Source organism: Gorilla gorilla, chromosome 19 (genome assembly GCF_029281585.2).
Source record: "Gorilla gorilla gorilla isolate KB3781 chromosome 19, NHGRI_mGorGor1-v2.1_pri, whole genome shotgun sequence".
NCBI lineage: Eukaryota > Metazoa > Chordata > Mammalia > Primates > Hominidae > Gorilla > Gorilla gorilla.
This window is the reverse complement of record NC_073243.2, coordinates 57,116,938-57,238,833: the sequence shown is the minus strand read 5'-3', so window position 1 is coordinate 57,238,833 and position 121,896 is coordinate 57,116,938. Positions and strand designations below refer to the sequence as shown.

The following is a 121,896-nucleotide window of genomic DNA, read 5'->3' as shown; positions in this document are numbered from 1 at the left end:
TGGCGACAGGCTGCGGGGGCGGAGTGGTGCCAGGGCGGGCGCTCGCCCGTCGGATGTGCCCACCCGTCCCGTCCAGGGCAGGAAAGCCTGCCAGGGCGCCATCCCCATCCCCACCGCCTCCAGGCTGCCGGGGCTGGGCCGCTGTACGGGAGCCAAGGTGCGGTGCCCCGCGTGTGTACGAGCCGAGGTGCAGCCCTCGGGGCCGCAGGGCCGGGGTGGGGCGGGGCGCGGCCGGAGCAGATCCGGTGTTTGCGGAATCAGGAGGGGCGGGCCGGGGCGGGCCCTCGGCGCTGCAGGAGCTGCCCAGAAACTTTTCCCTGCTCTCACCGGGCGGGGGAGAGAAGCCCTCTGGACAGCTTCTAGAGTGTGCAGGTTCTCGTATCCCTCGGCCAAGGGTATCCTCTGCAAACCTCTGCAAACCCAGCGCAACTACGGTCCCCCGGTCAGTCCCAGGATGGGGCCAGAACGGACAGGGGCCGCGCCGCTGCCGCTGCTGCTGGTGTTAGCGCTCAGTCAAGGTAAGCGGGGATTTCGCTCTGCATCGGCTGCAGGAGGGACCCGCGCGGCTTCCTGGGGCTCGCTGGAGGGATTGGGCGGAACTAGGGAGCGAGCTCCGTGTGTTCCCTCGTATTCCACGTGGACTCGGGCTCCCAGCCACCAGGACCTGCTTGGAAAGAGATACTTCTTCGTCCCCTTCCTGCTATCCCAGGCCTTGCGTCCCCATTAGGCGCGTCTCGCCCTGTCTGTTAAGCACCCTCCAAAGTCATCTCAGTGAGTGCTTTGTTTTAGGTACACACACGCACACACACACACACACAGACACGCACGCATTCAGGCATGGACAGTGTGGGGATCCGCGGGTGTCCTGGAGACCGCGAGTCCTGCAGCCCAACTTCCCCTGGCTCAGACAGGTGCTGCGCCTGCCAGAGACCAGGGAAACCCGGAATCCAGTGCTGATGGCGGCCTGCAGCTCCCCAGCGCGGTGCTTGCTGGCTTTGCAGAAGCCTGCGAGCCCCAAAATGCTTATTTTTCAACCCAAGGATGTGAATAATGCCTCTATTTCTTACTTGAGGACGAAGCGCTGTGTTTCTTCCCGGGGGGACTTGGAATAAACCAAGCGCCACTTAAATACTTGGCAGAGGGGAATTTTTCCCTCCCTTCTGCCTTCCTCTTATTGTTGTAACATTGTCTATTCGACGAATGTAAACTTGGGCTAGGAAAAGTTCTTTTCACTTCTGGATCCTAGATGCCGCAATGAGAGAATAAGCCGGAGCAGCCGCTCTAACTGTAGTGCTGTGGCAGTGGGGCCCGCCCACCTCCTGAGTTCTTTTACACTAAGAGGAGGAAATAAGGCTGGGGTGGAGAGCTTTTGTGGGACCATCGCGTGAGTACTTTTCCCCTGACCATTAGGCAGAGCTAGAGTGTGGTCAAATTTAAGAATTTTAGTTTATTTGGAGGGAGAAGGAGACACGTTTGTATATTGTAGTTTGAACAGCGATCAAAACAAAACAAAAAAGTTGTCTCTGATTTTAAAGTGTGTGTGTGGTTTTTTTTTTTTTTTTTTTTTTTTTACAAAGAAGATAAATATTTCCTAAGCTGTCCTCCTTTGAGACTGACATTCAGCCACTTGCTATTCTTTATTGTGGAGGAATGAATCCTAGTCCACGTCAACCTGGTGGCATTTTCTCTAGGTCAGAGATAAGAGAGAAATAGCACCACTGTCCCCAGCCCCAGCAGAGAATGGGCATCTTAGGTTTTCTGTCTCACCTGTATTGGGTGCTTCAGATACTTTCTCCGGGAACCAGATGAGTTGTTTTGAGGGGCCACCAACCCTAATCTACGGATTTCAGGTAAAGTTGTATTTGACATTGAAAATGAGTCTCTGGAATACAACTAGAGCTAATAGAAGTATAAACCCAAGCTTTTCATCTCTCTGTAATTACCCAGTATTAAAATAAGCTGTGGAAACATAACATCATTTTCTTATCTTTGAAGTGTTGAGGCTTGTTATGTAAAGAGCAGTGAGAAATACTTTAATGGAATGTAGCGCTGCAAGGCGTGAAGTCGGGAACAAAGACTTAACCTGGAGTTAATAAGGACACCTCAGGGCAAGCAAGCAGAGATGATCGAAAATAATATCTGCAAAAGTTTTGTGCATTTATTCCCTCCTCCTACTCCAGCCATTTGTGTACTCAAGGAACAGGTTTTCTCTTAATTTAAGATCCTCATAAGAAAGCTCTCTCATTTGTGATATCACTTGAGGTTCCTGGAGAAGCAGCATCGTTTTTTGATACCATGAGTATCCCAGGTTAACATGAATAAGTGAAATCTCTAGCTCAGTAGTATCTAAAATTTTGTATGGCATTACCCTATCTGTATAAAATTTCTCATTCACTATCATTACACACACACACACACACACACACACATAACTATTATAAAATTATATGTATGTACAATTGCATCATATCACATACAAAAATTCAAATTTAAAAGCTATGTATGTGACAGAGCTTCATTATGATGATCTTAAATTAAGAGAAAACCTATTCCTTGAGTATACAATATGCTGTGTTATGTATATACAATTGTATATACATAATATACATACATATACCTGTTAATATGTATAAAACACATGTGTGTTTAGACATCTTGTATCATCTCTAGCATACATGCAAACCACTTTAAAAACATATCACCTTCAAATCTTATTTTAACACTTACATTCAAATTTGCTTTCCAGAAACCTTTTCACAGGTGCTTAAGAAGAAACTGTACTCATAGTTTAGTCCTATATTTATCACCTTTCATTGCTCATTTCTAAGTGCTTAATACCATGAAAATGGTAAACGGGCAGTCTGAGGATGAAAAAGAGAGAACATAAGAGGCCTAGATAATCTATAAACTAAATATAGGCCATTAGCAGAAGGCAAATGTAATTTTGAAATGAAGGCCATCACGTATTTTCTCCAGGATGTTCACAGGTCAAGGATAGTCCTTCCACCCAGGTTCTAGACCACATCTTTTCTTACTATCCCTGAAACCCTACCCCAGCACTCATCCCTCTTCAGTGCACGTCTTCAAATTCTCTCCCTAATGTAACTTCCCCTCAGTCTGTAAATATTCTAATTTTTTTTATTGTAAAAAAATATTTCTTTTGATATTTAATTTCCTCCTGAAACATCCTGTACTTCTGGCTTCTGTTCTCTTCCTGTTTTTCTCCTCCTTTCCTCGCTGCTCTCCCATCATCTCCTTCACAGGCTCTTTCCTTGTTGGTGTTTGCAGAGTTTCATCCTGAATCCTCCTCTTCATTCTGCAGATTGTTTCTGGGCCCATTCCCTGCACAAGTCACTATCTCCAGCCAGCCTCCCCTTCTGAGTTCCAGATCAGTATTTCCATCAGCCACCAAATTTCTCCAGCTAGACAGTCTGTAAGTAAGCCAGATTCAACATTTCCAAAACTGAATTTAATACGTGTCCTCCAGAATTTTCTCCTCTATTGGCTACCATTGTTTAATGGCAGTATTATTATCACACAAACATGAAAGCCAGTAATTTGTCCCCATGTTTTCAACCTCACAGCCACTCTCCAAATTCTCTTGGCTCTCCTCCCATCCGTGCAACTCCTGCCACCCAGTCAGTCCCTCATCTTATGTCTGTATGTAACTTTTAAACAGGATTTTCTTTTCTTATCTCTCCAACCCATTCTCTTCATTTTCACTAATGATATCTTTCTAAGACACTTATACATATCCAATTACTGCTTTGTTTCAAATGTTAGTGGCTCCCCATCTCAGGTAGGGTAAAGTGCCAATTTCTTGGCATGTCATAAAAAGGTACATTCCACCTATCCAATCTTTTCTTTACTGTACGCTTTCCTGAACACAAATACACATTCACACACACACACCACACACATGCCCACACATGTACACACTCTAAAGCCATCTATATATACCATTCTTTGTTATGATTACACCTGATCATACCATATTTAGTGTGAAAATATTTTCCAAATACTCCCTTTGCCTTCATTGCATTGTTGCTTTCACCCCTTTTCACTCATCTCTTTGCAACTGACCATTATCCAATGCTAGAAGGGTCAATCCCAAGCAAAATTATAAAGTAGAGAACTTTTACTTTTGCAACAAAAAGGAAAGCTTGAGGTAACCTACTTTGCTGGGTCCCACCCTAAACCACCTCTCTGGTCTCATCCTCAGCCCCTTAATGGACTTAGGCTGCCCTCTGATAAAGTAACTTTGCTCCCCTATGGCTTAGCAGTTATACCTGCCCAACCTCAGCTAAGCTTTGCTCTCTTAATACTAGGTCCTGAGCCACTGTTTGACTTAAATTTATGGACTGGGGTTTAGGATTCAGTATTTACAATGGCTTATATATTTCTGATGTATGGTCTGGTTTGGAAGTGATTGCTTAAATATCATCACTGCCTCCCCACTTTCCTAAGATTAAAATTCCAGTGTTACCTACCCCATACCACCTTGTGGGATGATCACCAAGACAGGTAGATTTCAACATCAAGAGTTAGCGGCTGTGAGCGGCTGTGTCAGTTAAATTCCTTCCAAAGTGGATGATGACTACTCTCTGTCTTCATGTGCTGACAGCCCTGGAGATATTAAAAGGTAGAAGCTTGTTAATGTAAAGAGATGAGCTTCTCATGATGTAATTTTAGACATTCAGCAAAATAAAGACACATGTTCAGTCAATGTGTATAAAGTCAAGAATTTCAGGAAGAATGGGGAAAATATTTGGGGCCAAAAGTGTCCAGACATCACATAAATTCTACCACTAAAGCCATAAGTCTTGACTACCAACACTGCTCAGCTTGGGATATTACTAAAAGATTTAGCACAGCATAAAACAAGAGAAACCATGAAAGATCACCGCTCAGATTGGCAAGTGAAAGAAATGGAAGGTGGGTGGAGTTCTTTTTTTCCAGTTGTTACAGTGACCGATCATTTACCAGCAGAACATACAGAAGAGTGGCTCCCTACAGGGGAGAATCCTAGCACTGCAAATCATGAGACAATAGACTCTGTGTATGACAGTGATTCCTGTGCCCCTTCAGGTGATCCATAGAGGCTTTATTGATCTGGCTACAGTGAATTTCATAAAACTAATACTTGATAATATTCTTATAAGGTATCTACTTTATGTAAGGCTGTGTGTTAGGCTCAAGGTGGAATCAGAGAAAACTTGAAACATGGCTGAGAGAGGTTGGAGTTTATTTGGAAAAAAATCCAAACATAGGGAAAGGAAATTGTCTCAGCCCTGAAGCATACTTAACCAATTTCAGCCCCTTGTCATCTTCCTTTCTAGCAGAAGTCCATTTATTGAGTTACCATCCTCTTCTGCATAGCTAAAAAATTGAGGTGATGCTGAAGGGTGATTAGGCTGGTCCCAGGCATCTGGGCTGTGTCTGATTTAGCCATGGGCATGTAATGCAAGGTTGGCCAATGAGATCTGCTGGGTGACTTATGGGAAAAGAATTTTCATTCCTAAGAGAGATATTTGTTAAAGAAAATATTGTCAAGTTTGTATGTGAAATTTGGAACAACTACAGCCATCTTTCAACTGTGATGTCAACTAGCTTAAGGATAAAGCCAGTATATTGGAGTTAGCCTTATGGAAAGAAATGGACTTTGATGTTGTCTTTGAACTTCTGAATTATTGGAATTTAAGATTATAGTATGTCTTGGTGTCTTTAAAATTTTCATATAATTTAAAACTTGGTTATATCGTTTTCTATAACTTAGAGAGCCGTAACATCAGTTTCCATAGCATAATAGATGTCATGTGTTCACAATTAATGAGTGGTACAGATAACATGTTGAATTCAGAGGATGGAGAGATATCATTGTGATACATTGAAGTGTCGAGCCTCCTGAGATGTCTTCATGGAAACAGGTAAGAATCATTACAATTTAGATCTGCCATGAAGAACCTCAGAGATCCTGGAGTACAGTTTCTACCTTTTAAAATGGATGTAAGTGATACTAGAAAAGCAAGCAACATAACTAGCAATAGGACTCATTTCCTAGTTCCTGGGGCAGATGTTTAGGTTCTTGAATAGAATACTGACGCAATGAAAACAGAAGGTCCTTATGCCCACAATGTGGTATTCAAGTTGTTCCCAGAGAGTGAAAGCTGAGTTGCAGCCACCAGACCTTGAAGGGCCTTGTAAATCATGATATAGAGCAGGGGTTTTATCCTGAGAACAGTAGAAAGGTCTTGAAGGGCCTTGAGCAGGGGAGTGACATGATCAGATGAGGAGAGTGGGTTGGATGGAGGCCAGGTGGAAAGCACCAAGATTATTTAGGGGGCTTTAGTTTTAGTTTAGGAGACCAGTTGTGAGATGATGGTGGTAAAAACTCAGATAGTGGCAGTAGGGAAAGAGACTGGAGAATTTATTGGAAAGGCATTAAAGAAGAAGAATGAACAGGATTTGATGATTGATTTACTATGGAGGTGGAGAGAGAGGGAGAAGATAAGGCTGATGCTTAGGTTTCTGATATGGACAAGTCAGTTGATTTTGTGCCATTCACTGAGATAAGCAGTGCTGAAGGAGAGCAAGTTGGAGGAAAAAGATGATCAGTTCAGGTCAACAGATTGAGTTTGAGACATCTGGATGTACACCTGGATGTATATGTCTAATTAGCAAATAGTTATATGTAGTGGCGTTAGGAACAGGCAAGAAAGTAAGATGGGGATAGAGATTTAGGAGTCACTGGCACCTAGAGAATAACTGAAGACAGGACATTAACAAGATGAGTCAGGCAAAGGGACTAGAAGAGGGCTTTGGCCATGGCTCAAGGAACTGCTTTAGAGGGTCAGGTGAGGAAGAGGAAATGTGAAGGGAGAGAGTAGGAACAGCTGGAGAAGTAGAAAGACAACTGCAAGAACTGGGGTAGCACAGAACTATTTGGAGAAGGAAGAGGTAGTGAATAGGGTCAACTTCTTCAAAGAAGTCAAGCAAGTTGATAGTCTTGAAGGGCAGTCTACATGGAGTGAAAAAAGAGAAATCAGAACAGAGCGGCCGGAGGAGTAATGGAAGATGAGGAAATGTAGAGAGTGTGAGAAAGTTTGGTATGATAGTAAAAGGGAGGAGAGAGTAGCAAGAGAGGTAAAATGGGAGCAGCTGCCTTTAAGCAAACATGGGAAAGGCTTGCATAAAAATTATTATAAGGAGATTTTTTATTTCTGTTACTTATGGTGCTGCATGGTACACTTGTAATGTTTTAAAATTGCATTGAGGTATATGTATGTGGCAGAGATTCATTGCACAAGAGAAACTGGGGGAAGGGGAGGAGCTTTGATGACTGTACAAAGGATATTATCAGAGAGAAAGGAGAGGAAGAGAGTTAGGTGTCCAGCACCAGTAACAGCTCTGGCAGAAAGGAGCCCCTGCTTAGAAGCTGCAGGTGATCATGGGAAGGTAGGCAAAGCAGACCCTGGGCTATGAAATAGAGAGGATATTAACTAATCAGGGAAAGGTGAAGTTGATCCAGGTATGCAAAGAGGGAAAGAAAGCAGAGGTATGGAAAAAGGTACCTCCCATCCTCCAGAGTGGCTGGTTAGATTGATGAGCCCATGTATACATTTTGGTTTCAAACATACTTTTCACACTAATGCAGTTATGATTAATAAGCTGTTTTTAGGGCATGTAATATATAACACTCCAATTCCAGTGGCAGAATTAATATCAGTGCGTTAGTCAGATTTCCTAAAAAACAAACAAGTTCTTTCAGAAATATAGATTTATGTTTCTCCAGTTCAGCCTTCAATTCCTTATTTCTATCTAGTTTAATAAAGATCCCCAAAATAATCTTGTTAGAAATAACAGTCTCATATATCACAGAGAAATGGTGTTGTCTCTGAAAGATTTTGCTAGTAAAATGTGAAAGCTTTTTGCCCTGTAACTTAATGTTGTTTTCAAAGCATTTCAAAACATTTTCATTGAATCATAAATTAGAAAAGAAGTTGATGTCTATTCTTAATTTTGTTAGTCATAATTAAAGTGCTTATATTCAAGTGTTTTATCCAGTCTATGCCTGCTAACTCTTGAACACGTAATTTACATTTTAGAACCAGTATAAACTTGAACTGCATATTTGGCTAATGTTTTCAGCTCCATAGACTGTTGGGACAGTTAATGGTTTTCAAATATATTTTACTTCCTTTGAGAGACTTGTCTGTTCTGTTGCCCAAATAGGTAACAGAAACTTTGCAATTCTGTCAGCAAAGATTCCTGCATTATTATCTTGTTCTGAAAAGGTGACTGAAATTCTTCCATTTATTAGTTTAAAGTGTCTAGAGACAGTTTTTGCTACAGAAGCCATATATAACTCCTGACCACTGAAAGGCTTTCTGTATAAAAATGAAGTTAATGTTTAAACAGAGCAATGGAAATAAAAGAGTGTTCAAAAAATGGAAATAAAACAGAGCAATGGAAATAAAAGAATCACTGTATTGTCAGTGCAAGAGATTACTTCATTGTGTTTTGAAAGGCATGAGCAAAGCTATTGCACCGATGGACGCCTTGAACATTGGCAGTTGTCATTCTCCCGGATTCATTTGAAGGTGGCCTTTGTTTGTCTTTGTGCAGGCCTGATCTCATTTCCATGGATACCATGTAGAAATGCAGACTGAACACAAGCTGGCTTCGGGTCAGTTCAGTCAGACAACTCTATTCCAAATTGTTTACCAGTTGCCTTCAAGTCCTTTAGCCAACAGCTTCTTAGATGCTTGTTAGAATAGAGACCCAAAACCATCCTGGATTTCATAACCTCTTCTAAACCATATTCTGAATGCTGGTGCATAAAAATAGATATTTCAAAATAATTGACTTAGTGTTCTATGGCGGAGGAGGGGAAGGAAAAACTTAGCCTTGGAAATTGGGGCACTTTTATGTAATCTTTATTATTTTTTCAGTATAAAAATTTAATAAATAGCCCTAATGAGAAAATCTAATGCCACATTGAAAAATGATTAAAAATTTATGGAAGTAGTCATGGTAATTAAGAAATGCCTTTATTATTACACAGTATTTAATTTTTGCCCCTCAAATAATCTGCCTTTAATATATTAGTGTCATTTTATTATTTTTTTGCTGTGGTTCAAGTGAGCCATCACCTTAACTCTTTTTAAAAGTGAAGTCCCAGACCGAGCGCAGTGGATCATGCCTGTAACCCCAGCACTTTGGGAGGCTGAGGTCAGGAGTTCAAGACCAGCTTGGCCAACATGGTGAAACCCTGTCTCTACTAAAAATACAAAAAAATTAGTCAGGTGTGGTGGCAGGTTCCTGTAATCCCAGCTACTCGAGAGGCTGAGGCAGGAGAATTGCTTGAACCTGGGAGGCGGAGGTTGCAGTGAGCCAAGATTGGTGCCACTGCACTTCAGCCTAGGTGACAGAGCCAGACGCTGTCTCAAAAAAGAAACCCAAAAAACAAACAAACAAAAAAGGCAAAGTCCCATGAGCTCCTGCCTTTTTTCATGTCCTCTCTCTCTTTCTGGAATACTCTTTAGCCCCAGCCTCCATTCTGTGCATCGTTTAAATCTTAATTTCACTGAGGTTCATGCACCCTAGGAACCCTGCCAATCTTCTAATTCAATTTAGGTATCACTCCTCACTTGGACCCTTCCATAGCAATGTTACATTCTATTTTAATAACCCTTTCAGAACTTGGCTATAGTTCTTACTGACTGCAAGCTGAGAAGACAGGCCCATATCATCTTCACTTGTATCAAGGGTTCTTGGCACCATTTTATTCAATGAGTGATGAATCTATGAGCCATGTATGACAGCTACTGTAACAGGATTAAAGACACACTTTCTGAATGAAGGCCAAGCTGAAAAATTTCTACTTCTTTCCAATTAGTATATGCAAAAATAATTCTATTTGTAAGTGTATCTGAATTTGCTAAAATATTCCTTTAGTTGATAAATTTGTTTTCACTTCTTTGACAGAGTTTGTTTGCTTTTAAAATGTTTCTCCTTTTTCATAACATGTCTAACTAGGATAGCTCTGTTGACAAGTAACAAGATTAATGAAAGTATTAGGACAGTACAGATATCATTTTTCCCCCAAACCCTTTTCTGTTCCCCTTTTCTGTTCTCATAAAGCAACACCATAATTTATCTTCAGCTTGATTCTCTCTCCCACTGAATACATTCTTTAAGATTACCTTCTGTCCTATTTATCATTGTATTTCAGGAGCCTGGCTCATAGTAAGCACTCAGAAAATGATGTATTAAAAAAGAAAAAAATCAAAATTCAAATACAGTAAATTTTAAAACCTTTATTTATTGTAAAATGTAACATACATGTAGACAAATGCATAAAAGGTAAATGTACAGCTTTTTAGGGCTTGGGTTTCATTTTACTCTACTTAGAATTAGTAATTTTGTTTGTTACTATTTCACGGATGCTGCCACAAGACATGAAACTTCTGGGTAAGAGACAAAGGTCTTTATTACTCATTGCACAGCAAGTAACTTGATCAGCGTATCTGTGTTGATACCCTTGGCCCACCAAGACACAGAGGGGCAACACAGAGGGCCCAGATAGATGCCTAAACATGCAGTAAGTTGCATTACAGAAAAGGAACACTGAGCATGGTGAATCTGCTGTTTTGTAGCAAGTCAGAAAGCCTGTTCTTTGTCGCACAGGGAGATGTTACCTCATTCTTCAAAGCTGCTCACTGCAAAGACATCCCTGAGAAATGCTATGGTAAACAGTCATCAGGGTCTTGCATCTCAGGCATACTCAGCAGATATGTAGGTGTGTTAGATCTCCATGGAAGCATGTCTCCCAACACAGCTTAACACATAATTTTTTAAAATGTTGTGCAAGCCCAACACAGATAAAAAAATAAAAATAAAAGATTTCCAGGATCCCAGAAGTCCCCTATATGTTCTTTTCCAATCACAAATCCATTTCTCTAGTCTTATTTTTTTGGCAATAATTTCCTTGCTTTCATTTATACTCCTACTAGTTAAATATACCATCTACACTCAAGGGTTTAATTTTGCTAGATTTTAAGTATACACACACACAATTATACAATACATATGATTTTGTTTTTGAATTTTTTAACATTGCATTTGTAAGATTAATCTATATGTTGCACATAGATATAGTTCTTTTGTTTTCACCACTGTACAGTAAATAGTATAGTATTTTTATCACACAGTTCTCCTTCATCACCAGATTGCTAAGAGATTTTTTAAAGTGACAATTGAGTATTAATTTTATAAATATTTTTCTGCATCTATTGGTGATTACATAAATTTTTCTTCTTTATTAATGTGGAAAATTACATTGATTGATATTAAAATATGATGAAAACCTGGTATTTGTGGTATAAACCCAAGTTGATCCACATGTTCTTTTTATAGGTTGCTGGATTTTGTTTAGAATTTTTGTATTCATGTTCATGAGTGTGATTATCCTATAATTCTTTATGTTTCTTACTCTCTCTACTGTATTGTCCCTCCATATGTCTGCCTACACTTCATTCTGGTTAGTTTCTTTTGTCCTATATTACTGTTTACTAATTTTTGTTTCAACAGTGTGTATTCTGGAGTTAAAACATTCATTGAGTTCTTAATGTTGGTTATTATATTTCTCAGTTTATGAGTTTCTATTTGGTTCTTTTCTAAATTTCTTTGCTAAGATGTTTAAGTTTAGCTTGTCCCCTTCACAACTTTTGTAAAGTTAGTGCTGGTTCTCATTTATGTTGCTTTCTTTCCCCTGGTGCCTGCTTATCTTAGCTAGACGTTATATTAGAAAAAATTATTTGACAAAATAGTTTGAGGCTTGGGTGATATTTTTCTACATAAAGCATTTTCTTTTTTTTCTTTTTCTTTTTCTTTTTTTTTTTTTTTTTCTTGATGAAGTCCAGCTCTGTTGTCCAGGCTGGAGTGCAGTGGTGCGATCTTGGCTCACTGCAACTTCCAACTCCCAGGTTCAAGCGATTCTCCTGCCTCAGATTCCCGAGTAGCTGGGAATACAGGTGTGTACCACCATGCTGGGCTAATTTTTGTAGTTTTAGTAGAGATGGGGCTTCACCATGTTGGCCAGGCTGGTCTCGAACTCCTGACCTCAAGTGGTCCACCCACCTCAGCCTCCCAAAGTGCTGGAATTACAGGTGTGAGCCACCACACCCAGCAATGAAGCATTTTCATTTGCTTCTATTGAGACAATACCCTAGAAGTTTTGCAGTGGCAGTGTGATGACCAATGAGGTTTATCTGAGGTGCGATTATTGCTAATTGAAGCAGTGCCCTGGAGGTACTAGAATTCCTTATCAGTTTCATACAATTTCAGGGCTTGATTTTTTATAGGTTGCCCAGACAATTCATTCAAGGGCTGCTTTACTTATGGTTCACATGTCATGTAAGGAGCAGTGGTTTTGAGCATAAACTCTATTCCTGGGATTTATCAGATACCCCACTTTTGACAGGTCTTGGATTTCACTTTTCAGATCCTTTTTAGGATTGGCAAATCGCTTTCCTCACTGTCCTCTAGCAAGACAAAAAGTGATTCAACTCCCCAGCACTTTGGAAAGCCAAGGCAGAAGGATTGTTTGAGGCCAGGAATTTGAACCTAGACTGGACAATATAGCGAGACTCTGTTTCTACAAAAGAAAAATTTAAAAAATTAGCCAGGAATCGTGGTGCATGCCTGTAGTCCCAGCTACGCCGGAGGCTGAGGCAAGAGGATCATTTGAGCCTGAGAGGTCAAGGCTGTAGCAAACCTGGATGACAGAACAAGGCCCTTTCTAAAAAAAAAAAAAAAAAAAGCGATCCAACTGTCTGCCTGAGTCATTTCTCTGAACTTCTTTCTTCACCCCATCTTCTTAGCAATTTGATGCTTTAGAAGACATCTTAAATATCTTGTTTTATATTTCTTGCAATTTTTCAGTGATCTTCAGTGGGAGAGTTGGTTAAAATAACAAAGTCTTTTATTGCCAAAGGAGAAAATCTGGAGTAGTGTTTTAGAGTCCCCTTTTAAAAAAATATTGATTTTTAATTTTCCAGATTCCCCTCATACTATTTATTGATGTGGCATTTTAACTGATAGAAAATTAGATTTTTTTCAAAATAGATTAAAACAATATTCAATATTGGTTAGTATTCTAAAATTTTAATTTTATAGTATAAAACATTTTTAACCAATAAATTCAACTCACTTTTTAATATATATCTGTATATTGCTTGTATTAATTACTCCCTTTTCTTTAACTGTGAAGTAAATGTGTCCATTGAAATACTAAACTTGATTAATAATTTTATTTTGTGGATTTTCTTTATAAAGTTGAATATTTAAATATCTTTAGAGAAAAATGACATACTAAAATAATTAACAGAAAAAATATTTATATTTCTTTTGATATTTACATGTGATTATATGAATATAATCTTTTCATAGATATACTCACTATATGCAAATGAATACTGCACTTTTATCACTTAATATATTTTGTATATACTTTTCCATGTGAGTTTTATATTTATAACTTTAATGCATCCTGCCATGCCATGGTTAACTATTGTCCCATTGTTAGATATTTAGGTTGTTTCCTGTGGGATATTTTGCCCCCCACTGTAAATAATGTGGCTATAAACATCATTGTACAAGAAGTTTTTTCTTTTCTTTTTACTTTTGGATCATTTCCAAAAGGGGCATTACTATGTCAAAGAGTGTGTGTGTTTTTTAGCTCTTGTTGCATATGGAACAGTGTAGCCATCTGTAATGTGGAATTTACCAATTTCATCAGCATTAGATTTTCATTTACTTCTTGAAGTTTGATGGATATAAAGTGGTGCTCCATATTTATTTCCATTCTTTTTATTCATGAGGGTGCATTTTTTCAAGTTATGATTTAAAAATACCTATTTTTTGAAAAAAATATTTTTAGATTAGGGTATTCTAGAAATTTGACCTAGAAGAAACCTCAAGATATCATCTAGTTCAGTGTCCTGCTTTATTCTTATGATAACCAGCCTTGAAGTAACTAAAGCCCATGACTCCAACCTGAACAGAACACTCCAGCCAGTATAGTGTCCATCATTTGAAGCTACCCATTGGGGCTCCCTCTCAAAATCTCTTTGACAAACTGCCCTTTGTCTTTTATTCCCCACAGGCTGATTACAATCCATTTTCACTTGAGGAATGACAATCTTCTAGTTAAAATTTCCACACTTCCATGGGTCAGAACCCTTTAAGGGAGAGGGAAGACATTCTGTTTGCCAGAGCACTTGACTGTGAGTAACTGAGTCTGTAGACTGTTCTGGTTATCCCTTGACATGTAACCAGTCACCCCAAAATTTAGTGATATGAAACCACAACCTCATTTATTATCTCTCATGGTGTCTTGGGTCAGGGCTTTGAGAATGGCTTGGCTGGGCAATCTCACTTGAAGTCTCTCACATACTGTTAGAGGGAGGCAGCTCTCCCTCTTCCTGTGGTATCCTCAAGCCTCTCCACATGGTGCCCTCTGAGTAAGTTGACTTCTTGCATGGTGAGTAGGGCACCAAAGGCAACCATCCCAAAAGAAACTGGCAGAATGGATGGGCTTTTATAACCTTGGCTCAGAAATCACATAACTGCATCTATTCATCAAAGCAATCACAAAGTCTCACCTAGATTCAGGGGGAGGAGACTTAGATTCCACCTATGGATGGGGAGTGTCAAAAGATTTCCAGACATATTTTTAAACAAAGTAGTAACTTAATAAAGTTAATGGTCCTCGACCATTCATTGGTTTATTTTTATTTTTATTTTTTAGAGACAGGGTCTCACGACGTTTGCCCAGGCTGGTCTTGAACTCCTCAGCTCAAGCGATCTGCCCTCCTCAGCCTCCCAAAGTGCTGGGATTACAAACTTTTGAGAGACCATGCGAGGCCCCATTTGTTGTTTAGACCAGTGTTTGGGCATGGATATTATTGACAATTGGGGCCAGATAATTTTTTTTTTGAAGTAGTAAGGTAGGGTGGGGGTGTCTGGTCTGTGCATTGTAGGATATTGATCATCAGCCCTGTCCTCCACCCACTAGACGTTAATAGCAATACACTACTCCAGCTGCCCCAGAGTAACAACCAAAAATATGCGCAGACATTACTAAATGTCCTCCGAGGGATAAAATTGCATCCAGTTGAGCACCACTGCACTAAATGAACATATAGTAAGCACATTTAATGTTCATGGCAACATAAAAGAGAACTCCAACTCTGGAGAGTAAGTTAAATCCCATCATTTTTTCTGGGTAACTTTAGATAAGCCATAGGCAAACAATTCCCTACCTTGTTGGGTCATTGGGAAGATCAAAGGGGATTATAAGTGAAAAAGTATTTTTCAGATTGTAAAAGCATATGGAACATTATTTTTTAAAAAATCAGTACACTTGGTATGCATCCATTTTTATCATCATTCATTTATTTAAGGGACCTTCTTAAGGGACTTTTATGGAGTGCCTATTGTATACCCACAGAGTGTCAGGCCTGGGGGACTGGAGGATTGAGGCAGCCAGCCCCCTTCCAGAAGCTCTTCTTTCCATTTCTAGCATCACCTGTACAGGAGAATAGTAGCACCTAGATCCTTAGTGAATGTAAAGTTTGACACTTAAAGCAAGGACTTTCTAAGAAAATTGCATCTTTCTTTTTTTAATAAAGGCAAGGGGAAATGTTATGCAACTGCATTCCAAAAGCAGTTGTAAGTGTCCTTTTGTGCTTTTGGTTTTTGCTCTAACATTTTGTTTAAGGACTAGAGCCATAAACCAAACATTGCAGAACTTAAATCTTTACACAGTGTGTGGTCATTTCCAAAAGGCCTACAACTTCTAAGTTTAGTTGCTTTGTTTTTTTTTTGTTTTTTCTTTTGGAGGGGGAGGAGAGGACTTTCTACTTGCATTACTGTCCTTTCAACATGAAGACAATGCTATTGGAAAATGAGATTTCCTGTGGTGATGTATGTGTTCAAAAGATCTAATGTGACCTATGATCATTTCCCGTTGCCATACATATTCTGAGTAATGATGAGATACGCTTTAGAGTTTGAAGTCTATTTGCTTAGGTTCAGAGTCAGGGTCTGAGTAACCCCACTTCCTGTTTGTGTGACTTCCTGGAGGGTCCATGGAAGGATAATATTTTCTTGGCTTTTGTGGTGTGCTTCTCGTGTGCGTCAGCAAAATGCAGCAACATGTCATCCTCCTACCCATTAGACAGCAATTTTCAGAAACTTGAATATAAATTTGCTCAGGATATACTTTTTATGTTAGAGATGACAGTGGGGGCCAGGTGGGCAGATCACTGGAGGTGAGGAGTTTGAGACCAGCCTGGCCAATGTGGTGAAACCCCGTCTGTACTAAAAATACGAAAATTAGCCAAGCAGTGTAGCAGGTGCCTGTAATCCCAGCTAACAGGAGGCTGAGGTAGGAGAATTGCTGGAACCTGGGAGGTGGAGGTTGCAATGAGCCAAGATTGCACCACTGCACTCCAGCCTGGGCAACAGAGCGAGACTCTGTGTCAAAAAAAAAAAAAAAAAAAAAAAAGATGAAAGTGGGATAATAAATTGATATGCCTTATTAAATTTCTCAAGAAGTGTGCCCCCCTCAGTAGTGCATAATGATACTAATCGTAAAAACAAAAACAATCTACTAAGTACTTACCATTTGTTAGACACTGGGTCGAGAGTTTTATATGCATTGTCTGACCACAATGAGGTAAACATATACATGATATCTATTTTACAGATGGGAAAGGAATGGCTTATACAAAACAAGGAACTTGCTCAAGGTCACAGTACTATTCAAACCTCAGAGGCCAAGCTCTTAGGCACTGCGATATAACGCTGGCTTTGCTCAGTAAATGGACCTTTCAGCTTAAAAAATGCTGTACATCACAAACTAACACAGAAACAGAAAACCAAACACAGCATGTTCTCACTCGTAAGTGGAAGCTGAACAATGACAAGACATGGACACCGGGAGAGGAACAACACACACTGGGGCCTGTTGGTGGGGGCGAGGGGAGAGAGAGCATCAGGATAAGTAGCTACTACATGCTGGGCTTAATACCTAGGTGATCGGTTGATAGGTGCAGCAAACCACCATGGCACACATTTACCTATGTAACAAACCTGCACATTCTTCACATGTATCCCAGAACTTAAAATAAAAAGTTACAGTTGTGAAATTTTTTAAAAATGGTGTACATCTCTTAATGGTATTAGCATACTTCTGCCATGCCATCACCCCGTAATATAGTCATTCTTCTTTTTAGGGTTCTCCTATAGCTAGATTCTTGAAAAAGTTAAATGTTCTGTCAAATTCTAAATAGAAAATACAATGTGTTTATTTGCATGAACATATGTGTATATAGGTATGTATATTTTAAATTAATGTGTCTTTTAATTCATTGATGTATATACCTGCACAGTAGCCTGCATTCAAGCATTTTCCTTTGAATCAGTCTAGAATTCTGAGGATTTATTAGTTAATTAAGCTGTTCTTTATTAATCTCCTATTATATCCATAACTTATTGTTTGGTGGAAAGGTGAAGCAATCAGTGTTTATTCAGTAATTATTATTGAACCACGACCATGTGCAAGGTATTACTCTAAGTACTGGGGAATATATCAGTGAACAAAATAGACACAGCCCCTCTCTGTTAGGGTCAAAGGCATATTTATCATAAAACAAGTGAAGCTGAAGTTTCAGGGGCCCTCCCTGTGCACTTCCCTTCCTCTGTTTTCACAGTGCCAGATATTTTCATTCAACATGCAAAAGGTTAAGGTCACCGTCTCTTTTCTATCCTAACACAACATATTTCAACAACAAGAACATCAAAAAAATTTCATTAATTAACTTCATCAATTCAGAGGTTCTGGATTAATCACTATAAAACAAAGCATGAGGTGCCTTGAAATGCTGTAGCTCCTATGCAGACTTAGAAAACAGTCCTAAACATGTGCATGGCATCACAAACAGGGAGGTGTGAAAGTGAAAGGAGCTTTTCCTAACTACAAATAATGATAATTTTAAAAATTCAATTTAGCATGCTAGAAGAAAAAATGAATTTTCTTGTTCTCTTTAGAGAATAGGACTTAATAAAATTGCTGTCATGTGAAGAGGTGATCTAGAGCAGAGCCCCAAACTAGGAAAAAACGAGTTGCATAAGTGTGTCAGGCAATCAGTTGGATTTCCAGGAAGTACACTACAGTAAGGGCTGCCAATAGTGAGCATCAAAGGAGTTGGAAGAAAGGTATGCACAGGCTAGGATGGTCAGAAAAGACCCTAACCAAAATTTGTAGAGAAGTGGCTTGTGAACAGGGTATAATAAAAGAAATACTAACTTCAGTTATGTCTGTTTTTTCCATATATTGCCTCAAGATATGTGAGACATATCCTGCTAATGAGCAAGTTAGGTGACAGGCACTGACTTGCTAAATACACACAAAATATGCTATTTTGAGAGAGAGAAACGGGGAGAGAGAGAGAGAAAAAAAAAGAGAAAGTTTATCCTTTCACATAGAAGCAATTTAGGAAGAAGTGGAGAAGTAGAAAGTGACTTCATGAGATGGTATTTCTAGTAACTCTTGGGCCAACACACTTTCTTCTGTATTTCACTGTCTTCCTCTCAGCCACTGAGAGACAGCAAGTCTACCAGATGGTGGCTTACCCTCCAGCAATCTTATGAAAAAGAGAGAATCTATTGAGTTGTTAAGAAGCACTAACTCATAATAAATGGACATTAGAGGCAATTGCAATGGGCTTTTGGAGATGTTCCTGGCCTGAAGATTGAATTTTTGAAATGTGAAAGGGCCTCCAAATGATCTAAACACATGCCACAGTACTCCAGGACTTGATGCAGTTACAAAACAAAATGAAAACAACTTTGGATTGTTTTCACACAAAATATAAACCTTCAATGATACAACTGGAATTATTGTATATCTGTCCTTATATTTATATCTGTGCATAAATGTATGGACAGAATTATCTTCAAAACCTAAAATAGCAAATTGGAATTTTCTGGTGTAATATACTTTCTCCTTGTATTAGTCAGCTTGGGTTATCATAACAAAATATCACAGACTAGGTGGCTTAAACAACAGAGACATATTTTCTAACAGTTCTGGAGGTTAAAAGTTCAAGATCAAGGCTCTCTCAGGTTGGTGTTGGTTTCTACTGAGGACTCTCATCCCGGCTTATAGATGGGCACTTTCTCACCATGTCCTTATATCACCTTTCCCTATGTGTGTACTGAGAGAGAAAGATCTCTGGTGTCTCTTCTTCTTGTAGGGACATCAGTCATACTAGATTAGGGCTTCACTCTTAGGACCTCATTTGACCTTAACCACTTCATTAAAGGCTCTGTCTCCAAATACAATCACATTGAGGGTTAGGGTTTGAATACAGGAATTTTGAGAGACACAATTCAGTTTGTAACACCCCCTTCGGCTTAATGGTTTAAGGGGTTTATTTCTGGTCATGGAAGTGACGCTCATGTATTTCTCTGATATGAACACAAAGTAAGTGTCAAACATATGATATATGGACACACTGTAAAAAACAAATAGCCGCAAATCATGAAGCAGGATATTATTGCCAGATGTCAGCTAGAGTCTGTCTCTCTGCCTCTTAAAATTAAGATAAGATTTATTCAAATCCCTGTTCCATTCTTATAAGAAAATGCAGTGCCCTCTCAAGATTTCCGTGAACTCCCAGGAGATGTGCATTTTCATTGATTTGGGCCCTCACTTCCTGACTGCAGAGTGTTTATTATCCACTCTGCCAGGTCTGGTATTTGATTTTGACCCTAGGTACAGTCAATACATTAGCCTGATACTGTCTCATGGATGCTGCAGGATGCCATGACATGCATGAGTCAGTGAAGGACTTTATTACTCACAGCACAGCAGGCAGCACGAGTATGAGCATGTGTCTATCAGTTGCCCTTTCCCCACTCTAGTCTCACAGTGTTACATGAAGGGGCCCAGACAGACACCTGCACACAGTGGGGTGCAAGACAGGAAAGAAACAATGAGCTTGGTGGACCTGCTGCTTTATAGCAAGCAGCCAGCAAGCCTTCTCTTTGACCTGGGGGAAGAGATTATCTCACCCCTCAATATTATTCATCATAAACACAATGCTAAGAAATGGCCCAGGTAAATGGTAGTCAGGGCCTTGCATTCTTGATATACCCATTGTATTAAGTTGAATGGTAGTCTCCCCCAAATATGTCTCTATTCTAATCCCCAACACCTGTGAGTATTACCTTATCTGGAAAGAGGGTTTCTGTAGATTGCCTTGAGGAGACTGATGGTAAAAACATGAAGGCTCAAGCTACTTCTGGTGAGGGCTCAGAAAGAAACCAGGAATATGCTGTTGGAAACTGCAGAAAATGTCCTCATTATACAGCGGCAGAATATTTGACCTAATTGAGTCTTATTGTTGTTCAGAAAGCATACAACTTTTAAGTGAGGAACTTGGATATTTAGCTGAGCAAATTTTCAAGCAAAATATTCAAGGTGTAGCCTGTTTTTACCTGCTAGATATAGTAAATTGTGAGAGGAAAGAGATAATTTGAAGGATCACCACTTGATGATCTGGCAAATTCTCAGCCTATCTAGATTGATTATATATTTTATATATATATATATATATATATGCTGAGTGTTATGGACTGAATGTTTGTGTCTCTCCAAAATGCATGTGTTGAAATACAATCCCCAGTGTGATGGCATTTGGAGATTGAGTCTTTGGAACATAATTAGGTCATGTGGATAGAGCTGTCTTCCTGCCTTGTGAGGATGCAACAAGAAGTCAGCAGCCTGAAACTTGGAAGAAGGCTCTCACCAGAACTTGACCATGCTGCACAATGATTTAGACTTCCATCTCCAGAACTGTTAAGAAATAAATTTCTGTTGTTTTTAAGCCACCCAGTCTATGGTACTTTGTTATAACAGGTGGAATGAAGACACTCATATTAGGGGTTTCACTGTTAGAAAAGCATCCTCTGAAAGCAAAGGGTGTGGCTAGACATGCTTTTGTGGAAAAGATTAGGCATGTGGTTGCCGGATCCTCTCAACCATCTCAGCAGCAATCAAAATAGTGATGAGGTTATCCAGGAAAGATTTCCTGTGGAGAGCTCTTTTGTTTAGTGGCATGAATCCTGCATTACCTACATAAGAAACCTGCAAATTTTTTAAAAAATGTTATCTCAGCAGAAACATTGCCATCTTTGACTGAAGGTGATAGAGAGGCAGAGGCCAGAGGAGCTGTTGAGAGCCCAGAGGCCTATGGTCGACAGCCCAGAGAACGGAGGCTCGAACAACAGAGGATTATTCTCAGGCCTTGAAATCTAATGGAAAATTTCCTGCTAGGTATTAAATTTGTTTAAGGTTGGTGACCCTTTTACTCCTTCCAATTGCTGCCTTTTGAAATGGGAGTGTCTATCAGATGCCTGCCCCACCATTATATTTTGGAAGCAAATAACCTATTTTCTAGGCTCACAGGCTTAGAGATGGAGAGGAATTTTGCCCCAGGACAGATCATGCCTGGCACCTCACTCACACCAAATTTAGATGATGAGATTTGGGACTTTTGAGCTGACAATATTTAGATGAGATTTCGAGCTCAGAGTTAATTCTGTAATGGGTTGAGCCGTTTGGAAATGTTGAGATACCTTAATGAATGTATTTTGCATGTGGCATGAATGTGAATTTTGGGGGGCCAGGTGACAGAGTATAGTGGCTCCCAAAAAGATATGTCCATGTCTTAATCACTGGAACCAGTAATTGGAAAAGGGGTCTTTACAGATGTGATGGTTAAGGATCTTGAGATGAAAACATCCCGGATTATCTGGGTGAGAGCTAAATCCAATGACACATGTTTTTGTAAGAGTGGGGCAGAGGGAGATTTGACACACGTAAAGGGGAGGAGGAGATGTGACCACAGACATAGAGATTGGAGTGATGCAGACACAAGTTAAGGAATGCTCACAGCCCCAAGAAGATAGAAGAAACAAGAAATGGATTCTTCTCTGGAGCCTGCAGAGGGAGCAGAGCCCTGCCAACACCTTGATTTTGGACTTCTGACCTTCAGAACTGTGAGAGAATAAACTTCTGCTGTTTTAAACCACAACGTTTATGGTAATTTGTTACAGCAGCCAGAGAAAACTAATGTATCCATTAAGACATATAGAGGGGCCAGAGACCCATAGAGGACTGTCTTTCCCAGCCGACTAATCCTGCAGTTGTTCCTTTATTTTGCCTAAAAGGTTGAATTTTCTTCCTTAACTTTCCCACAAAATCATTCATACAATACCTTTGTGTGTGTAATGAGCTTTCGCCAAGGTGTGGTGAGATCAGAGGCAAGCCAATTACAGCAATACAAACAGACTAAACTACTGTTAGGCATCCCTGTTGCTGCAGGTTTCCAACCCACCGCTATGTTGCCGGTCATCCTTTCTTTCCCTCTTGTCATTGTTCCTGCCTCCCTCAAAGTCCTATTCAGCTTCCTCCTTAGTGGCCCTGCGTCTTTATTACTGATGCCCTGAAAGTTTTATCTGCATCTCAGTTTATCAAGGATTTTTCTACACAAAGACAGTTTCTCTCTAAAATATAAGTATAAAATATTTTCCCCATTAAATAATAAATGATTGCATGAGAGTAATAGTGTTTAAAAAGAACTTTGAGAGATTCATTGTAGTGATGGTGAATATGTGAGTTGGGGGGAGTGAGGGGAGTGGTAATAAGGAAGGAAGGTAGGATGGGACCAAGAAAACCCGGACTCAGAAGGATGTTGGGATTAGAACCAGTCAGAGCTAGAGAAGCAAGGTCCTCAAGGCTGAGAATATGGTCTCATGCATCCAGACATCAAAGTTACAAAGTGGAAGAATTTGCCCACTTAAAATGTAAGTAATGAGTGTATTTGAAAACAAATTTGTCATCACTGATTTTAGCAAAATCTGTATAAATTAAGTACAAAGAAATTGTCATGGTTATAAAAAAAAATCCTTGGGAGCAGTAAAGGGTTATTTATATGTAAAATATCATTATAGTCTTAGGAAGCTGAGCACAGCCTGGCTTTCATTCTGCACCACACACTAGAGTGGAGATTCCCTCAGGATGAGGACTGTATTTTAAATTTCATTGATGATTAACACTTTCTACAGGGTGGGAAAATATTCTCCTACTGTACACTCTTGCTGAGAATTTGTAAGGTTTGTGGATGTATTTGGATTTATTTGGATAAAAAAGGATGAGTTTGTTCCTAATACACATGAGATAGATTTGGTTTTCTGTTCCTGGCACCAGATAGCAACATTATATCCAAATGCTGGCTTGGATTGACTGGAAAGTTTTAAATAACATTAAAAAAATTAATTTCTATTTTTATTTTTGGAGAAGGAGAAATGATTCTGTCTTAAGCATCAGCATTTATTGCTTTCTATTATTTTTATTTTTAAACAATACCATTGTTGGGCTACCTTTGGTGGGCATTTAGGTTGACTCCATGTCTTTGCTATTGTGAATAGCACTGCAGTGAACATAGGCATGCATGTGTCTTTATGGTAAAACAATTTATAGTCCTTTGGGTGTATACCTAATAATGGGATTGCTGGGTCAAATGATAATTCTGTTTTAAGTTCTTTGAGAAGTCACCAAACTGCTTTCCACAATGGCAGAACTAATTTACATTCCCACCAGCAGTTTATAAGTGATCCCTTTTCTCTACAACCTCACCAGCATGTTATTTTTTTACTTTTTATTAATAGCCTTGCTGACTGGTATGAGATGATATCTCACTGTGGCTTTGACTTGTATTTCTCTAAAGATCAATGGTGTGGAGCATTTTTTCATATACTTGTTGGCCACATGTATTTCTTTTTTTGAAAGCATTGGTTAATTTCCTTTGCCCACTTTTTAATGGGGTTGTTTGGTTTTTTGCTGGTAAATTTGCTTAAGTTCCATACCGATTCTGGACACTTAATCTTTTTCAGATGCATAGTTTTCGAATATTCTCTCCCACTCCATAGGCTGTCTGTTTACTCTGTTGATAGTTTATTTTGCTGTACAGAAGCTTTTTAGTTTAATTAGGTCTCACTTGTCAATTTTGTTTTGTTATAACTGCTTTTGGCATCTTTATCATGAAATCCTTGCCAGAGCCAATGTTCAGAATGGTATTTCCTGGATTATTTTCCAGGTTTCATAGTTTCAGGTTTTGCATTTAAGTCCTTAAATCTATCTTGAGTTGATTTTTGTGTATGGTGTAAGGAAGGGGTCCAGTATCAATCTTCTGCCTGTGACTAGCCAGTTATCCCAACACCATTTAGTAAATGGGCAGTCCTTTCCCTATTTCTTTCTTTTTTTTTTTTTTTTGTCAACTTTGTCGAAGATCAGATGGTTTTAAGTGTAAAACTGGGGCTCTCTATTCTGTGCCATTCATCTATGTGTCCATTTTTGTACCAGTACCATGTTGTTTTCATTACTGTAGCCTTGTAGTATAGTTTGAAGTTGGATAATATGATGCCTCTAACTTTGTTCTCTTTGCTTAGATTGTTTTTGCTATTTAGGCTCTTTTTGATTCCATATGAATTAGAATTAGTTTTTTCTAATTCTGTGAAGAATGTCATTAATAGTTTGATAGGAATAGCATTGAATCTATAAATTGGATTGAGAAGTATGGCCATTTTAACAATATTGATTCTTCCTAGCCACAAGCATGAAATGTTTTTCCATTTGTTTGTATCATCTAGGATTTATTTCAGAAGTGTTTTATCAGTCTCTGTAGAGATCTTTCACTTCCCTGGTTATCTGTACTCCTAGGTATTTTATTCTTTTTGTGGCTTTTGTGAATGGGATTATTTTCTTGTTTTGGCCCTCAGCTTGGACGTTATTGGTGTATAGGAATGCTACTGATTTTTGTATGTCAATCTTGTATCCTGAAACTTTGTTGAAGTTGCTTATCAAATCTAGGAGCTTTGAGCAGAGACTATGGCATTTTCTAGGTATAGAATCATATCATCTGCAAACAGTTTGACTTCCTCTTTTTCTATGTGGATGCCTTTATTTCTTTCTCTTGTTTGATTGCTTTGGCTGTGACTACCAGTAATACGATAAATAGGAGTGGTGAGAGTCAGCATCCTCGTCTTGTTCTGGTTCTCTAAGGGAATGCTTCCCACTTTTGCCCATTCAGTATGATGTTGGCTGTGGGTTTGTCATAGATGGTTCTTATTACTTTGAGGTATGTTTCTTCAGTGCCTAATTTGTTGAGGGTATTTAACTTGAAAGGATGTTGAATTTTATCGAAAGGTTTTTCTGCATCTATTCAGATGATCATGTGGTTTTTGTTTTTAGTTCTGTTTATGTGATGAATCACATTTATTGATTGGCATATGTTGCACCAACTTGCATCCGAGGGATAAAACCTACTTGATCATGGTGGGTTAGCTTTTTGATGTGCTGCTGGATTTGGCTTACTGGTACTTTATTGAGGAATTTTGCATCTATGTTCATCAGGGATGTTGGCCTGAAGTTTTCTTTTTTATCGTGTCTCTACCAGGATTTGGTATCAGAATAATACTGGCTTCATAGAATGAGTTAGGAAGGAGTCCCTCCTCCTCTATTTTTTGGAATAATTTTAGTAGGAATGGTACCAGCTCTTCTTTATACATCTGGTAAAATTCAGCTATGAATTTGTCTGGTCCTGGGCTTTTTCTGGTTGGTAAGCTTTTTATTACGCATTCAATTTCAAAACGCACTATTGGTTTGTCCAGTTTCAGTTTCTTTGTGGTTCAATATTAAGAGGTTGTATGTTTCCAGGAATTTATCTATTTCTTCTAGGTTTTCTAGTTTGTGTGCATAGAGGTGTTCATAATAGACTCTAAGGGTTTTTAGTATTTCTGTGAGGTTGCTGACAATATCCCCTTTGTCATTTCTGATTGTGTCTATTTTAATTGCCTCTCTTTTTCTTTATTAGTCTAGCTAGCAGTCTATCTATCTTATCTATTCTTCAAAAAAAAGAACTCCTGAATTTGTTGATTTTTTTTATGGGTTTTTGTACCTCAATTTCATTCAGTTCTTCTCTGATTTTGGTTATATGTTGCTTTCTGCTAGCTTTGGAGTTGGTTTGTTCTTGTTGTTCTAGCTCCCATAGGTGTGATATTAGGTTGTTAATTTGAGATCTTTCTAACTTTTTCATGTGTATGTTTAGCACTATCAACTTTCCTCTTAACATTGCTTTTGCTGTGTCCCAGAGATTCTCATGTTGTATGTTTGCTTTCATTAGTTTCAAAGAATTTCTTGACTTCTGCCTTAATTTCATTGTTTACCCAAAAGTCATTCAGCAGCAGGATGTTTACTTTAGATGCAATTATTTGGCTTTGAGCAATCTTCTCAGTATTGATTTCTATTTTTATTGTGCTGTGGTCCAAGAGTGTGGTTGGTATGATTTTTTTTTTTTATTTGCTGAGAATTGTTTTATGGCTGATTGTGTGGTCAGTGTTAGAGTATGTACCTTGTGCAGATGAGAAGAATGTGTATTCTATTGTTTTGGTGTATAAAGTTCTTAGATGTCTATTAGGTCCATTTGATCAAGTGTCAATCAGGTCCTAAATATCTTTGTTAGTTTTCTGCCTCAATGATCTGTCTAATACTGTCAGTGGGGTGTTGAAGTTGCCCATTATTATTGTGTGGTTATCTAAGTCTTTGTAGGTCTCTAAGGACTTGTTTTATGAATCTGGGTGCCCCTATTTTGGGTGCATACGTATTTAGGGTAGTTAGGTCTTCTGTTGAATTGAACTCTTTACATGATATAATGCCCTTCTTTGTCCTTTCTGATTGTTGTTGGTTTAAAGTCAATTTTGTCTGAAATTAGAATAGCAGCCTCTGCTTTTTTCACTTCTCTGTTTGCTTGATAGATTTTTCTCCAACTCTTTCCCTTTGAGCCTATGGGTGTCATCACATGTGAGAAGGTTCTCTTGAAGACAGCATATACTTGGGTCTTGCTTCTTTCTCCAACTTGCCACTCTGTGCCTTTTAATTAGGGCATTCAGCCCATTTATACTCAAGGTTAACATTGATTTGTGCGGATTTGATCCTATCATCAAGTTAGCTGATTGTCATACAGACTTGATTGTGTAGTTGCTTTATAGTGTCAATGGCCTATGTACTTAAGTGTGTTTTTGTGGTAGCTGCTAACAGTCTTTCCCTTCCATATCTAGCACCCCCTTAAGGACCCCCTGTAAGGGAGAGGTCTGGTGGTAACTAATTCCCTTAGCATTTGCTTATCTGAAAAGATCTTATTTCTCCTTCACTTATGAAGCTTAGTTTGGCTGGAAATGAAATTCTTGGTTGGAATTGCTTTTGTTTAAGAATGCTGAATATAGGCCACAAATCTCTTCTGGCTTGTAGTATTTCTGCTTATAAGGTTTGTTGTTAGCCTGATGGGGTTCCCTTTATAGGTGACCTAGCCCTTCTTTCTGGCTGCCTTTAACATTTGTTCTCTATTTTAGACTTTGGAGAATCCGATGACTGTGTGTTTTGGGGATGATCATCTTGTCTGGTATCCTGCAGGGGTTCTCTGCATTTCCTGAATTTAAATGTTGGTGTCTGCAATGAGGTTGGGGAAATTTTCATGGATGATATCCTCAAATATGTTTTCCAAGTTGCTTTCTTTCCCTTTCTTTCAGGGATACCAATGAATCATAAATTTGGTCTCTTTACATAATCCCATATTTCTTGGAGGTTTTGTTCATTCTTTTTTATTCTTTTTTCTTTATTTTTGACTGAGTTAATTTGGAGAACTGGTCTTTGAGCTCTGATATTTTTTCATCAGCTTGGTCTATTCTGCTGTTAATACTTGTGATTGTATTATGAAATTCTTGAAGTGAGTATTTCAGCTCTATCAGATGAATATTTCTTTCTTGAAATAGTCATTTTGTCTTTCAGCTCCTGTATTATTTTGTTGTATTCCTGAGATTCCTTGGATTGGGTTTTGACTTTTTCTCCTGAACCTTGATGATCTTCATTTCTATTCATATTGTGAATTCTAGTTCTGTCATTTCAGCCACTTCAGCCTGGGTAAGAACCATTGCTGGGGAACTAGTGCTGTTGTTTGGAAGTAAGGAGACATTCTGGCTTTATGAGTTGTCAGAGTTCATGGGCTGTTTCTTTGTCATCTGTGTGGGCTGATATTCCTTCAGTCTTTGAAATTGCTACTTTTTGGATGGGTTGTTTTTTGCTTTTATCTTCTTTGATGCGCTTGGAGGATGTGATTGTGGTGTTTAGTGAACCGGCATTGTCTCTGTAAGATTATAGGGAGCAAAGCCTCAGCCCTGCACTCCTAGGCTTCATACTCTAACTCTGAGGAACTGGCACCGGGCCCCCCCGCTTTGTTCTCTGGTCCTTCAAGGTTAGGCATCTGCTGCACTGGAGGGGCCAAAGTGTTCACGCTCTATATTGTCCACAACACTCCAATGGGGGAATGCCAGCCAAAGCTCTTTGTTGGGGTGGTGGCAGCAGGATCCATGCTCACTTTTATGTGACAGCAGCTGTGGCAGCATGGCCGCGTGCCCATGTGTCAGCTGGGGTGGGGCTCCAGAAGGAGCAGGGTGGCAGCAACCTGCTGGCGGTGCATGGTAGCAGCACAGCAGGGGCAGGGCACCAGTGGGGATGAGGTTGCCAGTATTCCTGTGTGCATTCATGCCAGCATAGCAGGCTGCCCACACATCAGCCGGGGGTATGGTAGGATGAGCATGCACTGGCAGGGGAGGAGAGACAAGGTCTTCTGGCATGTGTGGGCCAGCAAAGCAGTGTTGGGGGGATGCGGAGGGGTGTGAGGCGTGGGTAAGCGCATGCTGGCAAAATGTTGGGGAGAGGCTGCGGTTGGGGAGGCTGTGGCTGGGGGAGGCTGCAGGTAAACCATTATGCATCGGCAGGGGCTGTTCTGCTGGAGCCCTCTGATGGCCAGGCATGGTCTGTCAGTGCAGGAGCCCTGATGAGGTGCCCTAGGAAGCACTCTGGTTGGGCATCTGAAGCTGCTCTGCAAGAGGCCATGGTCAGGCTGGAGCTCCAGGAAAGGCCAGCAGACAGGTGATGCTCAGATAGGACTGGCCCCATCCCACGGGCAAGACTGCCCTGCTCTGTCCGGGTCCAACAGTCACCCTAAGGCTAAAGTCTCCTATAGGAGCACGGCAGGCCTTGAGGGATGGGCGTTCTTGGCCATATTCTGCTGTTGTTAAATCCTCTGGGCTCCCCACTGGCTGGAGTCTGCCTTTGCCACCTCTCTAAGCAGCTGTCTTTGTGTCAGCTCAGGTGTCCGTGGGGGTCGTGAGTTCCGTTGCTAGGATACTGGCGGTCCGTGGCAGGAGCAGGCCACTCCTCACCTGTTCAACTGACCCCAGAAGTTGCTGGGGACCAGGAAGGATTCCTGGTGCTGGGCAGCCCCGTGTAGGGCTCCTAGCTTTCTCTCCCTTCAGCCCAGCATCCGCGTCCTCCCTCATCCACTCTCAATGCCTTCCCTGCAAAGACCTGTTCAGAGTGTGTGCCAGCCTTCCCAATGTCCTGGTTTCTCCGTCGGAGAGGTTTCTCCCGGCTGCCTCTAGTCATCCATCTTGGCTCCCGTCTTGGTATAGTTTTTGAGTAACACAAAGAGGATTATAGAAAGCATATAAAATATTTGTAGAAATTACATTTATTCTTGAAGAGGTCATGTCTAAAATTAGTGAAATACTCTTTAAAACATTTTGGTTTTTAGGCTGGGCACGGTGGCTCACGCCTATAAATTCCAGCACTTTGGGAGGCCGAGGCACGTGGGTCTCCTGAGGTCAGGAATTCGAGACCAGCTTGACCAATATGATGAAACCCTGTCTCTACTAAAAATACAAAAATTAGCAGGGCGTGGTGGTACACGCCTGTAATCCCAGCTACTCAGGAGGCTGAGATATGAGAATTGCTTGAACCCGGGAGGCGGAGGTTGCAGTGAGCGGAGATCGTGCCATTTGCACTCCAGCCTGGGTAACAGAGCGAGACTCCAGTCTCAAAAGAAATAAATAAATAAATAAATAAACGTCAAATAAATAAATAAAACATTTTGTTTTTTAAATGAAAATAAAGGGTACTTTAAAAAATAATTTTAAAATAAGTTGAATCATTTAAAAATGATTCAATGATTTATTGAACCACAAAGGATAAAAGAAGTAATTCATATAAATAAGCAAACTCATTAATTTTTTATCTCGAGCAAAATATATAAATTAGTTACCCACGGTCACCTGTGACCTAAAAATATTAAATGGAAAATTTCAAAAGTAAATAAGTCATAAGTTTAAAATTGTGTATCGTTCTGAGTAGTGTGACAAAATCTCACTCCATCCTGCCCAGGATGTGAATCGTCCCTTTGTCCAGCATGCTGTCTGAGGCCCCTGCCCATTAGTCATGTAGGAGCCATCTTGGTTATCAGATCAACAGTCATGGTATTGCAGGGCTTGTGTCTGAGTCACCCTTATTTATTTATTTAGAGATGGAATCTTGCTCTGTGGTCCAGGCTGCAGTGCAGTGGCATGGTCTCGGCTAACTCCAACTTCCACCTCCTGGGTTCAAGCAATTCTCCTGCCTCACCCTGCCATGTAGCTGGGAGTACAGGCATGTGCCACCATGCCCAGCTATTTTTTGTATTTTTAGTAGAGATGTGGTTTCCCCATGTTGGCCAGGCTGGTCTTGAACTCCTTACCTCAGGTGATCTGTCCACCTTGGCCTCCCAAAGTACTAGGATTACAGGTGTGAGCCACCATGCCTGGCCAAGTCATCCTTATTTTACTTCATAATGGCCCCAAAGTGCAAGAGTAGTAATGCTGGCATATTATTATAATTGTTCTATTTTATTATTAGTTGTTGTTTTTAATCTCTTGTTGTGTCTAATTTTATAAGTTAGATGTTATTATAGGTATGTATATATAGAAAAAACAGTATATACCATATAGGGTTTGGTATTACCTATTGTTTTAGGCATCTACTGGAGGGATGGGAGGATCTTAGAACACATTCCCTGAGGATAAGAGAGGATTAATGTAATTCTCATTCCTGCACTAAGAACAATGTTTACCACACCATAAATACTCAATAAGTTTATTGAGTGAACAAAAAACAAATAGGAAAATAAAATCTGTTTATTAACTGTGTGTATAAATTCATTAGTTTTGTATTATGGACAGTTTTGAATAGAGAGAGAAAAACCATAGAATCATGGAGAAAATATCACAAGTTATCATATAGATATGAACAAGTTTATACAAGCCTTATTACAAACATAGAGTTCCATGGAATTGAAGTGTTATTATGTGACCATTTGAGTTACTGAGATGAAAGACATTTATAACCATTGCACTTTTAAGTCTATAGGCATAAATGTAGGGATCCCATTCTTAGGACATGCCTAGCAAATGAAAGTAAGAGTCAAATGCAACCCAATGGGCCAGAGTTTCCTTTATATATTATAAATTATATATTTGTGCATGTGACAATAAGATTACACACTGCAAATGATGTTGAAATAAAATAGCTCATGCTTATAGTCCTTCTAGTCCAGGGTAGGAGAAGCAATTTTCTTTCTTCATTATTTTATCCTGATTCTTATTTTTATTTTATTTTATTATTATTATTATTATTTTTTTGGTGAGGTGGAGTTTCACTCTGTCACCCAGGCTGGAGTGCAGTGGCTCGATCTTGGCTCACTGCAACCTCCGCCTTCCGGGCTCAAGTGATTAACCTGCCTCAGCCTCCCGAGTAGCTGGGACTACAGGTATGTGCCACCATGTCCGGCTAATTTTTTTTTTTTTTTTTTGTATTTTTAGTAGAGATGGGGTTTCACTATGTTGGCCAGGCTGGTCTCGAACTTCTGACCTCAGGTGATCCACCCACCTTGGCCTCCCAAAGTGGTGGGATTATAGGCATGAGCCACCGTGCTGGCCTTTTTATCTTGATTCTTATACACTAAAGGAAAATTTAAAAGCAGCTACATTACACTCACAATTGTACTGTTTGTTGTGTTACTATTCACATATATTTTACCTTTTTCTTCTATTCTGAATATTATTTTTGTATTTTATTTTCGTTAAGCACTTTCATCCTCTTCACAATTGCTGTTTTTTTAATGGCAGGATAAAACTCTGTCTAGTTTATATGCTACCATTTGCATATTCACGCCCCTAATCTTGGACATTCAGATAATTTTAATGGTGGTTATTAAGAACTAATTTTTTTAGATTGCTAAAAATTATTAAAGCTATTTAATATGTATAAAGTGTGTTTTCTTAGGCCATCTAAGACTGAGAGATGACATAAAATACAAAATTTTTATTAGCAAAATAGAACTTCTGTGGCCCAGCCACCTACTTACACACACGGAGAGCCTTAAGTGCCTAAACACTGTTTTCTCATTCTTCCGGAGTAGATAACATTCTCCCAGACTCTAGAGCATGGTTCTCCTGGAAACCTTTGCTGCCCCTAATTGTGTCCCCTGTGTCCTGATCACTATTGCACCACGGCCCCTGCCCTCGGCGTGCTCTAGTTGCTCACTATCCTCTGCCCTCTTCCCTGTCAATCCTTCTGCAGCTACTGAGGACCAGTCCCTCAGGCATGGGAGAAATGTGCTGCACCTTCTTAAAGTAATGACATTCTGTGCTCACAGTTAGAGATAGGCCTTACAGTTCTTATGTTTTTGTTCAATATTTAATGGAGACATTGTTCCCCCTAGAAGTGCAGTATGCATCTTCAGGAATGGGCCAAATTGCAATCTGAGAGGCTGTGTCAAAACCACACCTCTATTCCCAAGTCCACCTCTTGCTTTTGGCCTTTGCTCTCTTCTCTTAACCTGAATTTCTTCCTATGTATGTCCCTGGGCACGTTTTGCAAATGAGTCCCTTCTATGAAAAACCCATCCCTGCCCCTGGCCCTTCAGTATATATAGATATGCTCAAATTTGCATTGACCACAAAAGTTAGACCCTTTTTTTTGCCACCCTTTACTACAAAATGCATCCTTTAGTTCTGACACTGATATCATAGACATCAATAAACTTCCCTTGCCAAATTTTTGTGGTTGAATATAAAATGACATGTTTTGTTTTATACATTATTTACGCTCTTGTTGTTAAAAGACTTTTTCCTTTCTGAGTTTCACTGCATTTTTTTTTTTTTTTTTTTTTTTTTGGAGACAGGGTCTTACTTTGTTGCCCAGGCTGAAGTACGGTGGCACAATCACAGTTCACTGCAGCCTTGAACTCCTGGGCTCAAATGATCCTCCTGTCTTAGACGGCCATTGAGATTACACGTGTGAGCTGCCATGCTCAGGCTTTGCTACATTTTTAGAACAAAAGTAGGTTAACTATATCAAATCCCCAATCATATGTTTCTCTTTTGAATTATAACTTAAAATTATGCTCCAGAAGAAAGTAGGAGAATAAATTTCATATTTACTAAAATTAATTCTTAAATTATTGTTTCCAAAAAAATTATTTCAGAGATGGTCAGGAATCCTCAGGAAAGGAGATCCTGTAAATTTTTGTTTGTTTGATTTAGAGACAGAGTCTCTGTCACCCAGTCTGCAGTGCAGTAGTGCCATCACGGCTCACTGCAGCCTGGACCTCCTGAACTCAAGCAATACTCTCATCTCAGCCTCCCAAGTAGCTGGAACTACAGGCATGCACCACCATGCCCACCTAATTGTCTATTTTTTGTAGGGATGAGGTCTCATTGTGCTGCCAAGGACGGTCTTGCACTCCTGGATTCAAGCTATCCTCCTGCCTCAGACTCTAAGAAAAATAAGAAATCTACATGAGTTAACTTATGCTTGACTATCTGGTTTACTTATGGATATTAAAATGGCAACCAGCCTGTTATAATCTAGGATGAAACACTATCCCCTTTTTATTGTGAAAATAGAGGAAACTAGTTAGCCCTGCATGAGATAAAATATATTTGGTGTAAGCTTTCGTGAGATTTACTGGAATACTTTGGCCTGGTTACTGTCAACACATGTCTGACAAGGTCACCTTTGTTAAATATGTTGAGTTTGCGATGCTATTATTGCCTTTCCAGGCATTCACATGAGGACAAAGAAGGAAGATTTATATTCTGGGTGATAATAGGCTCCTGGCAAAGCCCAAGTCAGTTGAAGACTCACTGCATCTAATAGAGAACTGGAAATGTATAGATTAATGAAGCAACCTATGACTTTCTGTGCCAGACTTTTCGCCATTGCCGTACTCTTCTCTTTCACACCCTATGCCTACGTTTAACATGATGTTCCCGGTGCCTGGGATGAACTTTGCCTTCCTCTTTATGTAGTGAATTCCAACTTGTCCTCCAAGATCCAGATTAATTGTCATCTCCTCTGTGAAACCTTTGAACTTAGATTTACTCTCTTCTCAATACTGAGCTCAAGGTTCTTTTTACCACTCTTTATTTTAACACTTATACATTTTGATGCCATTTTTTTAGTAAAATTACCATAATGGAAACGCAAAGAGAACAGGGAGAGTTTAGTTTTATTTATTTGCAGTATCCTCAGGACCTTAAAAAACGCCTGGTACAAAGGAGCTGCATAAACATATGTTGAATGATCCATTTTTTAAGTATGTATAGACACATGGGCATGGTTTGGAGGAAGGAAACAAGATGAACCAAATATGGTTCTTATTATCCATATGATTCAGTTGAACTATGAGGACAGACATCAGAAGATACAGGCACTGGGATTGCCAAGAAGAAATAGATGTTGAATTAGACAGAATACTTCCATTAAATTTTTATGAGCTATTTAGATATCATATGCCAAGTGTGAAATGATGACAGAGATTTGAATTGTAAATACATATTAAGAGAAAAAGTATAGAGAATTGAGATTGTCCAGATTTATCAAAAGAGGCAGGATATAAAGGGAAAGATTTAAGTAGCTGAAAAGAGATTTAGTATCAATGGAATGAAGGGATGGTGATAAAGAAGGTCATGCTTTGTGAGGAAAAATGAGCAGATCATTTATGAACAGAAATTCTGGACAATAAAGTTGAGAGATGAGCCAAACCTAGACTCAGAGTGGGTGACATTGTGCAAGAAAGACATTTAGCCTTCATGAGTTTCAGTTTCCTTATTTGTAATTTGTTAATAATAGCTTGGTTTTGCTGTTTCACAGGATTGTTGTGGCACTCAAATGAGTCAGGATGATTCTGACATAGGCAGACATAAGCATTAAGAAACAGTAGGATGCGAGTTGGAATAAACATTATAATTTAAATAGAGGAAAAATACTGGAAGGAAATACATCTGAATTAACTGAACTTACAGTAGAATGAAAAGATTATGAATGATTTTTCCCTCGAGTTTTCTCTATATTCCAAATCATTATTGAAGAACATATAGTAATTAAAATGCATTTTATTAAAAAAAATCCTAGGTGCTGAGAAAGTAAGAGTGAATAAAAGAAACAAGGTTTGACTTCTCAAGGAGCTTACATTTTAGTAGGCACAGACAAAAGAATATGGCTATATAAGATAATTTTGGATAATTGCTCTAGTAGTGATACAGTGATGAAGAAGGGTGCTGCTGCTACACAGAGGGCCAAGAGAGAGCAGAGACCTATTTGAGCAAAGTCCTACATGCCGTATTAGGTGAGGATGCTATAGGCAGTGGAACAGGCAGCTGCAAAGCGCATAAGCAGAATGAGCTGCATGTGTTCAAAAAACAGAAGGAAAGTGAGTGTGGCTGGAACACAGGGAGGGAGGACGAGAGTGGTGGGAAGTGAAGTCAGAAAGATACACCAGGGCTCAATCATGAAGGACCTTTGGATCTACAGTGAGGAAATTGGATTTTATTCTCAGTTCAATGGCGAGACATAAGTTAATAATATACATCTATGCATATATAGTAACACATATATGCCTATATATGTGAATTGCTGTATAATTGAACTGCTAAATGATAAAATGAACTCCATCATAATTTCCTGCCATTAAATGATCTGCCCAGGTCTAATTAATGGGGGAAAATGAGGTCGTTTTATGTACAGTCACGTGTCCTTTCCAGAATTAGGTATTTTAAAGGTGAAAGCAGTTTGGCATCATCTCTCCACACTAATATGTTAGATGATTGATAACATATTCAAATAGCATTTATTGAGCTCCCCACAATGGGGTGAAGATAAATGTTGGTTGAAAACACCAGTATTTTGCATGCCAATCTGGTTCTCTGCTTAATTTGCTGTTATTTTCTTTTGCATTTTTTTATTATTCAAAAATAAAAAGGAGCAATGGAGCATATGAAAAATAGATGTTAAGGAGAAAATTTGCAGATGTTAAGCTTTGTAGATTTTGCTATAGAGTATTTCAGAATGAGTATTTGTATTTCTCTTCATGGCAGTACATTATTTGTAAGAAATAAAAAGCTGAATTCCTTGTGTGGACAAATCCCTGATAGAGTGATTTTGGCACTTACAGAGGGACGTTAACTACTTAAAGTCCCTGTTGCTTCATCATTGACTTCATTATCCTTTTGGAGCACTCTACAGAATCTGCTCCCAGAAATGCAGGGGCACAATGGAAGAGCAAGCCTTTTTCTTCCAGCCTTTCAGTGCCTAAAACAATAGACATATGAAATACCATGCACTTGCAATGCTGCCTAGAAAGTAGGACATTTCTTTGTGAAAGCACATGTTAATGGAACTTTGATGTCAATTTTAAAGAGTCCATTCTGTCTTCAGTGTCTGCGAAGGTAAATATTGATCTTAAGCAACATGAGGCATATTCCCATCTCCAGAGAGAGCATTAATATCCACACAACCTTCTTTCTGTACGATGAAGAACTGGCAGCATTAATGCTGTCAGTGTCAGACAGAGAAACATGATTTGCCTTATTCCTTTCCTTCATTCCCTTTCCATCAGAAATAAGAATTTTCAAAAAAATAAAATAAAATCTATCAAGGCTTTATCTGCCTTGGTCTTTGTTCTGTTTTTTGAAATGATTAGCATTTCTCAATCATTCAGAAAGAAGCATCAAAAACAAAACACTTTTGACAGTTCCCACTGGAATAAAAAAGATATGACACCAATCCCTACATTTTCATCCTCAAAAATGATAATGATCCCTTCTGAAAGAAAATGATAACAATTTTCAAGGAGCTGTGATTTTCTATCTCCTTTGATGTAGTCATCAATGCCTTTTCAACAGATGTTTCATATAGAGTCCATGTCAAGATGTTCAAGGTGATTCAGAATAAATAGATGATACCCTTCAGCCCTTGCCCTTGGGTGGCTTACAGTCTTGTTGTTTTGGGAAGGACAAATATAACTCAAATTACTTAAGAATACTTAGAGATAATTTAGTTGTTTTAAGTCTTGTGTTCAAATTTTGTCTTCATCCTTACCTCTTTCCAGCTGTGAGATATACTTGTCCCCTGGAACCTCAAAATTCTCTGCAAAACAAAGATAATATTAGTAACTATCTTCTAGCATTTCCATGAAGATTAATAAGATAATGAATTATGCATATATAGTATTTAGCTTGGTGCCGGGCCTCCAAATAAGTACTTAAAAAGCAGTAGTTATTTTTTCTGGGTAAACGTTGATAAGTAATAATTATTAGGTCAAGCAAGTTTTCTTAAAAATGGCCTTTGAGAATTATACGACACACTTATATTCATGAATTGTAAATATGTGCTATTTCATATTTTTCTTAATAGGCATTTTAAATTGTTGTTTGGCATACAATGTTGGTCTCCCAGAAGCAAAAATATTTTCCGGTCCTTCAAGTGAACAGTTTGGCTATGCAGTGCAGCAGTTTATAAATCCAAAAGGCAACTGGTAAGAATATTCTCTTCTTTATGATTCCAGTAAAAATACAAAATAAATTTCATATTTGACTTCAATTGCTTTTTCAAATTGGTGCCTGACTGTACTATAAATGGGTGGCCCTCAAATATCCTTAAATGAACAATCTTTCTTTGAGAGTTGACAACGGCAGACTGATCATTAATGGGATGGTATAATGGTGCATTTTTAAAAACCTGGATAGAAAATTTTCTCTAAATATTCAAAAGCAAATTTATAATACCAGTTTTGACCATTAATACATAGGTAGGTAGATTGATAGATAGAATGATAGATTTGTCTTCATTTCTTATCATGTAAACTGATATTCATTGAACTTTGTAAATCATCACCTGGTTATTAATGCTATCTCTGGACCATTTCTAAATGGTAGAATTGTTTCCTACATTTTTTTCTTTAGCAAGGTTTTGTCTACTTGCTTCATTCTAAGTTAGGCTTTTCCCCTCCATGTGGTGAAGGGTCCTGACAAATATCAATGCAAAATGTACAAAGGTGGCTTTCTCTAGCATATTAACACCTTTTATTTTTGCCCCAAAGTGCCCCCAGTTTTTTCATGCTATGTGATGGTTACATTTTCAAACCATGGCTATTCTACCCAGGTGAAAAACAACCACCTCAATGGAGATGGAAATCTAGTTCCCAAAATAGTAATGCAAGTGAACCCAGAGAAATGAGGTAATTTGAAAGTTGTATTTGGGAAGAAGAGCTGTAGCTCCTATTCTGCCAAAGTTAATGCCCACTGGTGGACACGGGTCCTGCCATGGGGACCTTATCTCCTTGTTGTAGCAGGAGGCTCCAACCATCCCCACTCACCCTGGAACTTCAGATTCTGAATCTCCACTCTCTAGAGCTCTTTTCAGTGATTAAATGGGCTGTTGTTGGCTTATCAAATAAGAACTGTAATGTATGGCCAAGTGCAGTGGCTCACGCTTGTAATCCCAGCACTTTGGGAGGCTGAGGTGGGAGGATCACTTGAGCCTAAGAGTTAGAGACCACCTGGGCAACACAGTGAGACCTCATCTCTATTAAAAACCTAAAAATCAGCTGGATATGGAGGTGCATGCCTGCAGTCCCAGCTACTCAGGAAGCCGAGCTGGGAGGTTGGCTTGAGCCCAGGAGTTTGAGGCTGCAGTGACCTATGTTGGCACTGCTGCACTCCAGCCTGAGTGACTGAGTAAGATCCTGTCTCAAAAAAAAAAAAGAGGAAAAAACCGTAACTGTAATTCATAAGCCTTTTTTTCTGTGTGAACTTCCATTTGATACTCTAAACAATTGAATTCAAAGAAAGGTTCAGGATCACATGTTGGGGCATGCCTGTCTATTTGATGAGGAAACAAAATGAAATCATCCCCTGAGAGGGCAGCATTTCTCAGCAGGCATCTTGGAGGATGTAAATCGTGAGCTGGGTTTTAAGTAGTGAGGATGAAGAGGCTGGAGATGAGTGTTAACTAATGTGAGGAGACTTAGAAAACAATGCATGTAGAGACAGTTTGTCAGTTGTCTAGAAGGATAAGAACATCTGGTTGGAAACCAAAGATTAGCAATTATTGTAACCATTTGGGATACGAGAGAGAGTTGCATGTCTAACAATTATCAAATGATGCTTTGATAATCATAAAGTGGTGAGGAGGCTAGAAAGACGTATGGTCAGTGTATTTTGACCTTGGAATCTAGCAGATGAAGTAGCTAATGACCCACAGTTTTAAATATTCAGCCCTAATTTTTTCCCTCAGACTGCTATATTAAACAATTCATTCAACATCTCCACTTTAATGCCCAGTAGACATACCAAACTTAACTGGGAGAACACAAGTATCTGATTTTCTGCACAAGCTAATGAGGCCAAAAATCTTTGACTTGTCTTCTTTCTCCTCCCCTATACATTATCCATGAGCCAGTCCTGTTAATCCTATCACCAAAATACCAATTATACCTGGCCGTTCCTCACTGTCTCTCCTGCTGCCACCCTGATGGAAGCCAACACCAGCTCTTACAGGCACTGCTGCAGCAGCTTCTCCACCTGCCTTCAGCTTCCCTTCCTGCCAGCTTTATTCTGCTCTCTTTGCTCTAGCCAGTGTGAACTGTTAAAAACATGGCTCGGCCAGGAACAGTGGCTCACACCTGTAATTCCAGCACTTTGGGAGGCCAAGGCGGGTGGATCACTTGAGGCCAGGATTTCAAGACCAGCCTGGTCAACATGGCGAAACCCCATCTCTACTAAAAATACAAAAATCAGCCAGGTGTGGTGGCGGGCGCCTGTAATCACACCTACTCCAGAGTCTGAGGCAGGAGAATCACTTGAAACTGGGAGGCAGAGGTTGCAGTGAGCCAAGATCAAGCCACTGCACTCTAGCCTGGGCGACAGAGTGAGACTCCATCTCAAAAAACAAATAAAAAGCACAGCTCATTCCCTAGATTAAAATTCCTTAAAGGATGCTCTGCAATTGGGTGTCAGCCTGTCTCTCCTATTATCATCTTTTACACCTTCTCCTTTGCTTTCTATGCTCCAAGGACTAAGTCTTTTGTCTGTTCCGTGAACATGCCTAGCTCATTCCTGTTGCAAAGCTTTTGCAAATTCTTTTCTCCTGCCTGGAAGAGTCTTCCCTAAGATCATCACTCAAATGGTTTTCATCTTTCAGTCTCAGCTCAAATGTTTCCTCCTCATAGACCTTTCAGAGCAACCCTATCTATATAGCGCTCGACTGCTCTCTGAGTCGCTCCAGCCTTACAGGTGGATTTATTTTCTAATGATTAGTACTATCTTAAATGATCTATACTTGTTTATATGCTCATTATCTGTCTCCTGCCACTGTCTCTGAGTTCAGGGACATTGTTTTGTTGACTGCTGCATTCTCCGCACCCAGAGTGATATCTGGCACTGAGTAAAGGATCAATAATTATTTGTTAAATGACTAAATGGAAGTCCCAATTATAAATGATTCATCTCAAGTGCTATACAAAGTGAGCTATAGTAGACTGACTTAAGATGTATGAGCTGAAAGGGAGCTTCAGATGAACTCCACTGTTCTAGTTCATAGACATGGCCTAGCTGAGGACATCTGGCACCGAGTTTGAAGCAATTCTTTTAAGTAACAGCTTTCCTGGACAGCGTAAATCTAAGAGAAAGAGCCACCATCAGTAATAGACATTATTGAAGGTGATAAGCCTTTCAAGGATTGTAAGGGGCTCAACCACTGGCCATGCTGTGGGTTGGAAATTGAACAAGATGAAAAGGGACACAGAGTTGAGAGGATCCCACCAGGCAGAGTTCTGGGAACATGAGAGGCATCCATATCTCCTTTCTCTATCCAAGATTACCTCTAAGTATCCAAGACATTGTTGAAAGACAAGTATATTTGCAGTTTATAGTGAGATCCTAGTGCTGGTAAGACCAGGGACACTGGACATTCCTAAATCCTGCCTGGACCTTCTCATGACATCCCTGAATGATGTATAAACACAGGACAATAGGTCTGGGAAGCAAGGCACCACTCTATTATTGGCTGGGCCAGGGCTTTGAACTCCAGTATAGAGCTTTCTGGCAAGGTGTAGCACTGAGATTAGGCTCAAGGCCTAACCACCAGATGATACAAGCATACCCCACCATGCAAGAGGAAGAGACAGCACCTGTCTGACCTGAAGGGCTGAACCATATGGAATTCAGAAGCAGGAAGGACAGAGAACAAAAGTTGGCCAAGCAAGTCTGTCTGGGTCCTTTCGTTGATCTGGTCTTATGAAGCAAAGAAACGAGAGGCAAAACCATGGGCGTGATTTTCTAAACTACATGAGGTGCAAAAAATGCAAAACATAGTTGTTGGCCTTAAAGAGTGTAAAATAGAGTCAGTGAGGAAGATTTATATGCAGAATAGGCAACTTTGAATAATATAGAAGACATCACTCAATGTAAACCCCTTGCAGTTAATGGTGTTTGTTTTCTTTCAGTGTCACTAGCTATAATAACTTAAGAGCTCATTTTCTTTTCCCAAGGCCTGGATCATTAGAGAGACAAGGTTTTCTCATGACCTCTGTCATTTGCCCAGCCCTGCCAAGGTACCTTGCCACAGAGGGCAGGGCTGTGGCCAGGATCCAGGTGAATGGGTTATCCCATTACAGTGCTAGAGTGGGCCATGTTAGGACAAGCAGTCTTCACGACTCTCAGGCTCAAGGAAAATTATATGAAACTTGGAACCCAGAATTGCCTGTTTGTTTTGACAGTGGGCCCTGTGCCCTTCTCTACTCTTAATTTATGACAGTTGCATAGGCATTATGGAAGTAGCAGATGTGGGAAGGACTGTTTAAACATTGACTTTCCTTCTGATACTAATCAAGTTAGTTTTGGACACAGAAAGTGGTATGACCATGAATTATTCCTTTAGCAAATTGTGAGTTCTTTTTCCATGGATTTATCATGTAATACATGCACACACACACAACTCTGTTTTATTTATTCCCTTACTGCTTATTCTGAAGCTGTCATTTTGGTACCTTTTTCCTCTGCTTACTTTGACTTTCTTTATAATCTTTCTATCTAAATCCTGACTTCACTCCTTTCCCTCAGACAACTCACTGAAGGCTCTAGTCTGAGTGTTCTTAAATCACACTCTGTTATTTTTAAAGTACAATTTTAGCTCTGTCATGTGTGCCATGTTTTCTAAGAATTTATGGGCATATTTACATCCGGATCTACCAGATTTTAACAAAATAATCTTAACTCTTTTGCTAGTGTCATTTATGAGACTTTCATTGCACTATGAACTTCAACTCTAGAAACAGTGGTGACATGGCTTTGATAATTCTGGAGCCTTTTTAACAGTCTCAAGTGAGCGGGATAATTTTAAAGCAAGCTGACCTCCCAAGCAGAGTACCTGGGCAGCCCTCTGGCTGTAAGTAAGGCTGTGGTCTGTTCTCTTTTCGGTGTAGGCGGAGGGCCATCCCGCTTCAGAGCCCTCACTTCACACACAGGATGTTCCAATGTGGATGATGCAATTCTTATCACAAACAATCTGCAAAGGATTGAGATATGTTTAAAATCCTTTCCTGGAGTTTGTGGTGATATGCACTCTTTCTGTTTGTCTAATCTGAAGGCCTGTTGCAAGAACAATCTGAGCTCATTATGTGACTCAAAAACCAGAGAGAACTGCAGTCTCTCTGTGTGATGAGGACTGACTGGGAATTAGGGTATTTCCAGTTGTAGAAATGTCTTTCATTCTAACAAGGACTAGTGCATTCTTTTTCCTTAAAGAGAGAGGAGAAATAGAAAGAACATGTGTCATAGCAAAAAATAAAAATAAAAATAATCCACCTATATATGAGCTTATAGTTTTAACTTTTTAATTGAGAAAAATGTTAATAAAGCTCTACATGTGTTATAAATATAACATTGTCATCCACAGATGTGCCTATAAGAGAACTTTAAATTAAAAAAAAGTTTAATTCTATAACAGACATCAAAGATTATGTCACATGATACTTTGATAATAACACCACCTGGTATTTATTGAGTACTCTTTCCTTGCCAAACATGTAATACCCATAATTACTCTAGGAGCTTTGCAAAATTATTACCCCCTTTACAAATGAGAGGAGTGTGACTCAGAAAGGTTAAGTAATTAACCTAAGATTACAGAGCTGATAATTAATAAAGATAGGGGAAGCTAATGCAAAATGAGACAAAATGTTCCAAATGTACATATTTTTGTAAGTATCCAAGAAGGAGAGTGACAGGATGTAGTTGGCATTTATAAATAATATTTAAATTTTATTTTAACATAAACTTCATGAAGTAAGAGAAACTTTCAGAATCTTGAATGGAAAATTCTGTTAGAGAATTTCCAATGTTAGCATCATTGGCTTTACCATCAAGTGTTTCCTGGGCAAAGATGATAGTTACCATCCATCTTTTCATCCTATCATAGACAGGAATTTCTTGTATGAATATACTCAGGAACCGGAGCACAAGGGTTTTACCCTCAGCTTCCCCACCACTCCCTGGGTGACTTTGGGAAAGTCACGCAACTTCTCTGGAGCAGAAAGTATGCCATCCTTATCAAACTGCAATGTTATGAGCACCTTGTGTGAGAATAAAAGTAAAGCACTTCAGGGCTGGGCTCGGTGGCTCATGCCTGTAATTCCAGCACTTTGGGAGGCCAAGGCGGGTGGATCACTTGAGGTCAGGAGTCCGAGACCAGTCTGGCCAACATGATGAAACCCCATCTCTACCAAAACCATAAAAAATTAGCAGGGCGTGGTGGCAGGCACCTGTAATCCCAGCTCCTTGGGAGGCTGAGGCAGGAGAATCACTTGAACCTGGGAGGCAGATGTTGCAGTGAGCTGAGATCATACCACTGCAGTCTAGCCTTGGCAACAGAGGGAGATTCCATCTCAAAAAAAAAACTGGGTCCTCCCTACCTCTTCCTATCCCCTCAACCAATTCTCATCTGTCATGGATGAGCTTCCATGCATATTGGATTAGCTTCAGTCCATTTCTTCTTCTTGGCCAAGAATACTATTCTATTCCAATCCTCTTTCCAAAATAATCATGTCTTTGTCTTTTATGATATAGCGTTTTAAATATTAGCCAATTATCATCCTTTATATCTCTTTCAAAGATAAAAGTCTCTTGCCATTAGGTTGTCCTGGCAGTGCCATTTAACAGGCCAACTTCATTTATTCACAGAGTTTGCTTATATCTTATTTAATTTAATTAATTAATTTATTTATTTATTTGAGACAGAGTCTCAGTCTGTCACCCAGGCTGGAATGCAGTGGCTCAATTTTGGCTCACTGCAACCTCTGCCTCCTGGGTTCAAGTGATTCTCATGCCTCAGCCTCCTGAATAGCTGGAATTATAGGCATGTGCCACCATACTAGACTAATTTTTTTTTTTTTTTTTTGAGACGGAGTCTCACTCTTTTGCCCAGGCTGGAGTGCAGTAGGGCAATCTCGGCTCACTGCAAGCTCCGCCTCCTGGGTTCATGCCATTCTCCTCCCTCAGCCTCCCAAGTAGCTGAAACTACAGGCGCCCGCCACCATGCCCGGCTAATTTTTTATATTTTTAGTAGACACGAGGTTTCACCGTGTTGGCCAGGCTGGTATCGAACTCCCGGCCTCAAGTGATCCCATCTCAGCCTCCCAAAGTGCTGGGATTACAGGCGTGAGCCACCGAGCCTGGCCCTCCTTTTATTTTAAATTTATAACATAAATATTCCTTTTCTTCTTCCATTCAATTTTATTTTTTACTCATAACTTAGTCCAGTGTTTGATTCTGTAAAGACATTAGAAATCCAACTGTAATATATTCTTATGCTTTTATTTTAACTTTAAATACTTACTGTTAAAAGTTTTATAAATAGTTATTATGCTATTGCTGTACAATTAAGCCATCCTCAACACTATTAATACAGGTATCCAAAGTGGCATGTCTCATATCAACAATGACAACCCCCCGAGAGGCGAAGGTTGCAGTGAGCCAAGATCATGTCACTGCACTCCAGCCGGGGCAACAGTGAGACTCCAACTCAAAAAAAAAAAAAATCTATAGTAGGAAGGACACTTTAAATATCTCCTGATTTGCTTCTTCGCTCCTTCACTCTGGATACAAGTTTGTGTGTGCACCTGCAAACACATGAATACATACACACCCATTGTTTGTGACTCGCACATGGGAGAGATATGTTGCTCCAGAATGTCTGCTGTGCTTTAATGATCTATAAAAATCCTCCATGCCTCACCAACAAGTCTTATAATTTTAAGCTTTCCTCTGTGATAATGTGTGAATATCTGTTTCTGGAATAAAGTTCATTTACAAAGGTGACTGGGACTTACACACACACCTTCCTAGTATCTAGTTGTCTAAGACATTTACATCCATCTAACTCCATCTAAAGAAGGATCTGGGGAATGCTAAGTGGCACAAGTGGCAACTATTTATTAACTTGCTATGCCCCATATGATGGGAAAGCAAACAGTGCCTCTCTAGAAGAGTTCTAAGGGAACTTAATATGGTAAAAAGAACCAGCAATTTTGAACAAAAGGGCAGGGGTGCAGATATATAGGTTTTGCTTTCACTTAGACCCTTGAAGTCAGTTTCTTTAAATGAAAACATAAATAGTTATACACTTGACCTCACAGAGTGTTTATAAGGATCAAAGGAGATAATGCACATAAAAAATGCTTTATGAGCTATAAAGCAGTTTACAAATGTTGCTATTCCAGTTTTTATCATTGATGAAACAACCATCTGCCAAAGCACCTAGTTGAAAGGTACTAGCTCATGAGCTTTGATTTGCAAAATGTGATGGTCTTAAAATTATCCCCCTCTCTCCCTCCAATAGCCAAGAACAGGAATTTGTATCATCACAAGGCTTTAGGGTGAATATTTTAGCTTTTGATTTTAAATTCAAGAAAACTGCATGTTGGATGAGAAGAAGTAACATAATTAGTTTTTATTGGTTATATTTCTTCTAGTGCCAAAGCCAATTTCTGGAATTTTTATGAGACAGAACAGTAAGCTTAAGATGTTTTAGCAATAGTGAAGTCAGTGGACTCTTTATCGTGAAACTGAAAGATGCTGAGGATCTAGCCATCCCGCTAACTGAGGAAACAATGTGGAAGCCTAAGAAGTCTGAGGCAGCATAATGAGGCCTAAATACTAAAATTGCCTTTCAATATATGCCAAAGAATTTAACTATTAAATTTATAATAGCAGTATTTCCAAATAAGACCTAAAAAATGAAATGACTCTTTTTACCTGTCTTCCTTCTACCCAGAGACGGGCAGCCTTCACGGGTGAATTCTTTCCATCACAAATTCATTTTACGTTTACCAGCAGAAAGCAGGTACCATTTAGAGCTCACCAAGCACCTTGTGTTGTCCGTGGCCTGGAACTAAACAATATAAGAAACAATACTTATATTTATATACTATAGACTTGGAAAATTTTTACGTGCATGTAGATACAATAAGTTTCTAATCCAAAGTAAAATATCCCCTTGGATGGCTCATAGACCTCTCAAACTTAAAATATCTCACAGTGAACTCTTGAGCTCCCCCTATCGCAAAATCTTGCTCTACTGACAGCATCCGCTTTAATCTGATGGTAGTGACTAGTTTCTTTTAGCTTCTCAGCCAAACACCTTTAGGCTGTCTTTGACTCGTATTCATTCATTGAAAGACCAACTCCTCAAGAAGTCCTGCTGCCCCTACCATCACACTCTATCTAAAACAAGACCGCCTCTTACCACTTTCCCTTCTGCCAGCCCTGTATGAGCACTCCATCATCTGTTGCCTGGATGATTGCAGTTGTCTTCTAAGTACTTTACATGACTCACCTGTGCTTCAATACAATCATTCCCAACAGTGTGGCCTTCAAAATTCTTCTACAATATGTCAGATCACATCATGCTGTACTCAAAACCCTCCAATGGCATTCTCATTTCCCTCAGTTGGAAAGCTGAGGCCTTCTATTAATCATTACGTACAAGTCACTACATGATCTATCATTACCAGTAGGACTACCATCTCCTTCCACTATCCCCCTCACTCATTCTGTTCCAGCCACAGGGCTTTTGCATTTGCTGTTTCCGCAGCCTGGACTATTCTGCCACTAGAGTCTTAAGGTTTACTCTTTAACCTTCTTCAAATTTTTACTTAAATATTACCTTCTCAGTGAGGCCTTCCCTGACCATTCCGATAAAGATTATACTGCTCTGCACCCCACACTCCTAACTCCAGCCTGCTTATTTTTCTCCCAAAGTACTGATCACTACCACTATATGTTTAACTTACTCATTACATTTACTGTCTATTTTCTCCCACTAGAATGTAAGCTCCCCAGGCTAGAAACTTTTTTACTGATTTATTCACTAGTGTATCCTCAGTACCTAGCATGAGGTCTGGTATATAATAGGTCTGGCCACCACGTATAGACTCACAGATTGTATACTGCACAAGGCCTGGACACACCATTCAAGGAATGGTGTCCCCTGGGGTTGTGTACCATTTCAGTCCCCAAGAGCCCAATAAACATTTGTTATAAAATTGAATAAAACAAAATGTTTTGCCCTACTATTTTAAGTACATCTCTGTCAGTAATATCTGGTAAAATCTCTAGTATTGAAGAAAACACTTGGAGAATTTACAGACTCACAGACCAAAGGAAGATATTTATAACAGCCCCTAGATTGTGGGTTTAAAACTGTCCTACCTACACCACCATAAATACTGCTTGCTAACTAAACAAAGTATTTTGAATTCCACTGGAGGTAGGCAAATTGGCTGTGTTTTGAAAGTCTACATAATCACTATTTTCCCACAAGATAATTGAACAGTAAGTGTTATTTAAAGTAGTCTTGGAAGAATTCCCAGTTTCACTGGAGGAAAAGAAAAGTTTATATCTTGGGATTTTGTTTTGTTTTGAGAATCAGCACACATGCCTGTTCATGCAACTCTTTTGTCTGGTTGGGATTAAATTAAATCCATTACTTCAAAGAGGTTTTGCCATACTTCAACAGGTATACTCACCAACATATCCAATTTCCCACCTTGGTAACAGTCTCTCCTGGTGTGTCTCTTCCTGCACGTAAAATTTCGTAGAGAAATATAACAGCCTCCCTCATCTTCCTGTCTGATTAATTTAAGAATGTCACAATTTTCTTGGAATAGCCTCTTGGTGATGTCATAGCCTCTTCTTATGAGGGTGAGTTGTCAGGAACTAGGATTTCACTGAGGCCTTAGGGTGTGAATGAGGAGGAGAGTCTGCTGGAAATGTTTCTAATAAAGAAGGTAAGCAAAGGTCAGTGACTTCTCTGTAGTCACCAACATGACCTGTAGCCTACTTATTAATGTGGTTCACAATATTTAAGAAATGAATCATATATGATGAGGAAACCCTTGTTCTTCAAGAGTTACCAAAATGGTCTGGTTTTCCACTATTTTCTATTGCCATGTGTTAAGAGTTTAAGATAGCATAATACTGTCAGAGATGTATTTGCATGTATCTTTCAGGGAATTTCAAGTGCTTCCACATCCTTCTTGTTAAGTGCCACACAACTGCACAGATGCTTACTTTTCTCTTCTTTCTGATAAAATTAGAAGAGCTGCAGTTTTCACACAGGTGGTCATGATGTTATGACCCCTCCTGCGCTGCAAGGTTATCAAATCCTGAATTCTTAGAAAAGGTGGTAGGAGGTGACAGGGAGAGTGTCCAGGGAGTGCTTAGTTGAGAGAAAAAAACCAAACAGTCTTCTCAGGAAGAAAATGGCTAGTTGTTGCACCTTTGCTACCAGAGGCTCTGATTAAAAAAAAAAACAACAACAACAAAAAAAAACAGTTAAATTGTAGATCAGACACACTTCTCTGTTGTTTCTCAGCAAGCCTCTCTTGGGCTGTGGTGAGGATGGTTGGAAATGTGCATAATAGAATCACCTGAATTTGGTATTTGCATTTGGTATTGTCTGAACATACCCTGTTCCTACCTGTCATTGAGTTTGTATTTGGTGTTGTCTGAACATGCCTTGTTCCTACCTGCCATTGAGAACAGTGTAGCCTAGGCCCCACAGTATGGATGTACCCTCACAGGACAGCTGTTCTTGGTGTCCAGTCTGCAGCCCCTTCGTATATCACACAGCCACACGCCCCTTCACATAAGTGTGGCCTGACTCCCTGTGTCTGGTTTCTAATCCATGCTAGTTCTAGAACCCACCTCATCTGCTAAGATCATTTTCCCAATCTGGGCCCTCTGCCAGGACTTCCTGCAGCTAAGAGGAAGGACACTAGCCTAAGGGTTAAGAACCTGGGCTTCCGCACTTGGTTTTCACTAGCCATGGGAACATGAGCAAGTCACTCATCAATCTGTGTCTCAGTGATTCCATCTGTAAAATGAAGTGTAAAATGGGGATAAGATCATCCCCGGTGGCCAAGCACAGTGGCTCACACCTGTAATCCCAGTGTTTTAGGAGGCCAACGAGGGTGGATCACTTGAAGTCAGGAGTTCCAGACCAGCCTGGCCAACATGATGAAATGCCATCTCTATTAAAAAAGTGCAAAAGATAGCTGGGCATAGTGGTACATGTCTATAATCCCAGCTATTCAAGAGGCTGAGGCAGGAGAATTACTTGAACCCAGGAAGTGGAGGTTACAGTGGGCCAAGATCATGCCACTGCACTCCAGCCTGAGTGACAAAAGACGAGACCATCTCAAAAATAATAATAATAATTTCTGGCTTCTTCTGCAGGTGAAATTAGATAATCGTTGGAAAGGCTTACACATAGTACCAGATGTTGTAAAATTTACTATAATTAATAGGAATTAATTAATGAATGCCAAGGGGCAGAGCCACACTTCCTATGATAGTTCCTTGCTATAAGGTGCTATTTTGTTCTCTACATTTACTCCATAGTAAACTTTTGTTTGAGAAAAAAAATGCCAGTTTGGTGAGTAGTAGATATGCAGAGGCTGAGAAAGGAACAGATGACACAATAACACAATGGTAACAGAATGTATAATGCTTCCCTCTCAACTTGGTTGATTTGTTTTTTTTACTTTTACTTGGACCAAACAAGCAAAAATACATGCTCCCCAGAAGAACAGAAGTAAGGATTTTCTTTGGGAGGTGGAGGCGGGCGGATCACCTGACATTAGGAGGTTGAGACCAGCCTGGCAAACATGGCAAAACCCTCTACTAAAAATACAAAAATTAGCCAGGTGTGGTGGTACAGGCCTGTAGTCTTAGCTACTTGGGAGGCTGAGGCAGGACAGTCGCTTAAACCTGGGAGGTGGAGGTTGCAGTGAACCAAGATGGTGCCACTGCACTCTAGCCTAGGCAACAGAGTGAGACTCCATCTCAAAAAAAAAAAAAGTAAGGATTTTCTGCTTAACTTTTCCTTAACCAGGAAACTCTTTCTTAAATGATAGCGTAGAATCATCCATTCATTTGCTTGTTCATTTGTCGTTGTTTTTTTTAACTCATTTGTTCAACAAGTGGTTATTCATTGCTACAGGCACAGAATTCCTAGCCCTCATGTACCTTTCCTCTCTAGTGAGGGATTTAGTCAGTAGGAAGGCAGCTATGGGGCAATATGATTTTTTTTAATGGGATGTGGAAAGGTCAGAGGCTATGTAGGTACTTAGGGTTACCTAGAGTTAAAAGAGCCGGGGGACTTCCTAGAGGAAGTGGTGTCAAACAGGAGATCTAACTAATGAGTAGACATTGCCAGGCAAGAAACAGCATGTATGAAGGTTTAGAAGCAACAGAGACTCTAATTTGAAGGAGAAGCTAAATTCGATATGACTGAAATGTGATTTCAGGAAGACGCATAGAAAAAGCCAGGGTTAGAGAAGAGTCAGATTCTTTCCTTTTTACACTTTAAGATATGTCCAGCATGCAAAAATCAGAGTTAATGCTGTGTAATACTACTATGAAATGAAGACCTGTACAGATGGAGAAAATCAAGGCTCTGGAAGACAATTTTCTTGGTACCGACTCTATAAGATTTCTAATTTCTTCTGAGCTATCGTGAATTTGAAAGACATCAGATATGCTCAAACACGCATTCCAATTCTGCACTGGTTCCTTCCCTTCATTAAGGTGGCTATTGGGACTTACTAACATCCAACATTCAGATTTCTATCTTTTTCAAAAGCCTTAACCTATCTGCCTGGTATTATTGTAAACCTAACTATGGTAATATTTTAAAAGGTAAATTATGGTAAATTATTAGCTCATAAGAAGAAAAAAATCTTTCAACTCTAACGTTAAGGCTGACTGAATTAAAGTGTGCTAGAGTGTTATATATTAGTTTGAGAATAATTTTATAAGATGAACGAGGAGAGAACTTATTACTGAACTATTAACTTTCAAAACAATCTGCATTTTCCTTTTTCCCTGATTGTTCATGCTATTCTGTCTGCTAATACTTCAGGTTAAAACCTTCATCCTTTGGTGTCCATTTTTGTAACCTTGGACCATTTTAATGTTTTTTCTACTGGTAAACTAGATCATATATTCCAGGTCATTTGTATTTTTATTTTACTTGTCACATATATCTAGTTTTACTAGATTTAGAAGACAGCAGTCTGCTTTAATCCTTTCGTATCTACCGTACCTCAACATGGGGCATATGTTGTTTAAATGATAATTATAAAATATATATACAGAAGGCTCATGAAAGAATTTTAGTTTCTTTGATATTTTAACCCTTCCCGATATTGACATGAAAAAAAATGGAAGCAAATATGCTTCCATATTAATTGAATGCTGCTGAGTAACCTGCTGCAGTTTCTAAAGATCAAACTGATACCTGGGCTCTTTCTGTGCAATCTTCTGTGGTTCTAAGTGTCAGGTGAGTGCTTCTGCAAGAAAACCCATATTCTCTAGGTGAAGTTCTGAAGGAAATGAAACTAACCGAAGGAAGGACGTAAACACCAATCTCATCCTGTATTCTAGATATATGCACTTTGTTACACATAAAGATAGCTTGTAACGTATTTGTTCTGTATTTTTGCTAAGTATCCTCTTATAAAGACAGTTAGCATAAAGCCACCAAGATAAGATATCTGCTCTCTAAATGGGTCAACATATGAAAATGCTTAGGGCATAGAAAGCACTCAGCAAAGGCTAGTTGTTGTTCTTGGTTTAAATTTGGTTTCATTCTTTAGAGCTGTGCTGAACAATACGTAGCCACGAGCCACATGTGACTACTGAGCACTTGAAATGCTACTTTTCCATATTGAGATGTGCTCTAAGTGTAAAATCTACACTGAAGTTCAAAGACTTAGGAAAAACGAATGTCAAATATCTCATTACTAATTTTGATATTGCATGCTAGTTTTGATTGTATGCTAGTTTGGGTATATTGAGTTAAATAAAATATATTTTTAAAATTAATTTCACCTGTTGCTTTGTATGTTCTTAATGTAGCTGGCTACTAGAAAATTTGAAATTATATATGTGGCTAATATTCGTAGCTTGCATTATGTTTCTATTGGACAGCATTGCTTTAGAGAGACTTTCTAGGGTGTGTGGCAATGCAGCAGTATTACAGACATTGATCAAGGCTCTTTATCAGCTAAGCAGAAAGGCAGCAGGTCAAATCATAGCTGAACAAATATTAACTGTTCACATTGAAATTTAAATGTGTTTTTCACTGTTTGTGATCAGGTTTATCTTTAAGAAACTATACTTAACACTTTGTGTCTAATAAAAAAAATGTGTTTCTAGGTTACTGGTTGGTTCACCCTGGAGTGGCTTTCCTGAGAACCGAATGGGAGATGTGTATAAATGTCCTGTTGACCTATCCACTGCCACATGTGAAAAACTAAATTTGCAAAGTAAGTTTTAATTTACTTGCAAGGCATGTGATTTGTCTTAGACTCAACTGAAAAATAACATCAAAACAATCATTGTTCTGTCTTAAAGAAATACAGACAGCTTTTTTTGCCCTTATGTCTTTAGTAATACGGGGCACAATCGTATCCAAATTTCCAAAACAGTTTGGAGACTTGACTTAATAAGATGCGTGGAAAATGTGCTATCTCCTGGACCATTTACCTACAGACCATGGGCTGGTTTCCATCAACATTTAGAATAATTTTGATGATTACTTGCAGAATCAAGGCTATCCTTGAATCCAAGGCTATCCAGATTTCTTTCTCTCCTCTTTGCAAAATAAACCATTAAGTTTGGAAACATCAGTACAAGGGCTGAGTTTGGAGGCACCAAAAACACTCTGTGTTTCTTGTTATGTCTAAATGATGGCATTCTAATAAAACAAATCCACAATTTGGAATTATTTGCTGTTTTAATTATCCACATCTCAGATGCCTCCTATTAATGCCAAAAATTTACTAAAGGTTCAAGGGTAGACAGCTAAATGAGTGACATTTCCATGTAATATGCTGATACAAGTAAAAAGTCACTCAATTTGATCATCATTACATCAGCAGCAGCAGCAGCCTAAAAAAACAGCCCTGAGGAATCACGGAGTTCTTCTGAAGAATTGAGGCATGAATTAGAAAAGAGTGTTGTGAAAATCAAGGGAAAGAAGAGTTTCAAAAATAGTGATTAAGACTTGGAAACAAGGGCAGTGGTGTTTCTTGCATATCTCTGTAGACCTAATATCTAGAATAATTTATGGCACATAATAGGGCTCAATAAACATATTTTCAGTGAAGTAGAAGGAATATCAGTAGTGTCAAATGCTACAGAAGTTGAAGGGGATGAGGACTGAGTAAATGCCTTCAGCTTATTTAAGCAGGTTGTGGGTGATCTAGATCGGTGATCTCCAAATTTTTTGAACACTCAGTATATATATATGTATTTCTAATAACACAAATATATACATTTGGAGTGAGTGTTCAAAGCTTTATTATATAGTCCCAAAATTTTAGTATATCACCCCTAACATATCATATCACCCTTAACTTCTGAACACTCATTCTTAATGTATATATTTTTATTATTTTTAAAGCTATATACATGTACTGGCCTATCTTCTCAATAATACCTTCACATAAAAATAAATTTTAAAGAATAACAACATGCCCATAGAAGTTCTATTATTTTCTGTCTTCACTCTAACAGATCATATTTTGTGTAACTTACTCACCTAGAGGATAAATCCCACCAGTGTTATGGGAAGAAAATAGATAACAAAGAATTTAGGAGTGTGTCAGTAGTGAATGTACAAGGAGTGAAAGTTGACCTCCATTTCCAGAAGTTCAGCAGTGAAGGGGGAGCTGGGAAAAACAATTCTATGGGATAGCAGTGTGAGAAGATTTTTCTAGTAAACAAGAGATGATACTTTTTGTAGGGAACATGGATGCAGCAGTAAAAAGGGATGATTTGTCCAGGATAGAGTTAACTGATTAAAATTAATGTCATTTGTACCTGAGAAATAGAGTCTTAAAAAGAGTTCTTCCTTCTCTAAGACACAAAGGAAGGAGAGAAAAATTAGGAGTTCTAAGAATGATCTTTACACAATGATTAGAGAAACTGAGATTACCCTGGAAGTCTGATTCATCTTCTCTGCAGTAGTCATTATTCACTGAGTGATGGGATCTGAGTTGAGGTTGGAGGCTTGAAAAGAAGGGGTGAACTTGGCGGGGCATGGTGTCTCACGCCTGTAATCCTAGCACTTTGGGAGGCCGAGGTGGGTGGATAGCCTGAGCTCAGGAGTTCAAGACCAACCTGGGCAACATGGTGAAACCCCATCTCTACTAAAATACAAAAAATTATCCAGCTGTGGTGGCGTGCACCTGTATTCCCAGCTACTTGGGAGGCTGAGGCAGGAGAATTGCTAGAACCCGGGAGGCGGAGGTTGCAGTGAGCCAAGATCGCTCCACTGCACTCCAGCCTGGATGACAGAGTGAGACTCTGTCTCAAAAAAAAAAAAAAAAAAAAAAAAAGAAGGGTGAACTTTTACAACAGTCACCCTGGGAAATAAGGGAAGGAATCCAATTAAGAATAAGTGACAGAGGCAATGATAGCTTGGCAGAGATGAGAAACATGACTGAATGATGGTATTACTAAAGAGAACTGCAATGTTCAATAACTCAAGAATGGATACAGTGGTTGATGCCCTAGGTCAGTGGAAGACAGGAGGTGGAGAGATTTATTTAGTATATTATATGACTTGTCTAATTTCCTTTTAACATTCACCCACTATTGCTTTGAGCCAGATTCTATCATAGGGCATTCTTTGATAACACTTCAAGGATATTTTTACTGACCCAGAAAAAAAAAAAGGCGTTAGATAGAGCTACTGTGACTTTCAAAAGAGAGGCAAAAATGATGTCCTCAAATGTGTTTTGTTTTGCTAGAATATTGTAAAAAAAATCATAATTAAACATCTATAAATCATACCCTCTCCAGAGCCCACTCCTTACTGTCTTATGCTCTGCAGCCTCACACATTAATGTGAGTTACCAGATCACTGAAAGCATCGCGTTTCCCCACACTTCATTATATAACTCAAGTACCTATATTGATGACACTAAATTCAATGCTACATGCAAACATGGGTGTGCCTGTTTTCTTTTAATATCTTTAAGTAAATGAGGAATTTTTAATCACTTTTAAAAATTGTTTTCCCTTTGAAAGCTTCAACAAGCATTCCAAATGTTACTGAGATGAAAACCAACATGAGCCTCGGCTTGACCCTCACCAGGAACATGGGAACTGGAGGGTTTCTCGTGAGTGTTTACTTTACAAATCATTATTCCTCTCAAGAAAGTACGTAGACAGTAGTGTCTTCTTACCATCCCTCCCAATCTGAGGATTTAGATGTTTAGAACTTGCTTTTTGATAAATTATGCTATTTATTTGGCTATCCAATGTTGAATATTCAAAATAATGTTGATGTGTAGACTTTTTAGGATATTCAGCAAAACCACTGCTACTGAATGTTTTGAAGAAAAGGGAACAAAAAGAACCCTGATTCTTTGCCCTTGGAAAGTGTGCTGAGTATTTGTTGATAACAGCAGAGTCCCAAATCTCATTTCTACTTCCTGTAGGATCATTCAAGATAGTTTCAAAGCTAAAAAGTATTTTTGGTTTTTAATCATTTCCTGTAATTGTTGAGTAATCTGGTGTTATCTGAGGCATGGAGCAGTCTCTCATGTCAGTGCTCACTTTCATTTAGTTACAAAAAGAGTAAAAAGACATCACTAATCAGTGAAATAGAATGCCTTATTTAACAAGTGCTTTTGGAACAATTAATTGATTAATATTTACATATCCAAATACACTGTCAAGTGAATTGAAAGTTAATATAAAAAAACTAGAAAAAAATGGAAATTTTCTGAAGGATGGAAAAATTTGTGAGTTTAGAGCTAATAGAAAAAATAATATAGGAAATTGTTGAAAGGATTTGACTATATAAAAAAAGGGAAAAACATCACACACCAAAAAAAAAGTTTGAAGACAAAAACACAATCTTATTTGAAATTTCCATTGACTCATATAGGTATGTGTATGTATGTATAACCCTGTTAAAATTGTCTTAGAGAGGTCGGGCGCGGTGGCTCATGGCTGTAATCCCAGCACTGTGGGAGGCTGAGGCAGGTGGATCACATGTGGTCAGGATTTCGAGACCAGCCTGGCCAACATGGTGAAACCCCGTCTCTCCTAAAAATGCAAAAATCAGCCAGGAGTGGTGGCACACACCTGTAATCCCAGCTACTCGGGAGGCTGAGGCAGGAGAATCACTGGAACCCAGGAGGCAAAAGTTGCATGCACTGAGCCGAGATCGTGCCACTGCACTCCAGCCTAAGTGACAGAGTGAGACTCTGTCTCAAAAAAAAAAAAAGAAAAAAAAGTCTTAGACAGCGTAATTCAACTTTACATTAGTTTTATCTGAACCATTGGCACGCTTCCTTAAAAATCCTATGTTTTATAACTGTATTATTCTAAAAATGTAATCCATTTTGAACAATGTCATTCTATTTTTACTACTGGATATTATTATTCTGATGACTGTGCTGCCAGTAAGTGAATTAGATATTACTTGTGATATGTGTTAACATCAGTGCATAGATGAATATTGCAATGGATCTTTATGGTTTATGATATTCCAAGGTCTTTACAATAAGGTTGCTTTAATCTTTTTGTTTTTTGAGTTTAAGGTTGCAAAAATTTAAAAAAAGAACATACTGATATTTAGAGATTACAGAATGTGCCTCAAAATTTTTAATCTATAACTCCAGATAAAGTAAAAAATGAAAGGTAAAAAGCAAGAGAATTTGAGAGATTAATTAGCAGTCCGGGTAGCAAGCAGAGAGGCAGAAAGAGAGAGAGGAGGAGAAAGAAAAAAAGAAAAAACCCAAAGTTTCCTTTACATACTTAAAAGGTCAAAATCATAAGATACTCTTAAGAATTATGTGGAAAAGACTGACAATCATCACATTTTTTTGAAACTTCTTAAGTTCTGGGCTTAAAGTAGGAATGTAGTTCTGGCACTTACAATTGGCATATTTTAATTTCAACTTCTTAATGCTGTTTTCCATTGCTTTTAAAACAAAAAAAATTTTTGAATACTTCATGAGTTCTTTTTCAAAGTGATTTAAAAGAAAGCTTAGGAATGGGGATATAGAAACCAATAATTGGTATCTGTTATTTGGTAAACTAACCAAAGACATTAATAATGACTTTCTTCTAATTAATTGGCAAAATAAATCAGTTTTATAGGGAGAAAACTATGCCTTGTTCATTGCACATGAAATATGGCCAAAGCTGCTTCCCCTTTGACAGTTAAACTGGGTCAAATAAGTTTTCTTTTATTTTTCCAATTACTTCTTGCAAGCCCATACTCTTCTGTTCAGTTTTAATAACTGATTCACAACTTTACATAACGTTAAATTCTGTAGGCATTTTTTAGGATCTTAATTAGATTTCTCTTTTGCACTTGTCTCCTTTTTCATCTATCAATTTTAAAGTTATTTAATCTAATGTTTCCTGTGTCATTTAATCATGATTTAATCAGGAGTTTTTGGCATTCAAGGACTCCTGAAAAGGAGAGAATTGGGATTGCATTAATGGAGATATTAAGGATTGGAGCAGCTATAATGTGAGCAAGAAGACAAGTGCCATTCAGCGTTAGTGACTGCAGTTAATTGGGAAGTGGGCAAAGTTAAAAACTGGTAGTCAGTTAACCTCATTTGTGTTTGCTTAGCATATGGAGTAATTTTGAACTGAATTTTCACACAACATTTGCCCTCTCGACTCTCTTTTATAAATTAGGGAATCTGGCAATACAACCTATTTCATACCAGTGGGCAGGCAGAAAACATAGTGGTCTGTACATAGGCATGGGTTCTTCATTCACCATGATGTCTATACCTGACCCCAAGCCCTCTTCGAGCGTTACTGCCATTAGGTTTATGGTTTCTGCTGAGCAGTATGAATGGAAGGAACTGCAGAAAACTAATGTTCAGCAAGAACAATGATAATGATGCTAGCTAACAATATTATATGGCATTTGCTATTTACCTGGCATTGTTCTTAGTGTTTTATATCTATAGACCCATTTAATCTTTACAACAATCTTAAAAGATAGAATGTGCGGTTATCCTCATTTTACAGATGAAGCACCTGAGGCCCAGGTAAATGAGAGACAAAAAGTGAACCTGCATGCATTCTCCTCCTTGGTGTTCTCTGGAAGGAAAGCACCTGTTTTATCTAGCTTGTTGGGAGACCTCATAGGCTCCTCCCTTCACTGACACCTGCTCCCAACAGTCTCAGCACTCCTCCTCCCGCAAGGCTTGCCACTGGGCACAGAGCACCTACCACCTTCTCCATCACTTCTGCTTTCCCCAAAGGCATTACTGACTCATTGGTTTTGAGTTGACAATTATTAGTATCTTAGAAAAGAGTAGAGATGATTTCTGAGCTCCATAATGGAGAGGTAGAAGGTTTGCATTTTTCATGTGTTTCCATTGATTGTTTTCTCATTTCTTTGAAGACATGTGGTCCTCTGTGGGCACAGCAATGTGGAAATCAGTATTACACAACGGGTGTGTGTTCTGACATCAGTCCTGATTTTCAGCTCTCAGCCAGCTTCTCACCTGCAGCTCAGCGTAAGTTATTAATGTGCAGATGGTCTGAGCAATGCCTTATAGTTAAAGGAGGGGGAAAAGGTTATCAACTAGTGGCACCCAAACCCTCCTTAAGTCTCATTTTTATATGGCTGTGAAATATGACTTACCTGTGGAAATCTGCTTCTTTCCTCTTTTCCTGTGTAGCCTGCCCTTCCCTCATAGATGTTGTGGTTGTGTGTGATGAATCAAATAGTATTTATCCTTGGGATGCAGTAAAGAATTTTTTGGAAAAATTTGTACAAGGCCTGGATATAGGCCCCACAAAGACACAGGTATGGCTAGCAGAAATGCATAAACTAACTTATGGCTTTCTTTCTGAAAAAAATATTGTAGCTATGAAGTCTTAATTTTTGTATTTGCCAAATCCCCATTTTAAATGCATTTGATGGTAGTTTTTAAAGTTAATTGAAACTTTTACTACACTGGGTTATTCTACCTATGGCTTTGCCCAATGCTGGTCTTTTGACCTTAGAGTTCTATTTCTGACACAAGCATTAAAGGTATGGGATATATATATATTTTTTTTAAGACCAAGTCTTGCTCTTGTCACCTAGGCTGGAGTGCAATGGCACGATTTAGGCTCACTGTAACCTCTGCCTCCTGGGTTCAAGCGATTCTTTTGCCTCAGCCTCCCGAGTAGCTGGGATTACAGGCTCCTGCCACCACACCCAGCTAATTTTTGTATTTTTAGTAGAGACAGGATTTCACCATGTTGGCCAGGCTGGCCTTGAACTCCTGACCTCAGGTGATCCACCTGCCTCAGCCTCCCAAAGTGCTGGGATTACAGGCATGAGCCACCATGCCCGGCCAGGATATAACATTTTAATCTTCCTTTAGTTTCCTGTCTTTCCCTTCTAACCCATGAGTTACATTTTAAAATTCAATATGTATTTTTATGTCCATTTGGACCAATAATTAATTTCTTTTGTTTATTCCTTGCTGGTAAAACAATTATTGAATTATGAAATTTATATAAATAAGTCACTAAGCATAGTTCTACCATTTATGATAATATTTTATAGTTATTTATCATATTCCAGTTTAGCTTGCCCTTTTGCCTACAGAAAAGCTCTTTTCAATAATTTTATATAGCTCTTTATATTTTAAGAAGTCTTTAATTTGCTTTTACATCTTCTTGAGGTAGGCACCTAAAGCTCAATAGTATTATTTTAAAGTTCAGTTTCTGGTTTTGGATTTTTTTTTTTCCCCTTTCTGATTGAATCTGCCATTTCCTGAGCCATTCTGGTTGTAGCAGTATACTGAACCAGTGTCAACCCGGACCAGTTCACTGTTACCTGTGTATGTTCATGGATTGCATCTTATACTCTAATGTCCAGCATCTAATACAAATTGTTGACATATTTTTCCCTAAATGCTTTCCAGCTATCTTTATTGAAATTTGCTTCTCTACTTTCCTGTTCACTATTATAACATGTTGTTATATGTTTCCCCCATTGAAATTGCTTTTCAGTACCAAGAGTATCTCAATACCCACAGAAGCTTTGGAAATTTCCCTGTGGGCATTTTCCAGGACATTCTGCTAAATAAAACTGCATATAGCACTGGTTTCCAGAAAGCACCACTCTTAAAGCCCCTTATAAATTTTCATATGTATCCGCTTATTTCCTCTGTTTCTAAATGAGTTACCCTCATAACATGACTAATTTTATTTAAGTCTCCTATATAGAATTCACAGTCTTCCTCGTTTGTGTCTTCCTACCACAGTGCATCTGATTCCTCTCTAGAAGTGGTTTAACTCAATCTCTTTTTTTACAGCCTAAATTTGACCTTCCTGTAAGTTCTAACCTACCACATTTCTTTAAATCTTTTTTCTTCTTTTTCACACAGAAGTCCTGGGGCTCTGTCATGGGATTACTACCATCTTCCTCTCATATTAGACTTTGAAATTCTCAGTTATTTTTGATTCTTTCCTCCCTCTCAAGTCTTACATCCCTAGAGAAAGGGGTCCAGGAATATTATATTTCTCACTATCTTCCCAGTGCCTAGCTCACTGCTCCCTTGGCAAAACACAGCAGATGGAACTCAGAAATCCAGTCCTCGCCGCTTCTACCTCCTTACATACTGACCTGTATTTCAGAGAGCCTCTTATTGCCATTCAGAGATCCCTCACTGCCACTCCTGTTCTGGAAAGCCCATCTCCTAGGCTTAGAGGATGATCTCAATGCCTGCAAGCAAGGACATTAACAGAAGGGTGTGACCTTATTGATCTCTAGGATTAGGGAATGCTCCCAAACATCTTGTTCAGAAATTCTCTCAAATAAGTTGCTCTCCAGTGGCATTTTCTCTGAAAGCCAGAAACTCCCTGCCCCATATGCACATATAGCATCTTCTTTCCAGTGTTGTTGAAGCCCATAATAGAGGAAATTCAGCACAACAAATAGACCTCAACTGACTACACTGATTAGGAGCACATTGGTTTTTGTTGTGTTCAATTCTAATTATTTATTACACAGTTACCATCCTTTGATGAGATGTTACTCTTCATCTGTGATTGCTTATAGTTGTTCGCGAGCTTCTGTCCATTGGTAATTAGAAAGTTTATTTATATCAAGTTTAATCTTCCTGTTAAAAACTGTGTTCTAATAGTCATCTATATTAAAATATTATATGGCAGTATTAAAAACTACAAGTATTACTCTCGGGAATCAAATCATACACTGTGGCACATCATCTTTCTTGGCAATAGTACTGCTGTTGTACGCTGATGGCCTCTAACAGAGAAGAAATCATTCCATTGAAAGAAAAGTAACTATCAAGAACAAAGTTGGAAGGGATGCCTTAAAGCTACCGGCCCATGTCTAAATGCACTTTTGATTTTTATTTTATTGGTTAAGTAGAAATTATTTTTAATGTAATGACAGCCCATTAATAAATGTCTCCTCTTTTGAAGGTGGGGTTAATTCAGTATGCCAATAATCCAAGAGTTGTGTTTAACTTGAACACATATAAAACCAAAGAAGAAATGATTGTAGCAACATCCCAGACATCCCAATATGGTGGGGACCTCACAAACACATTCGGAGCAATTCAATATGCAAGGTAAGTTTTGGTGCTAATAGGCCAATGTTTTCATAATATAAAACATTATATTTATGTAATAAATATGAAAAAGTAAGGAAAAGACAAAGAAAAGTAATATACCTGGCACCTAACTTAAATCAGAACTAATAAAGAAAAAAACATCAGAGCATTCTATGTCTTGAATACTTTCAGAAGGCAGTTGGGAAAGTTAAATCTATGATTTTAGGATATTTATAAGATATTACATGATATTTAAATGAATTTATGTGAAGTAAATGAAATGAGAAGACCTTAGATTAAAACATCAGGAAATGGGGCAATCTGTCATAATTTGTTAATATTCATCAGAGATTCAGACAAATTGAGCTCATGGATCACTTGGTGCAAATTAACAAAGACCACAGAATCTTAAACATACGAGTTTAAGTTTATTATGCTTATTACAATCAGTGGGAAATGTGAAATTATAACTATACAGGACTCTCTTGATTCTTATCTCAATTTCTCTATTTTCTCAGATCCACTGACCTTTCTCTTCACTCTATTTTTTATTTTATTTTTATTATACTTTAAGTTCTGGGATACATGTGCAGAACGTGCCGGTTCATTACATAGTATACACATGCCATGGTGATTTGCTGCACCCATCAACCCATATCTACATTAGGTACTTCTCCTAATGCTATCCCTCTCCTAGTCCCCCACCCCTTGACAGGCCCCAGTGTGTGATGTTCCCCTCCCTGTGTCCTCATTGTTCAATGTGCTCTCATTGTTCAACTCCCACTTATGAGTGAGAACATGCAGTATTTGGTTTTCTGTTCCTATGTAAGTTTGCTGAGAATGATGGTTTCCAGCTTCATCCATGTCCCTGCAAACCAGATACCTTCACAAAAATGCTAAACACACTCCGGTTGTTAAACAAATTAATGAGAACAACAAGCTTGCCTTCCCTTAAACCTATTCTCTCTCTTTGCCTTGTGCATTCCTTCTTTTCACCACCACAATTCTTTTTGAAAAAAGCAACTCTATTCCCTCCCTCTACTTCCTTGAAACTTACAGTTCTGCCACTAGATAAGCATGACCCTCTTCATCCCCCAACCCCGTGGTCCCACCTCAAACCTCATCCTTTCTGGCTCCTCTGAACATTTGATAATGATGAACATACGCTGCTATTCCTAACCAAGTTGCCATGACACCACAAACTTCTCGAACTCCTGCCAAATTCTTTTGCCTCTTCACTAACTCCTTTTCCTATTTTTTCTTCACTAAACAGAGCCCTCTCTTCTTTACTGCCCTTCTCCTGTAGGGATTCTATCCACTGTCATGGCATCAGCAGCAGCACTGTTGGGTTATCTCATTGCTATGTTGTCAGCCCTACACTCTCTCTCAAAACTCACACTGGCATCTAGCTGATGATGAATATTTTTATTTGGAGTGTTGGCTCGCTTACCAAATTCAGTCTGTCCCACACTGGCCTTATTCTTTTCCCCACCACTCCTCATGAACTTGCCATTTTGATTCATGCCACTGTCTCTTGCCCAGTCAGTCGAACTAAAAATTTGGTTTCCTTTATTCTTTCCACTCTTCCTTATGTCACACATCTGGTCAGTGGCCACATCCTGTCATTTCTATTTCTGCATTTCCCATTTTATCTGTCTTCTTTTTCTGTGTGTGTATTTCAGTTGCTACTTCCATCAACTGTTGACAATCCCAAATGTCTCAAAAGCAGATTCCCCACAAGAGAAGATATGATTGGTTTGGTTCATCATTACTGTCTCTATTCAGGGACAATAAAGGTGTTTTGGGCCAGGCCATCTCATAAGCTACTGGCCAGTCAGTAGGTCAGCTACCATTAGGTGAAGCGCCCTTCCTGGACCCAGCAAACTGGACTAAAAGGACAAAGAAGTTGAGATGAAAAATGGCCTTCCTGGAGTTAGAAACTGCAACGGCCGGTCTTAAGCAGGGAAGGTGGGAGTTGCATTTTTCCCTGGAAGGAGCCTGGGGCCCTGGCAAGCTTTGTTCTCCAGGACAATGGCCACTGTCCATTGAGGAAGGACTTGCCTGGCTTTCATCATCTTTCAAAACTTTGGTTTTCTCCCTTGGGCCATTGTCTATCTCCCTCTTCCCACTATTTCCCAAGCTAACAGGTTTTAGTCTGCCCAGTGCTAGGAGAATCACCCAACATTTTACTCATCCCTCCTAGAATGTAATTGCCTGTCTCTCTCTCTCTCTCTGTCTCTCATCTCTTTCTTTAAAACATTGAAGATAATCTGAAATTATTTCAGTAAATGTTGCCATGTTTTCATTCACCTCATTTCATTCAATGCCTACAGTTGCAGTTTATTGTTTTAAGCACTGTGGGTAATTAAAACTAAATGAGACACAGTTTCTGTCCTCAAAAACCTTAGAATCATACATGAAATTTACAGTGTATCATAAAGAGAATGTGACACTCAGAAAGGATCTGATGTGGATAGTGTAATTCAAATTTGGCCGAAAAATGCAGAATATTTTCTATGTTTCTATAGTCTACATTATAGAATACAAAAAAGATTTTAGGAAATAAAATGATATGCTTAGTTTTATAATAAACTGAAACTCATATGTTTAAGATTCTGTGGCCTTTGTTAATTTGCACCAAGTGATCCTTGAGCTCAATTTGTCTGAATCTCTGATGAATATTAACAAATTATGACAGATTGCCCCATTTCCTACTGTTTTAATCTAAGGTCTTCTCATTTCATTTACTTCATATAAATTCATTTAAACATCATGTAATATCTTATAAATATCGTAAAATCAAAGATTTAACTTTCCCAACTGTCTTCTTAAAGTATTCAAGACATAGAATGCTCTGATTTTTTTTCTTTATTTGATACTATCTATTAAAATTTGAAACGTGTGTATCCTGTGTCCCAATAATTTTACTGCTAAGATTTTATCCCATTTGAAAAAGTACGCCAAGATATATACACAGGGATATTTATTACAGCCTTACTTGTAAAACTCAAAATGGCCTAAACATCCAATAATTGGGAACCGGTTAAATAAACCAGTCTTCCTTCATATGGCCCTCCAAATAAAATATTATGCAGACATTTAAAAAAAGAATGAGACCTTCATATATATACATGTGCTGATATGGAAAGGTCTCCATCAAAGTAAAAAACAACTGTTTAGAATATGCCCTCATTTGATGCAAAGGCATAAGAATGATACAGTGGAGTCTGGGGACTCAGGGGGAAATGGTGGGAAGTGAGTGAGGGATAAAAGACTACAAATTGGATTCAGTGTATTCTGCTCAGGTGATGGGTGCAAATCTCACAAACCACCACTAAAGAACTTATTTATGTGACCAAATACCACCTGTTCCCCAAAAACCTATGGAAATAAAACATTTTTTAAAAAAGAATATGCCCTCATTTGAGTAAAAGTTTAAGGGGTAGACTATGCCTGTACCTATATTACATCTAAATAAAACATTTTCTAGAAGGAAACGCAAGAAACTGATAATGGTGCTTACCTGTGGAGAGGGGTTTAGTGTCACATTTGGTTTATACCTTTCCAAATACTTTGATTTTTTTTAACTGTGGATATCTATTACTTTTAAAAAATAAGTATTGAAAAAGTAAACACAAGACTAATGCATAAAATTTATAACAGAAATATCTTTGCTTTATTGATTCATACTGATTAATTCAACTTTCTTAGAAGAAAAGAATTCTAAGGAATACTGGGATAAATACATGCACACATACAGACACATATGCCCTGACACACAAGACATTGTTTTTAATGTCAAGCAAGACTTCCATTTGTATATGTTTCTCTACAAGCTACAAATGGAACATTAAATATGTCCCCAGAGTTAATATGGAGTTACAATAGATTGTGTTTAAAGAAGCTAGTTTCATGTTTCTATTTTAAACCAGAGGTTCTCATATTAACTTCGTATTTTGATAGCAAGTCTTTATTTAATTTTATCTGCCACAGAAAATATGCTTATTCAGCAGCTTCTGGTGGGCGACGAAGTGCTACGAAAGTAATGGTAGTTGTAACTGACGGTGAATCACATGATGGTTCAATGTTGAAAGCTGTGATTGATCAATGCAACCATGACAATATACTGAGGTTTGGCATAGCAGTAAGTGGCTTTTCTTTTTACTTGTCTTGCAGCTATTGGGTAAATCTTTCTTTATAGCATCACTTCTCAAGGCTGCACTTTCCCATTGGCTGTTCATAGTTGAATATAAAAGAAAGTTCTTACTCTATCTCTGCTTCTTGATGATTTTCAATCCTGTCTACTAAATAAAGGGTTATGGAAATGTTGCTTGATTTACTTTTCCAGAGGGAATATTGTGTTCAAAATAGACTAGAATGTACTCATAAGGAAAATGTACAGCAGTAATGACTGTACATTCTCTTCCTCTATTTTCAAGGTTCTTGGGTACTTAAACAGAAACGCCCTTGATACTAAAAATTTAATAAAAGAAATAAAAGCAATCGCTAGTATTCCAACAGAAAGATACTTTTTCAATGTGTCTGATGAAGCAGCTCTACTAGAAAAGGCTGGGACATTAGGAGAACAAATTTTCAGCATTGAAGGTAAAAAAATAACCTCCTTTCAAGAATTTTCTTCAAAATGTTTAAATAATTGTTTATTATCACATATTTGCTTTACTAATGTTAACTTGTATACCATGTATAAAAAGAGCTACTACAATCAGTAAGAAAAATGGATGAAAAACATGAATAAATAGTTTATAAGTGATAAAATACAAATGACTGATAAACATAAGAAAATATTCCCAATTTACAAAGTATATTTCTAAATACTTTCAGTAAGTATTTAAAAATATAAATTAAACCGACAATATGTTTTGCCTAAAAGATGACACAGAATAATAATGTTTAATCCTGGAGAGATTATCAGGAAGCAAAGAAGCTCATACACTGTTGATAGGATGATAAATTGTTATGACTTTTGGGGGACAATGTATTAATATCTATCAGAATCATAAATAGTTTTACCTTTTTACACTGTGTTATGTAAGTTCTAAAATTCTTGAATTTGTTTACAGTAAGCATATATATTTTTAAAATTAGAAAAATACAGCAAAGATTTTTAATAGTTCAGTTTTTGAGGAAGCATTTTATTTATAGGACCTAAAATAATTTACTTAGGTGGCCTTGGAAAATCTAATTAGTGCAGAAAGATCACGTGTTCAGGTGCTCACTGTGTGGGGGACTAGCACACACTTCACAGTTGGTTAAAAGAAAAAAAAAACACACATGATCCAAATCCTAGTTCTTGATGGTTAATCCAAATAACTCTTTGCAATAAAGACCATATGTTATTGGAAACCTATGTATCAGGTACAGCCTTAGAGTCTGGGGCTAAAGGAATTGCATAAATTATTCATTCATATACTCAAATTTTGATTTGATTATCTATTGGAATTACCCAAAAAGCGTTATTGCTTCTTCAGTATCCCATGGTGCTTCAAAGTTGTTTAAATAACCATTTAAATCCAGTGTACCCTGAGATAACACAAAATCACTAGGCTATCCACACTGATAATTGTATTTGTTTGTAGTGGAATGAATGAGAACAATTGCAATCTACAAGCTAGCTAGAAATGACTTTGAGCATTATTTGCTATTATGGACTTTGGGGAGCATTATTCTATTTTATTAAAAAGTATCTCTACTCATCCTGTGTAAATTATCTTTTCTAAATAAGACTATGTTGTACAGTACAGTTTGTCTTCTTTTCTATATTAAAGTGTCAGTCCAGTAATTTAGCTTCCTTTTGTGAAGATTAGTGAAACATAGCCATTTTGATCACACTGTATGGAAAATAAGTACCAATTGCATCTTACAGTGTTAGTGACACAGGCAAGCACATATACAGAACCAGAACAAACTTCCCAATTGGTAAAATTCCTACTCAGTCTTGAATTCTGATTCCTAATAGCTAACTCAGTTATCTCCCAGCAGTCTTCACTACAGATCAATTGCCCAGCCCTTCCAACTGCATCTGAGATATGTGTACATTATCAGTACCCATATTTCAAAGCTAAAAATTCAGTTAGTTTCTTAGCTAGTAATGATCAAGTTTTTAAAAAATTATCATCTCAGTTTTCACCTTACCTTATACCCTTTGTTGAGTCTCCTTTGGTATCAAGAACATCATATATATTCTGCTAAATACATTAATGTTCAATTAAGATTAATGCCAACTTTGAACACTACCTTGGAAGTGTTGTTATTTCTATAACCTGCTAGAACACTTTCTTAGTAATTTTTTCTTCCCAGAATACGCAAGCTCTGTATTTTTGGGTGAGTATTGGAACAGTGTGTGTTTGTGTTTGTGTTTGTAGGCGTGTGTGTACATACGTGCCTGCTTGTGTTTGAAAACTTGATTTAAAATTACTGACAGTAATAACATTTTTAAAATTGAATGTTCCAGGTACTGTTCAAGGAGGAGACAACTTTCAGATGGAAATGTCACAAGTGGGATTCAGTGCAGATTACTCTTCTCAAAATGTGTGTATATCAGATAGCCTCAAGCCATGTTGTCATTTGGCATAACACTTCCAGACACAGTAGCCTTATACATAAAATAGGAAGACAGCCATCTAGGGATCAGCCCTTCTGATTCCTAGTCACAGTCATTTAGTTTCTTTGTGCTGCTGATTTACCTCTAAAATTTGAAGGTTAATAATGTCTTCCCTTCCCTGTTTCACAGGGATCTTATATGGGGGAAAACTGATAGTATACCGGAAAGTCTTTGAGTACTCCAGGGCACAGACTGTATATTAACTTAAGGTATTATTCCTGCAGGAATTTTCTTTGAATCAATTAACTACTGGAAATGTTTGTTAAAAACACGTACTCTTGTATCATCGTCATGGTCGAATTCTGAGTTGTCATAGTATCTTTTTCTAAGAGCAGACAGAAAAGAGTTGAAAAAATAAGGAGGTAGGAAAAACGTGAGATGGAATTAGAGTACAACACTGTCTTTTCAGCTCGGGGAAGTCTATTTCTATCTCTCAGAAACATCCACCTCCTGGGCCCCTGATTCTAATTTGAGTCAGGAGGTGAGAGAGATAGTGAAAGGAGGGGGAAAAAAAAGAAAGAGATCCTGGGAATTATTTAAGGAACAGTAGGAAGTCCCAGGATTTGATCGGCAGGTCAGAGGACCAAGAACAGCTTGTTTTCTGTCTAGAATCAAAGGAACTGACTTTTTCTGGATCATCAATCCTTAGAGATGCTCATAGAAGTTATGGATCTTTCCCTCAGAAAAAATGTAAATGAATCTATGCACGGAGAATTTTGCACACAATCCCATGAGGTTTTTGTACATACACTGAAGTCCTTTCATGCACCCCAAATCGAGAGTCCCTCAATTTACTACAGTCATTCACATAACTTCATGGTCTCTTATCCTCAAAGTAGAACACATCTTTTCCTTACTTGCTATTTTTCATGGCTTGTATTTTTTAGTCCAACATCTTATCTTTGGTATGCTCTAAGATAGAAGAACAAAAAATTAAAAATAGTGTATCTCATCCTCACCAAATCTGCCTCGTTTGATGATTTATAGCATTGAGTGTTTAGACTGGGTTTCAAGTCAATCCAGAGTAGGCATCTTCCTTTGCCCTCCCCACAGGGCTGACAAATGGTTATTTTCCTTCCAATAGATTGAATGTCACAGCTAAAGTTGCCTCTTGTAGCTGTGCTATTATCAAATAGATGGAATATAGGAATATACTGGAACATTTGAGAAGGGGTCAGGAAGAGAGAGGAAGAAAGCTGAAAGTAGAACAGGTCAGAAGAGGGCCTCCCGAGCCGTGTCTGGGATAGCAGAAGCATCTCCGTCTCTCCCGTGTCAGTGCTTCTGTTTCTCAAGCATGTCTCATATCCGGCTGTGAGCTTTCCTTATAAACATGTGGAGTGAGAGACTCACTTCTGACTCCTTTGTAAAGTTCATAAGGGTTTACCATTGGCAAATATATGCCTTTGAAAGGGAAATTTGAAGATGGATATGTACCTGTCCTGTACTACAGGTTATTACAAAGGTTTGTCTGTATAACATGTCATACTAAATAAAGTCCAAAATAACACAGCCAATGGGAAGGCTTGTTCTCTAGCACAAATATATTAAGACAATTCTAAGATTTATCAATATATGTTCATATATATTTCATCATTTTTAATAAATCTAAACAATTTATTTCAATGTTTTGCCTACCCTGCATTCTTATGTTTTAAAGGTGATTTGTTTCAATGATCTTCATTTTTCAATTATTTTAGGATATTCTGATGCTGGGTGCAGTGGGAGCTTTTGGCTGGAGTGGGACCATTGTCCAGAAGACATCTCATGGCCATTTGATCTTTCCTAAACAAGCCTTTGACCAAATTCTGCAGGACAGAAATCACAGTTCATATTTAGGTAAGGCATGGTAATAATTGGCTCAGCAAACTTAAGTTCCCTTGCTTTAAACCAGCTCTTTGTTGAATCTCAGGGTGAGTTCAGCAAAATCCTTCAACTGTCATCTAATTATCATATTTATTACACATACATATGTTGTCTCTTTGCCAATTGGGCCTTAAGGCATAACTACTTATTGGAATACTATATTATACTCACTAGTTTCTTCTGGCTGGTCAAGTGGTTGTAATTCCTGGAACATGATTGTGTTCCTCCAAAATGGAAATAGTTCCCAAAAGTCAATACAGTAAGTGATAGTCTTATAGTATTTTAGAGTTCTTAGTCTTCTTGTTCTTATAATAAGCAGCCACTGATTTTGCAGACTTACTATGGGACAGTTCCTGAGCTGGCTAGTCTATCTACATAAACATTTAAATCTTTCCAACAAGTCTTTCAGGGATGTTTTGCCTTTGAGAGATAGCAAGATTAACAACTTGTCTAACGTTCAACAACCTAGTAAGCAGCAAATCCAGAATTTGAACCTCAGCCTGTTTCCAAGACCTGTGTTCTTTCTACTGTGCAACACTACCTTTTAAATACATTTATTCATTCGTTCAAGAAATATTTGTTGAATGCCAGGTTCACAGGTGGCTGATGAGGACAGCGTGGAATCTAGAGGCAGTTTTATAGGTAGAAGTCCCACCTACACAGGGAAGTGCTGCAGGTCAAAGGACAGGAGCAATTCATCTTAGAAAAAGGAAGACATGTCCTCAGTGATGTATTCAGGAGCACTAGAAACTTTGCATCACATCTAACACAAAAGGATCTCTGGTCACCTTTACTCACTTCCTTTAACCTTATTTTGCTCAGATATTCAATGGTAATCACTCTGTTGCTCCTTCCCTTTTAGGTTACTCTGTGGCTGCAATTTCTACTGGAGAAAGCACTCACTTTGTTGCTGGTGCTCCTCGGGCAAATTATACCGGCCAGATAGTGCTATATAGTGTGAATGAGAATGGCAATATCACGGTTATTCAGGCTCACCGAGGTGACCAGGTAAATCTCACTGTTTAGCAGGTGAAATTAATTTTAGGGGCAACTGGGCAGGTGGGGAGTCAGGTGAACAGAAATGGAAAACAACATGGCCTGAGTGTCTACTCTGTGATTGGCTCTGTAATCTGAGTTTACTTAGTGTATTCCTTAAATCATCACAACAATACCAAGAAGACAGCCCTCCCTTTTGACAACTGACTGGGAATTTAGCTAGCTTTCTAAGGTCACACAGCGTCCATGGATTGAGCTGTCATTAAAACTCAGTCCTTTCTGGACTCAGAGGCTGTCCTGAATGATTGCATCCCCTTCATGTTTTTGACTCCCAGGATTAATAATGCATGGACATTATTTAGTTGTGATGGCAGGCACCTAACCACTGCTTTGTAGGTAAGCACACACTAGGAACAAGGATTTGGAGAGGAAATAATGAGAAGAAGGGAGCAGCACAACATTATAAGGACTGAACTTTTACATCTGGACCTGTCAGAATGTCCTGCTGGTTTTGAAGATTCTAAAAGTAAAACAATTATCTTCTCTGCCACTTTCAGCTGATGGGTGACAGTTTGGTAGTTAGACCCTATGATGAATCCCAGGTATGGCCCACTACAGCAAAGGTCTGTTGCTAGAGCAAAGGCTAGCTGATTGCTTCCTGTTTCCTCACTAAACAGTTTTGACCCAGGGGCTTGACACACATTTAAAATGAGCATCACTAATCCCTGACAACCAACATAAAGTGGTTTCCTTCTTTAAGCTGGAGAAACTTACAAAGATTTCTCTTCTCTGAGATTAAGTGTGATCCTGCTGTTCCTATGGATTTTCTAGGAGTAAGAAGACCCGAGTTCTTGACTTCCGTGACCACAAATTAGCTATGGTCGCATACTTTTCTCTCGTTTTAAATATTTTAAAGAAGTTCTTTTTTAATTTAGAAAATAACAGTGACGGTGTTATGGAAGGAATCATTTCTTAGTCATTTCTAAATCCTTAAAAAGTGTTCACATAGGCATGCATTGAACGTTGTTGAATGGGATGAAGGTTCAAAGTCTCAGCTTTTCTTATTTTAATTTATCTCCACCTTGTCCTCCTGTCCCAATCTATCCAGCAACTACTTACCTGTCTCATATCATGTCATGTACACTTACATCATCATATGTGCTTTCCCACTTCCCTCTGCCTAGAAAACTCCATATCCTTCTTACTTTGCAATTTGAATGATATTTTAACTTTCTAAGCCTTCCTGACTCTCCTGCTTTCTGATCACTCAGCCTTTGGGACTTGCCTCTATTACAATTTATTTTACTATAGAAGCTTAATTATTTATTCTCCCTGCCTCTACCCCTCCTGCCTTTTGCTACGACAAACCTCACATACCTACAAAAGGTTTGCCTTATAAGTATGTCTTTGACCCCCTGGCATCAGAAACACCTGGAATGCTAATTTAAATTGCTGTGTTCTGGATCACATCCTAGACATTACTTCAGAATCTCTAGAAATGGGTCTCAGGGATCTGTATTTCAAAGGCATTTTCTTGGAGATTCTTGTGCACACTAAGATTTAAGAACCAGGTATTAGATGGTGTTAGAACCTGAGGGAAGGGACTGTGCTCTCTATCTTCATGTTCCAAGCACTTTGCAAATAGTAAACACTCAATTTTTGTGTATTGAATGAGCAGGTAAATGTTCAGTGTAATATTAGAAGTATATGAATCCTAGGAATTCTAAGTTTAACATGTTTTATTACTCCAGATTGGCTCCTATTTTGGTAGTGTGCTGTGTTCAGTTGATGTGGATAAAGACACCATTACAGACGTGCTCTTGGTAGGTGCACCAATGTACATGAATGACTTAAAGAAAGAGGAAGGAAGAGTCTACCTGTTTACTATCAAAAAGGTAAAAAAAAAACATTAAACTAATAGTTTAATTTGCTTTAGTACTGGTAATTTCACTTGCATTTGGAAAGAAAAATTTATTATTATTGAGTGATAATTTGCACAGATAGTATGGTTTACATTTCATCATTTTTGAGGATGTCCCCATTAAGTTATGATTTTAAAAATCACATTAACAGGAAAAACTAGAGTTGAATGTATAGTGTACTGCCATTTTCCATGAGAGGTCTTTGAATATATAGTCTCTTATGCAAATAAAGCCATTATAAGTGCACATCGTTTATTGAAATATGCACACACACAAACATTTGTGTATTTCTCTAGTATCATGTAATTTTTTGCTATAAAGACAACAATAACAGGGCAATGCTTTCTTGTTATCAGTTGACAGTGAAAAACAGAAGTTGTACCAAGCACTTTGTAAATTCCTTGTGATCTCAGATGCTTCCTGCATTAGTTTGTCAGGAAGTGTCATTGCTTAGTGTAACATTTAGGCATGTATCCAACTCTTGAAGTTTCAAGTCCTTCCACAAAAAAACACCATACGTTAACATGGCAAAGCATAATTTTTCCAATTTGTGGACTGAACTCTCTAAATCCATGTATATAAGTGTAGTGAACTCCATGAAATAAAAAAAGAAAACCAAATTAAAGGCACAGATTGACATAGAAAATTATATGCTCCTTAGTATATAAGAAAAAGAGAAGCTGATGTTAAAGTAGTAAATACTATGTTTAAGTATTGTGATATTTTATACTACCTGATTTATTGATATTTATGTAAAAATTAATCTTTTAACAGAAGTAATTAATTAAAACAATTCTAAAGCAATTATACATATAAAGAATGTGTAATTGAGTATCAACAAAGGCTGGACCTAGTTACTTGTTGAAAAACTGACAAATCCCCCATTCTTTAAATATTTCTTACTTGTGAGATATACTGAATTATCATTAATTGTTGAAAATGAACAGATCTTTTAATACTGTGTCAAACGCAGTAAAAATTTTTATAAGATTATATTAAAGGAGAAAGAACACTGACCCAGTTTCATGGTTGAGAAACATTGCTTTCTTGTGAAGTCATGAAATATTTCCATACTTGATCATAAAATCTAAGAAAAAAACTGTTTTACAAGGAAACATCTTTTCCTTTGTGCAGAATTATTTAGTGTTTTTAATAATGGAGATATTAACAATCTCATTTTCTACTTCCTGTACCACTATAATTATGTCACTATTTGGTAATTTTTACAGAAAGCCTAAATTAAGGTATTGTGTTTTATTTTGTTCTGTGTCTGCTTTAATTTCATTGAAGATATTAGGAATTTTCACCAGAAAAATTTTAAATCAAAAGGTTGGAAATAGATGAAGATCGTATTATTGAGAGGAAAATGAGACCAAGAAATGGATGCTGTTCAGCTACAGTAAAGAGAATTATCTACTTTGACCTTGGTTTATGAGCAGATATTTATGACCTTACTGAAATTCTTATTTATAATTCTGATCATAAATAGTTCAGGTTTAAAATTCTATCCATTTTTAACATTAAAAAATTAGTATGGTCATCGATTGCTCTGAATTTTATTTTCTTTTTTATTTTATCATATTTCTTTCACTTTTTTAAATAGATGGGGTCTTGCTCTGTCACCCAGGCTGTAGTGCACTGGTGTGATCATAGCTCACTGCAGCCTCTAATTCCTGGGCTCAAGTGATCCTCCCACTTCAGCCTCCTGAAGTGTGCTGTGTGCCACCACTCCTGGCTAACTTTTTACAAAAATGTTTTATAGAGACAAGGTCTCACTATTGCTCAAGCAGGTCTCAAATACCTGGCTTCAAGTAGTCCTTCTGCCTCAGCCTCTGGAGTCTTTGGGATTACAGGCATGAGCCACCACACCCAGCTGCTCTGAATTTTAGTTATACAAGTTGTAAGGTTTGCTTTAATCATCCTTTTGTTTCCCCTTTGCAAGGGCATTTTGGGTCAGCACCAATTTCTTGAAGGCCCCGACGGCATTGAAAACACTCGATTTGGTTCAGCAATTGCAGCTCTTTCAGACATCAACATGGATGGCTTTAATGATGTGATTGTTGGTTCACCACTAGAAAATCAGAATTCTGGAGCTATATACATTTACAATGGTCATCAGGGCACTATCCGCACAAAGTATTCCCAGGTAATCCATGAGCTGTATGGTGATGTATGTATTTGTGGGTCTTATCATATTAGACATAGAAAGCGTCATGTAAACCATGCAATCCGTCCCCCTTATTCTGTAACTTCATTCTTTCACTCAACAAATATTAAGTGAGCCTCTACTGTGTGCCCAAGCACTGTTCTAGAGTCTGGGGATGTTATAAGAACAGGACAGACACAATTCTGATCTTTGTGTGCCTTATATTATATTGGAGGAGACAAATAAAAAAAAAAGAAGTAGATGAGATAAAGTGTTCCAGATAGTAATAAAGGAATTTTTAAAAAAGCAAATGAAACTAAAATAGGAAATAAAATTTCAGCAATAGAAGTATCAGGTGGTTGAAGGGGTGACTAATGAGGCCTCACTGAGCAGCCAATTTTGGAGTAAGACTGGAAGGAAAAGAACTAGGAAATTAACCCCGTACCTGAACTTGCATCAATTTGCTCCAAGTCCACTGATCTTTTCACTGGTTTATGATTTTTTATTAAAGATTTATGCTGTCCCTTCGATGAAAATGTGGCTGTAAGAGTGATGCAGAGATCAGATAATAAGATGTGATTAAAAAACGAATCTTTAGAATTTGTAGAGAATAAACACAATCTGGGAAATTACTATATAGAAAATACAATGATGAAATTCAGAGGCTGCCATTTTCTGGTTCAGCTGTTGTGTACTATAATTTCGTGTCAAACCTGCTCTTTTAGAAAATCTTGGGATCTGATGGAGCCTTTAGGAGCCATCTCCAGTACTTTGGGAGGTCCTTGGATGGCTATGGAGATTTAAATGGGGATTCCATCACCGATGTGTCCATTGGTGCCTTTGGACAAGTGGTTCAACTCTGGTGAGTCAGGAAGAGCCAGACACAAACTAACCAAAAATTACCTGCTAAGAAAGCAGAACAGATGTCTGTACTGGTATTATAGAAATGCCACATGCATTCTATAAGACTATAGGGAATCGATGTATCATAGTTTGCACAAAGGAATAAATGTGTTTTTCCAAGTAGGAAAAATAGATATATTTGCTTACCATTAGAAATATAGTTCTCTCCTCATATGGTGAGTAAAACAGTACATAGAAACCATAAAGTTCTGGAAATGGTATCCAGGCTATTTCTGAATGTTATCTTCCTATAAATAGCCTTATCTCAGCGTACAGAAGGGAAACCTCATGAGAGTGCATTCAAAAATACTGAAAATTCAGACCACACAAGTAAAGTGTAACTTCTATGTGACTGAATGGTATAGTTTAAAATTATTAGTCATAAACAATAAGCCATTATTTAGGTTTAGCTGACCTCTCATTGACCTCCACAGGAGTTGAAGATTCAGAGAGAACAGTGTGAAGGTCATGTGATTCAAGGTCAAAAATAAGGATATTGGGCTGGCAAGGGAATAGAATCAGAAAGAAGTTGATTATTCAATCAAGAATCTCCATTCATTTGTCTCTGTCAAAAAATGTGCTTTAAATGTCCAAATATTTGAAGAACAGAAAAATAATATTCATTGATTATTTTTTGTTTCTGAGTTTAATGATACTATTTACAAATCTCACTTGTGCTTTTAAAGAATGAAGTACATTATTTTTATTGCAGAATGAAACTTTTATGTGGAAAAAATAAAACTCAAGAATAATACTTAAGACTTTAAAAAAACAAGAAAATATATTTACTGAATAAATCAGTTAAAATCATTTCAGAGTAGCATATCAAGAGTAAATACACATATCCCAGAACCTAAAGTATAATAAATAACTAATATGTTAAACTTGTATTGTGTTAGTGATGCAGTCACAAATTTAAAAAAAAAAATTATCTCTGTCTGCCATCTTAGAGCTTTCAAATATATACTACTGCTAAAGTCCTTTGATAGAGAGTAGAGAGAAAAATTCAGTAATGCTGGTACTGGGTCCTCTATGATAAAGGATATAATACGTGTGCTCAGTAATAACATGCATCCATCTGTTACTCTTTATGTCTTTTAGGTCACAAAGTATTGCTGATGTAGCTATAGAAGCTTCATTCACACCAGAAAAAATCACTTTGGTCAACAAGAATGCTCAGATAATTCTCAAACTCTGCTTCAGTGCAAAGTTCAGACCTACTAAGCAAAACAATCAAGTGGGTGCGTAGATCTGAAATAATCTGTATAGAAATTGGTTAGCTTACAGAGTTTTAGTCCTGAATATAACATATTTTGGTTTGTAGGCCAAGAGAAATAAGGGTTTTAGTTATAGACACTTAAGTTTCCTTACACTGGAGATGCCCGAGAATGGTTCACTAGTCATGGAAGATTTGTTTAGATCTCCCTTCCACATCTCTAGAAGGTTCTGCTGCAGAAAGTTGTAATCTCTATGACATAACCAAGGGCCCTCCTGCTTTCATCCTTTGAGTTTCTCTTACCTCCATTTCTCTTACTTAAAACCTTGAGCATACACAGATTTTGCTGAACTGCCACTCAAATGACTATATCATGTTGGCTATGCCATGATCTATATAGGACAGGTTCAGTAAAAGTATCAAGTATTTTTCCTGTTGTTGAGGAATCAATAAACATGAAATAATGAAAGAAAACATGAAAAGCAATATATAACTTTTACCCAGTGTTTTAAATGTTCTAAATAATACAGAGAAATGAGTAAAAGTCTGAATTATGTCTCATCAGATGGGGAAGGGTGAGGAAATCATTGTGGGCAAGCATCAGCAGGAATTGTTGTCTTTTCTCTTGGGCTGGCCAAGTTGTCAACTATCTCACCTTCATCTCTTCTGCCCCAATTATCTCACCATGCTCAATACATAGCTTGCAATTTAACACTTGATTCAAAGCTACCTTCTTTCATTAACTGCTGCTTCATGGGTCCCAATTACCCTTCCGTCAGAATTTGGCTTTAAACTTTAGAACTTGTAGTTCCTATAGGAATTCAATTAAGTGACAAACATATTAACTTAAAGCTGAGAATACAGAAGCAGGTTATTTGCCATAATTCATACCAAGATACAAATAAGATGAGAACACAAAGCAAAATTAGATTCAAATCTGAACATGCTTTCCATATTTTCCTACTTTTCATATCCATTTGGAAGTTTTCCATGCAGATGTTCAAAGATTGACCCAATTTTGAGTAGCATATGTCACTTGACCTGCCATGTAGCACATCTAACTGAGCACACATGATAGTTAAGTCAAAAACCGTTGCTGCATAAACATTGTGGCTAGTCTGCCTCATAGGTTAACTTGGGAAATATATTATTTGGCAGAAACAGCAAACTGGTCAGCTCTTCTGGCCCTGAAGCATAGATGTGTCTCATGTATCTTCCCTTTTTGACTATACTTCAACCCTTATGGTGATGCACACTCAAAAATTCTACTTTCAGAGAATTTCCTTCCCATCCACAGGCTGCTGAGGGTTTCTGGCCTTTCTTACTATTGGGCATCTTTCCCTTTAAATCTTTTTTCCTGATGCCTTCAGGTCCACACAGACAAGCCAAGTGAAATGATTGTGAGCTCATTTGTCACTTCATTGCTTGGCAATAATAGTATGTAAGACGTGAATCCCATCTCCACAACTGTGGAAAGTGAATTTATAAAGCATATGGTTTCTATCATTTATTGCATCAGGTGCACACTTCACTTTAAGATTAATAACATAGCCCATGAAGCGATGTATCATTTTTATAAAGCTGCTTAAAAAAAAAGGAAAAGCATTATAATGTGGACTAACTTTGTCCTAACTGCACTCACCTCCTTGCCATTGTTTTTCCTTTACATCATCTTCACAACTTATTTTTAGTTTATTTAATTCTTTAATATTTTATCTATCTTTGTTGGCATTGTTAAGTCACTGGAGCAAGAAAAATTGTACAACATATATGATAGATTTTTTTCAAGGTAACATGTAGAATTAATGTTTTGGGAAGTATATACAACCTTTAAAATATTGAAAATAATAAAGTAAGATAGAATAACCCCAAATAAGGCAATAAGACAGCTGATGCTGTGAATGGCACCAGGTGTTCTCTCTCAATTTTGGACACACGGCTAGTGGACTTTAGTTGAAGGTAATAATTCTGATAGTTTAGACATCGGCTACTGACATCAGTTATTATCACATAATTTTTTTTCATGAGTTGGTATTAGGAAACAGAGGTTCAAAGAGGGTAAGTAAATTGCCCCAAGTCACAGAGCTCAGAAACAGCAGAATTAGGATTCAAACCAAGTCTGCCTGATTGAGACTTTATTGCTGCAGTGTTGTGTGCATTTCCCTATGTGAGCATCTAGAATAGGTCAAGCACTGTCCATGTTCCCTTAGAGTATCTCAGTTAATCTTCACAATAACAATTAATTCTTACAACTGGATGGAAGCAGAAAGAACATGAGCTCTTATTTCAAAAATACCCAACTTTTACTTCTGACTAGCCGTGTGAACTTAGGTGAATTATTTTACATCACTTATTCTAGTACATTATTTGAAAAATAAGATAATAAAATTCACTTTCCAGATTCATTGTAAAACTTGTATGGCATACATGAGAATGTGTCCAATTGCAGGCGCTCAGCAACTGTTCCTTTCCATTCTGTGTCTCCGTGTTATGAATAATGAAACCCGTGCTTGTGGGAGTGAGCAATTTGCCCAGGTTCATCACAGTGGGTTTCCTGGCGGCAAGTCTAGTTTCCTTTCCACTGCTCCCAGCCACATTTCTCTGAATCACATTTCTTTGTATGCACAGTCACCTACGTCACATCAGAGCTAGAATGACAAACGCTTTGTGATGCTAGCTATGGTTCACAAGCCACCAATATGAAGACTATTTCCATATTTTCTTGATGTGAGATACTTTGTCCAAGAAGACACAATAAAGCAAAGATGCTTTTTCCTATAAGTTGATTTGAAATAACATTTCTTTATGATTTTTTTTATCATAGCCATTGTATATAACATCACACTTGATGCAGATGGATTTTCATCCAGAGTAACCTCCAGGGGGTTATTTAAAGAAAACAATGAAAGGTGCCTGCAGAAGAATATGGTAGTAAATCAAGCACAGAGTTGCCCCGAGCACATCATTTATATACAGGTAAGGCCTCAGGAACATCCCTTTTGACTTTATTTCTTCCTAAAGACAAGAGAGTGGTAAAAGTCAAAAATGGAAGCTTATGAGTTAGAAAATGCTCGCCCTTCCAATGAATGCCTTTCTTATGTAATTCCATAAATAAGAAGCATATTTACTTTATGCTAATATTTATGGTCACAATCTATTATATAAGTCAGCAACATCAGATTTCATTTAGAATTGCAATGAAAGGGCTAAAAATACAATTCTTAAAGAAATCATAGATACAGTGTTTTCTTAAATGTTTAACAGAGAGAACTTTCCATTGGCAATAAATGTTATTTTGATATTTTCCTATCAGGGAAAAATTTTATTTATTGTTCAGCTACTGAAAAATAACTCCAATTGTGGTTTCTACTATTAGATTTAAGTTAACATAGATGAAATATAGTAGATTATGAGATAACAATTATTTGTTCTAATCGTATGCTGTAATTACTGTATTTAACATGGATTTTGAAAATTTCCCAAGTAAGAAAAATGCTTTTCAGGAGAAAACTTCCAGCCAGAAATTTATTTTATAAATGATGTGAATATTTCCACCTTGGAAACCACATAATGGCATTTGAAAGGATAATTTACTCAGGAAATCACTTTTTTAAAAGGATATTTAAGTACTTTCTTAGAATACAGTTCTCAGAATTTAAGGTGCGAAAGAACTGCCAGGGAAACTTTTAGGAAATGTATATTCTGGGTTCTTACCATCAGAAATCTAGGTTTGAAGGCCCAAGGAATATGCAGATCTAAGGAGCACCCCAAATATTTCTGATGTAAATGGATGGTACAGAGAGATCTTACTTCAAGAACTGCTAAGTGTAAACACTAGAAAAACATAAAGTTGACGGTTAGATGAATTAAAATCAGTTGAGTTGTTTAGTTCATTTTTCAATTTGAAGGTTTCTTGTTTGTGAAGACATAGACTTCTTTTTTGTTAAAGTGACAATTTTATAGATTCTTTAAAGGAAAAAATCTTATTTCCCTTCTCTCCCATCCTGTGCTAACTGGTGGATCAGATTGTACATGCAATCCCTAGTGAGGAAATGGAGACAGCCAAGCTGTTTTTCTTTAAAGTTTAAAAAAAAAATCCTTTTTCACTATTTGATATCAATGCCAGTTAAAGTACATCCTACTTGCTAAGCCCGCAGCCAGCCAAGGAAACATCTCCTCATAGTCCAGAGCTGTCATGGTAGACAGGCCCCCAGAAGGAAGAAGTCCTTCTGGGAGGACTTCTGGGAGGCCCCCAAGAGTTAAGAGTAAGTCCTGCCTGTGAATGGACTAAAGAATACCAAGATATCGCTTCTGAGGAAAAGGCAAATTCAAATGTTAGGATTTCATTTGTATAGACATAGTGCTTTCTTGACAAGAACTGATGAGCTTAACTAAGAATCCCTGCTTCAAATTCTTACTAGACCCAAGTCTCCTTTGGTTTCTTAGTAGAAGAGAGGCTAAAAGCAGAATTAGGATGGAAGAAAAGAAGCGAGAGTCTTGATTATTCACAACAAAGATATTCTACATAATTGAGAGCTGACTGTGCTCTTAATTGTAAACACATTTGGAATCATTTTCTTGTTTTAATGCTGCTATGCCCTAATAAACTGACTCTGTCTCTCCCTGTATGTTTGTGTGTGTGTATGTTTAGGAGCCCTCTGATGTTGTCAACTCTTTGGATTTGCGTGTGGACATCAGTCTGGAAAACCCTGGCACTAGCCCTGCCCTTGAAGCCTATTCTGAGACTGCCAAGGTCTTCAGTGTAAGTGCAGCTTACACTTCCTGGATTTAGACTGGCAAATAAAGTTCCACGGTCACTGCAATAGTGTCTGAAGGATGGTTAGGATGCAGCCTGAAAATTCTTAATTTTCTAAATGAACTACAATTACATATGCATAAAATTCACTAACACTTAAGTTCCATGACAGCAGGGATTTTTGTCTTTCTTGTTCACTGCTGTGTTTCCACTCCCTAGAGCAGGGCCTGGCCCATTGTATGTGTTCAATATATATTTGTTGAATAAATAAATAAAAATAAAGTAAATGCCTTGTGCTCATACTCAAAAAATATTACCAATACATATGAAGCTCTGTGTATAGCTGTCCCTGCCATAGACACTTTATCTAGCTCCCCCTGTGCAAATGATTATCTTGAATTTTGTGTATATTAACGCTTTTCTTTATATTTTGTTAAACATTTATATATTCCTAGAACATTGTTTGGTTTTGTACTTTATGTAAATAGAATAATATTGTATGTATTCTTCTGTAATTTGCGTTTTCAACCCAAGAGCAAATGTATGGATCTTTTTTCCTTTTTCGTAGATTCCTTTCCACAAAGACTGTGGTGAGGATGGACTTTGCATTTCTGATCTGGTCCTAGATGTTCAACAAATACCAGCTGCTCAGTAAGTTTTACTTTAAAGCTTGTTGTACAATGTAGAAATAAAAGACATACTAGATTACTTTATTCAAACGAATGTTTTTAGAGTTTTTCTACAAAAGAAACATTCACAACTCATAAAGACCTTTAAAAACTAAATTTCAATGTCTACCATCCACATAGGAGTAAAACAATAAGAAATATAAAATTATCTGTATTTAAATGGTTCCATTCCCTCTAATACAATAGCAGCAAAGAACAAAATCCAATTGCATTTACTTATTTGTTGTCAGTATCATTTTGATGCAAAGATAGTTTATTACACAGCAATTTTCTCAGTGTTCTAAGTAAGTCTAAAGAGTTTAGTTTTTTAATGAGTGAAACTTTAAAATACTGGCCTTTTTATTTAACAGTAATGGCTTTTCCCCCCTCCTTTTTACTTTTAACAGAGAACAACCCTTTATTGTCAGCAACCAAAACAAAAGGTTAACATTTTCAGTAACGCTGAAAAATAAAAGGGAAAGTGCATACAACACTGGAATTGTTGTTGATTTTTCAGAAAACTTGTTTTTTGCATCATTCTCCCTGCCGGTATGTGATGAGACCCTGCACTTACTTCCACCATGCTTCCTACTTATAGATCACTGTCTTCTCTATGTCCTCTGAGTTGTTTAAAGAAGCACCTTAACCCTCAGCATGATCAATCTGAAGTTTGTGGCTTCCGACTAGTTAAACCGCATGAGAACATAGTCTGGCTCTATATCTAGATTCTGCCTGACAGCTTGGGTCAGTTTTTCCCTTATCCTGAGACTTGGCAGCAGTAGCCAGGCACTCCCATAACTCTTCTTGAGCTATCAGTGTGATGAGGCTGCTGCATTCTGCACAGATGTGGTGCACTTGCTCTGAGACATTTGAGTCCCAAAGCTTAGCCTGAGCTTTGCAACTATGGTTGTTGCCGCTGCCAAGATGATGCATGCCAGCAAAGCCAACTAATCACATTGACTTGATCATTATACCAGGAGCACACTTGACCGTGAGTGCTCCCTGGTCCCTCCTCTACCACCAAATTATGAAGAAAAAAGGGAGAGAAGGAAAAGCTGAGATTTTCCAAATGAGCTATTTGATTAAAGGATTAAACAATGATTTCATTTAATTTAGAGTTAATGTGATCTTAATAGGCTTAGAGTTTCTAAACCTAACCTGACCTTGGTGTTTAAACACCCTGTGCCAAGTGGCAACTACTTCTTTTAAAGGGGGAAAAAAAAACCTGAAGAAAACTAAAAAAAAAAAACCCTCAAATTACTTAAAATACAGACAAACACCAACATATGATTTTACTTTCTTCTCTTGAAAATGCTTCAAATAAATTGAGAAAAACATATTCCTAAAGCCAGTATTTCAAAATATTGAATTAAAGCTATTCGTGCATCTGAAAATAAAAACTATCATTTTTTTCTGGGGAAAAAATACAGTATTTAATCTTTTCTTTGTTTTGTTGGATGTTCTAGGTATCTTTAGGGTTAGCAATAAAAGTAGTATATTAGCCACCTGGGCAGTATAAAACTTCAAGTCTTGAGATATAATAAATTATTTCACTATGAACCAACCTTACTGCTAAAATGCCACTGTACCTCTTTTACCAGGTGCGTGCATACACACACAAATGTTATATGCCAATTGATCATTGTTGTTTCCTTGGTCTTGTTCAGGTTGATGGGACAGAAGTAACATGCCAGGTGGCTGCATCTCAGAAGTCTGTTGCCTGCGATGTAGGCTACCCTGCTTTAAAGAGAGAACAACAGGTACAACTTGCATTTCATCCTCCAATCCATACAAGCCCTCCTCAGCACATATGCTAATTTACCAACATAACATCTTGCTATCATAATTTGATAGGCATCACAAAATAACTGCCTGCATACTTAGGGGAAGTTTTCAATATCTAAATGTTTTCTTTAAATTATTAATAAAAATGGGATTTTCTCCATGCAATTCATTCCAAAAGGTACACATACTATGGAAAGTTCTTTTTGTCTAAATATGTTGAGCAACATTGGTCAAAGCACTATACACAGAGTCACAGAGATCATTTATTAACCCCTAGTAACAAGTTTCACATCAGCTCAAAGCTTCCAAATTCAGACAGGTATATACGCCTGGATAACTTACATGTGTCACTTGGAAGTCAAGCTTCTCTAATTCCAATGTGAGGCATGGTAAAACAAGGTGGACAAATAAAGATATTCCACAAATTTGAAAGCTTAAGGTATATAAAATTCAGAATCAAATTTGAGTGAGTTTACTTTTATGAGAAACATTTTTTTTTTCACGTTGGCCTCTGAGTATGAAGCATCATAGACTGAGAAATTTTAATTTTGTCTTTAGGTGACTTTTACTATTAACTTTGACTTCAATCTTCAAAACCTTCAGAATCAGGCGTCTCTCAGTTTCCAAGCCTTAAGGTAAAACATAATGAAGTCATGAATGGAATGATGGATAGCTTTATATTTCTCTTTAAGTAATTTCCTAATGTTTCTTTCTATAGTGAAAGCCAAGAAGAAAACAAGGCTGATAATTTGGTCAACCTCAAAATTCCTCTCCTGTATGATGCTGAAATTCACTTAACAAGGTAGGTGAAGCAGTGGGTAACCTGCTGTCACTGACACCAACTCTAGATCAGAAGCTTTTTGGCTCATGGCTAAAGAAGTCCTCTGTATGCTCATTCTTAACTGAAGAATTTGAATTAAAATTCTTGTCAACTAAAACACGAGTCCACAGACATATTGGTCCCTAGGAAAACCTTGAGTGACTCGTTAGGCTTATTAAACTAATGACAGTAGCCCAGAAAGGCAGAGAAAGATCCCTGTAGCCACACATCACAGGCACACTCCACATTGCAGGCCCTCTGAGTAGCTGCAAACATTCTCAAAATGTTGAAACGGAACTCTCAAAGGTCCTGAGAGTTGTCTTCACTTTCTTCTCACTGCCTGCTTCCCATTGTGTGTGAGATCTCAAGCAGTATCCCCATTCCTGGACATTGAAGCCCCAAGCACAATGTTTTGCACAGAGTAGGTCCACAATAAGTATTGAATCTAGTCACAGTTTGAATATTCAAATATTGGAACTAGATCAAGTCTAGTTTCTGAGTGAAAAATTCCTCACATATCAGATTAGGGTTTTCTTCCAGCCAGGTGGAAAGGAGGTTTTTTCCAAAGGATGTTATCCATAAAGAAATGCTTTGTTCCCTGTTTTTACCTGCCCAAAGCAAGCAAACCTGAGAGCAGTGGTGTAAATGTCACTGGTTGATACAGGCTGTCTGTAATTGTTCAGAGGGACAGGTGTCTTGGTAAGTGGGTAACACAAATTTCACAGGTTCTAATAGGTTGATATCACTTTAACTCACACTTAGAAGTAAGGTGAGTTCATGGCACAGACAAACTGGAACACAGTTGTGCAGATGCGCTGGGCACAGGTGATGCCCTCCTACAGGCCTGGGAACCAGAGTTCTCTACCTGGTGAAGCAATAGGACAGCTTCCCAGCACAGATCAATGACCCCTGAATAGCACACTGCAGCACTTTCCCAAGAAATCCAGTGACAGCAGGTTTGTCTAACTTCTACCACATCACTCCAGCCCCTAAGAGCATGGAATCTGTAGATCATCCAATAGCTCTCTGAGCAAAAACAAAAAGGAAAATATGTCATCATGTCTCGAGCTTGAGCCAAAGAGCAAAGATGAAAAGAATGCTTCTGTATCAAGTGAGTTGCAAATAGCACAAGCAGAAACAAAATTCCGTCCAAATAATACATCTCTGAAAAAGTCATCAGTAACTGCAGACTTCAAAGGATCCCCACTTGCTAAAATAAGAAATTGGAAACAAATGCAACCAACCCAAATTGATGTTACCACATTACCTGAATTTTTTCCTTCTTATATTTGATCCTTTCTTCTAAATATTTTTTGTCAATACAGTCTTTTTATTATTCTACTCTCCTACAATGGCCAATATTTTCCCAGATATTTAAGAATGAAATAAATATAAGATTGAAATGAGACTGTACTTTTACTAATTATCATCTTAGGCAGGTATTTTTGTAATGGCAACTTGAATTCAAATGTATTCTAATGTTCTTTAAAATATATCCTCAAAAAAATTAACATAGAGAATTATAAAGAACAAAAGTTAAAATGGGTCCTAGTCCTACTACCTAGAAAACCCAAACATTGGAGAAAGGTACACAGTGAGAAGTCATCCCTCCCCACCTTCCCTAGTGCAACTCCCCATAAGAGACTGTTCTCAGAATATCTTCCAGATACAGGGTTGCTTATCTACCAGGATATATGCATGTAACACACACATACACATATATATACACTCACACGTGCACATTTTATTACCCAAAAGGAATGATAAAACACTCTTCTGTACCTTGCATTTTACATAATCTTAGAAATTTTTCATATGAGGACATACAGATCTAACTTATTCCAGTCCTGGCTGGATCATAATTTATGTAACCAATTCAATATTAACAAGACATTTGGTTGTTTTGCATTTTTATTTTGTTTTGTTTAACCATCATAAGCAATGCTGCAAAAAAATTAACAAACATCTTTGCAAACTTTTGGAAAAAATCCTACACAATAACTTAGTGTATTTCTTAGCAACAACTTTGATACTGTATAACTGTACAGTTATATTGTAAAAAAATGATGGGTAGAAATAGCGATAATAGTATTATTTCTGAAGCAGGATCCCCCTGAGTATAGATAATTACTATTATAAATATATGGATCAACACTTAAGTAGCTTAAGGAACACTTAAGTAACAAATGGAAAAGTGTCAGATCTCTTTAAAATGCAAATGCAGACCATATTAATTTAGAAATTGGCCCCATTTAGGATCTCACACAAAGATCTTCTGGAAGGCATAGGAAATAATTCATGCACACACATCCAAGCTTTCTGTTTCAAATCCTAGTCAGTTTTCCCATTTTCCATGTCAGGCTGACAAATCATTGTTTCCTCTCATATATAACCTTGACAAATACATCCACTCAAGTCTCCCTGTGACATATTTGCCTTTTAAGGATATGGAAAAAATCATTAAGGCATAAAAGAGGGAAAGACAAGGTTTTAGTAAAGAAACCCAAAAAATTCTACTTCAGAAAATATCCACCCCAAGTTTTTAAGAAATAGAATCAACATTCTATAATTAACGTAAATTGTCCAGTGGGAATAAATGGAAAGGATATGCACAGTGTTCTCAGACCCCTAGCCTCACCGCTCATCCCCTAATCCCCCACGCAAAGAAGCTACCCTGGTTGGAATCCCACCTCAGAGCCCCAGAAATGAGTGAGGAGAGGGGAGGTCCCCAGTTTCATTCTAGTCTGAGTGGTCCTATGAGGGTTTCTCTGATCTCATCATCACTTTGCTTGCAGAACTTAGTTGGCAATCTTAAGCAAAGAAGTTAAGATCAATCCAGTGGCTTTAGGTCCAGAGTACTAAAACCTCTGGATCATCCATCTTAAAGGTGGTCTCTACACTAATGGTGGAAACAGATTTGACCAACCCCATTCAGACCCAAACCATTCAAATTGGTTTGCAACTAGAGAAGGATGGGAAGAACGAATAATACAGGCATCCAATAATGAACACTGAAGGAGCTCAATACCCTATTATTATATTTTAGCCACACCAAAGTGAAAACCCCTGGCTTATAAATCCATTCATTCAACTAACAAGTACTGATTGTCTACTATGTTAACATACTAGTCAATATAACAGTAATCTTGGGAAGACTTCTACTATCAATTCTAAAGTAATACTTTTGTACTTATTTAGAAACTTGAGAATTGGTAGACATGTAACGCACAAACTCTTAGCAGAAAATCCACAAAGAAATATGTTTTCAAAGGAATTTATGTTAGTCTTAGAAACATACATTGGACCATAAGCCCATAGGCAAGCATTTCTTTTTATTTGGTGCTTTTGTAACTAAAAGTAAAATTTACTTTAACCTAAGCTGTAAGATACTTAAATAAAAGAAATATTAACCTTCAAGAACAAAAGCAAACTAAAATATTTGGCTTTACAAACATCATCCAACAGATCTACCAACATAAATTTTTATGAAATCTCTTCGGATGGGAATGTTCCTTCAATCGTGCACAGTTTTGAAGATGTTGGTCCAAAATTCATCTTCTCCCTGAAGGTTGGTAAGCCTGTCATAAGGATGGCAAATCCAGGAGAAAGTGAGAAGAAAAAAATGAGTCTGGAAAGAAAAGGAGAAAGTAAAAAGAAATTGAAATAGATCCGTGGTTCTCAAACTTGGGTGTGCACTAAAATCACCTGGAGGAATTGTGAAAACACAGATGCTGGGCTTTATCTCCAGGGTTTCTGATTCAGTAGGTCTAGGGTGGGCCTACACATTTGCATATCTAACAAGCTCCCAGGTGATGCTTATGCTGCTGGTCCAGGTGCCATACTTTGATAACCAATAGGCTAGATCATAGATAAGTAAACAACTGGGCTTTGTGCATAGTTATGTGTCTTGGGTAAGGGATACTTGATATATTTTGAAGACAAATGTTCAACATTAACCAACAGAGCATTACTATAAAGGAAGGTATTGCTGTGGGTAAAAGTCTTTGGCATATAATTATTATGCCAATTTATCCTCAGAGACCACTTCTGTTTGAGTTTACCATTTGTGTACAAATCTGTACAGTAATACTAGGTAGTATCTAAAAATATTTTTGAACCAAATTCTATTTACTATTAGTAAGCGATTATTAATCTAAAGATTACTACCAGTTAAAGATAAATTAATTTGTGAAAGAATAACTATTTTATATTGTAATTAAAATTAAAGAAACTTTGGAAAGTAAAAATAATTTATCTACTATCCTAAGCCAATACCATTTTATTTTTGTTCATTTCTTACTTGTTTGTTACATGGTTGCAACTCTGCAATTTTGTGATGATAAAAAATCTTTAGAAGAATCTTTATGATCTAGATACTATAATAGAATTTATGAAATGTGGATGGTATTTGGCAACTACATTCTTTAATGGGGCATCTATTCAATTCGCGGTAATAACATTCATAGAGTGTGTAATAAGTATACACCAGCCATGGTATCAAGTGCTTTACATATGTTATCCCATTTAGTTCCCAGATCAGTTATGAGCTTGGTATTATTATTCCCAGGGATGTTATTTAAAATATTTAAATAACCAGTAGTGTATGAGCCCTGGCCAATTAGAACAGAAACCCCCACCCATGAGAACAGATGCTGTACCAGTGCCCTGTGCCAGCACATACCTACTGAATTTCTGATCATCTTTATTTTACAAATAAGAAAAGCATAGAGAGGTCAAGTTCCTTGCCCAAGCCACACTGCTAATCAGCAGCAGAGTGGGACACAACACTCTGGCAGCCCAGCTCCACAGATGGCATTTTTAACCATTTATACCACATGTCTCACAAAGTCACAAATTACTTACCCATTAACATTGTAGATGTTGAGTTTTTTTCCATTGAGCCATTTATGCCTAGTGTTCCATTACTGGCACACTAAGCATGTGGGAGTTACTTATATCCTACTGCTCAAGGTCATTGCCAAGGTATGATCGAAATTTCAAAAAAATTGCAACCTCAGGCATAAATGCGTTTTAAGAGGTGAGACACAGAGACCTGAAGTGTGACTATAAAGTAATGGCTGACTTTCATTTGGACTCAATCTTACCACCTCGTAGTTGCCCTTCATCAACACAGGGGTTACTGGTGAATTTCCTTGCATCATGTACATCCTGTTGCAGTACTGGCACATTTTATTCTCTACATAGGTAACAACAGGAAGTGTTCCAGTAAGCATGGCAACTGTAATCATCCACATCCCTCAATATACCAAAGAAAAGAACCCACTGATGTACCTAACTGGGGTGCAAACAGACCAGGTAAAGATTACAAAATTGCCTTAAAAATGTGTACTTTCAAGATGTAAATAACCCATGAGATTAGGGTGATCATGTCTGACATTTTACAGATGGGAAACAGATGGTAACTCCTATGCAGCCCGGGTGCCAACTGACTAGCAGTTAATTGCATATTAGAAGAAGAATATTGTTACAAGAAAACAAATGGCTGAGTCTAGGGAATTGCAGGTGGCAGAAATTATTCCAAAAACCCCATTTTGGCCTGGTGAAGATCTGACTTTGACAGGCCCTGTGAAGGCTGGGAGGTAAGGGGCTGGACCTATATGGGGAGCATAGCAGGTCTTCACAGCTGCAATAAGGAGCTGGTCTTCAAGCAGCCAGCCTGGACTTTCGCCTGGTAATACTCAACCCTGGCTGTTCATTTTAATCCCTCTGTTCGCTCTTTTAAATAACAGTGCCCAGGCCTAACCCAGGCAATTAAATCAGAATCTCTAGGGATAAGATTCTTACACCAGAGTTTTTCTTTAACCACCCCCACTCCATCCACACCATGGTTCTAACACGCAACCTGGGCTGAGAAGCGCTGCTCTAGCCAAACCTCTTGACATTGGCTCATCTTCAGTCCAACAGTTGTATTATTTCTGTAGTGTGCATAGGAGGCTACAGAAAAATCAAAATCCTAAAATGTTGCAGAGAAAATTACCCTGAATTATTCACAGTGTTTAGCTATTGCAGATTTGCCTCATCATATGTGGGCTATAAAAACCTAGCCCACCTCATCAGTTCACATCAGGAGCATTTAAATAGTTGACGTTCACCTAGAGATTATATGAAGTGTGGCCAGGTCAGCGGCGTTGAAAGAAGCCTAACAGCCCTTCCCAGGCCCCTACAAGTGACAGTAGGATTTCCTAACATGTTGAAAGGAACATCATAAACTGTTTTGCTTCTGAAGTCTGATCGGGTGTTCTTCTTTTATAGGCTGGTGACATCAGTTGTAATGCAGATATCAATCCACTGAAAATAGGACAAACATCTTCTTCTGTATCTTTCAAACGTGAAAATTTCAGGCACACCAAAGAATTGGTGAGGACAAGTTAACGTGTAAAAGCTCCCCTCATTCATTTATTTCACCTGTGATCAGGACGCTGCTTTTCTCCTACCAGCTGATATCATAGAGCTTTCTTATTTTGCCTTTGATGCTTACATGAGTCAAGATTTAGAAAATATTAGGTTGGTGCAAAAGTAAATACGATTTTGAAACCCACAATTACGTTTGCACCAACCTAATATGTGGTCAAATCTAGGTTACTGGAATTATCTTATGCCACTTCTTACAAAATATAAGTTCCAGACTTTATGACATCAGAAGAACTCATGTGAAGCTATTGTGTTTATGCATTGTGCACTTTGGAAACAAGGCAAAGAGCTGTGAAGGAACTGGGTGTGTGCTACAGAGGAGAAGGCCCTTAAATCCCCCTTCCACATAATACTGATGTTGTTTATTTAGCTGTGAAATATGCTGCTGCACTTCTCTGTTTTTCAATATTTTGTTATTTCCTGTTCTCAAGCTATGCCTGCTTCTTTGGGAAAGAGACTAGTCTAGCATCTGGCGTGGTGCTTGGCACATATTAAATATTCAAATAAAGTAAACCTTTAGTAAGCAATAACGCCTAAACAAACCTCAGCTCTCCCCTATGAACAATATTGGAATTCTCCTGGTTTTCTTTAATTGCAATTGTTTTATTTTGTGAAGGATGGGGAAAACAGGAAACCAGAAGAATAAAATTATTTCTTTTAATGTGTATTAATCTACAAGTAGGTAAATGCATGCTGTAACTGAAGTGGGCCATGCTACCTTTTGGCCTTGAACATAGGCCAATATGTCATAGATTTTCAATTAATGACTTCATTTTTTAATGCAGTTTTACATTCATGGAAGAATTGAGTGGAAAGTACAGAAATTCCCATATACCCCCTTCCCACACAGCCTCCCCCACTATCAAAATCCTGCACCAGAGTGGTATATTTGCCACAATCGATGAAACTACATTACTATATCATTATCAACCAAAATCCATAGTTTACATTAGGGTTCACTCTTGGTGTTGTTAAAATCCATGCTGTGGAATTTGACAAATGTAAAATGACATGTATCCACCACTATAGTATCATACAGTGTATATTCACTGCCCTACACATCATCTGTGCTCTGCCTATTCATCCTGCCCGCCCCACTAGCCCTTGGAACCACTGATCCTTTTTCTGTTAACTTGTTTAAAAACCTAGGGAGTCTATAATTAGGTTTCATGACAAATTGTAGTACATTTTGTGTATGTTTAATAATTTATTTAACTAGTACATTGTTGATAAACAAGTTACAGTTTTGGGGGGGTTGGTTTTTAGGTTTTTTTACTCTTAGAAATAGTAGTGCAATAAACAGGCTTGGGGTACTTTGTTCCACATATTGCTGATTATCTCCTGAGGCTATCTATACAGACAGGAAATGGATGGGGTAAAGAGTGTGCACTTGGTACATTTTGAGATATAGTCCCACAATCCCTTGAAGGAGGGCAGGAGAGTTAGAACTACTAATAGCTCATGAGATTGCCTGTTTCCCTAGGTGTGTCCCAGCACTGAGTTTTATCTAGCTTTAAAATTTTAGCATTTATTTTTAACTCTTACTAACTTGCTCTCTCTTTTACCTTTGACTCAATACTATAAGAATTGCAGAACTGCTTCCTGTAGTAATGTTACCTGCTGGTTGAAAGACATTCACATGAAAGGAGAATACTTTGTTAATGTGACTACCAGAATTTGGAACAGGACTTTCGCATCAGTAAGTATCAGTTTTATTTGTTAGATTTATCAATAGCAAGGAAATGTAAGTCTGCACTGACAAGTTCTTCCCCTTTGACAAAATAAGTATTCTGGCTAATGTCTGCAATGGCCAAATAACCCAGAGCATTTTACCCTGAAAGGCAGCACACTTCCATCGCTTTCCAATGCTCATCCAATTTAGCAGTGCCTCAGAGTCATCTGGGATACTTGTGAAAGGGTCTGTTTCTCAGACTCCATGCGACCTACCACATCAATGGGAATGGTGTCAAGGTCATCTCTGCGGCCCTGGGCTACAAGGGGCAGCCTGCTTTGTCCCCCTCTAGGGGTTCCCCCACTCTTCATCTTCCCAGTCTCCTCTGCCACACCCAAATCAAAATGTCTGTGTCTCTGTCTCACTCCTTGAGCTCTCAGTTAATTGTATGATTGATCTCAAACCACCTAGTAGATGAATCTAGCATAAAGATATGTCTTCCTATATTACAGCCAGGTCATCACCCTGCTCTCCTGTTTTACCGTTTCCCTGTTGGGAGAGCCCAGTGGGCACATGACTTTCTAAATCATCTCAATCCCCATGAAAGTTTGAAGAAAAAGCCAAAACAATGTCATTGTTTTTTTCCATATGGCAACTGTGAGTCTGCTCTAGTGATATTTGCTTTCAGCAGGGATTTTGGTAGCTAGAATTTCAGTCTGGCATGAAAAAATATAAGGATAGACAGGCCTCCTTAAACTGGACTGCTTGTGTGGCTAGCATTCCTTTTACTGACATGGGCTCCAATTGAGGAAGAAAAACAGAAATTAGTCTGAAACCTCCTGGGGATCTTTGCAGCTCTTACTAGATTTTTTTTTCTTTTTAACAAATAAATCAGTTCCCAAGGTGCTTACAACCAAACGCTACTCATTTTTTTTTTCTGTTTATCATTTCATGATCTCTCCAATAAACCCACTTCCTGCTATAGAGTTTTGTAAAACTGGAGAACTCAGCACCCTCCAAACTCTTCCCTGGAGTCAAATATAAGCAATATTCTTGGACAAAGACATAGAAGAAAACGGAATAGTAAAAGTTAGAACAAAATGCAGAATTGGGGGAATGTGGAAGTGAGGAGTTGAATATTTCTTCTGGCTTGCTTGCTTGCTTTTACTTTGTTTTCTTGTTAGTTGCATTTGCTTTCAAGTCTTCGGGACAATTCTAGGTCCTTTAAGATGTGAAGCGTGCCGTTAGTTGTACCACCTTACCAGCTGCTGCAGTGTGGTGCTCGGTTTTGCTCCATTGGTTCTTGGCTCCTTGGATTTGAGGAACAAATGTTTTCATAGCAAATTTTGCCAACTGGAAGGAACACTGACTGTTGCACATCAAAATGCACACATGCCAGCTCTGTAAAACACATTTGGATTTTCTTGAGTTTAAGACTACATCACTTTAACTGTGAAACTTTTTAAAGTACCTTCCCAACGATCTTCAGAAGCAGTTTATTTCTGGGAGTAAACTTCCTAGAAAGTGTAGTATTTATGCTGCTTTAATGTGGCTATGGTGGTTAAACTAAGAAAATACCCTTGAGATGTCAAGGTATGTCAAGTGACATACAAGGATTGGTGTCAAGTCCTACATATCTTCCTCCTTCATGAAAAGTCAAATGTTTATCCTCGCCTTGCTTCCAGCAATTTAAGCAGCAAAGTGGGTGTTTCTCAGACCACTTAGGAGATCCAGTCTGAAATATGGATCTCATTTCCTGTATTTGAACCCATTACTGCACTGCCTTCTGTTGCTACCCTTTCTCTGATGTAGTGCAAGGCAACTTAACATTTCAAGTAATTTCATTACAAAGTGATTGATCAGGCCTCCAAATTGATGATGGAGTTGCTGCCATTTGTAAGGAGAAGCCTTGTTGAACGCTAGCAGGTGCGTTACTTCACTCTCCAGATGTGTGTGGCATGCTTACCTCTACTTGTTAACCCTGCAGGATATTGTATGCCTGTGAGAAGGGCCTATTTTGAGAATGCTATAAGAAAAATTCTTTCATCTTTAGTCTTTGGGGATTATGAAACCAGCATTTACTTAACTGCTGCTTTTTTTCTTAAACTTAAACCATTATCAGTACTCTTAATGTTTCCCCCAATAATATGTTTAAGAGACTGGTGAGCATGGTTAATTTCTGATCCAATCATCTATCTTGAGAAAATTAACAGTAACCAGAGACTGAGCCAGTGGAAAGGAAATAAATTGCTCAGTTTTTGGAAATACATTCTTTCTGGCTCCCAGATATTGTTCAGCAAATTACCTCATAGAGTATGTCCAATAATGTGCCCTAGTAACCAGAAAAACTGAGTCCTAGTAGCCACAGCATGTGAAAGCAGCTCTAACATCTAAGCGCTGCATTCTGCTTCACAGTAGCATCAGACCTAATGTAGAGAAAATAGTGAAATATACACATCAATAATGTTTCTATTGAAAAAATAGACTTTTTTTTTTTTTTTCCCCAGACAGAGCCTTGCTCTGTTGCCCAGGCTGGAGTGCAGTGGCTTGATCTCAGCTCACTGCAACCTCTGCCTCCTGGGTTCAAGTGATTCTCCTGCCTCAGCCGAGTCGCTGGGATTACAGGTGCCCACCACTACGCCCGGCTAATTTTTTATATTTTTTAGTAGAGTCAGGGTTTTGCCATATTGACCAGGCTGGTCTTGAACTCCTGACCTCAAGTAATCTACTCGCCTTAGCCTCCCAAAGCGCTGGGATTACAGATAGGAGCCACTGTGCCCTGCTGAAAACTAGGCTCTTTTTCTGTAACTAGATGGAGGAATGAATGTAAAGTTATTTCGAATTAGTAAGTTACCAGTGACATCAGCATAAAATATTCCTATATACCTGCCCCAAATTAAGTATTATTTGATAGAAACACTTAGATAGGAAATCTGAAGTTATACTGATGTGATATAACAAGCTGAAAGGTTCAGGGCCATGGGTGGTCAAGTTCAAGTGCACTTTTAAACACTATCATTTTACACACATGTACCCAGAAGGAAAATTCTCTTACCTTTTAAATGTTGGTTTTCCATTCCATTGTGTGACTTATTCAGGTAAGTATACAAAGATGCCAAGTTTACAATTTTCTCTCATGTCACAAACTTATTTTTTAAAAAATCTGAACTAGGATCTTCCCAGTTAAAAAGATTCATTTTTAAATCCTCACTTTTCAACCCAGTTCTCAAGTTCAGATCTCCTCAGGGAGATATTTTAACCTACTCATGTCTGGATCCCACCCCAGAGAGCTGATTTGTGGTGGCAAGGTGCAGACAGACATGTATTAAAATTACCCGAGGTATTTCTGACGGGCAGTCCTGTTACACAGCACTGGTTTAAGCACACACAGATTCTGGACGGGTCTTCAGAACCATTTGCTCTTGTCACATTCCACCAGGAAATAAATACATAAATCATAAGCATGCCAGCTTCTCTGCATTTGCTGCTGCTACGATAAAACATATTCCTTATTCTTATGTTCCAGTCAACGTTCCAGACAGTACAGCTAACGGCAGCTGCAGAAATCAACACCTATAACCCTGAGATATATGTGATTGAAGATAACACTGTTACGGTGAGCATATCACACCCTTCCCTGTGAGCCTCAGGGTCTGTGATGGCATTCCATTTCTAAAAGCCTGGAATAGTCACTCTTCTTACCTACATGTATGTAGAAGTATCTTACTAAAACTTTAAAGATCTGATGTTTATTATGTTGAGATTTTGGCGAGGGTGTGTGCTACTTAAAGAGTTCAGTGATACACTTGCCTTCCTCCATGCCCCCCCACTCATGTCAGCAAAGCTGGCTTTCCTAGAAGTGGTGATCCAGTGAGAAGTACAACAAAAGGGGCTCTATGTTCTTTGGGACTCCATGGTGTCTCTTCTCATGACTAAGCCAGCAGCACCAGTTCTTCCTTTCTCCTCCTGCTTACACAAAATGGTCTGGAGCTTAGGCCACAAAACTTAATCATGCTTATTTAAATCATAAATTGTATTTTGAAAAATTTTTAAGGAAAGGTACTGAAGCATGCTTAATAAATAATGCATTTATTAGAGGGTTTTAAAAAATAGTTCTCCTTACAACTAGACACTGACACTGTGTGGCATGTCCATTCATTAGATCTTACATTCTGGAGGACTATAAATGGTCCCCTTGATTAAAAAAAAAAAAAGCTTTTACAGAGAAATGTACTTTCACAGAAAACAAAGGCTCTCTGTTCTAAGAGCTGGCATGAGATAATTTTCCTCTGCACTGACTCTCTGGTTAGAATATGCCATGTTTAGATACAGTGGGATTTCCATGCCCAGCTAATCTGCTGGCGGAGCCCTGAGCATTTTCCTCCCAGTGCTTGTGTTAGGAGTTGAAAGCCAGTTTAAGAGTCTGCCCCCAAGGCCAGCTTGGCAGTTGGCCTCAGTCCACTGCTCTGGCTTGGTCAAAAAGTTATGGCCCCATGAACTATGGGCCTCCTCACTCCATGCCTGAGAGTGAAGCTCACAGCACTGGGGCCCCACTCTTGTCCAAGGGAAAATGATTCCACACAACAGAGCACACTTCTCTGCCTCTGGTTTAGGAGCCTCAGTGAAAGCCTACACCCTCTCTTCAGAGACTGGGGCCTGGAAAATCAGAAATAGAGCCAAAGGAAATGCAGACTTCAAATTCAAAATGCTATGAACTTAGCATAGGGCAGAAGTATTATAGATTTTTTTTAAAAGCTCATTTTAGAAAAACATAGTGTTCAGACAGTATGTGAAACTCTACTGAAGACTGTTTTTAGAAAGCAGTATTAAATATATTAATTGGAAATTCAAATGAACAATTTTAATAAATCCATTAGATTCTTCTTTTATTGGTTTCCTCTGAGCAATACTAATAAATAACAGAAGCCAATTACTAGGTGCAAAAGTAATTGTGGTATTTGCCATTAAAATTAAAGAAAGGCTGGGCGCAGTGGCTCAAACCTGTAATCCCAGCACTTTGGGAGGCCAAGGCAGGCGAACCACCTGAGGTTGGGAGTTCGAGACCAGCTTGGCCAACATAGTGAAACCCTGTCTCTACTAAAAATACAAAAATTAGCTGGGTGTGGTGGTGCACGCCTGGAATCCCAGCTACTCAGGAGGCTGAAGCAGGAGAATCGCTTGAACCTGCGAGGCAGAGGTTGCAATGAGCTGAGATTGTGCCACTGCACTCCAGCCTGGATAACAGAGAGAGACTCTGTCTCAAAAAAAAAAAAAAGGTAAAGAAAAAGTACTTTTAATGGCAAAGACTGCATTACTTTTGCACCAGCCTAATATTACTCAGTTGTGTCTATGAAAAATTTTTTAATCTAAACAATAATTTGGATAAATTTTTGAATAAGGTATCTAACCTAAATAATAACTTCACATGTTCCTAAGTATCTGTTACATTTATTTGAATGCCTGGCCCACTTAAAAATCTGATCCACAAAATGCTATAGTCATGGGTCCATAGGGATCTGTGGTTCCCTGGGTTAGAAAGCTGTGGAAAAGAGAGAAGTAGGCTTATGACTGCCATTAAGCAGTGAGCTACAAGAATTTATCATCACTTTATTCATAAATTGATAAAGCCTTACATTTTAGCTCTTGAAGATACAAATGAAAGGAAATACAGTCACCAAGGCCAGTTGCAAGTTTAGCCCAGCCCATAAATTTATGACAAAAAGCAGCTCATCTGCCATTGGAATTTAATGTTAAATCAAGTAAATAAAACACATATTATCCTCTTCTTTTGCTTCTAAATATAGCTCTTTAGGAATATTTTCTAAAGAGAATGCTTGAGACACTTTCCCCAATTAATTAAATTTCCCCTAATTAACTGAAAACTGAATATACAGTTTTACTGTTAACACTCAGGGCAGCCATTCCATTACAGCATCTCAAAGATTGCCAGGAAGCAGATATAAAGAATCCTAAGTAGCCTGAAGGACAACGTTCCCACTGAAAAGGTCAACTTGACCCTTGAGATATTATTTCTACTTTTCCAACAATATCAACTTGGAATGAGGTTTAAGTGAAACTAGTATTTTAGACACCCAATACAAAGCTGTTGTTTCATCACCATGAAGTTGGGTTAAAGAGTTTCTTCGACTCCCTTCCCCAAAGCTGTTTGCTTTCACTTGATGATGCTTTCACTTGATTTGAACGTATGCCAGAAATGGAAGTTTCTATTTCATAAGTAAAATAAGCATCTGAGATTGTCAGGCATGATGTAGCCACAAGACACTGATGTAGTTAAAGCGGAGAAACTAGAAAAGTTGTATTTTTTAGCTGGTTGGACTTTGCAGGAAGATTTTTTCTAAAATTATTCTGACAATGTTTGAGATACGCCATCATGAGCAAGTCATGTCACCTTTCTAGAGCTGAAGACCTTCACTTACAGAATTAGAGAATTGGACTAGACCATCTCCCCCCTTTTTTGTGGTATTAAAATAACTCAACTGTGAACTTACATTTCCAGATTCCCCTGATGATAATGAAACCTGATGAGAAAGCTGAAGTACCAACAGGAGTTATAATAGGAAGTATAATTGCTGGAATCCTTTTGCTGTTAGCTCTGGTTGCAATTTTATGGAAGGTAAGAAAAGCTTTATATTTTAAAATACAGGGCTCCTGAAGGCCAACCTTGAATTTGCTTACAAAACATCAACTTCAGGTTTTATATGGTACCTTCTCTATCACAAGGAGAAAAGAAATGCAAATTTGTTTATAATTTCTTACTTATGTCATTAAAAACAACCAGTAAGGATTTTTTCTTCTTTTAAACCTTCCTTTCATCCAGAGCCCTGAATGTTTTGTTCAGCTTCAAATAAGTAGACGCTGAAAAATGTAGCTTTATGCAATGCAGCTGAGCTCTCTGGATGTAAATTTCCTTCTAGCAGGTGATAGATATCAGGTCATCAGTCTGCACACCTCCCTTCAGAGCCTCAGGGATTCCCAGAGGTGCGTCAGAGGACGTGGGCAGCCAAGGGGGTCAGAGGCACCTTACAAAATAAGCCACGGGTGGTAACATTCTTATATCATCACCTTTACAGCTCGGCTTCTTCAAAAGAAAATATGAAAAGATGACCAAAAATCCAGATGAGATTGATGAGACCACAGAACTCAGTAGCTGAACCAGCAGACTTACCTGCAGTGGGAACTGGCAGCATCCCAGCCAGGGTTTGCTGTTTGCGTGAATGGATTTCTTTTTAAATCCCATGTTTTTTTATCATGTCGTAGGTAAACTAACCTGGTATTTTAAGAGAAAACTGCAGGTCAGTTTGGAATGAAGAAATTGTGGGGGGTGGGGGAGGTGCGGGGGGCAGGTAGGGAAATAATGGGGAAAATACCTATTTTATATGATGGGGAAAAAAAGTAATCTTTAAACTGGCTGGCCCAGAGTTTACATTCTAATGTGCATTGTGTTAGAAACATGAAATGCTTCCAAGCATGACAACTTTTAAAGAAAAATATGATACTCTCAGATTTTAAGGGGGAAAACTGTTCTCTTTAAAATATTTGTCTTTAAACAGCAACTACAGAAGTGGAAGTGCCTGATATGTAAGTACTTCCACTTGTGTATATTTTAATGAATATTGATGTTAACAAGAGGGAAAACAAAACACAGGTTTTTTCAATTTATGCTGCTCATCCAAAGTTGCCACAGATGATACTTCCAAGTGATAATTTTATTTATAAACTAGGTAAAATTTGTTGTTGGTTCCTTTTAGACCACGGCTGCCCCTTCCACACCCCATCTTGCTCTAACGATCAAAACATGCTTGAATAACTGAGCTTAGAGTATACCTCCTATATGTCCATTTAAGTTAGGAGAGGGGGTGATATAGAGACTAAGGCACAAAATTTTGTTTAAAACTCAGAATATAACATTTATGTAAAATCCCATCTGCTAGAAGCCCATCCTGTGCCAGAGGAAGGAAAAGGAGGAAATTTCCTTTTTCTTTTAGGAGGCACAACAGTTCTCTTCTAGGATTTGTTTGGCTGACTGGCAGTAACCTAGTGAATTTTTGAAAGGTGAGTAATTTCTTTGGCAACCTTCCTCCTCCCTTACTGAACCACTCTCCCACCTCCTGGTGGTACCATTATTATAGAAGCCCTCTACAGCCTGACTTTCTCTCCAGCGGTCCAAAGTTATCCCCTCCTTTACCCCTCATCCAAAGTTCCCACTCCTTCAGGACAGCTGCTGTGCATTAGATATTAGGGGGGGAAAGTCATCTGTTTAATTTACACACTTGCATGAATTACTGTATATAAACTCCTTAACTTCAGGGAGCTATTTTCATTTAGTGCTAAACAAGTAAGAAAAATAAGCTCGAGTGAATTTCTAAATGTTGGAATGTTATGGGATGTAAACAATGTAAAGTAAAACATCTCAGGATTTCACGAGAAGTTACAGATGAGGCACTGGAAGCCACCAAATTAGCAGGTGCACCTTCTGTGGCTGTCTTGTTTCTGAAGTACTTAAACTTCCATAAGAGTGAATTTGACATAGGCAAGTTTGTTCAAAAGGTAGATCCTGAGATGATTTGGTCAGATTGGGATAAGGCCCAGCAATCTGCATTTTAACAAGCACCCCAGTCACTAGGATGCAGATGGACCACACTTTGAGAAACACCACCCATTTCTACTTTTTGCACCTTATTTTCTCTGTTCCTGAGCCCCCCACATTCTCTAGGAGAAACTTAGAGGAAAAGGGCACAGACACTACATATCTAAAGCTTTGGACAAGTCCTTGACCTCTATAAACTTCAGAGTCCTCATTATAAAATGGGAAGACTGAGCTGGAGTTCAGCAGTGATGCTTTTAGTTTTAAAAGTCTATGATCTGGACTTCCTATAATACAAATACACAATCCTCCAAGAATTTGACTTGGAAAAAAATGTCAGAGGAAAACAGGTTATCTGCCCATGTGCACATGGACAACCTTGACTACCCTGGCCCGGCCCGTGGTGGCAGTCCAGGGCTATCTGTACTGTTTACAGAATTACTTTGTAGTTGACAACACAAAACAAACAAAAAAGGCATAAAATGCCAGCGGTTTATAGAAAAAACAGCATGGTATTCTCCAGTTAGGTATGCCAGAGTCCAATTCTTTTAACAGCTGTGAGAATTTGCTGTTTCACTCCAACAAAATTTTATTTAAAAAAAAAAAAAAGACTGGAGAAACTAGTCATTACATTAGCTTGATAAAGAATATTTAACAGCTAGTGGTGCTGGTGTGTACCTGAAGCTCCAGCTACTTGAGAGACTGAGACAGGAAGATCACTTGAGCCCAGGAGTTCAAGTCCAGCCTAAGCAACATAGCAAGACCCTATCTCAAAAAAATGACTATTTAAAAAGACAATGTGGCCAGTCACGGTGGCTCACACCTGTAATCCCAACACTTTGGGAGGCTGAGGCCGGTGGATCACAAGGTCAGGAGTTTGAGACTAGCCTGGCCAACATGGTGAAACCCCATCTCTAATAATACAAAAATTAGCTGGGCGTAGTAGCAGGTGCCTGTAATCCCAGTTACTCGGGAAGCTGAGGCAGGAGAATCACTTGAACCCGGGAGGCGGAGGTTTCAGTGAGCCGAGATCGCGCCACTGCACTCCAGCCTGGGTGACAGGGCAAGACTCTGTCTCAAAAAAAAAAAAAAAAAAAAAAAACAAACAAAAAAACAGTTAGTACTGTATATGTAAATACTAGCTTTTCAATGTGCTATACAAAGAATTATAGCACATCCTTCCTTTTACTCTGTCTCACCTTCTTTAGGTGAGTACTTCCTTAAATAAGTGCTAAACATACATATATGGAACTTGAAAGCTTCGGTTAGCCTTGCTTTAGGTAATCAGCCTAGTTTACACTGTTTCCAGGGAGTAGTTGAATTACTATAAACTATTAGCCACTTGTCTCTGCACCATTTATCACACCAGGGCAGGGTCTCTCAACCTGGGCGCTACTGTCATTTGGGGCCAGGTGATTCTTCCTTGCAGGGGCTGTCCTGTACCTTGTAGGACAGCAGCCCTGTCCTAGAAGGTATGTTTAGCGTATGTTTAGCAGCATTCCTGGCCTCTAGCTACCCGATGCCAGAGCATGCTCCCCCTGCAGTCATGACAATCAAAAAATGTCTCCAGACATTGTCAAATGCCTCCTGGGGGGCAGTATTTCTCAAGCACTTTTAAACAAAGGTGAGTATTCATACAAGAAATTTAGGGGGAAAAAACATTGTTTAAATAAAAGCTATGTGTTCCTATTCAACAATATTTTTGCTTTAAAAGTAAGTAGAGGGCAAAAAAGATGTCATATTCAAATTTCCATTTTATAAATGGTGTACAGACAAGGTCTATAGAATGTGGTAAAAACTTGACTGCCACACAAGGCTTATAAAATAGTAAGATAGTAAAATAGCTTATGAAGAAACTACAGAGATTTAAAATTGTGCATGACTCATTTCAGCAGCAAAATAAGAACTCCTAACTGAACAGAAATTTTTCTACCTAGCAATGTTGTTTTTGTAAAATAGTTACCTATTAAAACTGTGAAGAGTAAAGAAAACTAAAGCCAATTTATTATAGTCACACAAGTGATTATACTAAAAATTATTATAAAGGTTATAATTTTATAATGTATTTACCTGTCCTGATATATAGCTATAACCCAATATATGAAAATCTCAAAAATTAAGACATCATCATACAGAAGGCAGGATTCCTTAAACTGAGATCTCTGATCCATCTTTAATATTTCAATTTGCACACATAAAACAATCATATAAACAACTTTGTAGGACTATGCCCTTTTGTGTACATTCAGGCATACCCATTTTAATCAATTTGAAAGGTTAATTTAAACCTCTAGAGGTGAATGAGAAACATGGGGGAAAAGTATGAAATAGGTGAAAATATTAACTATTTCTTTGAACTCTAAAGACTGAAACTGTAGCCATTATGTAAATAAAGTTTCATATGTACCTGTTTATGTTGGCAGATTAAGTCAAAATATGAATGTATATATTGCATAACTATGTTAGAATTGTATATATTTTAAAGAAATTGTCTTGGATATTTTCCTTTATACATAATAGATAAGTCTTTTTTCAAATGTGGTGTTTGATGTTTTTGATTAAATGTGTTTTGCCTCTTTCCACAAAAACTGTAAAAATAAATGCATGTTTGTACAAAAAGTTGCAGAATTCATTTGATTTATGAGAAACAAAAATTGTAGTCAACATAAACTAGTTAATAGTTTTTCTCATATCCAAGTATAACAAACAGAAAAGTTTCATTAATTGTAAGCCACTTTTCTCATACCACATTATTGAATATTGTTACAATTGTTTTGAAAATAAAGCCATTTTCTTTGGGCTTTTATAAGTTATATATTTTACTATTTTTATCTTATACATTCACTTTGCTCACATCCAAGACTCAATTTAAGAAGACTGAGGCTATAATTAATTTGCCGTAAGTGTCCAGTCTATGTTTCTAGCAGTGACCACAAGGATCTTTTGTAAGACTCTTAAACTGCCTTCGAAGTTTTGAGACAGTGTAAAGCATTGCTCCTCAAAGTGTGGCCCAGGGACAGATGGTGCTGCATCACCTGGAGCCTGTTAAAAACACAGATCTCAGGGGCCACTCAAAACTATTCAAGTCAAATTGTAAGTTCTACAGCATCCCCAGGTGATTCATATTGCATTGAAGTTGAGAAGCACTGCTCTAAAGCTTACCTTTTGAAATAAAATGTGTGCTTGGAATAGAGAGGGAAAAAAAGTCAGCCAAACTGCTGCAACATGCAAAAGCAGAGTCATCTGCATAGTTTAAAAAAAAATCATCATAAGCAGGAAGGTTTAAATATTTTTAAAGAGTAAATATGCTGAAATAAATATGCTGTAAGTTATAAAGTAAGTACACGTTGGGCTCACAGACTGCCATCGCTGTACAGATGGCAGAGTAATGCAAAGACAGGGTGGAAAGTGTGTGTGTGCTGCCATAAACAGCGATGCACCAGCATCTCCATTCATGTCTGCGGCGCTCTCACATGCCTCCCTGCCCATCGCAGTTGTGCTGAGCCATCTCAGGAGGGCAGCTCACTGCAGCACAACCATCAATAAGTGTGTCTGCTATATATCTCACATTAAAATACAATCTTGGAGAGCTGAATGTGGGAATTGCAGCTACTTGGGAGGCTGAGGCAGGGAGGATCCTTTGAACCCAGGAGTTCAAGGCCAGCAACATGAGACCCCCCTCCCAGCTCTTAAAAAATAAAATGTTAGAGAAAGAGAGCACTAAGTTTTATTTCTTTGTTTTTCACAGAGCAGGTTAGGAAATGCTGTTAAAGACCTGTATTAAAGCAATCATTTATGTCCCATAGAGTTAACTGGAAAATAATTTTATACTTACTTTTTAAAAAGTAATTCTTTTTATTTATTCTACATCACTTGTTAAAAACTACAAATTGCATTTTCAAAAACTCCTTCCTGATCCTATCATAATCTTTTAATATTTTTAAGGTGTCAATTAAAGATTGGACATCATCTTACACAAAATCAGGGCCTAATTTTCATTGCGGAACCACTACAGCCTGACTTTAAAGAAAATGGCTACTAAACTGAACTTTTGGTTCTATGCAAAATTAAATCTAAGACTCAAGTTGCTAGGAGCAACTTTACTATAACTTTTACTATGGCTCTGGCTCTACTGCCCTCTGCTGGATGATCCACCTAACTACATCACACAAATCATTCTTAAGAGAGATCTTTACTGTACCAGGTGCTCAGTAACTGTGTAAGATGTCTAAATCACTTATTTCTCAAAAAAGGCTGAAAATATATTGTGACTCTATACATCATATCCAAAGGACAAAAATGTCCACAAAATAAGTCACTCAGTGAATATCTGCTGTTACTTTCATTCAAAGATGATAAAAATCAATTTCATTTTACCACCTGTTCAAAAATACTTGAAACATAAATAATTTGAATTTCCTATTTCTTAAGTGAACTTACCTAGCAATCATGCAAAGTCACGGCTTTAAAGTGACCATGAAACACTGCAGACAATCTGATTAAAGGCTAATTATTTTTTTTAGATTACTCTTCTAGTTACTTGAAGCTAAGTTACAGAGATGATAGAAAAGCTACATATCAGAGTGATAGTAGCCCCTTAATATCTGAACCACCAATTAACTCTGCCACTCCTAAGTAAGCAAGGGTCAGTAAAGATCCTATCTAAGTCAAGTGCAATGCACTAAAATCTTTCAAGGCCATTCCATCCCAGTTCTGGCATGCCCTAGGTTAACTCCTTAACCTCTCTATTGGAGACTTTAAAAGCATAACAGTCTCAGTTCCAAACTTAGAATAAAGCCTACTTAATGAAGGCATGATTCTTTTAAAACATAAAGAATGTTCTATGTTCTTTAAAAACATCATTACCCTCAATAAGGAACTTCTAAAGAAATATCTAAGTAGGAAAGTCTTGAAATCCACATATACCTATCAACATTGCATATGACATAACATCCATTTAACAACCTATGTCCAAAATCCTAGAAATGTCTAGTGACCCAGTAACCCCATGATAATGTGCTTTCAGATATAATGCAACAGCCAACACCCACCCCTTCTCTCCAATGGGGACAGGCTGAAGCTCGATGGCAAGCCAGAGTGACACTGAACTGTGACGGTAAGGCTGAGACCAAACAGGCAACCCGAACCCGGCAGAGGAAATAGGCAGAGGGTTTGTCTGCCCTTCCAGTATCCTCCTGGCCCAATCTCTCCAGACGGACTAATGAACAAGCATCAACTGATGTAACCAGGTGATTCCTAAAGTCAGTGTGGCTGTCCTGTGGGTCCCAGCCACAGATAAGATGCGGAGTGTTCCTCAAGGTATTTTAGGTTGGCAGAAAAAGATCACTGGGTGGGTGCCTGGCACAAAACAGGCATTCAATAAATATTTGTTGAATAAATGGGTTCCTTAGGTAAAAGATGTTTTCACTACATATAACAAATAGGATTACTAGGTTTCTTATTTGTCCCAGACATAAGAAAAAAATCCTTCAATCTAAGTGTCTGAAAGTATAGCTTTTGTTCTTAATATGCATAATGCAAATTTTGTGATGATGCCAACTGCCCAAATTTTGCCGGTATTTTATTATTTTATGAGCTATGTGTTTACTTGAAATTTGCTGAGAGTAGACCTTAAATATTCTCACCACACAAAAGAGGGGACTATGTGAGCTGAGGAATATGTTAATTAGTTGGATTATGGTAATCACCTCACAATGTATGTGTATCAAAAATCACATTGTATACTTTAAATATATACAATTTTTGTCAAGTATACCTAAATAAAGCTGGAAAAAAAAATTTAAGAACTATATGGGACTTATATGTACAAGTCTATCAAAATACTATAAAGCTTAACCAGTTAAAAATTGGGGCATTGTTTACCTAAACATTTCAACACAAACCACCTTGTTGCTAGTTAGCTTTATGACAATTTTGTGCTGATTTGTATATTGATACAAAATTAACAACTAATAAAAAACAACAAAAAGTTTTCTGGTAAGATTATAGATTCTGAAATCCCAGAAATCTCCATAATGAGAACTATTTTAGGCAATTTAAAAAAAAAGAAAATACTCTTTTTAAACTTTTGAAATCATGGGTTTTAGTTTATTATTTTTAATATATTTCTGAAAATATATAATATCAAGACTGTCTGATAATGCTTTTTTAATACTTTCCAGTTCTGCCAACATTCCTGTCATGCATCCTTAATAACAATGCTCTCCCAGAACCGGGATGGGGGGCGGTGAGGTGGGGTCGGTGGGGGAGTATGTTTCTGAGCTAGTTAAAGTCACTGAGGAGGGCCCATACCTCAATGTGTGTTGAGTTACAATTAGAAATTAGTCATGGAAGGACATTGTCTACCACAGATATCTTTCCTCACATTTAAATTATTCCATTTCTTCCTACAGTCCTCCTTCTATCTTTAGTTCCATTTTAAAAAACCCTTCATCCTACATACACATTTATCTTGCTTCCTTTTTCTCCCTTTTGTCCCACTAGTATAAGAGATTGTGCTTCAGTAAACTATCCTGATGTGGAGAGAAAAAAATCAAAATGTGATCAGTAATAATAGTTTAACAAAGTTAAGATTGCATGCTCTAAAAACATAAGTGATTAACTGTTGGATGCCCAAAAGCACTCTTTGTTTCCTTTCCAAGTTGATGACTCTTCGTATATTTCCTAAAAAACAAAATCATAACAGGTATTAAAAATAGACCATTCTACTATATGAATATAAAATATATTTGAATAAATCAGACAAATGAATATCACATCTATTTCAATGGCTCCTCTTTTAACAATCATGACGAGAGACATCATGGGCAAGGTTACATAGGGGAAGATAGAAAGTCTTTAGTTTTAAACATTTTTTTTCTTTCCAAACATACCTACTACTTCAACATTTCTAAATATGCTTTTCCAAAGGCAAATATCTTCATTAGCTGTTGAATTAAGTGATCACCTCTCAGAAGTTCCTAAACAAGTTTGAGCTGCCCTCTGGTATGAGCTGTTCTTTGACATATGCACTCTACCTACCTGCCACCCTTCCCTATATCACAGATGATCTCAAAGCACAGGCCGAGACTAGAACCAGACTAGAAGTTACATAGTTTGTGGAAAGGAGGGGTAAGGAGAACATATCACTTTCTCTTCTCACTCTCTAGTCACATTCCATTTCTGTAGGGAGAGGAATTCAAATTCAACTGTCCTCTGAACTCCTGCACTTCCTCGGACTCTCTATGGACAAACAAAAGCAAAATACGAAGCCCAGCTAGTCCTCAAAGCATGAAAACAAGAATATGCCCCAACTCCTGCTCATTACCTGTATTTCTGGGGTTGCTCCCAACTACTTTCTGTCCACTGACTGTGCACCCTTTCCTCCCTGGTGAAGAAAGCTACCCCTGCCTCCCAGGCTTGCAGCTGATCTTAGAATGCTCTTCCTACCTCTCCCTCTCTGGGGGCCTGCCTCCTGTTCTATCAAAATTGTGTCAGCCTTGTTCATAGCAAGGGAACAATATATCTGAGCTTCACTAAGTTTCCTTTCACATATTCTATCCTCTAATCCCTACGTACTCTCTTATAACAATGGGCTTCAATTTTATTCTGAAAACATGGTCATCAAATTTCCCAGGCCCTGGTTATGAGTCCAACTTGCTTATTTCTACCACTGACTGAGGCAGGTCCCCTGGGAAGGAGGGGAAAAGTGCCCTTTAAAAGCCTTGGCTCTCTGCTCTGGTCTTTTGATCTACTGAGCTGTTCATTAACTCCTCAGCTTTCTGTCAACCACAACGCTGTAGGCAATTCTAGACAATTCTAGACATTGAATGTGCAACCACAGAACAATCCCACTGTTAATGTTACTACACCAGGGGAGAAACTAGGGAGTTGGGCCTTTTCATCCCATCAGAATGCTCTATTTAACCAGAGAATTACTTGCCCTTATTGACAGAAAACATGCCAGAAGTTCCTATTTCTGTTTTTAAATCCACTCACTGCATTTTCTCAGAGGGAGCAATATCTCACCTTTTTTTTTTCTTCCCTAAAAAGGACCTCTAGGAAAAGCCTCTTTCACTTTAAAGAATTTCTATTTTAGCCATTACCTAAATAGCTAATGCATTATTCTCACTCTCCAACAGAAAGACCCTCTAATTCAAGGGAATTATAATCCAAGGAAAATAACTTCATGTATGAACCCCTCCAACAGTCCAGACTAGGAATTCTCACTGTTATCACTCATTGAGGCTTACTGTGTGCCATGCATTCTTTGGGGCACATATTTTTCATGCTTAACAAATCTTGGAAAGAAGATATTTCACAGATAAAGAAAACAAGATACTACAGTCAGTAAAAAGTCCATAAATATGGGGGGATTTATCTAAAAATTCCTGAGAAAAATCAGGTCCACATGCTAAAATGTGTTATTTTCTTAACTTACCTTTTTCCATATGGGCACCTTGGCTTTTAAAGTATCAATGGCATAGCTCACGGCTTCAAGAGATGCAGCTCTGTGGGCTGAGGACACAGCAATGATTATGCTTGCTTCTGACACTGGAACCAAGCTTTAACAAGATGAAGAGAAAAAAAAATCACCATCATCTCTGAATCTACGTGTTAAAGAATCTGCTAGACAGATGAAAGAAAATCCAGGTATGCAGTCTTAGAATTATACTGTAGTTCTATTTTACGTAAACATACAGTTAGAAAAGAGTAATTAATTGCAGTAGCATTCAGCAGAGGCAGTAGATGAGGCTGATGCTACAGCTAATTTGTTAGAATCTATCCACTAAACCCTCCTGATGGGCACCGAGGAAAATCCTTTCATTGATACAGCAAACATCTGACTCAACAAGGCACAGTGCCAAGTAATGCCTAGAAATACAAAGTTATGTCCTAACAAGTATAATACAAAATTTAAAATAATACATATCAAGTAATAGGAGTAATAATATTAACCATTAATAAAACTACTGGTTATTAATAACAAACTAGTAACTAACAGAGTATGATAGATACAGTCTCAATTACTGGCTTCTTTTTAAAGCCAAGAACTCTTCTCTTTTTAGGGGTACAAAAAGGCAAACCACTCTAATGACTTTCAGAGGCATTTATATCAAAAAGAATCTGTCACAGATTGTCATAGGGCCTGCAAGTCTTGGCACAAGTGCAGTTTGTTACAGCAACAGAGGCAACAAGAGTTTTCCCAATATCAAAACCCACTAGGCAGTCCCTAAAGGTACTAACAGCCATCCCTATTGTCCTCCAAAAATAATACATGAATATTCCTCTCATGGTAATATAGAATTCCTAAGAAAGATTCAAGAATCAGAGTTAGTACAAAGATGGAAAACAATTATACTTAACTTTTAGAGTGATAAAGGAAATCATACCCAAGTCTATGGAACACTGCTATGTGTTTGACTGGCCATTTCTGCCTAATGTCACTACAAATCTTTCTGACTTCATTTTCCGCCATGGGTAGATATGCTTCATATTCTAAGCTAATGACTTTTTTCCCTTCAAAGTTATTTCTTGTAGTCCCTTTAAAAATGAAAAAAAAGAAAGAAAAAGAAAACAATTAAAATAAGGTTTTTCCCTACAAAAGAAATAGCACGTTAAAAAAGGAATATTTTTAATAGTAAATTAATAGTAAACAAGCAGCATACCAATTCTTCTAAAACTACTTTGAAATCTTCTAAAAACAAAATTTGATTAGGAAAATAAAACAGATCTTCACAAAGATGAGCACTGATTAAGCAAGCTTATTAAAAACACTCACCTGGCAAACCGGGCAATATTCCTCTTCTGACTAATAGATACTTTAAAGGAAAATATTTATGTTCCCAGGACTATCAAGTACATTTTTACCTTCAATTTTGGAAAATCTAGAATTCTCTCTCCTAACAATGACTTTTATCCTACTTTTCAAAATGCCTTGTAATTTAATATAGGTTAATTTGAAGGTTACTAAAACAAAACAAGAACTAAAAAAAAGTCTACCCACCATCATCGGTAATCTTGGTTTAAAGTTCAGTATTTCAAACTCCTCCATTAACACTGAACATGGAAAGCACATGCTAATTTCTATTGTCTTATACAGTGATAGATGCAATGAAAATTACAACTCACCTACAAATAGGGATATTGCACCACAGAGCGGAGAAATCACCAACTGTGAGACTTCATCTACTGAAAGTTTCTCGGCAGTAAAGTTTATAACATCTTTAGATTTCTCTTCAACTTCATCCATATCTTTCCTAGAAATAATACATTAACAAACCTTAACAAAAGTCCTAGGGGTAAAACACTCAACAACTTATAGGCTCTTTCAATTTATATTTTTTTCTACATTATGTCGATGTAAAAGGAAGAGGCTGTGGCACAAAATATAAAGAGTTTACATGAGTCAAATCAAGGACAGTGGCCCAGGATACTTCCAAGATACCTTGGGGAGTTCCTTTGGGGAGCACTCCCTCGGCCTTTGTTGCAAGCGGGTTTGTAAAGGCAAAGGGAACAAAAAGTGGGCTGATACAATGATACAAAGTTTCACCAAGAATTCTCACTGGCATACAGAGATAATGTTGATCACTGATTGGCTGTACACTGTTGAACTATAGGGTGGGTACAAGTTAGAGTGTCCAGCATATGGACTTTATGGTTTCTTAGCTTCAGCTAGTCTGCAGCCCTCATAATAAGTGGCTTCAAGGGACCAGTGGCTCACACCTGTAATCCCACCACTTTGGGAGGCCGAGGCGGGTGGATCATTTGGGGTCAGGAGTTTAAGACCAGCCTGGCCAACATGGTGAAACCCCGTCTCTACTAAAAATACAAAAATTAGCCGGGCGGTAGTGGCACACATCTATAATCCCAACTACTTGGGAGGCTGAGGCAGGAGAATCGCTTGAGCTTGGGAGGTGGAGGTTGCAGTGAGCCGAGATTGATCGTGCCACTGCACTCCAGTCTGGGCGACAAAGTGATACCCCAACTCAAAAAAAAAAAAAAAAGGTAATGATGCAGCTTAAGGGGGAGTGACACGACTGCCATTTCATTCCAGTGCCTTTCTGTGCCTCTTAATGTTTTATCTGACGGGCTCACATTCCTCAGATAAAAAGTTTCTTTTCTTTTTTTCCCCACCATTAAATGTGTTAGGAGGCATGATTTGATCTGAATGATAAAAATAAGCAAGTGTAAAAATTAACAAAACTCAATTATGTGTATAAATATTCATAATGAATCAGGCATGAGATAAAAAGTAATCCATTATTAACATGATCACTAAAATATAATCCATCTCAATGCCAATATATTCCAAATTCTGTAACTGCTATTCATATCTCCCATCAAGATACAGTGGAGATATTGCCACTTTCACCTACATGCCCATCCCCTCTCACCACTATGGTACCAAGCACCACACCTAAAGCTGTCTTTTTCTTTATCCAACAAAAAAGGAAGAACAGAAGTGACAGTGATTCTACTGAAACTGGGTTCCCTTCACAAACTGGCAAAACCCCAGGTAAGTAACTGAGGAAATAAGGGAATGAACTGCACACTTACTTACTAGGTATTGTGCAAAGCCCTTTGCCATGCATTTCTCATTTAATTCCTCAAACATTACTACATACTCACTAAGGGCCAGAGACTAGGGCCAGGCACTAGATATCAATCAGGGGAGAAAGAAGCTCAAGCTCCCTTCCTCAGGGTGCTTACATTCAAATAGGAGAAACAAAGCATTACAGGAGAAACTCAGAATTACAAATAGGGATAACTTATGGAAGTAAACAGGCTTCAGAGACAGAATCTGGGGTCTGGGGGAGATTTCTCTCAAGAGGCTCTATGAAAAGTTGCGACCTGAAAGATAAGGAGGAAGTCTTGTAAAGAAACCAGGGCACAGGCCCCCAGGCAGAGAGAGGGAGTGGCCAATGCCAAGGCACTGGGACAAGAAAGGGTGTGATGTGCTCCAGAACCTAGAACGAACGGAGAGAACTGGGCAGGCTGAGGCTGGACAGGTAGGTAGAATCTTGCAGGCAATGAGGAATATAATTATTAATCCTGTAAGGTTTCATCTGAATTGAAAGACGAGAGAAAGAAGGCTCAGAGAAGTTAAGGAACTCACTCAAGGTGCTGAAATTCCAACCAAGGAGTACTAGTTAAGCCAATGTTCTTTTTCCTATCTCCTTTCCACCACGGAAACAGCACAATTCTTTATATACCACTGGATTCCAGGATTTTTCATCTGCTACACAAGCCGCCTAAGTGTCTTCCACCTCTTTTTCTTGCAATAAAATATAGGTAATATAAATATGGTCTATGAGTTTCAAACCATACTGAGTTCCCACAACTTCTGATTTTACAAGACTACTAAAACCTAGCTGGCAGGTTTTAAAAATGCATAATACCAGTCCTGCAAAACACATTTAAGTAACACACAATGCTTTTGAGTAATCTTTGTAACCTTTTCAAAGAACAGCTGTAATTACCACAAATATCCCTTTAATGGCAGCCTATAGTTTTCTGAATAAATTCGAAATTCCAAAAAACTGCATTTTTAGAACCTCCTGAAATCGTGGTGGTGATATGGTGACCACAGTTTCTAAATAGCATTGAGATACATATCTGACAAGAGATTCTTCTATTATTTCCAGATAGTAGGCCTGACAAAGAAGCCTAGTGTTGACATGAGAGGCAATCTGTTTTACAGATTGATTCTTCATTTCTTGTGGCATTGCCCTCCAGGAGGGTGGGGAAAAAATGGGTGAAAAAAGATAAAAAGGCATCCTTGGCTTGTTCCTTTCTTTAATGGAACCAAGTTTTTGCCATTAAGTATGATATTTACTCCTGATTTTGAATAAAAATCCTATCAAATTAAGAAAGTCTTCTTTCATTCCTAACTTACCAAGAGTTTTTATTCAGGGATGACTGTTAATTTCTACTGTTTGTTCCTCAGCTGACAATAAATTAAGCCTCATTCTGTCTGTACTTATAAGAAGCCTGATCTCTCCACACTATACTGAACAATGTTCTTGTATATTATCCTACTTGAATATGGACTAAGTTGTTTGGAAAGATGACAAGGTAGCATGGGTCAAAGAGCCACCTGCAACACAGCCATAACAATAAAGCTATTCCTTTAGTCCTGGGCAACGATTAGCTCTCTTTTCAGGCATTATTAGCTGTGAAATTTTTCTACATTTTCCATGGCCAGGAGAGCTATTATCTGGTATTAGCAAGTGTGGTTGGAAAAAAGTACACAGACAGTCCAATAATATGAGTTCAAATGTTGTCTTTTGAAAACCTCTTGAATCCTCAGTAAAAAGAACAAAGCTGGAGGCATTATGCTACCCAACTTCAAACTATACCACAGGGCTACAGTAACCAAAACAGCATGGGACTGGTACAAAACAGGACACATAGACAAATGAAACAGAACCCAGAACCCAGAAATAAAGCTTCACACCTACAACTATCTGATCTTCAACAAACCTACAAAAACAAGCAATGGGGAAAGGATACCCTATTCAATACATGTTGCTGGGATAACTGGCCAGCCATGTGCAGAAGACTGAAACTGGGCCCTTTCCTTATACCATATACAAGTATTAACTCCAAATGGATTAAAGACTTAAATGTAAAACCAAAAACTAGAAAAACCCTGGAAGACAATCTAGGCAACACCATTCTGGACATAAGAACAAGCAAAGATTTAATGACAAAGAAGACTCAAAAAGCAACTGCAGCAAAAGCAAAAATTGACAAATGGGATCTAATTAAACTAAAGAGTTTTTGCATAGCAAAGGAAACTATCAACAGAGTGAACAGACAACCTACAGAATGGGAGAAAAATTTTGCAAACTATGCATCTGACAAATGTCTAACATCAGCATCTCTAAGGAATTTTTTAAAATTTATGAGAAAAAAAAACCCAATAAAAGTAGGCAAAGGACATGAACAGGAACTTTTCAAAAGAAGACATACATGTGGCCAACAATCATATAAAAAGAAAGCTCAACATCACTGATCATTAGAGAAATGCAAATCAAAACCACAATGAGATACCATCTCACACCAGTCAGAAGAGCTATTATTAAAATAACAGATGCTGGCGAGGACGTGAAGAAAAAGGAATGCTTATACACTGTTGCAGGGAGTGTAAATTAGTTCAATCATTGCGGAAGACAGGGTGGCCTAGAGACTGAAATACCATTCAACCCAGCAATCCCATTACTGAATATATACCCAGAGAAATATAATCGTTCTGTCATAAAGACAACATGCACACGTCTGTTCACTGCAGCACTATTCACAATAGCAAAGACATGGAATCAACCTAAATGCCCATCAGTGGTAGACTGGATAAAGAAAATGTGGTACATATACACCATGGAATACTACGCAGCCATAAGAAAGAACGAGATCAAGTCCTTTGCAGGGACATGGATGGAGCTGGAGGCCATTATCCTTAGCCAACTAATGCGGGAACAGAAAACCAAATACCAAATGTTCTCACTTACAAGTGGGAGATAAATATTGAGTAAACATGGACACAAAGAAGGAAACCATAGACACTGGAGCCTACTTGAGGGTGGAGGGTGGGAGGAGGGAGAGGATTGAAAAAATAACTGATGGGCACTAGACTTAATACCTGGGTGACAAAATTATCTGTACAAGAAACCGCCATGATACAAGTTCCCCTGAACTTAAAAGTTAAACAAATTCTTTTTAATTTTGCTCTTTCACTTATTAGCTATGTGATTAGCTATGTGATCAAAGGCAAGTTTTTTAAGTCCTCTGAATGTTTTTTTACCTGCAAAATATGGATATTAATATGTCACTGTGCCTGACACATAAGATCTCAATAAACCATGTTAAATGAAACATATCAAACTGATATGTTTATTGTAATTAAACTGCTTACAATAGACTTGATGCAGAAATGGTGCTAGATATTCATAAATCTGTTGGCACCAATGAAGAGTTGCTGCATCAATAAAGATTTGGTACAGACAGACTTACAAAGAATATACATTAACAGCAAACCACATACACTTTATCATCTGTATGATCCTTCCCCACACGACTGATTAAGAAAAACAAATCTCACATACCTAGATGGCTCAAAAGCACTATCCTCCACTAATCGGGGGGATAACGGCAATTTCGTCTCCAGGTTGAAGCACGAGGAGCTGATCTCCAAGCTCGACATATTCTTGACGAACAGCAAATATTATCTGATTTCTAACATCAGCCAATCTAAAGGGGAAAAAATATGACTCAAAGTATCAACGCTATGATAGACCTCAGATCGCTTCAGCTGCAATTAGAGATATTACATAGATATAATTATATAAAGCATCACCTGCAAAATTACCAATTAAATTTACACATAGTATATGGAGAAAGGACATATCCACTGAAGAACATACTTATACACCACAAAGATACGTTAAACTGCTGTCAACTCTTTATTGGATGTTGTATGCCTTGGGGAATTAAACAACAAAAAAATGCACAAAAAACCCACCAGACTGGAGGCAACACTCAAACCAGGTCAAAAGAAAAGTTTCCAATCAGTACATGGCCTTTCCAGGGTCCTTCTATCCATGTGTTCAAGCACAAGTATAGCTGCCCACAAACTATGCCTGTACACATTATCCTACTCGAATATGGATTAAGTTGCTTAGAAAGATGAAAAGATAGCATAGGTCATAAAGCCACCTGCAACACAGCTTTATTAGCTGTTCCTTTATACCTGAACAATGGTAAGCTTTCTTTTCAGGCACAGTGAAAATGTATACAAGACCAGCTGTCTCCCTCCAGGTAAAGCAGAATGGGAGACCCCACTGTGTTTCATTGATTATCAGGCCACTGTAAGAGCAACTTAAAAGATATGAAATCATGAAGTGGTTTGCTTTTAAACACTTATTGTGGAGTATCTTTTACACAAAACTAGGACTTCCAGGTTAAACACCTATACAAGCTTAAGTGACACCATTAATATTCCTGAATCACCCTCAAATAAGTCACTTTTATATTTTGTTCCAAAAAGAACTTGAACTGGGAATGACATAAGTAAAATTATAGGTTTTTCAAGAACCAGAAAAAAAATTAAATATTACAAAAACTCAAATTCAGCAGCATCTAGGATTTGTTGTAACTCATTTTTCTTTCAATTTTAGAAATTTCTATGTTGAGCTCTCTAAAGAGAGGGGCAGAATAAAATGTTTAAAGCACACATTTTTAACAGAATTTGTAACAATTTCATTTAATGTTATAAAATTGCAGAAGTGACATGTGCAGTGTTTTGTAAATTATCAAAGAGAATATAATCATGTCCCTCTGGGGTTCACTGTCTTTTGGGGTAAAATATCTTCAACCTTTCTTAAAATACGGTGCACATTTAGAGTTTTCCAGGTGTTCCAAAAAAATACAACTAACGATTCTTCTTGACATTAAGCACGGAAATCGAAATTAACCTTATTTTTACTTTTATCATTTATGTATTTTGAAAATATTTAAGTGTTACTCATATGCATTCTACAAATTTTTAACTACCCAGGATGTCGAGTTTCTATCTCCTTCCACAGCTGCAATGCTTTTATTTCTTGCGGCACAGAAATGGTCTCTGAACGAACTCCTGTTATTTCAGCACTTTTTGCAAAATACAATACTTCAACCTGAAAGTAAAGAAAACGCTTTTAATAACAACTCATACTCGTTTTCTGACTGTCAATGTTGAGCAGTTTTCTCATTTTCCAAATGTATTGCTTTAATCAAAGGCAAATTTTATAAAGAAAATTAAATAACCCGTAAAAAATTTCAGTATACCTACAAGTTCAAATTCTGAAAACTTGTTTTAAATACAATTCAGACTAATTTCTGGATGCCTTTTAGTTTTACAAACTTAAGTGTGCCATCATTAAAATCCTAAGTATTTATCTTCTAGGAACACATGTTAAGCCTGCCTTAATTGACATAAAAGTATAGCACCTTTTATAAATATGTAAGCAAAGAACAAATGTTTGAGTCAAGAGATGAGTTATACAAATAAAATAAATGAATAAATAAGCGAAAAACCTGTTTCTCACGGTTGTCAAATGACCTTAGATTCCGGTCTGCATAACATCGTCCCCAGACGCTAAGGATTAAGTTATGCAACATAGTAAATCTGACATTTACAGAAGCAAGTAGGTTTGAAACACACGACAGACTATAATTTGCTAGAACAAACTTGTGCCAGCAGCCTGGTATGTAAGGGATCCGACGAAGTAAAATAGGCACCTGTCACTCCGTGCAAACAACTCTTTACGAAATAATTACAGGTTTGCAAATGATCAAGGGTGTAGAAATCCACAGATGAAGCGCAGTTCTTCACAAGAATTCTCCATGAGGTGCATTTCTTTTTAGATTAAAATTTTAGCTTCATCAAAACGAATAATCTGGGAAAGAGGTGGTCATAAAAGGTGGAGGCGCCTTCAGAACGAGTCCGTCCTTGCTGCCGTGAGCTGACAAGCGTTCTCGGAGACGACCCGACTTCTGCTGGGGCAGCGGCAGTAAAGCCCGGAGACAGGAAGGGCCCGGGGGCGGGGGCGCCCCCGAACCCAAGACGCCGGCCAGGTTGGGGCCTAGTGGGGAGGTCCGACTGACCAAGGCTGGGTATGTGGAGGGAAAGGGCGGGAGAGACACGTCGAGGAGGTCTCCGCACCCAGGCCCGCACGCACCCCCGCCACCCTTACCTGGCACAGCGGCACCATCCCGCCTAGGACAGCGGGACCGAATCACGGCCGCAAAGGCGCAGGCGCGGGCTCACCCGGAGCGCAGGCGTAACCCCACGGCGCTCAGCCCCCGCCTGCGCCTGCACGGAGCATGCGCACAACCAGCTCCGTCCCGAGCCGGGCTCTGGCTGTTTCTCTCAGGCGGCCTGTTCCACGCCAGGATTAGTTTTGCTTCGCAGATGGGCCGTGGTGGTGAGAGCAAGCAATCAGTATGGAAATGGAGAAATGGCTTACCATGCATCTCCTTCTCCCCAGGAGGGAGGTCGTGGTGCAGGCGAGCAGACGCCAAACTCCCCTGGACACTTGCCGCCTGCGTTATGGAGGCTTAGCTAATAACCTTGCAGGGGCCTTCAGGCTTTTCCACTAGCTCACCTTTAGGCTTCTGACACTTTTACCTACGGTATGTGAACCTCGAAAATTTGAGACAGGTCTCAGTTAACTTAAAAAGTTTATTTTGCCAACGTTGAGGACATGCCCGTGACACAGCCTCAGGAAGTCCTGAGGACATGTGCCCAAGGTGGTCGGGGCACAGCTTGGTTTTATACATTTTAGGGAGACAGGAGACATCGATCAATATGTAAAAAGTACATTAGTTCCTTCCAGAAAGGCGGAGACCGTTAAAAGCAAGCCCCGCCCCCCCCCAACTGGGGGCTTCCAGGTAGGTAATAGACAGATAGTAGCATTCTTTTGAGTTTCTGATAAGTCTTTCTAAAGGAGGCAATCAGAATATGCATCTATTCTCTGTCAGCAAAAGAGGTGACTTGAATAGGAGGCAGATTTGCCCTGAGTAATTCCCAGTTTGAAGGGGCCCAAGATTTTTTTCTTTCACAGGTATATGATTAGTGTTTCTTAAAGACTTAGAATATCCGCCTGGTCAGAACATTCGAACTGTATCACTTTTCCTGTTTATTGGCTGCTCGGTAATTGTATACTGTCCATCCAACTTTCCCAATTTTTGTCAACAAGAACTCTTGGCTTTAAATTGCTTGCGTCGTTAAGTGGATGTAAGTTACACGTCCCTTTCCTTGGAGCTCACAGTCCTGGGTAGGAGAGTTTTAAATATGAATGATAATTCCCTGTAATACTAAGGATATGTGTTACATTTCAAGGGTGGAAGGGGAAAGTGGTTGTGTCACCTGGGGAGTGAGAAGATGCTGAGAAGGTAAATCTGCTAGA

General features: G+C 38.2%; 2 protein-coding genes across 2 annotated transcripts; one reads left to right on the top strand and one right to left on the bottom strand.

Annotated features, from left to right (window-relative positions):
- Positions 1 to 279: 279 nt before the first annotated feature.
- On the top strand, positions 280 to 105,565 carry ITGA2 (integrin subunit alpha 2). Its single transcript, XM_004058870.5, has 30 exons — positions 280 to 518; positions 37,760 to 37,880; positions 53,125 to 53,234; positions 56,005 to 56,096; positions 59,363 to 59,477; positions 59,643 to 59,770; positions 62,410 to 62,558; positions 66,534 to 66,684; positions 66,980 to 67,145; positions 69,013 to 69,089; positions 70,860 to 70,998; positions 71,888 to 72,033; positions 73,773 to 73,916; positions 75,886 to 76,089; positions 76,815 to 76,951; positions 78,094 to 78,233; positions 81,033 to 81,184; positions 82,860 to 82,970; positions 83,533 to 83,615; positions 84,040 to 84,181; positions 85,300 to 85,392; positions 85,976 to 86,052; positions 86,136 to 86,219; positions 89,703 to 89,805; positions 91,443 to 91,553; positions 92,511 to 92,615; positions 94,255 to 94,368; positions 97,868 to 97,957; positions 100,859 to 100,975; positions 101,433 to 105,565. The coding sequence occupies exons 1-30, from the start codon at positions 455 to 457 to the stop codon at positions 101,511 to 101,513; spliced, it is 3,546 nt and encodes a 1,181-aa protein (XP_004058918.4). The 5' UTR covers positions 280 to 454; the 3' UTR covers positions 101,514 to 105,565.
- A 3,458-nt stretch (positions 105,566 to 109,023) lies between these two features.
- Positions 109,024 to 119,622, bottom strand: MOCS2 (molybdenum cofactor synthesis 2). Its single transcript, XM_004058866.4, has 6 exons — positions 119,501 to 119,622; positions 118,054 to 118,198; positions 113,078 to 113,205; positions 112,339 to 112,489; positions 111,387 to 111,510; positions 109,024 to 109,630 (listed from the first exon to the last, which is right to left on the bottom strand). Exons 2-6 carry the CDS (start codon positions 118,149 to 118,151, stop codon positions 109,565 to 109,567), a joined length of 567 nt encoding a protein of 188 aa, XP_004058914.1. The 5' UTR covers positions 118,152 to 118,198; positions 119,501 to 119,622; the 3' UTR covers positions 109,024 to 109,564.
- Between the last annotated feature and the right edge of the window lie 2,274 nt (positions 119,623 to 121,896).

Excerpts from the sequence above, each read along its gene's own strand:
- ITGA2 (XM_004058870.5), top strand. The coding sequence starts at position 455 with ATGGGGCCAGAACGGACAGGGGCCGCGCCGCTGCCGCTGCTGCTGGTG. Across the intron at positions 89,806-91,442 it reads AATTCATCTTCTCCCTGAAG|GTAACAACAGGAAGTGTTCC; the intron begins GTTGGTAAGCCT and ends TTCTCTACATAG. Across the intron at positions 100,976-101,432 it reads TGGTTGCAATTTTATGGAAG|CTCGGCTTCTTCAAAAGAAA; the intron begins GTAAGAAAAGCT and ends TCACCTTTACAG.
- MOCS2 (XM_004058866.4), bottom strand. The coding sequence starts at position 118,151 with ATGTCGAGCTTGGAGATCAGCTCCTCGTGCTTCAACCTGGAGACGAAA. Across the intron at positions 113,206-118,053 it reads AGTGCTTTTGAGCCATCTAG|GAAAGATATGGATGAAGTTG; the intron begins GTATGTGAGATT and ends TATTATTTCTAG. Across the intron at positions 112,490-113,077 it reads TGCAATATCCCTATTTGTAG|GGACTACAAGAAATAACTTT; the intron begins GTGAGTTGTAAT and ends TCATTTTTAAAG.